Raw genomic sequence first — 112,098 nt, forward strand, 5'->3', positions numbered from 1 at the left:
TGATGGGGATCAGAAATGTCCTGTGCGAGAGAGGCAGGTTGACGTTTCCAAGGTAAGAGTAGTGCAGAAGTTGTCATATGCTGAGGCAGTGAAGAAAGTAGAGGAAGATGGGTCAAGGGGGAGGAGTGGTGAGAGTAGTAGATCTGTACCAGTACAGAGGGATAGGCCAACAAGTGATATATGTTTCAGTAAGATTGGATTTTTAGCATTTATAGCAATGGTTATTAATTGTACTGCAGGGATGGAACGTAAGTCAAAGAAAATTGAGGTTGTGGTGGCAGCTGCAGAAAGGTATTTGGGTGTGCGAGACTTGACATCAGAAGAGTTACAGGGTGTGTTAAGTGGTGATGTCCCATCCTTTCAGGTTGAGGGCATGAGGTAGGAATAAAGATATTTAAATAGTGGTGTAGGGTGGTGTTAATTTTATTTTATAATTTTTTTGAATTTGTGAGTGTAGTGTTAGATGGTAGGGTATTTTTTATTTTTTGTTATATATTTTTTTCAAGCAAAATATAAGGTAGTTGTCTAGTAGGTGGCGGTAATGCAACCTATTGGATGCCAACCGCCGTTAAACCTCATCGAAAAAGAAGAAGCTACTTAGCATACAGTTGCATGTCGTTTGTTACTTGGCATTTATGTTATTAAATGTGGTAACATTGAAAATAACCTACGGATAAAAGTCTCTTATATTTAGCTATAACCAAGGCCATTACAGTAAATTCATCAGATATTCTGCACTCTGGCACACAGACGAGACTGCTCTGAAATCGGAGTGAGTAAGATAGCCAGAGCGAATTTACGAATGCAAGAGATATGCTAACTGGATTGCTAAAGCAATTCACATTTCTTGCTAGCTAACCAAATGACGCCGGCATCGCTAGCTGTGTAGCCACCGAAAAAATTTATGAGTGGAAAAAGTCACTCACTCACCACTCCTCCAAATGACATGACATCCCCCTACATAATACGCTAGCCTATTACCCACGCTATGACGGACTTGTGATCATTGCCCTTGCCTTGCTAGTTTGATTATATTGACATTCCCAGCCTTAGTTACATTCTTCCGTTTTTGTCCAAATATTGAGTAATTGAAACTGAAACAGTGCATTCCGAATGGAGGCAGCAAACAATGTACCAGGCCAGGAGTGATTTACAACCTGATAGCAATATTTTTTGGACTACCAATAAATGTATAGGTGAATTATATTAATCATGCATTGAACTGCATCCATCTATTCTGCCAACAATGCCTGGAATTTTGAGTCAAATAGAACCTATTTTTAAAAACTCTTATAAAGTGGGTTTTGTAGCATAAACTGGGAATTTGATATTTCTGACTGATATTATGATTGTCTGTTTGTTTTATATCTGCAAAGTAGTTGAAATGCTGTCACTTCTACATGAAGGAAATGTGCCCCAGGAGGGGTAGTGACACACTGAGCCAGAGAACATCTATATTTTGTCTAGATAGGCCAAAACATGCAACATGTCACTGCATGTCACTACCTGTGCTCTTAAAGTCGTACTGCCTTAGTTAGCGACCAGAATCACACATACGCCTATGGAGTCGAAAGGTACGACCTTAAACGTTTTGGTGATTTATTTTCAGTTTGTTTCTAAACAGTCCAGAGACACAGGGCGCTTCATCTGCACAGGCGTTGCTAACGCATGCCAAATCTTACAACGCCTGGGTCGATATTTTACGTATCAGCTAACCACATCATATGCTATAGCAATCTGGTGCCTGACGGTACATTCGATGACATGGCACGCAACCATTGATGCATGCAACGTCTGAGCAGGGGAATGCAACCATAAAAACATATCCAGAACTGGTCCAAAACCCACATCACTCCCTGAATTGGGTTCTAAAGCATAACAATTATGCCAAAAGTAGTATGTATGAGTAAAAGTAGTATGTATGATTAAATAGTTAGTTTGACTATCCTATTTGGCTACTTGTACATTTGACCCCTTAAAAATAACATTACAGTTTGAAAATCAATGGGCCAGAAAGTCGGATTCTTAGGTAAAGTTCTCCTCTTTCAGTGGGGTCTCAGGCAGTTTTCTACTACAGTTTTCTATAGGCAGGGTATACTCTACATCATCTGAGAATGGTCCTTGGTGGCACTACAGACCACAACTGTAGCTGAAAAACATTTCCATATTTTCTGTATATTTGCATGTCTTAAAGAGTACTATACCATGGCCTTATTGAATACTTGTTTCTGATTGGCTTGAAGGGCATTCTAGAGCATGCATTATTTCCCTATATCACACAGTATAATTGCACAGTATAATTCAATGCCTATGAAGTTCATTCTTACATGTTCTATTTTTGAGCTGCTTTTGAAAGCAAAAGTCGAATTGAAAACATTCTTGTCATTGTTGAATTAGATTTTCATAATAGCAAGCTAGGATGATGGTTTGGTTACCAAGGCAACTATTTTAGCTATCTAGCTAGCTAGTAAACTTGCTAGCTACTTCAGTGGATGTTGTCACATTTCTACTGGCAAATGAATCAATTCTAGCAGAAAATATGTTAATTTATAGCCATGGTATAAAAGGGATAATTTACATTTTAGCAGACGCTCTTATCCAGAGCGATTTACAGGAGCAATTAGGGTTAAGTGCCTTGCTCAAGGGCACATTGACAGATTTTTCACCTAGTCGGCTCGGGGATTAGAACCTGCGACCTTTCGGTTACTGGCACAACGCTCTTAACCACTAAACTACCCTAACTCAGGGCTCTATGCTTTCTCTGGAAAATTGGCATTAAAACCCAATTTTATGTGACATCCGGCCTACATTTGTGTATCACTCCATCATTATTTGATCTAGCATGGATGACAGCCATGCTAGATCAACAAGCAAAAAAAAAAATCAAGCACTTTTTCCAGGTTGGGTGGTTGACAAAGTGTAATTGAAGAGAACTGCAACTATTTAAATATGGTTTTAATTTGGTGGGTGGAAACCACCAATGCCACCCTCTGAGAAATACAAAAAGACAAATATTTGCGAATATTATATTTTTGATACAGAGTAAAATAAATGGTTGGATTACATCATGACCAAGTATAATGGTCTGTTATAAAGGCATGACAGTGGGGAGAACAAGTATTTGATACACTGCCGATTTTGCAGGTTTTCCTACTTACAAAGCATGTAGAGGTCTGTAATTTTTATCATAGGTACACTTCAACTGTGAGAGACGGAATCTAAAACAAAAATCCAGAAAATCATATTGTGTGATTTTTAAGTAATTAATTTGCATAAGTATTTGATCACCTACCAACCAGTAAGAATTCCGGCTCTCACAGACCTGTTAGTTTTTCTTTAAGAAGCCCTCCTGTTCTCCACTCATTACCTGTATTAACTGCACCTGTTTGAACTCGTTACCTGTACAAAAGACACCTGTCCACACACTCAATCAAACAGACTCCAACCTCTCCACAATGGCCAAGACCAGAGAGCTGTGTAAGTACATCAGGGATAAAATTGTAGACCTGCACAAGGCTGGGATGGGCTACAGGACAATAGGCAAGCAGCTTGGTGAGAAGGCAACAACTGTTGGCGCAATTATTAGAAAATGGAAGAAGTTCAAGATGACGGTCAATCACCCTCGGTCTGGGGCTCCATGCAAGATCTCACCTCGTGGGGCATCAATGATCATGAGGAAGGTGAGGGATCAGCCCAGAACTACACGGCAGGACCTGGTCAATGACCTGAAGAGAGCTGGGACCACAGTCTCAAAGAAAACCATTAGTAACACACTACGCCGTCATGGATTAAAATCCTGCAGCGCACGCAAGGTCCCCCTGCTCAAGCCAGCGCATGTCCAGGCCCGTCTGAAGTTTGCCAATGACCATCTGGATGATCCAGAGGAGGAATGGGAGAAGGTCATGTGGTCTGATGAGACAAAAATAGAGCTTTTTGGTCTAAACTCCACTCACCGTGTTTGGAGGAAGAAGAAGGATGAGTACAACCCCAAGAACACCATCCCAACCGTGAAGCATGGAAGTGGAAACATCATTCTTTGGGGATGCTTTTCTGCAAAGGGGACAGGACGACTGCACCGTATTGAGGGGAGGATGGATGGGGCCATGTATCGCGAGATCTTGGCCAACAACCTCCTTCCCTCAGTAAGAGCATTGAAGATGGGTTGTGGCTGGGTCTTCCAGCATGACAACGACCCGAAACACACACGACCCGAAACACACAGCCAGGGCAACTAAGGAGTGGCTCCGAAAGAAGCATCTCAAGGTCCTGGAGTGGCCTAGCCAGTCTCCAGACCTGAACCCAATAGAAAATCTTTGGAGGGAGCTGAAAGTCCGTATTGCCCAGCGACAGCCCCAAAACCTGAAGGATCTGGAGAAGGTCTGTATAGAGGAGCGGGCCAAAATCCCTGCTGCAGTGTGTGCAAACCTGGTCAAGACCTACAGGAAACGTATGATCTCTGTAATTGCAAACAAAGGTTTCTGTACCAAATATTAAGTTCTGCTTTTCTGATGTATCAAATACTTATGTCATGCAATAAAATGCAAATGAATTACTTAAAAATCATACAATGTGATTTTATGGATTTTTGTTTTAGATTCTGTCTCTCACAGTTTAAGTGTACCTATGATAAAAATTACAGACCTCTACATGCTTTGTAAGTAGGAAAACCTGCAAAATTGGCAGTGTATCAAATACTTGTTCTCCCCACTGTAAATGACTTACACAACTAATTAATATAAACAATACAATAGTGACATGTACAATAGTGACATGCATCATATATGATATAGTGGAAAATATCCATCATACTAACGTTTGTAGGATATGACAATTGTTGGAAATAATTTCCCCAATTCAGCAGTTGGGGGAGCTTTCAGGTCAGGACTTTCAGGTCAGGTCATGACCAGCAGCAGCCTTAGGAGTTGTCATCTCATGCTGAAGCTACCGGTAGTGAGTCTATTTCATTCAACTCAACCATGGCATCATTTCTAGATGTGCACTTATGCCTACCAAAAAAAGGAAAAAGGAAAAACAATTAGACACCTGACCTCATCATATTAACATGAAAAAGTGTTACAGTAGCTAACAAAGACAGCAGCAATGGTTGCCAACTATCGTCTAGCCTACATTTTCAAAGAAAATTAGCTAGCAAGTTTGACAAGAATCTGTCAAATTTTTCAATTGTTTATCCCAGCCTGTACTTACGGACTGAAAACGAGAGCTTATTGTGCAGAGTGTGTTTCACAGTACCTTCCCTCCTCTATGTCCAGGATGTTTTCTGGAAGACGCACATTCAGGGTCTCGGGCAGCAGGAAGACCACACATCCGCTGCCAATGGCGGTGGCGGCGAAGATAAGTGGGGGCGTGAACACCCAATAGTCCTCCAGCAGCATGACCATGGGGACCAGGGAGCCCCCCATACGCCCCATGAAGGAGGTGTAACCTAAACCACACTGTCTGTACGAGGAGGGGAGTGCAAAGGGCGTGTTACCACAGTCTATCCTGGGGTCTCATTTAGAAAAGTTGCCTAGTTTCTTAGCTACATTTCACAGTCAACTCTTAAAATGTGAGGAAACAAATGTATCCATAGTGGACAAAGTAGACTGTCAACCAGAATTGGGAACCGCACAAGACTAAGAATGACAAAAGTTTGAGAATGACCAATCAGACAATTCTACCATCATCAAAGAAAGTAAGGTGATTTAGGAGTAGTGTGCATATACACGTAAGTTACTGCGCTAGTTTCACAGTTGCTCTTACCTGACAACGGTGGGATAGAGCTCAGCTGTGTAGAGAAAAGCTGTAGTGAAAGCAGCTTCTGAGAAACCCTTCCCCACCACAGCTATGCAAGTGCGAAGCAGGGCATTTTCTGGATGAAGAAAAAACAAGGATAGGATAAGAACAAGGGTGTCGTGATCCCCAAAAATCTGAGGGGCCACAAAGTATGTGAGGATGGCTGGGGTGTAAGTTGGGAGAATTTTGCATTTTTCACCTGAAACAGCTTTTTCCAGAAATCTAGAGCCACAATCATTATGCTTAATTCTATGTAAAAAAAAATATGTATATTTTCCTATATATCTAAGCATACCTCTTGAGCTGGCTGTATCCTCCTGACTGCTGGTTCTTTTTTAAAGAAACTAAATATGCTTCTCTGCATCTCTGCTAAAATCTGGGTAAAATATTGAAAGGAATGTGAGTCTTATTTAGTACATTTAGTTATTACTTGCTTTTCTAAAGTCTACCAACCTTACCAGCAGGCATGCCAGCTAAGATAGTTAGGCAAGCTAGCTACTCTAAAAGGCTCTGCATGGTCAATCCGACATCTGAAGTGGCCGTACAGCTGCGATGCAGCCTCTGCAGATGTCAGGACTTTCATACTTTTTGCGCTTAGCAGAGCAGAGCACAGCTATTGTGAAGGAAGTTGTCAAGGAAGTGAGTTTGTGTTTATACAGGACGTACGGCCCCCACCTACCGTCAACCAATCATGTCAATGCGGAGCTATACGGAGCCCTCCACATTGTTACAAACTTTGAGAGGCGCACAGCAATGCGGTACGGAGCTTGATTTGGCCTCTGCATGCCTCCAGAGGCTCTGCAATTGCAACACACCCTCCATACGAAGCCTCCGACCACATTTTCGAATCAAGCATAAATTGGCTTTGACTTGATCGATAGCCTGAAATAGGTTCTTGATAGCAAGTTATGAGGAATGTCCACATACTTTTGTACATAGTGTATCTGGGCTAGCTAAAGCCAACTTTACAAAATTGCTAGGTGGCTAGTAGTATTAAATTGTAGTAAATCTGACTAAATTACTCACCCAAGTATAATATATTATACTTCTAAATATTATTTACATATCAATGTTTAAAAAATAATCCAGGACAATATTCAGAAAGTATTTCAAAACCCACACAAGGTAGGCTATTTCATTGACAACGATTCTTACTTCTGTAACAATAAAAAAATGCAAACAACTAGAGACTTTTCAGAGACTTTCAAAATATAGATAACCTCTCTCAAAAACAATTTTTACAGACCAGGCCTGACACGAAATATTTAAATAGTAGCTTACTTTGACAACAATTCAGTGAATGCAACAAGTATTAGATAGAGAGATAAAGAGAGAAGATACAAAACAACAACTGTTCAGAGACCATTTTAAAAAGTACACATTTTCCCTATAAGATTTGTAGGACAAATTAACGTCCCTGTCACTTGAGTGTTTGGATTTAGACTACAACATGCCATGCAACTTCTTGAAGCACGGCCCCATCCTACAAAGTGGCACAAAATGTAAAAATAGTAGCCTACTTTGACAACAATTTAAGTAAATGCAACAAGTATTAGATAGAGAAAGTTTCAGGAATAAAATCAAAATGCACCCACACAAAGTAGGCTATTGGATTGACAATGATTCTTACTTCTGTAACAATGTAAAAATGCGAACAACTATTCAGAGACAATTTCAAAATGCAGATAACCTCTCTCAATAACATTTTGTACAGACTAGGCCTGACACAAAATGTAGAAATAGTAGCCTACTTTGATAAAAAGTACACAATTTCCCGATAACACTTGTAGGACAGATTATACAGTGAGGGAAAAAAGTATTTGATCCCCTGCTGATTTTGTACGTTTGTCCACTGACAAAGAAATGATCAGTCTATACTTTTAATGGTAGGTTTATTTGAACAGTGAGAGACAGAATAACAACAAAAACATCCAGAAAAACGCATGTCAAAAATGTTATCAATTGATTTGCATTTTAATGAGGGAAATAAGTATTTGACCCCCTCTCAATCAGAAAGATTTCTGGCTCCCAGGTGTCTTTTATACAGGTAACGAGCTGAGATTAGGAGAACACTCTTAAGGGAGTGCTCCTAATCTCAGTTTGTTACCTGTATAAAAGACACCTGTCCACAGAAGCAATCAAACAATCAGATTCCAAACTCTCCACCATCTTGTCAATGATCTCAAGGCAGCTGGGACCATAGTCACCAAGAAAACAATTGGTAACACACTATGCCGTGAAGGACTGAAATCCTGCAGCGCCCGCAAGGTCCCCCTGTTCAAGAAAGCACATATACAGGCCCGTCTGAAGTTTGCCAGTGAACATCTGAATGATTCAGAGGATAACTGGGTGAAAGTGTTGTGGTCAGATGAGACCAAAATGGAGCTCTTTGGCATCAACTCAACTCGCCGTGTTTGGAGGAGGAGGAATGCTGCCTATGACCCCAAGAACACCATCCCCACCGTCAAACATGGAGGTGGAAACATTAGGCTTTGGGGGACAGGACAACTTCACCGCATTAAAGGGACGATGGACGGGGCCATGTACCGTCAAATCTTGGGTGAGAACCTCCTTCCCTCAGCCAGGGCATTGAAAATGGGTTGTGGATGGGTATTCCAGCATGACAATGACCCAAAACACATGGCCAAGGCAACAAAGGAGTGGCTCAAGAAGAGGCACATTAAGGTTCTGGGGTGGCCTAGCCAGTCTCTAGACCTTAATCCCATAGAAAATCTGTGGAGGGAGCTGAAGGTTCGAGTTGCCAAACGTCAGCCTCGAAACCTTAATGACTTGGAGAAGATCTGCAAAGAGGAGTGGGACAAAATCCCTCCTGAGATGTGTGCAAACCTGGTGGCCAACTACAAGAAACGTCTGACCTCTGTGATTGCCAACAAGGGTTTTGCCACCAAGTACTAAGTTATGTTTTGCAGAGGGGTCAAATACTTATTTCCCTCATTAAAATGCAAATCAATTTATAACATTTTTGACATGCGTTTTTTTTGGATTTTTGTTTTGTTATTCTGTCTCTCACTGTTCAAATAAACCTACCATTAAAATTATAGACTGATAATTTCTTTGTCAGTGGGCAAACTTACAAAATCAGCAGGGGATCAAATACTTTTTCCCTCACTGTACATATTTCACACTGTCACATTAGAGTTTGCATTTAGCCTGCAACATGACATGGAGCTTCTGGAAGCACGACCCCTTCCTGCAAAGTGGCACAGAATAAGTAGAGCACCCAAAGGAGGTTTCTACACATCTCCAACTCTTTGCCCTGCGTCCACTCCGGATGCACACCACACACCCTCTCTTGCGCCCTTCAAACTTCACCAGAGAGTGACCTGCTTTCAAATTATGAGTAACAACTCGGTCCACACCCCTCTGTACCACACTGTTGGCTCCCCCCTTTCCTACCACTGTAGCCATCACAAAGTGAATGCACAATCTGCATTTTGAATGCCTTCAGGGACCAGCGCCTGTGGTTTATGGGAAGGGGCCTTTGCAGGGTCCCCCATACAATGTATGCATTTATGATGGAAATGTTGAGCATCCGCCAAAACACATACTTCCAACATTTTCTGCCTGTGTGTCCAACATTCTATTAGCTCCTCAGTTGGTCAAGATGGTCAACGCCGCCCATTTTCTTGTTGTAATCCATTAAAGCTCTGGAACAGATACAAGTTTGTTCTGCCTGAACTTGGACACTAGTTTGAGGATGTCCTTCCCTGAGCAGTTTGTGGACAGAAAATCTATTTTGTCCCTCCACCGACACGCCTTTACATTATCTGCAGACCATTTCACACTCTGTCCTCTCTGGAGCTTTCCCCTCCATAATGGCCTTGGGGAAGTTCTTACGTTTGGGCCTTACTATGCCACAACAATCAGTGCGGTGGATGCCCATGAGTGCTCCCTATGGGCATGACGCCTCTGGATAAGAGTCCCAGGATGAGAGAAAAAGCAACTGTGATATGCATATATCAAGTAGAAGAGCAACTGAGTTTTAAACCACTGCATTGATATTTTGTGAGTTGTTTTAATATGGCAGAAACACTTCAATACAGCATCTTAAACCCAAGATGAGTGTGCATAGGGTGTTTTTAATAACCTAAAATGTAGGACCATGTTGATTTGCCACAAAAGCCTCAAACTACTGCATCATACAGGAAGAGGAAGTGAGGTCATAGGTCTACCTGTGGGGATAGCGGTATTGAGAGCTATCAGCGCTCCTGTGATGATGAGAGACCACGCCTGTCCATTTCTTCGCCCAATGCGATCCAAGGCGAAGTAGGTCCCCACTTTGGCTGGGACTTCAATGGCGCCGTAGACAAAATGAGTGAGGTACATGTTCAGACCAAACCCTGTAATCTTAAAGCTGATCCCATAGTATGCGAACGCCACAGCAAACCTTTTGGAGGTAAATAGGTAAAACCATTACTTGCGGTTTTCAGTGAGTGCTCTACATATATTATAATCAGTAACTGTGGAAACTTAAAATATGAGTAAGTGAAAGAGAGTATGAAAGAGAAACATTTTATGGGGCAGAATGTTTTAATAAAAATTAGTTGAAAGAGAAATCATGGAGATTGCAGGCCTAAACTGGACACAAACACACATGCACACACACACACACCTATTTCTCTTCCACTCTCGCCCTAGCTTAGGGGCAGGCAGACTCTCTAAGTCTCCAATCAAAGTTATAGGTGGAATCATGGACCTTTCAGGCCTAAACTGGAGACAAACACACTCATGCACACACACACACATTTTCTTCCCACTCTCCCTAGATTCTCTAATTGTCTGTCTCTAATCGAAAAGGTCAAGGGTGAAACATATTATATTTTTTCCTCATACCAGAATATTCCTGAGCAAATTGTGATTTTCCTGAGCTTGGGTGTCTTGACCAGATCCAAGTAGGAATAGTCCTTCTTGGCAACCTCAGAAACAGTTACCTTCCTCAAAGTCTAAGATAAGAATGAATTAGAATATAAAGTTCAGAGATTAAGGTTCAGATTAATTTTATTAGTCAAGTTCCAGTAGAATAATGTTGGTCTATAATGTTGATGACATTTTATTCTATAATGGTCAATAGGTAATAAGCAGAGCTTTGCAAAACTTATTTTAAAATACATTTGGACAAAATGTAAAACCTCCAAGATAAATTGTATTTTGTACTAACGTTTTCATTCAACTGTTTCATGAATTTCAGGATTTATCAATTTGTTCTCAAACACATGTATTTTAAGACATAAAAAAATGATGGTGTTTCATTCACATTTCATTCAATGATGTATTTACTGTGCCTTCAGAAAGTATTCATAGCCCTTGACTTTTCCCATTTTGTTGTGCTACAGCCTGAATTCAAAATGGATAAAATTGATATCTTTTCTCACCCATCTACACACAATGCTCCATAATGTTTTTTTTATTTTTACATGTTTTTATTCTGTACAGGCTTCCTTCTTTTCACTACAATGTTGTTGATGCATCCTCAGTTTTCTCCTATCACAGCCATTAAACTCTGAAACTGTTTTAAAGTCACCATTGGCCTCATATTGAAATCCCTGAGTGGTTTCCTTCCTCTCTGGTCTTTGTGGTTGAATCTGTGTTTCACTGCTGTCATGACTCTCCCTGGGTGAGGATCAAAGGCCTCATATCAGCTTGGCAAATGGCCGACAACAACCAGACCTCTTACCCACAGGGGGGGCTGTGCCAGTGTTGACACCTTAATACTGCCATAAATTAGAGATAGGAGAATCTATCTCTGGCCCTCTAGTATGGTGAAAGGAATGTCCTTTGTTTCAGAGACAAAAACTTCAACATCTAACAATGAACATTGGGACAATTTATTTCAACATCCAAACGTTGGGAATGATGAGAAATGGAGTATGGAAAATTAATGTATATTTTGTGATGTCATAAAAAATTGTATAAAGGCGTTATAACGAATACATTGTGACTTGAAGAGCTTTTACACTGTGTATATCAGGTTTAAATCCTTTACGTTGGGTAGAAAATATCAAGGAGGAAGACAATGTTTTCGTGAAGATAGGAATGTGATTTTAGCTTTCTAACAAAATCATAGTGATAATAATACTTTTACCTCGTAACTAGCCACGCCCGAGGGAGCTCAGAGAGCGTGTCAGTATGACGGAAACGCCCCTCTTTACCAGAGTGCATAAAAGACTGAGATAAGAATGATCAGATCAGACTAGACGGACCTCAAGCTGCAGCTTTTGTCCATATTGGTCCCGATCCTGAAAATCAACACGAGGTGAAGACGACAAAGTTGCCTCCGCTAACAATCAATGTTACGGCTGAGTAGCTGTTCTAAGTACTGTATCTAAGAAGGTGAATTTAAGTTGGACCATCCTGTTACTCTCTTCAAACCATCGTCTACTACACTGCTCTCGTCACCCCACAGGGGATCATCGACACGGCTGATTAGCCATCCTCAGAAGACCACTTCCAGAACGAGTGAAAGTAAACAGACGACTAAGAAGAAGGACATTGTGACCTCTTGTGGACAATCTGAGCCTTACATCTGAGCTTTACATCTAAAAGGCCATCCGAAAAGAGAAGGCCCAATCGACCCTTCCCACGAAGGCCTGGGTCCAACAGAGACGATGAAGAAAAACACGTAAATACATGCATTACTTCTTACCAAATGGGCGGCAGTTCTGGGCAAAGTATTAGGATTACTATGAGCGTAGGTCCATGTGTATCCAAGTGTTTTAACTCGCCATCTTTTGTAACAAGTGTCATATTGTGTTAGTCCGCTAGGGACCCGTTTTCATTGTATTAAGTTTCTAATTCCTACCTATACCGTGTATGTGTTTGTATCTTGTGTTATCATTTTAATTAGTTAGTAAATAAATAATTAAATACATTTGTGTGGTACGGAATGATCAGTAAGACCTGGGTTCGTGCAGACTTAAAGAGCCTACGACTTTCAGAATGAGACTGATATGAGGTAAATGATTAATAAATGACTGTTAAATGATAAGCGTTATCGTGAGTTAATTCGGGAAATGGTAACTCGTTAAACAACTTTTCCCGTGGTGCCCCAAATTCCTAATGAGTTCATTGTTACATGAATAATTGAATCTAGTAACAATTAAACATAGTAGGTAATTATTCGATAAATAATAGTCATCACAATAATGAAAGGCACGCCACGACACTGCTAGACTGAGGGACCTTACAAATAATTGTATGTGTGGGGTACAGAGATGAGGTAATCATTCAAAAAATGTTTAACACTTATTGCAAACAGAGTGAGTCCATGCAACTTATTATGTGACTTGTTAAGATTTTTTTTACTCCTGAACTTGTTTAGGCCTTCCATAACAAAGGGATAGTTATTGACTCAAGAAATTTCAGCTTTTCATTTAACTAATTTGTAAGAATTTTGAAAAAATAATTCCACTTTGACATTATGGGATATTTTGTGTAGGCCAGTGACAAAACCAATCTAAATTTGATGAATTTTTTATTCAGGCTGTAACACAACAAAATGTGGAAAAAGTCAAGGGATGTGAATACTTTCTGAAGGTACTGTATTTACATTTATTTTTTGATAGCAACCAGGGCTGGGGTCAATTCCATTTCAATTCCAGTCAATTCAGGAAGTGTACTGAAATTACAATTACAAATCCAATTCCCTTCAATGCTTTTCAATTATACAAATGTGGAAATATATATATTTTTGTACATTCTGAATTGATTGGAATTTTAATTGAATTGACCCCAACCCTGATAGCAACACATTATTAAACTGAGAAGAAAGAGTCCCCAGTGTGCACCTGGGTTGGTTGACTCACCTCAGTATCTAGTTTGGCAGTGTAACCATACTTCCCATTCATTTTGGCACACTGCACCAAATACTTCTTTGCCTCCTTTACTTTGCCATTGGCCAGTAGCCATCTGGCAGACTCTGGTATCCACCTAAATGAAGAAGAAAAAATCTGGACATTATATTTGTCATTATCCACTGCTGTAACAGGATAATATCTTGGACTCAAAATCCGAGATTCAAACCATTAGCACATTGATTCATTAATAACCTTTAATAATAATACACTTTAATCCTTGATCAATCACTGTACTGTTATTCATTTTGTTTCATTCGTAACTCTACATTAGATGTACTGCATAACGCTAACAGGTGGGAACACACCATACGTGCATCTTCTTTTCCATTGGCAACTTTGGCTTGATTGGGCGTTATTCCAATGATGTCATAACATTATATGCATAATTATATACAGTATTAACTATACATAGGTACAGTATGTCATGGCTATGATGTTATTGACTATGGGGTATTCAGGTCTTGCTCCAAAACCACTTCTATAGTATCACAGCAAAAATCTGTAAGATACTGTCCTTTCTTTTTTTTAAATAGTCTGTTTATTGAGATTTTGTGAAATTTTAAGTATAGAGATGGACAGATTAATCAATTAATTTCCTTCCCACATTTGACATAGATATACTGTCCTTTACAGGGTTGGACTTCATTCCATTTCAATTCAGGAAGTACACTGAAATTCAAGTTTACTTCCTGAATTGACTGAATTGAAATGGCATTGTCCCCAACCTGGAGTTTTCCTAGCCCCATCTTACCACCAGGAGATGATAGCAACGATGCAGGGGGACGTCACAACCAGCATGAGATATCTCCAGTCTCGTATGAAGTATGCCAACAGGGCCAGGAGCATATTGCCCACACTCCAGCCCAGACTGATGATGGTCCCTGTGAAGGTGCGATGCTTAATGTCCGTCCACTCTATACCTGGAGGGAAAAACACATCAACACAACTGCAACTTAAACAGCATTTATGGGATAGGTCAAAAATAATTTTATTGTCAGGGCAGTCCTTGAGGACTGAATTTGGGCCCATTGCTTTAAAACTACTGTCTGGGATCTGGGAATCTGTTCAATGGTCATTTCAATTCTTGATGAAGCCTCAAACGGTCTTTCACTATCATAACCCAAAATATAACATTTTATACCTTTATTGTTCTCAAACAAGAATGTAAACAGACCATGTATAGCTTTGTTTAAAACTATCATGTGGATGTCATGGACTGTCAGTCCTTGCATCTGGAGTGCTGTCTATACATTTTAGAGGGGTTACATTTCCCAGTGGATGTTCAGTCCTTCCATCCATAGCTCGGTCTATGAATTTGAGTGTGGCTGCATTGTTGTTGTTTGAACTGCAGATTGCCCCTTTAATCAACACTTATCATGTTATAGGAAACCAGGAGGGGGTAAAAGATCATAATAGTACTCAGGGCAAGCGTGGTAATGGTCATTCCCGTCAGCGCGACTCCACAGAGGGTCCTGGTCACGGCAAACATGACGTAAGAGACAGAGAAGGCGGACATGGTTCCAAACACGGCACTGGCCACGAAGGACACTAGGATCATGGGCTTCCGACCAAATCTGCAGCAGGAGAGAAAGGTGAAAGATTCAGAGTTTTATGCAGCAGTCTTCACTGTCTGACCATGCCACAAAATACAGAAGTACAGCGCTTTCTCTCCAAAAAATGTATTTTAACCACTCGCCCTAACCCTGACCTTAATCCAAACGTTAACCTGACTAACTTGGTCATTGATTCTGACGATATAGCCAATTTAGTCATTTGTAGCATGGTCATCTAGTCAGTAAGGACATTTTCTTTCATTGTGACCATTACTCTGCAGATAATGTTTGACTGTCTACGTCTATCGAGACCGTGTTAAGAAAGCAATGCCAATTTTCTTGGTTCATGTTGAGAAAAGACAACACAGTTTTGAAACATGGTCAGGCCTATGTTTTGTAAATTACGTTTGTATGCAAGATGCTGTGGTCAGGTGGTAACGTGCATGGCATGTACTGTAAATGTTGAATTTGGGAACATTAATATTGTTAAATATTTGTCATAGTTATTTACCATAGAACCATTAGATTATAGTAGGATAAATAACATACTTATCTGAGAGATATCCAAATATAACTGCACCGATTGTGACTCCAATGAAAAAGAAAGTAGCAACGGCCTGGTTTAATTTCTTATTGTCACACACCAAATCCCACTATGAAAAAAACAAATTAACAGAATTAACCCCCAGTTCCACCAGTTTTCCACCAGTTTTCCCAAAAGCATCCCAAGGTGTCATAAAACAGCAAACAAGGTCTTTCACACTACAATGTCAAAAGAAAAAATCCAAGCCAGCACAGTCTGGTTTGGGTCAGCCAAGTAGTGTGAAAGGAGTAAAGACTTTGGCTGTCAGCGTCACGACCGCATAAAATTCCACATGACCATTGAGTCACGGTAATCTCCTTTTATACACTCTGGACATGCTTTGGTAGTACCCAACTAACTAACAACCATCAAGTCCTAATGGCCTGGTACTCGGGGTTCTATTGTCCCTCTAACCACTCTGACATCAATGCAAATGCAATCGAAAATCACATAAAATGCTTATCAGCAAAACAGTATCATGCTTTTACATTTACATTTACATTTACATTTTAAAACTCAACTCACTGTGATGATCAATTTAAAGAAAGACGTTCAACAGCAGGTTGAAACTGAGTGAAATTCATGGACATGGATGTTGTTTCAAAGCCTGGCACAACGAAATGGTCAGTGCTTTCTAAGGTGATGATTAATTCAAAACACCCATACGAATATTAAAGTTTATGCAATCGCATAGGCTTATGATCTCAAGCCCGAAAAAAAACCTGAATTAAAATTATGATTGTGTCGTTATACAATACATAGCCTACCGCATATTATGGATGGCAGAAAAACTGATTTACTAAAGACGTATTTTTGGTAATTCCCAGCTGCACATGATGATGGAGCACATGATGACTGGGATTTCTATCAGTGTGACAAAGTCATAGGTCACACGTTATTTGGATACAGTGGGGAAAACAAGTATTTGATACACTGCCGATTTTGCAGGTTTTCCTATTTACAAAGCATGTAGAGGTCTGTAATTTTTATCATAGGTACACTTCAACTGTGAGAGACGGAATCTAAAACAAATATCCAGAAAATCACATTGTATGATTTTTAAGTAATTAATTTGCATTTTATTGGGTCTCTCACAGTTGAAGTGTACCTATGATAAATGCACCGTATTGAGGGGAGGATGGATGGGGCCATGTATCGCAAGATCTTGGCCAACAACCTCCTTCCCTCAGTAAGAGCATTGAAGATGGGTTGTGGCTGGGTCTTCCAGCATGACAACGACCCGAAACACACAGCCAGGGCAACTAAGGAGTGGCTCCGAAAGAAGCATCTCAAGGTCCTGGAGTGGCCTAGCCAGTCTCCAGACCTGAACCCAATAGAAAATCTTTGGAGGGAGCTGAAAGTCCGTATTGCCCAGCGACAGCCCCAAAACCTGAAGGATCTGGAGAAGGTCTGTATAGAGGAGTGGGCCAAAATCCCTGCTGCAGTGTGTGCAAACCTGGTCAAGACCTACAGGAAACGTATGATCTCTGTAATTGCAAACAAAGGTTTCTGTACCAAATATTAAGTTCTGCTTTTCTGATGTATCAAATACTTATGTCATGCAATAAAATGCAAATGAATTACTTAAAAATCATACAATGTGATTTTATGGATTTTTGTTTTAGATTCTGTCTCTCACAGTTTAAGTGTACCTATGATAAAAATTACAGACCTCTACATGCTTTGTAAGTAGGAAAACCTGCAAAATCGGCAGTGTATCAAATACTTGTTCTCCCCACTGTAGTCAACAACAGATCTGTAGATGCTCAATCTATCACCCTATCAACTTATCAACTGCATCTCTGTTGATATGCAACAGCTTGCTCAGGTTAAGGCTTCGGTTAGGGCTACAATTTAGGATTAGGGAAAAGGGAAAGAGGGATACCTAGTCAGTTGTACAACTGAATGCGCTCAACTGAAATGTGTCTTCCGCATTTAACCCCTTAATCGACATCCAAGTCATCGGCGCCCGGGGAAGGTTAGCGGATAGTTAGTTTAATAATTGTTGAGAGTTAGTTGAACACCTACAACCTATATACAAACCATCTATTGCAATATCACAAACACCTCATTACCACAAATCACCACATCCTCATACAATTCATAGAAGATGGTATAGCCATAATAAATGAAAACCAATGGAATGGATAAGAAGATCAAATACTGTGTTACATATCCTATGGTTATGAATCTGATTGGCCATCTCTTGGTAAAATATGCATGTATAAAAAATTACTATGACAGTGCTATTTATAGCTACACAAGCCAACCACTATTCTATCAAATATTCAGTTGGAGTTACTGTAGTAATAGAAACACATGATATTGGTGAAGTTGTACAGTGTATGCCAGACAGTTTGAACTGTATTTTTTATTTATTTTATTTTATTTTCTCACAACCAGGGTAACAATTAACATGATCTGCATGTTCACGAAGCATACATTAGACATCTATAAGCATATCAACGTGACATTACATCTACATAAGGCATCGAACCCACCATTGGACCACCATTGTGGACAACAGTGTTAATAATGACCTTACCTGAGTGGCAGTGGTGGAGGTGAACTGGGAGCGGTCGTACACCCAGCCATCCTGGCACGGCACCGACACGGACACATTGGTGTAGTTGGTGTGGCCAAGGTCAAGGGTCACCACAGTGGCAAAGGCCCTGCAGGAGCTGAATGAGCCGTCGGCTTCGCGAGGGACCCTGAGGGCCAACGTCATGGGGTCGGCCAGGGTTTGGGGTCCATCTCCAGGGATCCCGAGGGCGCAGTGGTGTGGAGGCACACCCGAGATGAAGTTGTGTAGGAGAAAGTGGAGGGGGAGAATGACCCTGGGCAAGCAGAGCAAGTGGAGCACCAGGAACTGAAACTTGGAGAAGCCACCCACTTCGTCCAGGACCTCCTCAAACCTCATCCCGAGAGCGTTTGTAAGAGTATGAGTGAGCGTGTGTGTAAAGCCAGACAACACAGTCCTCCTCTTTCCTTCTTCCCTCTCTCTCTTTCTCTTTATTTCTGTATCTCCCTTTCTTTTCTCTGTCTTCTCTCCCCCAGGAATAGGATTATCTCAATGTGGAGTACCCAACAGAGGGAGGGTCTTATTCCGTGTGAGTGTGAAAATTGAGGCATGCCATAGGCCTGGTTTCTGATTCCCCCACTATCTGTGGCTAATCCCAATATAGTACAGTACTCCTCGTAGCATTTCATAAAGCTAGTTTCTGTCGTACGCCTGTGGAACTGTGAGAGACACAAAAACTCTGTGAAATCGTATTCACAGGGATCCTCTTCACCAGAAATTCTCATCTGACCAACAGCGAAAAAGCTGATCTAATACATTAGCTTTGGCGAGAGCTCCTTCCTGAAATCCATCGTAATAGTGCTGGTTGTATAAGATGTAAACTAATGACCAGATAGACGTAATAATGAAGATTATCCCTGTCTAACTCTTGAGCATATGCTGGCTTCCACCTATGATTTGAAAACGTGCATTTTATACTGAACAAAAACATAAACGCAACATGCAACAATTTCAACGATTTTACTGATTTACAGTTCATATAAGGAAATCAGTTAATTGAAATGAATTCATTAGGCACTAATCTATGAATTTCACATGACTGGGCAGGGGCGCAACCACTTGGGAGCCAGGCCCAGCCAATCAGAATGAGTTTTTCCCCACAAAAGGGCTTTATTACGGACAGAAATACTCCTCAGCTTCATCAGCTGTCTGGGTGGCTGGTCTCAGACGATCCCGCAGGTGAAGAAGCCGGATGTGGAGGTCCTGGGGTGGTGTGGTTACACGTGGTCAGCAGTTGTGAGGCCGGTTGGACGTACTGCCAAATTTTCTAAAACAACTTTTGTTCAGTATACATAGCTACGTTGTATTGAATCCACACCCACTGGGTGTGTCATGTGTGTAATGGTCATGTGGATTGTGAACTGTGAATATATTGTTTATTATATGATAATGTATGTGTGCACTTGTATTTTGTTTGATCTGACGAAGATCCTCTGGATCAAAACATTGTCTTTAAAGGTGGTATTTAGGTTCATATTCAGTGTGCAGGGCTTTCTGGTCTTATCATGTACTTTATTAGACCAGCAACAATGTTTTTTCAGATTTGCCTATAACCACAAGCTTTTCTACATACTGTGCAATGGCTTCCACCATTACTCACACTAAGACTGAAACTCATCTACACTGCTTTTTTTTTTTTTTACTTTAATGTTAAATCTTGTTACAATCTCACTATTCATTCTCCTTGATCGTTATCGTTCTTTATTGGCCCCAAGCTCAGTCAGGGCTGCCGGAAAATGTGTGACGAGGCGACATTTGCCACAGCACTTCACACCACTTTTCATTTAGTTTAATAAAATATATTGACGCAAGGCATTAACAAGAGGGGCAAAGTGCTGTTTTTTTTTGTTGCCGATTTGCCTCATGATTTGTCAACTCGGGCATGATTTCACATCGGAGTGCTGCTGCAGGCTCTTTGCATGTCTTGACCAATCAGATTCACCGAAATCGCAGGACGCGTGGGCTGGGCACAACGCACAAAGCCACTTTCCTCCGGTATTTATTTAGCAAGCGTGGGTGATAAATGTTTTTCAATAAACGTTAATCAAATACAACGACCGACTGTTTGCTCATTGCTGTTGCTCTAAGATGGAAACTCAGCGCAAATGCGCATGTGCCAAATTAATCTCAACAAGGAAACAGTCGGTGGTTGTATTTTATTAACGTTTATTTGAAAAGTATAGATGTCAGCTAACAAAGAAAGGGACGCAACTACAGAGAACAAATATAGGTACAGGGTAGGCATTTCATAATAAAAAATGTTTGAAGTCAACTCTGGTCAACTCTGAGTTCAACTCGGGATAACCGGTCATGCGAAAGTGGCGCTCACTTTTTAGTCAGGCAAGCTTCTAAGGCAACAAATCCTTCAGAACTAACCTGCTCTGGGGCAGGCTAACTGCGGCTAACTCCACCACAGGAGGTTGGTGGCACCTTGATTGGGGAGGATGGGCACTTGGTAATGACTGGAGTGGAACTGGTGGAAAGGTATCAACAACATCAAACACATGGTTTCCATGTGTTTCGTGCCATTCCATTTGCTCCGTTCCAGACATTATTATGAGCCGTCCTCCCCTCAGCAGCCTCCACTGAACACTTACCCTGAATGAAATAACTGAGCCGCGAGTTGAGGACCAATAGATACACACGGCGAGGCATGGCTTAACGTGACCACACCCCAGAGTAGGATACAGCCGTAGAGTACTCCCGTTACTGCCATGATAAATCGCCTACTTTACTAATAACCCGACAACGGTTGTATTTTTGTTATCATTCAATAAACATGTTGGATCTGCTTGGTTGGTCATCTTTAACATACTTCCATGTAGTCTTAATCAACAAACTACATCATACCTAAAAACACTTTCATTCTAAACGTAAAATGTTTAGCATGAACAGATAGACTGTCGCATGAAATGTATGTCACGATTATCAGCCAAAGAGACGAAAAGCTATTGCGTACCGTTTTGTTTGAAAAATAGTAGGAGAAACAACTACCAAATTAAGTTTAATCAACTACCCAAGGACCAGGTTAGACAAACCTCATGGTTTCAGGCTATTACACCGCAATGCTAATGGAATGCTGTGGGCTCCGGTTACTCAAAGCATTTGTGTGTTTGAAGCACTTCATCACCGGTAAGTCACTAGCACTTGTTTGTATCTAACTAGCTATGTGTATTGCATAAAGATTGCTAGTTAGGCTACTTTGGGCAATTTGGTATGGTTGTCTCCCCTGCTGGTCTCTGGCAAGTTGGAAGGACATACACATTAAGTACACCTGCTCTTTCCATGAAATAGACGGACCAGGTGAATCCAGGTGAAAGCTATGATCCCTTATTGATGTCACCTGTTAAATCCACTTCAATCAGTGTAGATGAAGGGGAAGAGACAGGCTAAATAATTATTTTTAAGCCTTGAGACAATTGAGACATGGATTGTGTATGTGTGCCATTCAGAGGGTGAATGGGCAAAACAAAAGATTTAAGTACCTTTGAACGGGGTATGGTAGTAGGTGCCAGGCTCAACGTAGGTGTCAAGAACTGCAACGCTGCTGAGTTTTCCCCGCTCAACAGTTCCCGTGTGTATCAAGAATGGTCCACCACCCAAAGGACATCCAGCCAACTTGACACAACTGTGGGAAGCATGGGAGTCAACATGAGCAAGCATCCATGTGGAACGCTTTCGACACCTTGTAGAGTCCATGCCCCGATGAGCTGTTCTGAGGGCAACTCAATATTAGGAAGGTGTTCCTAATGTTTGGTATACTCAGTGTATAGGCAAGCCAACAATAATCAACTTTTCTAAATACCTAGACTATTCAATGGGCAGGCAAAGACTGGAAGTAGTTACGCAACATATCTATGACTAGCGAATTAGATCGAGATGAACTTCTTTCACTAGCCAGTCAGCTAACCGGCGAAAAAGCTAGGGGTAAACAAACAGTGACTGAAGTATAATGACAGCTTTACTAATCTAGAATCTCCAGTTGAAACTAGCTAGCCAGCTAACTAGCTACTTGCTTTTAGCCACAGCTAAGGTGTTTTCATCCAGAACATTGGATTTTTTCCGCGGGATTAATTTTAATCACTGGACATTGATCACCGGATATTCGGCCAGTCTGCACAGCGCGTTATCGACCCAGAACATATCAGTTCTTCCGCGGAATCACTGATTCACTGGACCTTTAACTCCGGATTCATCGCCACCAGCTGGCTACAACAAAACGGACGCTGTGGTCTGGCTAATCAACCTGAGCTAGGCCCATCTCCCGGATATCTACCTCTCTATCAACTGGACGGGACCACATAGTATTGACGCGGAGCCCCGCCGATCCTACACGACTGGTCTACCGACGAAATCGTCTGATGTGGTTACGACGTTAACCACGAAGATTCCATCCATCTGCTAGCCCTGGCCCGCTAGCACACGCTAGCCGTGGCCTCTTACTAGTGCTTCACCACCGGACCTTATGATAACTCAGCTATACAGCTGATATCTGCTGGACTGTTCCTTTTTACGGTACTACATCCTGTTTATGTTTAGCCTCAGCCCAAACATGGTTAGTTTATTGTTGTTTCGGTTATTTCTAATTGTACTATATCACTGTAGACCCCCCAGCCTAGCTAAACATGCCTTAGTTAGCTCCTTTGTCCCTCCACCAATACACAAAGAAACCGACTCAATTGATGCCTCTAGAGATACTATCTCTTTCAGTGTTACCCAACGCTTAGGTTTACCTCCACTTTACTCATGTCCTTCCATATCCTTGTCTGTACATAATGCCCTGAATCTTTTCTACAATGCCCGGAGAACTGCCCCCTTTATTCTCTGTACCCAACGCACTAGAAGACCAGTTCTTAAAGCCTTTAGCCGTATCCTTATTCTAATCCTCCTCTGTTCCTCTGGTGATGTAGAGGCTAACCCAGGCCCTGCAGCCCTCAGTATCACTCCTACACCCCAGGAGCTATCATTTGTTGACTTCTGTAATCGCAAAAGTCTTGGTTTCTTGCACATAAATATCAGAAGTCTACTTCCTAAGTTTGAGTTATTCACTGCGTTAGCACACTCTGCCAACCCTGATGTTCTAGCAGTGTCTGAATCCTGGCTCAGGAAGGCCACCAAAAATTCTGAAATTTCCATCCCCAACTACAACATTTTCCGTCTAGATAGAACTGCCAAAGGGGGTGGAGTTGCAATCTACTGTAGAGATAGCCTGCAGAGCTCTATCATACTATCCAGGTCTGTGCCCAAACAGTTTGAGCTTCTACTTCTAAAAATCCACCTTTCCAGAAATAAGTCTCTCACTGTTGCCGCTTGCTACAGACCCCCCTCAGCCCCCAGCTGTGCCCTGGACACCATATGTGAACTGATTGCCCCCCATTTATCCTCTGAGTTTGTACTGCTTGGTGACCTAAATTGGGATATGCTTAATACCCCAGCCATCCTACAATCCAAGCTAGATGCCCTCAACCTCACGCAAATTATCAACGAACCTACCAGGTACAACCCTAAATCCTTAAACATAGGTACCCTCATAGATATCATCCTGACTAACATACCCTCTAAATACACCTCAGCTGTCTTCAACCAGGATCTCAGCGATCACTGCCTTATTGCCTGCGTCCGTAACGGGTCCGCGGTCAAACAACCACCCCTCATCACTGTCAAACGCTCCCTAAAACACTTTAGCGAGGAGGCCTTCCTAATTGACCTGGCCCAGGTATCCTGGATGGATATAGATCTCATTCCGTCAGTAGAGGATGCCTGGTTGTTCCTTAAAAGTAATTTCCTCTCAATCTTAAATAAACATGCCCCTTTCAAAAAATACAGAACTAAGAACCGATATAGCCCCTGGTTCTCCTCAGACTTGACTGCCCTTGACCAGCACAAAAACATCCTGTGGCGTACAGCATTAGCATCAAATAGCCCCCGCGATATGCAACTTTTCAGGGAAGTTAGGAACCAATATACACAAGCAGTCAGGAAAGCAAAGGCTAACTTTTTCAAACAGAAATTTGCATCCTGTAGCACTAACTCCAAAAAGTTTTGGGACACTGTAAAGTCCATGGAGAATAAGAGCACTTCCTCCCAGCTGCCCACTGCACTGAGGCTAGGAAACACTATCACCACCGATAAATCTACAATAATCGAGAATTTCAACAAGCATTTTGCTACAGCTGGCCATGCTTTCCATCTGGCTACCACTAACCCGGCCACCAACTCTGCACCCTCTGCTGCAACTTGCCCATGCCCACCCCGCTTCTCCTTCACACAAATTCAGACAGCTGATGTTTTGAAAGCGCTGCAAAATCTGGACCCCTACAAATCAGCTGGGCTAGACAATCTGGACCCTTTCTTCCTAAAACTAGCCGCCGAAATTGTCGCAACCGCTATTACTAGTCTGTTCAACCTCTCTTTCATAACGTCTGAGATCCCCAGAGATTGGAAAGCTGCCGCGGTCATCCCCCTCTTCAAAGGGGGTGACACTCTAGATCCAAACTGCTACAGACCTATATCCATCCTGCCCTGCCTTTCGAAAGTTTTCGAAAGCCAAGTTAATAAACAGATCATCGACCATTTCGAATACCACCGTACCTTCTCCGCTATGCAATCTGGTTTCCGAGCTGGTCACGGGTGCACTTCAGCCACGCTCAAGGTCCTAAACGATATTATAACCGCGATTGATAATAGACAGTACTGTGCAGCCGTCTTCATCGACCTGGCCAAGGCTTTCGACTCTGTCAACCACCGCATTCTTATTGGCAGACTAAATAGCCTTGGTTTCTCAAATGACTGCCTCGCCTGGTTCACCAACTACTTCTCAGATAGAGTTCAGTGTGTCAAATCGGAGGGCCTGTTGTCTGGACCTATGGCAGTCTCTATGGGGGTGCCACAGGGTTCAATTCTTGGGCCGACACTTTTCTCCGTGTATATCAATGATGTCGCTCTTGCTGCTGGTGACTCTCAGATCCACCTCTACGCAGACGACACCATTTTGTATACATCTGGCCCTTCATTGGACACTGTGTTAACAAACCTCCAAACGAGCTTCAATGCCATACAACAATCCTTCAGTAGCCTTCAACTGCTCTTAAACACTAGTAAAACTAAATGCATGCTTTTCAATCGAACGCTGCTAGCACCCGCCCACCCGACTAGAATCACCACTCTCGACGGATCTGACCTAGAGTATGTGGACAACTACAAATACCTAGGTGTCTGGTTAGACTGTAAACTCAACTTCCAGACTCACATAAAGAATCTCCAATCCAAAGTTAAATCTAGGATCGGCTTCCTATTTCGCAACAAAGCCTCCTTCACTCATGCTGCCAAACATGCCCTCGTAAAACTGACTATCCTACCGATCCTTGACTTCGGCGATGTCATTTATAAAATAGCCTCCAACACTCTACTCAGCAAATTGGATGTAGTCTATCACAGTGCCATCCGTTTTGTCTCCAAAGCCCCATACACTACCCACCACTGTGACCTGTACGCTCTTGTTGGCTGGTCCTCACTACATGTTCGTCGTCAAACCCACTGGCTCCAGGCCATCTATAAATCACTGCTAGGCAAATCCCCGCCTTATCTTAGCTCATTGGTCACCATAGCAGCACCCACCCGTAGTCTGCGCTCCAGCAGGTATATCTCACTGGTCATTCCCAAAGCCAACACCTCCTTTGGCCGCCATTCCTTCCAGTTCTCTGCTGCCAATGACTGGAACGAATTGCAAAAATCTCTGAAGCTGGAGACTCTTATCTCCCTCAATAACTTTAAGCATCAGTTGTCAGAGCACCTTACCGATCACTGCACCTGTACACAGCCCATCTGAAATTAGCCCACCCAACTACCTCATCCCTATATTGTTATTTAATTTGCTCTTTTGCACCCCATTATCTCTATTTGCACATAATCTCTTGCACATCTAGCATTCCAGTGTTAATACTATTGTAATTATTCTGCACTACAGCCTATTTATTGCCTTACCTCCATAACTTGCTACATTTGCACACACTGTATATATATTTTTCTGTTGTATCTCTGACTTTATGTTTATTTTTTTTTTTTTTTTTTTTTTTTTTTATTTTTTTTTTTTTTTTTTTTTTTACCCCATATGTAACTCTGTGTTGTTTTTTGTTGCACTACTTTGCTTTGTCTTGGCCAGGTCACAGTTGTAAATGAGAACCTGTTCTCAACTGGTTTACCTGGTTAAATAAAGGTGAAATAAAAAAATAAAAAAAAAAAAATAGCTTTACTGTCGGTGTTAGCAGGTCGGGTAACAAATGAGTGGCAGAATAAGTATAATGCAAATAATTTGTTGCTGTGACAGCCAAATATGTTTATAACGACGTGAGCCTGCTGAAAACATTTATTGAAACTACAAAAAAGTGTCAGTAGTTTGCTTAGGATGACGCCAAAGTTAGGCTAATTACATGGGAGTAGCGGGAGTACCCTACGGCTGTACCCTACTCGGGAGCTTGGTTACGTTAAGCCACGCCAAGCCTCGCCGTGTGTATCTATAAAATCAGATTCCCTCCCTCTTGCAAAGATTGCAGCATCATCCCCTTCGTTTAAGGAAGACGACTGATTAAATATTTTAATAATCAAATGTTATTTTTGTGTTACATTTTTTAAATGTTAAAATATATCACATTATACATTTAGTAATGACAGAATGCATTTTAAACTTCACGCAATGTAACACCAAGACGGCATTAACGATAAGTAATAAAATAAAGACGGCACTTCTAAAAGCGTATTTCACACCATAGCCTGCTGAATTTGCAAGAAAACTTTTCTTTCATTTTGATTTCGTCACAAATGAAAATGTGGCACTGACTCGCCCATGGATTGATGTTTCAGCATTGTCTCAATGAAGAGTTTGGTGTTCGACTAGTCATGTGCTACATGCACACGCAGTTACAAGCCTGCTAGAGTTAGCGGCACGCGGACGAGCATTATCCACCATCGTATGAAGCCTGAGCTGGAATGTGAAGCTAACTGAATGTGAAGCTTTAGAAAACCCTGAGTAGATCTAGCTTGCTTCGTTTGATACCCTCTGGTCAACAAGATACAACAAATGTCAACTCTCCAGTATCGTTGGCTTTTTAGCTAACCCAACATTATTTCCCTAGTTCATTCATTCTCGCAAGTCCTGTATTCTGGTATTTAGATTTTCATTGATGTAAATAATCACATGACCTATCTCTGCTCTCACTTGGTATGTTTACATGCACTCAGATTAATATAATAGTTTGATTAATACGTTTACATGCATTGCAAGAAGAATGATTTCCCTAATAATCCTGTCTAAAATCAGGCTACTTGATGGGACTTTGATAAATGCAGAAAAATCGGCAATCAAAATAACCAAAGTGACCATGTTATTTTTGGGAAGCTTGTTTGATTCTGATTTCAGACATATACATTTTGTATGTGAAAACTATTTCTAAGATGCATAACTTTTAGTTTTTCCGAACTCACTTCACTCACGCAAAAGAGCACTGCTGGTGCTAGCACATGTGCAGATCAAATACACTGCTGGAATGCCCATTAAGGTGTTTACATGTCCTAATAATTTTGAAATATTGCAAAAAAATTCAAGTGTTTTAATCGGCATATGCTTACTTAGATTATGACCTTACACTGATTAAGATAGGCAGAGTAAGGTGTTTACATGTCTAATGTCATACACGGCCTACTGCCATAATCAGCTTCATATATAATGATTCGTGTGCATGTAAACATACTCAATGTTCTACCACGTCTTACATCATATTCATTTTGGATTTTAATATTTTTATTGAACATTTTACAAGACGTCAATGTAACCTCAGGGAGTTAGGGAGGGAGAGACCATGTGCCAACTCACATGCTTGCATGGAAAAAGTGGGGGCGGGGAGAAAGGGAAAGGGAGGCCTCCCTTCTACTGGATATCTCTCAGGTCTCATAGGTTCAGCTTTCAGTGCATATATAACAGAATTGAAAGGGCAACTCCAAGAGACCATTAGTCTCAGCACAGTACTACACTGCAATGCACCGCAATGAAACATACTCTTATGTGCATAACTTGTATTCTTTTTGTTATCTATTGCTTCCTGTTGGGATGGATCAAAGATACATTTAATAGCATTAATAGTATTCAAATGTGGGTTATGTACTTGCTCAGGAATATTCTGATATGGAAAATAATATTGATTGGAGACAGACAGTTAGAGAAGCTGCCTGCCCCTAAACTAGGGAGAGACTGGACTTACTGCTGTGAGGTGAAATGTGTGTGTGTGTCCATGAAATATTTGACTATTTGATTGTGTATGGTATTCAACAGCATGTCGTTTTTGTACACGTCTGTACTGTAACTTTACCTCTTGAAAATGAAATTACCTAAATATGTGAAAACACTTAAAAAATGTGTCTCTGAGTCAATTCACCCTGATAAGGAACCTTCCAGACCCATTCAGTTGCCCAGGACTGTTCAGTCCTGGAGGGCCAAAAAACTTCTGCTTTTTGTTTCTACCAGGTACTTTATTGCACTCATCTGGTGTCACCTGGTGTTCACCTGGTGAATCAGTCCCTGATTAGAAGGAGAGGATAAAAACAAGAAGTAGACCTTTCTAGGGGCGATGGTTATATCTGGCAAACAGTGTAGAAATGAAACAGGAAATAGTCATTCCACATTACCATGATTTTACTTTAGTTCAGTGACCTGCAACTGTAGGTTTCATTTACCCAATACAAACACAAAACATGGGTTTCAATGATCCACCTATCATTTCATTGTCAGAACAGGTATCTATCGCTCAAAGTTAACCCTATTTTTCTCATGCGTAAAAAAACAGGCACATGTGCCAACATTGTTCAACAGAAGAGGAAAGACAAAATATACAGGTTGTTTTCATAAGATAAAAAATAAAGATGTATTTTTCAAGAAATTATCATATTATATACACTAAATATAATCAAATACCCCAAAAAATAGAATGATATAAAGCATGCCCATTGTCACACGCTAACAAGAAGGCCAGCAATATTACTTCTGCATCCACTTAATATTGGCAGTAATCTACCCCATAATCCAACCTTCCTCTTTTAACAAATATGACCAGAGTTGGGAATGATTTTGGCCTTTGCATTCTATCAAAATTGGTTATCGCGTCAGACCATTGGAAGATTGAGACTTTCGTACATGTCCTTAACATTATTCAACTTATCAAAAGTGTTTGTGATATCTATACCATGCAATGTAAAGCGAGCAGCATATTGTCGATGATAACTTAGTATATCGGTGTGAGACGTTTGTTCAAATTAATTTCTTGCATATAGGATGCAAAATCCACAAACCTAAAGAAATGTTCAACCTCAGAAACAAAAGGAAAATGTATACAATGCACCAGTGAACAGCGTACACATAGCACCACGATAGCATTGCTCCTCGTGACATTGACTAAAAGTTATTTGACTGGAAGCTCATGAAGATCGTTCAGTATGGTTCCTCTTGTAAAAGTTGTTGTCATGGTCTAGTTAGTAGAGGTTCATGATTTGGATCAAAGGAGGTCATTGAAAGATAAAAAAGATGGGAAACCGCGTCAGTCTTAATTTGGGGTCGGGCTGGAGCTTTTTGAGGCATTGAGTCTCTCTGAGGACAACAGAGAAGTGTACGCATTTCTTCCCAGTGAATCTGTTTACTATCTCGCGGCAGCCATCTTGTCCCCTGTGCTTTGTTTCGTTTTGGCAGGGCCCGTGGATTTGGCTCGGATTCTGGCAGGCATGGCGGTGGATGCCTGGGTAAAGGGGTCCTGTGAGTTGGCCCGTTTCATGGTGGTAGTAGTAGTATTAGCCCTGGGCCGGAGCGGAGGGGCAGTTGTGGGCCGGACGGAGAGGGACTGTCTAGTTGGACGGACACGCTGGGGGGAGGGGCTGTCTGTCCTGCAGTGGGAGGTGCTTAGGCTGCGTCGGGTCATGAAAACACAGCGCAGGGGCATGCGGGGGCTGAAGCAGGGCTGGGTGGGGACAGGACAGGGCCTCGGACAGGAGATGGAAGAGGAGGAGCCGGTCTGCAGAGGTTGAGACCGCCTCTGGGTCGGGAGAGTGCTCAGTCCTATTTTCTGAACTTGGAGCCTGAAATGAGAATAGATGGAATAAGAGTTAATCCTTCCCCCCTTTGATGAGTCATCATTTTCAAGTGTTTTCACAAAAATCATAACAAAACTTTAAAGTAACATGACACCTTTCAACCAATCAAATTAAGTTTAGGTCATAAACGACAGAAATCAGACCGTCTTTGACAGAAATGGCAATGGCTAAACTCTCGATATTTGGCAATGCAAAGAAGTATTTTCATGAATTATATTAAAACAATCAAGGGTCTTTTCAATTACTGTGATAACCAATGAGCCATACAATGTTATAATATTATGTTTGCAAACATGATGTTGTGAAGACTACCTACCCATTACCAAAGGTGGATGCATCTCTACAAATGCCCGATCCTAGCAGCGTGAGAGGGGAGGGCATGGCGGCCTCCAGCCGCCCCGAGGGCCTCTTGATGGGGGTGACGGGCCTGGGGATCCTGCTGCGCCACTCCGTCTGGCCTTGGTCCCCTCCAGCCCCTGCCCTGGCCTTCAGACATGAGCTCCTCCTGGCCAGGGACTCGTCCGAGGCGTGGGTGTCTTCCTCCGAGCCGGTGGTGGAGAGCGTCTCGGAGGCCCTCCCGTCACCGGAGGACAGAGAGGAGGATGTCCCCAAGGGCAGCCTCATCCAGCGGCCCTGCTGCTTCTGCACCACCATACGTGCCAGGTCCAGTTGCCGGGCTCTCTTCCGTAGTCGTGCCCGGGAAGAGAGCGAGGCTGAACGCTCCGAGCCTGTTTCCTCTTCAGACAGTAAAACCGGGATGCGGCTTTTGATCCTCGGCCTGAGGGCGGTATGCGGTAGTTCAGCGTTGGACTCCGCAACATGTTCGGTAGACAATGGCCCCTGGTTGGGATCTGCAGAGAGAGTTTTGTGTTCCAGAATGGGCGACATGGCTTCCGGGACAGGCTCCAAGGACTTGACGAAGACCAGCGGTGGGCGGTCGTCCGGTTTGGTGCGCATGACGCCATTCTCCAGGGTCACGTCTGGGATAGAATGGGATTGGGGCTCTCTGGAAGGACACTGGGATTCCTCACCCTGTTCGACATGTCCGGTCTGGTCACGGGCGTCTCCTTCCCATGGTGAGGCCTCCTGGGTAACGTCCGAGAGGTCGCAGCGGTTGCTGCTCTCCTTTGCGGTCTGACCTCTGGAAGACATTATATTAAAGTGGGAAGTCTCTGCGATGTGGACAAAGGTGCGCTCGACTTTGGTGAAGGGGGGAGACGCGGGGGCGATAGGAGTGGATGGCCTCAAGTCCGACCTCAGTGTGAAGGAGAGCTCTGGCTGGCTGCCCGCACCCACCAGAGGTATATCGTTCCTAGGGGTAGAGGCAGACGGCGTCCCGAAGTCAACCTCCAGCAGGGCGTGTTCCCCCCCAGTGGATGGAGACTTCCGGGTATCCCCCGGCGAGAACAGAACCAGGGTCTTGGAGCCGTCCTCCAAGTCAGGGTCGGCATCTGCGGCCGAGGCGGGTTCCCGGGGGCCCCTGGGACCGTCCTCGGCCATGAGGGTATCAGGGGCCCCATCCTGGCTCCGCTCTGTGCTTTTTTGGCTGGCCTCGCTGTTCGACTCGCTCTTGGTTACGTCATCGTCCCGCGGGCCCTGGGGCTCCTGGACCTCGTTCTCTGCCGGCAGAGCCGCTGCGAAGGTTCGCCGCTGAGGAAGGGTGCCGGTCAGCATGACGGTGAGGAAGTCAGCCCTCTTGACCTGGAGCTGGGGAAGGATGTGGAAATGCTCCTTCTCGTCCATCTGGCCCTTGGTCCTGAAGTCTGGACAGGGCTGAGATAGGCCATTGTGCTCAGTTGGAGACATGATCACCTACAAAAGATGCAATTAAATAATGACTTTTGCACTTGGAACAAGAGGCATGCTGGAAATATGGTCAAGGCAAGAAATATAAAACCATAGGCATTTTGGAAGATACAGTGCATTCGGAAAGTATTCAGACCCCTTGACTTTTTCCACATTTTGTTACGTTACAGCTTTATTCTAAAAAGGATTCAATTATTTTTTCCCCTCATCAATCTACACACAATACCCCATAATGACAAAGCGCAAACAGGTTTTAGCAAATTTATAAAAAATAAAAAACAGAAATACCTTACATAAGTATTCAGACCCTTTGCTATGAGACTCTGGTGCATCTTGTTTCCATTGATCATCCTTGAGATGTTTCCACCTGTGGTAAATTCAATTGATTGTAGTTCACCCGTGGTAAATTCAATAGTTTGGACATGCTTTGGAAAGGCACACACCTGTCTATATAAGGTCCCACAGTTGACAGTGCATGTCAGAGCAAAAACCAAGCAATGAGGTCGAAGAAATTGTCCGTAGAGCTCCGAGACAGGATTGTGTCGAGGCATAGATCTGGGGAAGGATACCAAAAAATATATGCAGCATTGAAGGTCCCCAAGAACACAGTGGCCTCCATCATTCTTAAATGGAAGAAGCTTGGAACCACTAAGACTCTTACTAGAGCTGGACACCCGGCCAAACTGTGCAATCAGGGGAGAAGGGCCTTGGTCAGGGAGGTGACCAAGAACCTGATGGTCACTTTGACAGAGCTCCAGAGTTCCTCTGTGGAGATGGGAGAACCTTCCAGAAGGACAACCATCTCTGCAGCATGGAAGTGGCCAGACAGAAGCCACTCCTCAGTAAAAGGCACATGACAGCCCGCTTGGAGTTTTCCAAAAGGCACCTAAAGGACTGATACCATGAGAAACAAGATTCTCTGGTCTGATGAAACCAAGATTGAACTCTTTGGCCTGAATGCCAAGCGTCACGTCTGGAGGAAACCTGGCACCATCCCTATGGTGAAGCATGGTGGTGGCAGCCTCATACTGTGGGGATGTTTTTCAGCGGCAGGGACTGGGAGACTAGTCAGGATAGAGGGAAAGATGAACGGAGCAAAGTACAGAGAGATCCTTGATGAAAACCTGCTCAAGAGCGCTCAGGACCTCAGACTGGGGCAAAGGTTCACCTTCCAACAGGACAACAACCCTAAGCACACAGCCAAGACAACGCAGGAGTGGCTTCGGGACAAGTCTCTGAATGTCCTTGAGTGGCCAAGCCAGAGCCCGGACTTGAACCCGATCTAACATCTCTGGAGAGACCTGTCAGAGCTTGAGAGGATCTGCAGAGAAGAATGGGAGAAACTCCCCAAATGCAGGTGTACCAAGCTCGTAGCGTCATACCCAAGAAGACTCGAGGCTGTAATTGATGCCAAAGGTACTTCAACAAAGAACTGAGTAAATGGTCTGAATACTTATGTAAATGTGATTGCAAAAATGTCTAAAAACCTGATTTTGCTTTGTCATTATGGGGTATTGTGTAGTGATTGGTGAGGGAAAAAAACTATTTAATCCATTTTAGAATAAGTAAAATAACGTAAAAAAAATGTGGAAAAAGTCAAGGGGTCTGAATACTTTCCGAAAGCACTGTATGGCTCGATTCACATTATGTAAATGGGGACAAAACTGGGAAAACACCCAAGATTTTGTAATGTGAACATACCTAAGATAACTTCATAAAGAACAAAACGAGGGACAAAATTGTTTCCCCAAACGATTTAATGTTGTTTTGGTTATACACAGGCTTTTAAAGATTGTCTAGATTACATACATTGATAGAAAAGGCACAAAAATGCATTGAAGGGCTTTCCCTTTTAGAGACGCAGTCCAATATCTTGTGATTTTCAAGTGTTTCCCTTCATAAAGATTTGACATACAATACTGTAGTATATACAGTGGGGAAAAAAAGTATTTAGTCAGCCACCAATTGTGCAAGTTCTCCCACTTAAAAAGATGAGAGAGGCCTGTAATTTTCATCATAGGTACACATCAACTATGACAGACAAATTGAGGAAAAAAAATCCAGAAAATCACATTGTAGGATTTTTTATGAATTTATTTGCAAATTATGGTGGAAAATAAGTATTTGGTCACCTACAAACAAGCAAGATTTCTGGCTCTCACAGACCTGTAACTTCTTCTTTAAGAGGATCCTCTGTCCTCCACTCGTTACCTGTATTAATGGCACTTGTTTGAACTTGTTATCAGTATAAAAGACACCTGTCCACAACCTCAAACAGTCACACTCCAAACTCCACTATGGCCAAGACCAAAGAGCTGTCAAAGGACACCAGAAACAAAATTGTAGACCTGCACCAGGCTGGGAAGACTGAATCTGCAATAGGTAAGCAGCTTGGTTTGAAGAAATCAACTGTGGGAGCAATTATTAGGAAATGGAAGACATACAAGACCACTGATAATCTCCCTCGATCTGGGGCTCCACGCAAGATCTCACCCCGTGGGGTCAAATTGATCACAAGAACGGTGAGCAAAAATCCCAGAACCACACGGGGGGACCTAGTGAATGACCTGCAGAGAGCTGGGAACAAAGTAACAAAGCCTACCATCAGTAACACACTACGCCGCCAGGGACTCAAATCCTGCAGTGCAAGACGTGTCCCCCTGCTTAAGCCAGTACATATCCAGGCCCGTCTGAAGTTTGCTAGAGTGCATTTGGATGATCCAGAAGAGGATTGGGAGAATGTCATATGGTCAGATGAAACCAAAATATAACTTTTTGGTAAAAACTCAACTCGTCGTGTTTGGAGGACAAAGAATGCTGAGAGAACACCATACCTACTGTGAAGCATGGGGGTGGAAACATCATGCTTTGGGGCTGTTTTTCTGCAAAGGGACCAGGACGACTGATCCGTGTAAAGGAAAGAATGAATGGGGCCATGTATCGTGAGATTTTGAGTGAAAACCTCCTTCCATCAGCAAGGGCATTGAAGATGAAACGTGGCTGGGTCTTTCAGCATGACAATGATCCCAAACACACCGCCCGGGCAACGAAGGAGTGGCTTCGTAAGAAGCATTTCAAGGTCCTGGAGTGGCCTAGCCAGTCTCCAGATCTCAACCCCATAGAAAATCTTTGGAAGGAGTTGAAAGTCCGTGTTGCCCAGCGACAGCCCCAAAACATCACTGCTCTAGAGGAGATCTGCATGGAGGAATGGGCCAAAATACCAGCAACAGTGTGTGAAAACCTTGTGAAGACTTACAGAAAACGTTTGACCTGTGTCATTGCCAACAAAGGGTATATAACAAAGTATTGACAAAACTTTTGTTATTGACCAAATACTTATTTTCCACCATAATTTGCAAATAAATTCATTAAAAATCCTATAATGTGATTTTCTGGATTTTTTTTTCTCATTTTGTCTTTCATAGTTGACGTGTACCTATGATGAAAATTACAGGCCTCTCTCATCTTTTTAAGTGGGAGAACTTGCACAATTGGTGGCTGACTAAATACTTTTTTGCCCCACTGTACACACTAAAACCAACTATCTTGCATGCTACTACAGATTAACTGAAAATCAGTAGGCAAACTGGTAAAAATTATGTATTTTCAACCAGTTTTAATATAAAAAATATATAATTTCAACCAGTTTTGCCCACTGGGAATGGAATATTTATTGAATTGTATGTATATATGTACATACGTTTTGTTGATTTACAAAAAGTTTAAAATACATGCTTTTTACCTGTAAATATTACAAGCAGACTGTACAATTGTATTGTGATACAAAAAATGCTTACACATGTATATACAGTATATCGTACATCTAAAAGACACTCACGGATCACGCTTGATAAATACTGCAGTTATGCTCACTACTCTTTTTTTATTTCACAATTCTATCATACAGTACCTTCTACTATCTCTTGAGCCCTCTGTTTTTTATTGCAAGTATGTTCAAGTGCTGACAAACACAGACAATGAATAGGTCAGTGTTTCCAAATATGAAGATGAACGTTCATTAATTTCCAACATTTTGACAGAAATCTATCTATCTATTTCTTTAGGCTGTGCATGTGAATGTACTGAAATGGAGATAACGATTGTTTTTTGAGGGACACCAAATTAAAAAACATACAGACATAAATAAACTTAATAGATTATCCAAAATGGTCATTGCAGCTTCATTGAACAAATTCATATCTCTACAAATACATCAATCATATAATGCAATATACCCTATTTTCTTTTTTAATTAACGGATATCCACTTTTCAAATCTGGTCAGATGAACAGTTTGCAGTCAAAAAAATTATGTACTGTAAAACTTCAATAGCCCGGGCGTTTATTTTCCTACATTAGAGCCCTGCACGGGCATACATTTTTTATGGCCATTTTAAGCCCAAACCCTACCCAGGCCCGTTTGCTTCTGCCAAATTTCAGGCCTTACCCGAACTCGAAATCGGAAATAACTTCCTCCGTTAGTATCCATTAGCTGCTCGTCTTTCTGTCCCTTGCTACCTACGCTGCTGCATGCACTCAGTGCATGCACTCTGTGCACGCGGCTCTGTGCATGCGCTTTGAACATTATTCTTTTCAGGAAAATAATCTCGCCTGTAGACTCGAACAATGTTCTTGTCTTATATTTGACGAGGTTGAAGCACTTCTGACACCATGATGTGTACTGTGCAGCAGAGCACAAGCAAATGGCTCAGCTTCAAAATGTTAATGATCAATTTAGTGATACCCGAGCCCTACCCTTACCCTAGTTATTGATGAAAAAACAGGCCCTACCCGGCACTAACCCAACGTATAACGTCAGGGCCCTCGGGCTTGGGTCGGGTAGCAGAGCATCTAGCTTACATCACTGAACACAACAGGCGCATTTTATTCAATTTATTCATTTCCTGCACTAATGTCTTATCATTTACACACTGTCATATTTATTTTGTCTTAGAATGCCTCTATTTAAAAATAAAAATAAACTTTTCCTTGACAGAATAATTATTATCCTTTGACTGTGCATTTTCGGCAGTTCTTACTTTCGCCACAAGAGGTTGATCTGCCAATCTCTGGGGGTCTGTACTCCCGATGTTGTTGACTGTTTTTGTGCTTGCCAGTTAGCTAGCAGTTCTCATCTGTTAGCAGCCAACGGCTAGCAGTTTCTTACTGGCGATAAAAATGGATGATTGCCATAATTTGTTGGAGTCATTACTGAATTATTTAATGTAACAAATCAAACATTAAACCTCGTAAACAATTCATGGTAATTCATGGTAACCTTAAACAATTCATTTAGACCCGGCGTTCATTTGAAACAGGCGTTTACTTGCTGAAATGTGTGCCGTTGCCCGGCTATTAAAAGGGACAGGCGGCTATTTGAGACTGCGTTTAAGTTTTACGGTATATCTTAATTTTCAGTAAATTGTCCTTAAGGAGATGCATAAAATATTAAAGTCATTCAACACTTAAGACTTATAGACTGAAAACACTCTTTCAAATTCTAGGCTATCGTTGACATATATAACTCTGTAATTCAAGGTCATAATTCTATACAAGACCACGTCATGCTTTTATCTTAACTCAACTTGAAAGCCTAAGGGTTAGGGGGCTTTCTGAGCATACAGTGTACTTTACAGGTGCAGTGGCTTTGTGTAGTGTTATATGTGATATGTTACATGTTACACATGCATCACATCTATGGCATTTTCAATCACTCTTAGTCCATGGCTAAAAGGGATTTCTGCCGCAGTAAACAGTTGACAATATTTCACAACAGATGCTTTGCTCATGTCCTGTGGATTTTGCAGCAGATCTCTCAACCTATACTGCTATCCATTTACAATAGGTTGGACACAAAGCCTTGCGAAAACAAGTAATTTTTCAGACTATAGGACAGGATATGCAGAACATATGGAAGATATGTTCATGTATCAGTGACGTGAACTGAATATGTTTAACTTGCAATCTGTTAAATTAAAATAAGGTGTTAATCACATAATTGTTTGTCAACTGAAAATGCAAGTACCTCTTCGCTGCAACTTGAAATACATATTTGATCCGTGAGTATACTCCGAGTCAATATTCACATAATAATAAGGAATTCCACGCCCACAAATTGGGGAAAACAAACATTCTTTCCCATTGACCCCCATTGTAAAAGAGCCAACTTCGTAGTTGATTTTTAGTTATACAGAAATAACAAAACATGCGGAAAAGCTGCTGTGTTGTTCAATGTACATCTCAACCTACAGTTCGCAATGCTCCCACGTAGGGAAATAGAGCCGTTGGTCTTGGCTAGCTTAATGTTGCGGCCAGTAGCTAGCTAGCACCGTCATGAAAAGGGGCATGAGGGAAGCCCTACAATATTACGTTTTTCTAAGTACTGAAAACACAGGCAATGTTGAAAAGTCTTTAGACATATTTTACTTTTCTTAAATGTAATTTTGTAATTGACTAAAACAAGCAGACAACAAGAAAATTGCGTTTGAAAAAGGTCACATTTTTGCTGTGAGCCAATGGGGTAACCTAGGTAACCACCGGTTGTTTTCCCCACAGGCGAGCGGGGCCAGGAAGTTCTATCTAATACCAACTGGGACTATCCCTTTACCAGTGGTAATATACAGAAGTCACCGAAAGATTACTGGGTTGTTCCACCAATTGGGTGCCCTTTGAGTAGTACAACTTGGTCAAACAAAACTTTGGATTTCACTTAATTTATAACAGGGTTGACGTGTTATGCGCGACACCCTCAGTTTTCCACCACAAAACACCAGAAAATTGCCAAAAAGAGTAGAACCAGCTCACCTGCTTTCACACTATGATTGGACTTTTAGATGTTCAATAGAATTAATAGTTTCACCATATCAAAATGAGAGTTCGGTTAACAGGGTTGACTTTAAAATGAGGGACAGACATAAATTAATCACTAATCACATGAAATATATAATAATCTTTCAGAAATGATTTTGTCAAAGCAACGACGAAACTATAGCTTTACAATGATGGTGAAGACTTGGGATTATTTTGGGTTAATATTTTTTTTGGGTTAAGTCGGAAAAACGTGAGGAGGGACCTGTCAAAATGCTGGCACTTTAGCAAGTCTTTATTCATATTATAAAAATATTTATTGAATTGTCCTTGGTCTATATTAAAGGGTACTTCATTTAACATAACAGGCTTTTAGAATTCAATATTGGTGCACAATATCTTCTTAAAATATCAAAGGGACGCAAAAGACTCATTTCATAGAACGACCCTACTATACATTTATAGCCAGAAGTTTGATCTTTTGTTATATCATGCAAATTGTGTTAGAAGTATGAAAACAGTCTTGTACAATACAATTTCAAAATTGCCTGTGTTATTTTCAGAGTTCAGTGACAACGTTCAACATCCTGTTTTGATTGAGAGTATTATGGCGAGATTTGTTTTACCGAGAACAACGGACAAAAAAGTACAAAAAACATAATATTTTTTTAATAGCAGTGCCAATAATGTCAAGGAACGGTTTGCATGTGTTAGCAGCTAATCCACTCTCAGGACATTCACTGAGTAGTGCTCGTTACATGGTGCTATACACAAAACGACTAGCATGATTTGCAGAAAATCGGCGAACCAAGCAGCGAGAAATGAACTGACGGAACAGTTATCTTTTCTAATCAGCGACCGAGGCGACATTCAGAGAGGGATGCTTGCTTGCTTCTTAGTGCTGTTAAGTAAATGCAAACATCTTAAATGCAAAGCTTGGCAAAAGTAAAAGTGGTGCATATTTTTGTAAGCGTAGCCCTTTGGCGCATTGACAAAAGCAATCATAAAAGAAACATAAGATCCTACTCATTGAGAAGACCAAATAAGAAGGCTGTATGTGGTTATGCCATTTCAGAAATACAGTAGTATCGTTCCTCTTCACAATGGTTTCAGCAAAACAGGGAACACAAAGCCAAGAGATACATGGTTATTACAAGAAGACATCAGTAAAATAACAGCATAAAACGTTCATTAAATGTTGAAAAGACATCCAAAAAACCTTGGCGTGTAACAACATCAGCTTACAGTGCAGTGTGAAGCCTGTGATGTCACAGGTCAAGTATTCCTAAACTGAGGTGCAATTCTATACAATTCATTTCTATACTGTACATTATTTCACTTGGCTACATCTACAATGCATGCCCTTTACATTACAACTGCTACCCACTTATGTGTCCAATACCTCATTGGTTGGAGATGGAGAGAAAGTGGCGTAAAATGAGTGTGGAAATAACCAATCCTCTCCTCCTTTCCTCTTAACCTTGTTTCTCCAAAATGGCGTAACATTTTTTTCCCCAAGCACCCTTAGCATATCCTATTTATTGCGTTTCTCATATTTTGCATCAATATTTTCTACCTGGGCCCAACAGTGACCATGTTCTCCTGTTAAGTCCTTTATAAAGTGCAACAGTGAGGTACAGTACTCAAGGGACAACAATGGAGAAAGAAGCGCCAATACTGTATATGTTGATGACTTATCTACACAAATATACTGCCACATACAACAGTCGATCCTGATATACAGTATGTAGCTCACTTCACTGCAAAAATACACACCAAAACCCACAGAATTCCAATGGCATTTTTGGCTAACTTTGGCTACTTGGATGAATGGTTATGCCATTCGAATGAATGGTTATGCTATTCTGCTGGAAGATAGATAACGCAAAGCCCCCCAGTGCAATCCAAACCCTGGCATTATCTATCTATAACAATGAGGGAGTTGAAGAGCTGAGCCAATGCAATGGCAGAGATGTCATTCTATGGAGCTTAAACTAGAAGTGCCTTAAATACTTTGGAACCAGAATATTTTGCTTCATGATAGCTTCAGCTGTTTTACAAAACAAGTGGCAGGGTGATTGCCATTTTAAAAAGAGATGAATCTTACATGCACTGTAAGTGCCTGAAATACTTTGGAACCAGATTTCAATTCATAAAACATAGCTGTTTGCATAATACCTGTCTGACACCACAGCTCCTCTAGTTTAGCAGAAGTCCACCCTAACCACTGGTCCAGGGTCTACCCTCCTTATGGTTAATTCAGGATTGGGTGATCTTATCCTAGATCTGTGGTTAGAGGCAACTTCTATCTCAAGCAGGAAAATACACAGTCTCTCTGGGTAGAACTTGATACGTGCAAGTTTTCCTCCGTCAACATTCACACATAGCAGCTTTGCTACCGATTCCAGACAGTGATGTGATTTCACATTACGATCAAACGAACTTCAGACAACTGTGAAATAACTATTAGGGTGAGCTGAAGCTGGAAACTGAAGCTGGAAGCAACGTCAGCACAATAACTGTTCGTTGGGAGCTTAATGAAATGGGGTTCCATGGCTGAGCAGCCGCACACAAGCCTAAGATCACCATGCACAATGCCAAGCGACAGCTGGAGCGGTGTAATGCTCGCCGCCATTGGACTCTGGAAACGCGTTTTCTTGAGTGATGAATCACACTTCACCATCTGGCAGTCCGACGGACAAATATGGGTTTGGCGGATGCCAGGAGAACGCTACCTGCCCGTATGTATAGTGCCAACTGTAAAATTTGGTGGAGGAGGAATAATGGCCTGGGTCGGTTTTTCATGGTTTGGACTAAGCCCCTTAGTTCCAGTGAAGGGAAATCTTAACGCTACAGCATACAATTATATTCTAGACGATTCTGTGCTTCCAACTTTGTGGCAACAGTTTGCGGAAGGCCCTTTCCTGTTTCAACATGACAATGCCCCTGTGCACAAAGCGAGGTCCATACAGAAATGTTTTGTTGAAATCGGTGTGGAAGAACTTGACTGGCCTGCACAGAGCCCTGACCTCAACCCCATCAAACACCTTTGGGATGAATTGGAACACTGACTGCCAGCCAGGCCTAATCGCCCAACATCAGTGCCCGACCTCACTAATGCTCTTGTGGCTGGATGGAAGCAATGTTCCAACATCTAGTTGAAAGCCTTCCCAGAAGAGTGGAGGCTGTTATAGCAGCAAAGGGGGGACCAACTCCATATTAATGCACATGATTTTGGAATGAGATGTTCGACGAGCAGGTGTCCACATACTATTGTTCATGTAGTGTAGCACATGTCATTAAATGCTATGTCACGTAACTGAATTAAGTACAGTTATTTGAGAGTAGGTTTCACCATTTCCTGCATCATACCATTTGAATCATGTTACTGTGGCAACAGTAAGTTGTCATAAACTGTCACGACATGTTATAACAACATGATTTGGACACTGGTACAGTAAGTGTTATTACATTTGCAATACCTCAAGCCAAAGAGAACCATATAGAATTATACTAAAGCTATCTGTATGGGACAATTGATACTGCCTATAATTTCTATAGTTCAAGACTCCATTGTGGTCACAGTAGCCATAACGGAAATACAGTACAGATGTACAGTGGGGGAAAAAAGTATTTAGTCAGCCACCAATTGTGCAAGTTCTCCCACTTAAAAAGATGAGAGAGGCCTGTAATTTTCATCATAGGTACACGTCAACTATGACAGACAAAATGAGAATTTTTTTTCCAGAAAATCACATTGTAGGATTTTTTATGAATTTATTTGCAAATTATGGTGGAAAATTAGTATTTGGTCAATAACAAAAGTTTCTCAATACTTTGTTATATACCCTTTGTTGGCAATGACACAGGTCAAACGTTTTCTGTAAGTCTTCACAAGGTTTTCACACACTGTTGCTGGTATTTTGGCCCATTCCTCCATGCAGATCTCCTCTAGAGCAGTGATGTTTTGGGGCTGTCGCTGGGCAACACGGACTTTCAACTCCCTCCAAAGATTTTCTATGGGGTTGAGATCTGGAGACTGGCTAGGCCACTCCAGGACCTTGAAATGCTTCTTACGAAGCCACTCCTTCGTTGCCCGGGCGGTGTGTTCGGGATCATTGTCATGCTGAAAGACCCAGCCACGTTTCATCTTCAATGCCCTTGCTGATGGAAGGAGGTTTTCACTCAAAATCTCACGATACATGGCCCCATTTATTCTTTCCTTTACACGGATCAGTCGTCCTGGTCCCTTTGCAGAAAAACAGCCCCAAAGCATGATGTTTCCACCCCCATGCTTCACAGTAGGTATGGTGTTCTTTGGATGCAACTCAGCATTCTTTGTCCTCCAAACACGACGAGTTGAGTTTTGACCAAAAAGTTCTATTTTGGTTTCATCTGACCATATGACATTCTCCCAATCCTCTTCTGGATCATCCAAATGCACTCTAGCAAACTTCAGACGGGCCTGGACATGTACTGGCTTAAGCAGGGGGACACGTCTTGCACTGCAGGATTTGAGTCCCTGGCGGCGTAGTGTGTTACTGATGGTAGGCTTTGTTACTTTGGTCCCAGCTCTCTGCAGGTCATTCACTAGGTCCCCCCGTGTGGTTCTGGGATTTTTGCTCACCGTTCTTGTGATCATTTTGACCCCACGGGGTGAGATCTTGCGTGGAGCCCCAGATCGAGGGAGATTATCAGTGGTCTTGTATGTCTTCCATTTCCTAATAATTGCTCCCACAGTTGATTTCTTCAAACCAAGCTGCTTACCTATTGCAGATTCAGTCTTCCCAGCCTGGTGCAGGTCTACAATTTTGTTTCTGGTGTCCTTTGACAGCTCTTTGGTCTTGGCCATAGTGGAGTTTGGAGTATGACTGTTTGAGGTTGTGGACAGGTGTCTTTTATACTGATAAAAAGTTCAAACAGGTGCCATTAATACAGGTAACGAGTGGAGGACAGAGGAGCCTCTTAAAGAAGAAGTTACAGGTCTGTGAGAGCCAGAAATCTTGCTTGTTTGTAGGTGACCAAATACTTATTTTCCACCATAATTTGCAAATAAATTCATTAAAAATCCTACAATGTGATTTTCTGGATTTTTTTCCCTCAATTTGTCTGTCATAGTTGACGTGTACCTATGATGAAAATTACAGGCCTCTCTCATCTTTTTAAGTGGGAGAACTTGCACAATTGGTGGCTGACTAAATACTTTTTGTTCCCCACTGTATGATCTTAATTTTAGCCAGTTTGCTACAGCATGAAAATAATCCTGCAGCAACAGGACATGTGAATTATTATGTGTATTATAATTAATGGACATTTTTGTAGGGGTTGATACATTTTTTGTTAGAGCGTTCAAGTCTGATATTTCAAAGCCTTATTAAAAACTCAAATACATTACAAGTTTAAATTCTCAGCAACAAAAGAGTCATCAAATTAAGATCGTACATCTGTACAGTACATTGAAGTCAACCACGATAACACTTGTCATAAAACATGACACTGAATATTAGAGAACAGGAACCCCACACCTAAAATCCTCACCCTTCAGAGGCCTGCCTAATCCATTGCTCCAGTATTTCAACGCATGGAAAGGACGGAGATGCAAGCAAACCGACACACAAATATCACCTCTAGAAAGTACACCAAAAGCAAGATAAGACATATAGAAAAGCGCTCTGTGCGATAAACATACAGATGCTGAAAGATTTCTGTTTACACTCCACAAGAACTAGCCTGGTCCCAGATCTGTTTATGCTGTCTTGCCAACTCCTATGGTCATTGTTATGGTTATGGACGTGACAATGACCATAAGTGTTGGCAAGACGGCACAAACAGATCTGGGACCAAGCTATACAAGATCAGCGTGAAGACTGCAGAGCACTGATAGTAGCACCCCAGCATCACATGCCTGCTCTGGGGAATAATTGAATTCTAATGCTCTGTCACAAGACCCTCGTAACAGTGTCAGGAGCATGATAAGGATAACTTATGACTCTACATTGTTATGACATCATTGATAAAGTAGCTGGCCTAGCATGTACCTAAGTCACAGTTTCTGTTACGACTGCTTAAAGTCAGCTATCATTAGAGGCCGTAACTGCTTATGACATCTGTATGTCATTATCATGACAGTGATATGAGGAAATATTATTTAAGGAAAGTGTGGTAACACTTAACTTAACGCTTGCAGGTATAAAGATGTATTACTTGTTATATGCATGTATGAGCCTTTATAATGACTTACATTGGGTTATAACCTCATCATAATGCATTATACCCGCATTATTGGTACATCCATTTTAATATATTCCCATTGATTCTTAAAGAATATACCTTAGAAATGCCTCATGAACTTAGCTCAACTGTCGTAACCCATCAGAAGCCAAAATATAAGCTTGGTTTACTCCATTGTTTGTAAACAATGTAATTGTTAAACGGCATCAAAAAAAGTTGTATATCATGGATCTTCATTCCTTGCATCCATAGCTCTGTCTATGAATTCAAGAATAGTTCTCCATCCCCATCCCTCAGCTGTTTACCAAAACAGTGGTGGGGTCTCCAATTTGTTATTGTTTGAACTACAGATTGCCCCTTTAAGTAAAGTGTTACCGAAAGCGTTACTGAATTCCTTTACGTACGCATCGACGACATGACCTGCATTCGACGACAATCCCTCAAGCCTTCAGCATGAATGGAAAAAGAAGAACGCAATGTAGTTGACTTTTGTGACTCCTCCTCCTCACGGCACCATTAAATGATGAAGAAACCTCAAGTTTACACTTCCACCAGTTTTTACTCAAATTGTGTACATTTTTGTGGCACGTGCAACTCTGACTTTGCAAGGAGCAGGCTTTAAAGAGTTTACTGCGTGAAAAATGTTTTGCCGTCAGCACCTTTCTTCTCTTCCTATTCACTTTTTAAAAGTGAGTTACATTAAAGTGAGTTGTTTGAACTATGTGTTTTAGTTCAGCATGTTTGCGTGTGTCTGAAAGAGAGAACGTGTGTATGTGTGTGCAAGCGTGCATGTGTTTGTGTTCTAACCAACCCGCCAAAATATGGCTCTTTGGGTTACAAACTGCGTGTGTGTACATGAGTATGTCCCTGTGTATGTACATAATGGGTGTGTACGAGTATACGCTAATGCATTTTAGCATGCAGAGTGCCCCTCCCTCAGCTCGCGTTCTTATTCATGAGCTTGGCCAGCAATTGCTGGATTTGCGTGCGTGACACGTTCAGGACCGAGTGCCTGCTCCGCGGGCTGCCCGGGCACTGCAGGGGAGCGTGGCGCCTGTGCGTGGAAGCGTTCATGTGGGCGGGGCTGCTCTCGGCCGAGCGGCTCCGCTGGATGAAGGACCCTCCGGGGTGCGGGTACTGCTCCGTCTCCAGCGTGGATGATGAGAAGACGTAGGAGGCCAGCCTCCGCAGCTGATTGGGCCTCGGGTGGTGCCTGTCATCCTCCAGCTGCAGAAGAGACCAATCAGAAAACAGAAGGAGGGGCATTAGGATGGAAGGGGGGAGGGACAACCAGGTCATGCTAACAGACTATAGACTAGTATTGGACCACGTCCCAATACTACTGAAACGGCTTCATTTCCTTCTCTTCTTACCCTTCCTCACCAGTGATCTAAAAGGATTATATAGTTGAGAGTTATAGGCTTGGGCTCTCAACTATCCAGTACCTTTCAGGTCAGTTGATAAGAGGGAAAAGAAGGAGACAAGGAAAGGGATCCATATAGAGTATTGGAACATATCTTGTCATACATCTCTCCTTCCCTGTGTGCATGCTATAAGGGTTCTCTGATGTAGTCCAGAGAGAAACAGGGAGAGGAAGACTCTCTATGGTTGTCGCTAGGGTTGCCATTACAGCAGAGGCGTTACAGTATGTTAAAATGATAGAAGACAGTATTCTACAAAACACTTAAGTGGGTTGCCAGATTGGAAGCAAATGACAGTAGGTTTCCGTCTATCTCATAATCGAGGCACAGTGCACACATTCCCCAACAATACCGTTAAAAAACATACAAGTACTGCACATGTTCTTCTAATATGTAAATACATTGAACCTGGGAAAATGCCTGGACACGATCAAAGTTCATTACACCATTGGAAAATGCTAAATGAATAACACAAAATATAGATGGTGTCATCAAGCACACGAAACACAAACACACGACGAAGAAAAACGGGATAAATATGGCTCAACAAAAAAAGGAGTTCGGAACAGAAACTAATTAAGAAAAAAACAACAGAAGTAAGGACTATCCTAAACTGTGCTTACCCCAAAACACCACTTTATTTCTTCGCTTGTTGTTCCCATGGCACCCCTCGCTTTTCTCCTCAGGTGAGTGCAACTTGACATACTGTACTTTTAAGTGATAGGTTGAGCAAATGCATCAGTTATGTCAAGGAAGAGGTCGCAAGGCAAATAAAACGAGGGTCCTTGATCATGTTTGCGATAGCGAGGCCTGCCGTACTAGGCACTTGCGGTGAAATCACAAATAAGGCTGGAAAACGTGATTGGTGAGGTAAGAAAATCTTTTACAGTAATCCATGACAAGGAAATACAATTGGCACAGGGAATGGGTGAACTGGCCTTGTGGTTTTGAAGGCCCCTTGTGTATGCAGGTTTTTATTTGTACCAAACTCCTGTGCAAAACATATTCTTTAAAATATTTCATGGAAATACTGTAACAGTCAGAAAAAGACACATACAAAACCTGTTGAAGGTTAAATAGACATAGAATGTAAACTTGATCAGATGGTACGCAGACCTGCATAATACAAGAGTGCTTCAGGACTGGTTTCTAATTGATGCAGTGCTAAAGGACCCTAGTGGTACATGGATGGTGGGTAATGTGTATTAATGAAACAATCTGTAAGATTTCTTGTTCAAAGGTTTTTAGGCAGGGCAACAAGGTCAACAATATTAAATTGTAATCTAAGCCAGTGGGAAAAACTGGTTGACGTTAAGTTGTGTTCTGATTATAAATGTTTTTAGACATCTTTTTAATGTCTTTAAATAGTTGAAATCATCTGACCAGATAACAACCAAATGATGGTGCCTTTCCCAGGGCCGGATTACCGAACGGGCATGCAGGGCACATGCCCTGGGCCCCCCCCCCCAAAAAAAACATATGAACACGTCGGTTGGGGCCCCCCAGATAGCATTTTATGAACACGTCAGTTGGGGGCCCCCTGGATGTCAGCCCCCCCCCCCCCCCCCCCCAGATAGTATATAAACACATCCTAAACCATGGCAAAATGTGTAGAATTGCAGAAAATTACCTTTAAAACTGGAAAATGTTCTCTCAGCCTCATGGCAAAATGTATAGAATATAATTACATTTGTTATAAAACTGCAAATGTTTCTGTCTGCCCCATGGCAAAATGTGTAGAATTGCAGGAAATTAGCTTTAAATCAGGTTTGATATGATCTGAGCTAGTTGATGTCTTTTTATTCCAATTGAAGAGATTGCAGTGGGTATAATTGGTTGAAAAGACATCAGACTTAAGTCTTTTGAGACATTATGGTCAGGTTTTTATTACATTTTTACATCTGGTTGTAATCTGATGTTGGTTCAACAAAACCTAAATAGGCTGCATTTTTCCCAGGGTTGTTGATGTCACCATGACAAAGATGCGCTTTAACCAGAAAACCAAATTTGTAATGTTCAACTTAATAAAAAAGAGCCTTACTCTAAAATGTATTAAATCGTTTTTTTCCACGTCATCGATCTACACACAATACCCCATAATGACAAAGCAAAAACAGTTTTTTAGACATTTTTGCTAATTTATTAAAAAAAAAAAACTGAGCAGTGCTAAAGGCGTCACTACAGATCCGTGTTCGATCCCGGGCTGTGTCGCAGCCGGCCTCGACCGGGAGACCCAAGAGGCGGCGCATAATTGGCCCAGCGTCGTCCAGGTTATGAGAGCATTTGGCCAGCTGGGATGTCCTTGTCCCATCGCGCCCTAGCGACGCCTTGTGGCAGCCGGGAGCATTCACGCTGACTTCGGTCGCCGGCCACCCTAGTCATAGACTGTTCTCTCTGCTACCGCACGGCAAGCGGTACCGGAGTGCCAAGTCTAGGTCCAAAAGACTTCTCAACAGCTTCTACCCCCAAGCCATAAGACTCCTGAACAGCTAATCATGGCTACCCGGACTATTTGCACTGCCCCCCCACCCCATCCTTTTTACGCTGCTGCTACTCTGTTAAGTATTTATGCATAGTCACTTTAACTCTACCCACATGTACATATTACCTCAACTACCTCAACTAGCCGGTGCCCCCGCACATTGACTCTGCAACGGTACCCCCCTGTATATATAGCCTCCCTACTGTCACTTTATTTTACTTCTGCTCTTTTTTTCTCAACACTTTTTTTGTTGTTGTTTTATTCTTACTTTTTTTGTTTAAAATAAATGCACTGTTGGTTAAGGGCTGTAAGTAAGCATTTCACTGTAATGTCTGCACCTGTTGTATTCGGCGCATGTGACCAATAAAATTTGATTTGATTTGATTTAATTTTGAGCTGTACGGTGTTGATGCGGCTGGCTTCCGGGTTAAGTGAGCATTATGTCAAGAAGCAGTGCGGCTTGGTGGGGTCGCGTTTCGGAGGTTCCGTACGGGAGTTGCAGCGATGGGACAAGACAGTAACTACCAACTGGATATCACGAAATTAGGGAGAAAGGGGGGTAAAAAGTAACAAAAAAAATACAGGTGCGTGGCACAACTGTATTTGGGGAGTTTCTCCCATTCTTCTCTGCAGATCCTCTGAAGCTCTGTCGGGTTGGATGGGGAGCGTCGCTGCACAGATATTTTCAGGTCTCTCCAGAGATGTTAGATCGGGTTCAAGTCCGGGCTCTGGCTGGACCACTCAAGGACATTCAGAGACTTGTCCCGAAGCCACTCCTGCGTTGTCTTGGCTGTGTGCTAAGGGTCATTATCATGTTTGAAGGTGAACCTTCTCCCCAGTCTGACGTCCTGAGTGCTCTGGAGCAGGTTTTCATCAAGGATCTCTCTGTACTTTGCTCCGTTCATCTTTCCCTTGATCCTGACTAGTTTCCCAGTCCCTGCCGCTGAAAAACATCCCCACAGCATGATGCTGCCACCACCATGCTTCACTGTAGGGATGGTGCCAGTTTTCCTCCAGACGTGACGCTTGGCATTCAGGTCAAAGTGTTCAATCTTGGTTACATCAGACCAGAGAGTCTTTAGGTGCCTTTTGGCAAGCTCCAAGTGGGCTGTCATGTGCCTTTTACTGAGGAGTGGCTTCCGTCTAGCCACTCTACCATAAAGGCTTGAATGGTGGTGCTGCAGAGATGGTTGTCCTTCTGGAAGGTTCTCCCATCTCCACAGAGGAACTCTAGAGCTCTGTGAGAGTGACTATCGGGTTCTTGGTCACCTCCCTGACCAAGGCCAGGCGGCCAGCTCTAGGAAGAGTCTTGGTGGTTCCAAACTTCTTCCATTTAAGAATGATGGAGGCCACTGTGTTCTTGGGGACCTTCAATGCTGCAGACATTTTTTGGTACCCTTCCCCAGATCTGTGCCTCGACACAATCCTGTCTTGGAGCTCTAAGGACAATTCCTTCAACCTAATGGCTTGGTTTTTGCTCTATAAAAGGCTTTTAAAATCCAATATTGGTGCACAATATATTTTGTGGAACGACCCAACTACACTATTGTTTCAATAAAGGACCTTTCAATTAATCAATTGCATAATCTGAACTAACTGGATTTGAAACCACATCTCAGTGACTAATGACTGACATTCTTGTTAGTCAGGTCCTTTTTTTCTGTTGTGCTTTATCATTGAGCACCATTGTTTCATTCATATGAGCTGGATCACATTTTCTGTTCAAACCTTTCAAATGATCTGGGAGTTATTTCTCACCCTAAACTCATAGAGAAATACACTACATTACCAAAAGTATGTGGACATCTCATTCCAAAATCATGGGCATTAATATGAAGTTGGTCCCCCCTTTGCTGCTATAACAGCCTCCACTCTTCTGGGAAGGCTTTCCACTAGATGTTGGAACATTGCTGCAGGGACTTGCCTCCATTCAGCCACAAGAGCATTAGTGAGGTCAGGCACTGATGTTGGGCGATTAGGCCTGGCTGGCAGTTTGGCATTCCAATTCATCCCAAAGGTGTTCGATGGGGTTGAGGTCAGGGCTCTGTGCAGGCCAGTCAAGTTCTTCCACACCGATCTCGACAAACCATTTCTGTATGGACCTCGCTTTGTGCACGGGGGCATTGTCATGCTGAAACAGGAAAAGCCCTTCCACAAACTGTTGCCACAGAGTTGAAAGCACAGAAATGTCTAGAAAGTAATTGTATGCTGTAGCGTTAAGATTTCCCTTCACTGGAACTAAGGGGCCTGCCAGATGGTGAAGCGTGATCCGTCACTCCAGAGAACGTGTTTCCAGAGTCCAATGGCGGCGAGCTTTACACCACTCCAGCCCATACTTGGCATTGCGCATGGTGATCTTAGGCTTGTGTGCGGCTGCTCTGAACGAACAGTTCTTGTGGTGACGTTGCTTCCAGGGGCAATTTGGAACTCAGTAGTGATTGTTGCAACCGAGGACAGTTGATTTTTACGTGCTACGCACTTCAGCACTCGGCGGTCCCGTTCTGTGAGCTTGTGTGGCCTACCACTTCGTGGCTGAGCTGTTGTTGCTCCTAAACGTTTCCACTTCACAATAACAGCACTTACACTTGACCGGGGCAGCTCTAGCAGGGCAGAAATTTGACGAACTGACTTGTTGGAAAGGTGGCATCTTATGACGGTGCCACATTGAAAGTCACTGAGCTCTTCAGTAAGGCCATTCTACTGCCAATGTTTGTCTATGGTGATTGCATGGCTATGTGCTCGATTTTATCCACCTGTCACCAATGGGTGTGGCTGAAATAGCCAAATCCACTAATTTGAAGGGGTGTCCACATGCATTTGTATATATAGTGTACATACTCTGCTCTGTGTTAGGATGTTTTGAGCACAGGGATGAGTTGTGGCACCCTCTAGTGTTGGGCGCAGGGGAATAAAAAAAACTGTTACTGTCCTTACAGTATGTGTGTGGGCCTCCCACTAGACATATACAGTAGCACTTAGTAAGCAATTGATGACACGTTCATAATCATTGCATAAACATTCACACGTTATCTTTTATTTTCAGCATGCACAGTTTGTTATGTAATCAGGGTTCTCCAACTCTAGGGAGCTACTGGATGTGTAGGCGTTTTCCCCAACTTAGCACTAACATACCTGTTTCCAATAATCAACTCATCATGATCTTCATTCAACCAGGGGTGTCAAACTCAAAACATAGTCCTCTATCCATCATTTTGGTACTTTTCGATGCTCCCTGACTGTCTAGCTTTCAATTAGATGATTATTAGTGAGCTGGACACAGTCAAGAACATTTATAAATGTAGTTCCATTACCACCCGCGGGCCGGATTGGACCTCCTTGCAGGCCGGATCTGGCCTGTGGGCCGTATGTTTGACACCTGTGCTATATGCCAACAAGTGATTGTTTTCAAAAGCTCAAAGCATTTATGAATCTCTTTGGAATGCTCATGGATGTGTATTTGGTTCATACTTAAATGCCTGTTTCTTGACACTATATTTGTCTAGAAAACTGTATTTCTGAGTTTAAAGTGTAACATGTGACAAAAAATAAATAAATATATCACTGTTGGGCAAAATATGTGTATGATTGCACGTTTTCATACTGAGAATGACAGAACATTCTCACCTAAAAGACCCCTAAAGAACTGAAACCCTTATGGAAGCTACGGGCTGAAACGCACTGGTTTTAACAATAAATAAACATTTTATCAACTTCAATTTCTCTCCAAGAATTGCTGAATTTCCTCTATATTTCACCTAAAAAAACTTGATCAGTCCCCATATTTTATTTTGTGTATGAGGTAACGGCCAGCTTAATCACATTTGGTGGCAGCGGTGGGATATGTGTCATCATGTATGCGTATATTTTGTTTCATCAGTCAGTGTGTAATAACGAGGGCATCAAATGCAGTGCAACCCTGACAAATGTAAACCCGAATACAGGGACGTACTGGGAACAGGAATCTGCCAGGTGTATGGACCAGCCCATCGGGCATTTGCCAGAACTGCACTATGAGAAAATGCTCTTGTGGACTAATTGAGAAATCTATTGAGAAAATATTGTAGAAATACATTGGGGGGGGGAGAAACTGTCAAATTGACCCTACTCATGCCACCATCTCACCCCAAAAGCATAAACTGTTCAATAATTATAATATGTAATGCTACATCTGATCTGATGGTGGTATACGCAGTTAGCCAAGCCACGTCTCCCATTCATACCTTAGCATTACAAATACAATGGTTAAAACCAAAAGTCATGGAAAGGAACAATTTGGGCCTACTGACACAGAAAAAGGCACTTTTTCTCTCTTTACACTGGCATTAGGCTATGTCACACCAATGACAGTGTGAATGACACTAAAATGGCTGCGTTAATAATGGTTGCTCCCCGCCAAGGTATTCACTTCCCACTGGCTTGCAAAATTCTAGGGTTGCAAAATTCCAAGGTTTCCCAGAAAGATTCCTGGAATTAGAAAGAAATAAGCAGGAAATCTGGGAATCTTCCAACTGAGATTTCTGGAGAAACTGGTAATTTTGGGAGAGTTATCAGAATTTTGCAACCCTAGGCTTAACCCTACCCCCAGGTTTAGCACTGCATGTTAATGGACATCCCGACCAGAGGGGGCACCGAACTGCTCATCTTTACATAATCTGGATAGATCAACAACAACACCCACCGCTTAGGTGGGTCTCATCCATATCATCTAAAGATCAGTTGCACTGTGCAGCAGGCGACCCAGCTCTGAGCCGACTCCCATGAACATGCAAGGAGAGAAGCCTCCTTCCACCGATAGGTCGGCCCGGTCTCTTACCGGTCTTTGGGGTCCAATGGGACGGCCCGACGGGAGTGAGTGACAGGGCGACATGGCGGGGCTTCCCCCACTTCGTCTGGAGGCTTCCTCCTCGGTGAGCGTGAGCATGCCCCGGCTGCTGTTGGTCGTGTGGGTCGTCTTGGGCCGCACCACCATCTCCGCCCCTAGAACAAAGGATTGGTTAGGAATCTAGTACCCTTTTCACACTATCATGCCAACCCGAACCAAACTGTGATGGCTTGAATATTACATTTTCATAACCAGGTCAGCTCAGTACAAATGGTTTGGTTCTGCTCAATAGTGTGAAAAGCTTTTGCCGGTTTAAGTCAAACGTCAAACAATATTTTAATGTCAGAGGAGAGATGAGCAGCATCGTCAACACAACTTGTACAGAATAGAACAGAACTGAATACAACAGAACTGAATAGAACTTAACAAAGTCGAACTGAATAGAATAGAACAGAATTGAACTGACTGAAATTGCACATCATTGAATGTACATAAAACCTCCAGGCACACCTCCTCCCCGAAGCCTCCTCCTCTCCTCTCCCTCCTCCAGGGGCCTCAGCTCCTCAGGCTCCTCATCGGTGGTGCCCGACGTGGTGGGCTGGAAGTCCCTCAGCTCCGTCTCCTTGTCGATGATCACCCACTCCTTGCTATCAAAGTCTTCCTCCTCTGCCAGCGGCACCGATCTGATAAAGGCGTTACTGTGGGCTTCCTGGTCCACGGACGCCACCGAGCCCTCGCCGTGCCGCCCGCGCTGCAGGCCGGCGTCCACAGACAGCATCATGGCCGGTTGGGACGAGTACAGGTGGCGCGAGGGCGAGCCCAGGATGTCCATGCGGGACCTGATACTGTGGCACACAGATATGTACACATACACACACACACACAGGTACAAGCACGAGAACGTACAAGTGCACATAGACACACAAGCATGCACGAACAAATGAACGCACACACACACAAACAAAAGAACACACACATTGAGCATTGAAGCATGTTATAAAGTGGAGGGCTACAATATATAGGCTTATAGCAGTTTCACAGACCCTAACCAAAGGGACTTTCCTGGAACGCCCAAGAGACTTGAATGTAGCTAAGTACAATACTAAATGTATTTTAGTACAAATGTACTTTCTGGTTAACTACTATACTTAAATACTACTATACTAAAAGCTAGTACAGGTCTGTAATTAATACTATAGCTGGTTTGTAGTGGTCACCTTTGGCAGTAGCCGTCGATGCCCCTCGCATCAGCGGCCGACATACGGTCTGACTCGGGGCTGTTGATGCGGCGGTACCGGAGGGAGCGCACCTGGCCACTGGGGGACTCGGGGGCCCCTCCTGCCCGGCACGGAGACATGGGACAGGCCCCTCTGCTGGGTTCATCCCCCTCCTGGGCCCCCTGCAGACACAGAGGGGAGAGGAGGGGAAGAGACGGGAAAGGAGAGACAGTAATTCATTCTAAAGTGTGTCTATTACCACCAGTTCAAAGGGTAGGCCTTCTGTCTAGTGTACACATCGTCTGTCTGGATGTCTATCTCTGTCTGTGTATCTGTCTGTCCGTCTATCATCCTCTACCCAGCCAACCAGCCTATATTTTTCATACTAAACATACTGTATCAACAAACAGTATAAGCTACGCTAGAACAACATCTACATCAAGGCCATTCATCCATCTACGGGCCATTGTGGTGAGACCAGGCCATACAGTAAAATGTTGTGTTCTCCTTCCCCTCATTCCTCCCCCTCCCCCCTACCCACCTTGCCCAGGCTGATCCTGAGTTTGTTGCGGTTGAAGTCGGTGTCCTCCCATCCCTCGCCCCTGGCGGGTGTCTGGCCACCGCCACCTCCTCCGCCCTCGCCCCCCTGGCGGCTCCCACCAGGGGGCAGGGCCGGAGGGGCGTTCTCCTGGTCGCTGAGGTGCTCGTCCTGTAGCACGTTCTCCGTGTTCTCCCTCTGGAGGTCTCCGGGCACCGGGGTGTTGAGGGCTCTGGGGGAGAAAATGGGTGGGAGTGGGGGGATGGGTTCAGGTTAAATCAGTTGATTAAGAGCAGCGGTGGCCCAATGATGTACATAATGTATGTAATAATGTATATAAATGTATATAACACATGTATATAACACCTATATGTGAATATATGTCCACTGGGCGTGCAGGTTTTTGTTCCAGCCCTACTCCTATTTTTTTTTTCTTTGCATTTCCTGAATTATGCATGCACTTACTTAATGCACTTTTTACAGGCAACCCTCAATGTTCAGTAAACATCTATTTACATATTTATTTATTCAGTGAGACATTAATTGTAAACTGGTATATCAAATGCCTTTTACAGCCTAGTTTAGAATTCAATATCATCCATTTCAAAGGGTTTGGATGAGCAGTGTAGCAGTGTAGCAGTAGTCTCGAGGTGTGACAGCAATACTGATGGACACAAAATCTGTTATCGCTCTCTGTTCATTTGCCCTATTCCTTACATAGTGCACTACTTTTGACCAGAGGCCTATGGGCACTAATGATGTCTCCAGAGATAAGGATGTTGTGTTCGCAGGGAAGTCATGCAGCTGTGTGTAGTGTGTGTGTGTGTGTCTGAAAGTGTGTGTGTGTCTAGGCGGGCTGAACAGTAAAGAGCTTCAAACAAGACAGTCATCAGAGAGAGAGAGAGAGAGAGCGAGCGAGAGATAACTTCAAAAGGATACATTTGGGTGAGTGAGTCAAACAATAGCTCCCACGAAAGATGTATAAAAGACTGAGATTAAAAATAGAGCACTGTGACTGCACCCTATTTTATAACGTTGTGGAACATTCAGGATCTAATATATTGTACCAATCCCTTGTGTATTGATACTGTAAATGTCAAGGGTCAAAGACAGCCAACTGGTGAAAAAGACTCTAGGATTAAAGGAAGACGCAGAAATATGACATCTTCATACACAATGGGGAAATGTTCTGCTTACAAAAATCAACAACTACAAAATGTGAATCTGCCAAGACTGCCTCTATTGGCAGATTCACATGGGCACGCCTCAAGGGAGGGCAATTCAGCTGGCACATTTACATTGATGTGAACACTGAAATGTTGATTAATGGGCACTGTCCCTGTTAACACTAGAACTGCTAAAGCAGTAATTTTGACTGCTGATTAATATACTTTTTTTATTACGCTGCCATTTTTAAAGCCATGCCCCCCTCCGTCCTTCACTTGTCCTAAATAAGTCTATATAACACACTGCCGTTGTTAGAATGTTAATATCACAAACAGAACTGGAGTTATAACCCGTTTTACGAGGGCATCATATTTTTTGAATGGTTTTCCCTGTTGCCCCTCCTTCTCCCGACAGTGGAAGGTGGCGTGCCCAGTTGATAATCACCCCGATAACTGTCTCGAAATTGAACCTAAACTATACCAAAACTAATTTCACACTTATACCATCAGATTAAATAAATTAGGTAAATTATGATAGGGAGAAAGGGGGAGAATGGGTGAGTTGATGAGTGAAGGGAAGTGAACTATGCATAATTATGTAATTACCAATTGTGAATGAAGAACAGGGCGGGCCATTCTATTGTAATGGTATATTCTAATTATAATCTGAAAATGGTATGTACCCTATATCAGTCCACCAAATCCAAGCAGTCTCATCAGTCTACTCTGGCCTACTTGGAGTACACAGTGAGAGCGTGCGTAATTTACAATGGCAAGAAGACTAAGACGAATGGATGCACATGCTGCGTAAGCACTGCTACTAGATCTGAATGAAAATGACTCAGATGGTGGGGTAGCCAGAAATTCGCTGGTGGGTGGGCCTGCTGAAATTTGGATGGGCAGGGGTGGGTGCTGAGGAGTATTTTTTTTTATAATACTCCTTTTTGTTTTTGCTCAATCTGATTAGGTGGGCTTGGCAGGGCCTGGCACCCCAGTGGGTGGGCCTGTGTCCACCCAGGCCCACCCATGTTTACGCCCCATGGAATTGCTTCAGAGAAATCATGCGTTACATCCGTTTTGATGATAAAGAAACTAGAATGCGATGCCTGGAAACAAATTCGCCATGGTATCTGACATATTGGTAATTGACAATTTCTTACTGCTGTCATATCGACACTTATGTTCATTACAATGCCATTATTACTTTTGTGCAGATTTTCACTATTTATCAAGTACACTTGGTGTTTATAATTGTCACGCCCTGACGTATAGAACTCTCGTTAGTTGAGTCAGGGTGTGGAAGTTCTATGTTATTATTTATATATTTACATTCTAGGTATTGTATTTCTATGTTTGGCCGGGTGTGATTCCCAATCAGAGACAGCTGTCGCTCGTTGTCTCTGATTGGGGATCATACTTAGGTAGCCCAGTTGCCTACTATGTTTGTGGGATCTTGTTCCTGTGTTAGGCTTGTATTGTGTATAGCCTTGGACTTCACGTTACGTTGGTTTGTTTTTATGTTTATTGAGTTTAATAAACATGTTCGCATACCACGCTGCACCTTGGTCTGACCCGTCTCTCAACGATCGTGACAGAAGATCCCACCAAAAACGGACCAAGCAGCGTGCCCAGGAGCAGCAGACACCCTGGACACAGGTGGGGAAGAGTTTTTGGACATGGGAGGAGATTTTGGCAGGAAAAGGACCCTGGGCGAAGGAGGAGGCCCAGGCAGGAGAGGAACACAGAAGGCATCGGCCGAGGAGGAAGCCCGCGAGACAGCCCCCCACATTTTTTTTTTGGGGGGGGGGGCTAAAAGGGTGGCGGGAATCGATAGAGAAGAGCCCCGACCACTGCACTCGTGGGGGCTCAGGGAGGAGTCCTCACTGGAGGAGGACTGGGCGCGGAGAGTAAAGGACTGGTACAGTCGTAGACCTCCAGCGCCGGTTCCCAGTCCAGTACGCCTCGTGCCTGCTCCTCGCACCAAGCCAGTGGTGCGTGTTCCCAGTCCGGTACGGCCCGTGCCTGCTCCCTGCACCAAACCAGTTGTGTGTGTATCCAGTCCGGTACGCCCCGTACCTGCTCCCCGCACCAAGCCAGTGGTGCGTGTTCCCAGTTCGGCCCAGGCCCGTTCCTGCTCCACGCACCAAGCCAGTGGTGCGTGTTCCCAGTCCAGTACGGCCCGTTCCTGCTCCTCGCACCAAACCAGTGGTGCTTGTCGCCAGCCCGGTACGCCCCGTACCTGCTCCCCGCACCAAGCCAGTGGTGCGTGTTCCCAGTCCAGTACGGCCCGTCCCTGCTCCTCGCACCAAACCAGTGGTGCGTGTCGCCAGCCCGGTACGCCCCGTACCTGCTCCCCGCACCAAACCAGTGGTGCGCGTTCCCAGTCCAGTACGGCCCGTCCCTGCTCCTCGCACCAAACCAGTGGTGCGCGTTCCCAGTCCAGTACGGCCCGTCCCTGCTCCTCGCACCAAACCAGTGGTGCATGTCGCCAGCCCGGTACGCCCCGTACCTGCTCCCCGCACCAAGCCAGTGGTGCGTGTTCCCAGTCCGGCCCGGCCCGTGCCTGCTCCTTGCACCAGACCAGTGGTGCGTGTTCCCAGTCCGGCCCGGCCCGTGCCTGCTCCTCGCACCAAGCCAGTGGTGCGTGTTCCCAGTCCGGCACGGCCCGTGCCCGTTCCACCGGTGCAGCACCGGTCAGCTGCTCCACTCCGGAGCCAGAGCAGTCCGCTCCACCGGTGCCCAATCCAGCCCCGGTCAGCGGATCCATTCCGGAACCAGAGTAGTCCGCTCCACCGGTTTCTAGTCCAGCTCCGGTCAGCGGTTCCACTCCGGAGCCAGAACAGTCCGCTCCACCGGGGTCAAGTTCAGCTCCGGTCAGCGGCTCCAGTCCAGACCCAGACGTCAGCCCCTCTCCAGGTTCGGGGTCTCCCGCACCAGGGTCCAGACAGGGCTTGGTGCATCGTGGGAGGAAGGAGAGGGGAAGCATCGCGCCGAGGTCCAGACCAGACCAGGGGCACAATGGGGAGGCTGAGAGGAAGAGGTCGTCATGCCCGGAGCCGGATCCGCCTCCGAGGCAGAATGCCCACCCGGACCCTACCCTGTTATGTCAGGTTTGTGCGGTCGGAGTCTGCACCTTTTGGGGGGGGGGGGGTACTGTCACGCCCTGACGTATAGAACTCTTGTTAGTTGAGTCAGGGTGTGGAAGTTCTATGTTATTATTTCTATGTTTACATTCTAGGTATTGTATTTCTATGTTTGGCCGGGTGTGATTCCCAATCAGAGACAACTGTCGCTCGTTGTCTCTGATTGGGGATCATACTTAGGTAGCCCAGTTGCCTACTATGTTTGTGGGATCTTGTTCCTGTGTTAGGCTTGTATTGTGTATAGCCTTGGACTTCACATTACGTTGGTTTGTTTTTATGTTTATTGAGTTTAATAAACATGTTCGCATACCACGCTGCACCTTGGTCTGACCCGTCTCTCAACGATCGTGACAATAATGATGTTTAGGCTACTGATGTTTTCATCATTTGACCGTGTCTTGCTGACCAAAACTTATGAAAAAGCTATTGTGTTATTAGATTTATTTATTTATTTTGATAAACACAACCAAATTATAATTTTTGCGATATCATACAGTGGGGAAAAAAAGTATTTAGTCAGCCACCAATTGTGCAAGTTCTCCCACTTAAAAAGATGAGAGAGGCCTGTAATTTTCATCATAGGTACACGTCAACTATGACAGACAAAATGAGAAAAAAAAATCCAGAAAATCACATTGTAGGATTTTTTATGAATTTATTTGCAAATTATGGTGGAAAATAAGTATTTGGTCACCTACAAACAAGCAAGATTTCTGGCTCTCACAGACCTGTAACTTCTTCTTTAAGAGGCTCCTCTGTCCTCCACTCATAACCTGTATTAATGGCACCTGTTTGAACTTGTTATCAGTATAAAATACACCTGTCCACAACCTCAAACAGTCAGACTCCAAACTCCACTATGGCCAAGACCAAAGAGCTGTCAAAGGACACCAGAAACAAAATTGTAGACCTGCACCAGGCTGGGAAGACTGAATCTGCAATAGGTAAGCAGCTTGGTTTGAAGAAATCAACTGTGGGAGCAATTATTAGGAAATGGAAGACATACAAGACCACTGATAATCTCCCTCGATCTGGGGCTCCACGCAAGATCTCACCCCGTGGGGTCAAAATGATCACAAGAACGGTGAGCAAAAATCCCAGAACCACACGGGGGACCTAGTGAATGACCTGCAGAGAGCTGGGACCAAAGTAACAAAGCCTACCATCAGTAACACACTACGCCGCCAGGGACTCAAATCCTGCAGTGCCAGACGTGTCCCCCTGCTTAAGCCAGTACATGTCCAGGCCCGTCTGAAGTTTGCTAGAGTGCATTTGGATGATCCAGAAGAGGATTGGGAGAATGTCATATGGTCAGATGAAACCAAAATAGAACTTTTTGGTCAAAACTCAACTCGTCGTGTTTGGAGGACAAAGAATGCTGAGTTGCATCCAAAGAACACCATACCTACTGTGAAGCATGGGGGTGGAAACATCATGCTTTGGGGCTGTTTTTCTGCAAAGGGACCAGGACGACTTATCCGTGTAAAGGAAAGAATGAATGGGGCCATGTATCGTGAGAGTTTGAGTGAAAACTTCCATCAGCAAGGGCATTGAAGATGAAACGTGGCTGGGTCTTTCAGCATGACAATGATTCCAAACACACCGCCCGGGCAACGAAAGAGTAGCTTCGTAAGAAGCATTTCAAGGTCCTGGAGTGGCCTAGCCAGTCTCCAGATCTCAACCCCATAGAAAATCTTTGGAGGGAGTTGAAAGTCTGTGTTGCCCAGCGACAGCCCCAAAACATCACTGCTCTAGAGGAGATCTGCATGGAGGAATGGGCCAAAATACCAGCAACAGTGTGTGAAAACCTTGTGAAGACTTACAGAAAACGTTTGACCTGTGTCATTGCCAACAAAGGGTATATAACAAAGTATTGAGAAACTTTTGTTATTGACCAAATACTTTTTTTCCACCATAATTTGCATATAAATTCATAAAAAATCCTACAATGTGATTTTCTTTTTAAGTGGGAGAACTTGCACAATTGGTGGCTGACAAAATACTTTTTTCCCCCACTGTATATGAAATGTATTAATTTCACTGTTAGAGTGTTGCAGTCAGAATGACTGCTCATTAGCTTGAAGGGGGTTCCCTCGAGGCCCAGCGGTTCTAGTGTTAAATAAATTGCAAGCATAAAGTCGCCCTGCAGTGTATGATCATGTAATATTGTGGACTCTCCTTTTAATGCTAATGGTAAATATATCAGGCTCCTTACCCCACCATGGCGACGGTGGGCCGTGTGTTGTGCTGTGGTTTGGTGGAGGCGCTGGTTGACTGTGTGGAGTCTGTCCCTCCTTTCTCCCAATCAAACGGCTCATTTTCTGTAATGATGCGCTCCTTCATGCTGTTCTCAAACACCGACATCAGCAGCTGGGAAATAAAGGAAATCAGACTTAGGTTTCATCCCAAATGGCACCCTAATCCTTAAATACACCCTATTCCCTTGACCAGACCAGCAGATAGAAAACAACTCCAAATTAGACTCTGGTTGCGTCCAACTGGCACCCTATTTCCTCTCTGGTCAAAGAAGTGCAGTATATAAGAAATAAGGTGTCATTTTAGATGCAATTTTGTTATTCCCGTGTAGCTCAGTTGGTAGAGCATGGCGTTTGCAACGCCAGGGTTGTGGGTTCGATTCCCACGGGGGGCCAGTATGAAAACAAATGTATGCACTCAGTAACTGTAAGTCGCTCTGGATAAGAGCGTCTGCTAAATGACTAAAATGTTATTGGAAATAGCATAGGGAGAACTAGGAAGCATTGATGAAGTCAACATATCAGTTTCTATGAGCATACAAAAAAATCCCCGCAATAGTGAGATGGTGGCCAGTCAAAAAATAGACGTTTGTGGGATTATTTCAAAACACTTTCAAAGTACTTTCCTTATTCTCTATACTGTGAAAGTACCTGATAATCCGGCTTGGTGTAGTAGTCAAGGCCCAATACATGGTCGAGGAAGATATGGAACTCTGAAGGCATGTGTTTCAGCAGCATCCTATGGTCATATCGCTCTTTTATCTGCCCAACTTGCTCCTGCGCAAAACAGAATAAAACATTGTATATTTGTTTTACTTTATTTCATTGTAATTCAGTGGCTGAAACCAAACCAGTCCCTTCCTCTTCCATTTGCCCATTGCCCATATGCACAAGTGTCCGAAAGCTGATGGAGTGAAAATGATCAAGGGTGTAGGGGCAAATTAGACCATCCTATATGCCACTTCGACGGAGCCAACACACACTGTGATATTCTGAGTTTGCACAATTTCATACAAAGAATCGAGAGGCGTACCAAATGATATGCCACATGCATTTATTTCTATCTGATTCCGAGGCGCTACTCATATTAAAAATGAAATACCTACTAAATTAAATGTTTAATTGTTACTAACATTGTCAAGAGTTGAAAGAAAAGAAGATCTAAAAAGGCTAGTTTTTTGTTCAGCTTGCGTATTATTTGATTATTTGACTTTAACGATTTGCTAGAAATACAGTTGGTCTGTCGTGGACGAGCGAAGTGACTCTACCTTGTCCTTGATTTTCCGCCATGGTAGCTGTCCAACTGCAAATTCCACCAACATGTAAAATAAAGACCAAAGGTCATCATGGCGGCCCATTTCCTGGGGAGAGAAAAAATAAAAATTTAGATTATGAATGATATCGTCCTCCATGCTATTTCGTTTCAATTAGTACAGTATACCCTTAATAGTGCCAAACCTACGGTTGCCCCCATAGAGGTCCTATTAAATTACTAGATGGGGTATGTATTGTAATTCCTTATTCTATGATTGCCCGCCACCATTTGACAGTACAACAACACAATAAACAAGTTATACGTTTATTTCAAAGAGCAGATTTGGCAGAATACATTTTCCAGCATATCATTTTGACAACATGAACATTGTTGTTTACTTTGTTTTTATGTGCGTTGACTGAGGCATATCGGACAGTTCCTCGAAACCCTGCGACAGTTCTCGGCTGAAAGGAAACAAAAGGGAACAGTATTAGTGACGGACTAATATCAAGATGCACATACTTCAACATCTTGGAAAAATAACAATTCTAACACATCTTCCTTCAATGGTTTATCGCTACTGTTCACTCTCCGATCTAAGAAACACTAAAACACTTTTTTGTATTTTACTTAAATGGGAAGTAAATAATAAGTAAAACAAATGGAACAAAATATTTCACTGGTAACGATTTACATTTACACTACACTAGCATTCATTCCACAGCCATTAGCGCCAAACAAACATGACACAACAGCTACATAGAGGATACATGCAATAAAAGTCATTTTAAGACCCAAAAGCACATCATCGAACATGCTAAATTTGATCTTGCAAATTCGATCTGACATTCGCCATAAGATGCCGAAGTCAAATATAGGTAATATTAATGCTTTTGTTGCCACCATTTAGTGCCGTAGAGGAGTTATGGATGCTTGTTGTAAACACAGTGAATCTAAATTGTAAAAAAAAATATATATATATATAATAAATAATAAAGTACACAGAAACATAAGTGAGGGGTCACACCAGGCTTCCGTACACTAATCCTACTAAAAGCTCATGAATGCATGTCTGAGTGTGTTCGGCTCAATAAGAGACTTGGGTAAAACCATAATGGTATTATGCTGTAATTGAGCTAAATTCCATTTTAATCCAGTCAATATAAATAATAATTCAATAACTCATTTTTTCCTTAGAACTTTTTCCTGAATGTCGATTCATTTCCTGAACTGACAATCTGAAAACATCAAAATAGAATTGCGCCCCTCTAGCTTAGTTTAGTAACTCAATCTCTTGTGTGTTTGGCTTGGGGTGGTAGCATCAGTGGCGCAGTACATGCCGTTCGTTCTCACATTACCCTCGTTGTTTGCTGGCGCTATGACCTTAGCTCCGGGGGGAGCAAATTGAACGCTCACGGTCGAGTCCCACGGTCGTTTCTTGAACACTGAGTACTGAGCCCTCTGAGGTAGACACTGGGGCTGCATCCCGAGTGGCACTATTTGGGAGGGATTCCCCGTTATTGTCAACAATAACACCACCTGTGCTCTCAGCTGGTTATTACAGAGAGGAGGCCGAATGCCGATTCACTCTGTCCTAAACAAGCAATTAACTAAATGCTTCTTCGGCGACAAGGAGAAGCTGCTTCAGACTCAATTAGAGTGTGCAGCTCACTGTGTGTAAGTACCTTGTGATTCATGTCATTGCTTATACAGTATGTCAGTTGACATACTGTATGTACAGTTGAAGTCGGAAATTTACATACACCTTAGCCAAATACATTTAAACTCAGTTTTTCACAATTCCTGACATTTAATCCTAGTAAAAATTCCCTGTCTTAAATCAGTTAGGATCACCACTTTATTTTAAGAATGTGAAATGTCAGAATAATAGTAGAGAGAATGATTTATTTCAGCTTTTATTTATTTCATCACATTCCCAGTGGGTCAGAAGTTTACATACAATCAATTAGTATTTGGTAGCATTGCCTTTAAATTGTTTATCTTGGGTCAAATATTTTGGGTAGCCTTCCACAAGCTTCCCACAATTCGTTGGGTGAATTCTGGCCCATTCTTCCTGACAGAGCTGGTGTAACTGAGTCAGGTTTGTAGGCCTCCTTGCTCGCACACGCTTTTTCAGTTCTGCCCACACATTTTCTATCGGGCTTTGTGATGGCAACTCCAATACCTTGACTTTGTTGTCCTTAAGCCCTTTTGCCACAACTTTGGAAGTATGCTTGGGGTCATTGTCCATTTTGAAGATCCATTTGCGACCAAGCTTTAACTTCCTGACTGATGTCTTGAGATGTTGCTTCAACATATCCACATAATTTTCCTTCCTCATGATGCCATCTATTTTGTGAAGTGCACCAGTCTCTCCTGCAGCAAAGCACCCCCACAGCATGATGCTGCCACCTCCGTGCTTCACGGTTGGGATGGTGTTCTTCAGCTTGCAAGGCCCCCCTTTTTTCTCCAAACATAATGATGGTCATTATGGCCAAACAGTTCTATTTTTGTTTCATCAGACCAGAGGACATTTCTCCAAAAAGTACGATCTTTGTCCCCATGTGCAGCTGCAAACTGTAGTCTGGCTTTTTTATGGAGGTTTTGTAGCAATGGCTTCTTCCTTGCTGAGCGGCCTTTCAGGTTATGTCGATATAGGACTCGTTTTACTGTGGATATAGATACTTTTGTACCTGTTTCCTCCAGCATCTTCACAAGGTCCTTTGCTGTTGTTCTGGGATTGATTTGCACTTTTCGCACCAAAGTGCATTCATCTCTAGGAGACAGAACACGTCTCCTTCCTGAGCGGTATGACGGCTGCGTGGTCCCATGGTGTTTATACTTGCGTACTATTGTTTGTACAGATGAACGTGGTACCTTCAGGCATTTGGAAATTGCTCCCAAGGATGAACAAGACTTGTGGAGGTCGACAATTTTTTTTCTGAGGTCTTGGCTGATTTATTTTGATTTTCCATGATGACGAGCAAAGAGGCACTGAGTTTGAAGGTAGGCCTTGAAATACATCCACAGGTACATCTCCAATTGACACAAATGATGTCAATTAGCCTATCAGAAGCTTCTAAAGCCATGACATAATTTTCTGGAATTGTCCAAGCTGTTTAAAGGCACAGTCAATGTAGTGTATGTAAACTTCTGACCCACTGGAATTGTGATACAGTAAATTATAAGTGAAATAATCTGTCTGTAAATAATTGTTGGAAAAATTGTACAAAGTAGATGTCCTAACCGACTTGCCAAAACTATAGTCTGTTAACAAGACATTTGTGGAGTGGTTGAAAAATGAGTTTTAATGACTCCAACCTAAGTGTATGTAAACTTCCGACTTCAACTGTATGCAGACATGTGGCTGTTAGAGACGGTCAGAAACGTGAGAAACTTCCACATTGCTCTAATTTACGCTTAGATATTCTGTTGCTTTCAAGTTTCTGTTGCTTTTCAACTGCGTATGCATCAGAATAGGGCCCTGATTGAGGTTCAGGGCCCTACTCTGACACATAGCTAAAACCTAAAAGAAACAGAATATCTAAGTGTAAGTTAGAGAGAGAGCGAGCAATAATGTACAAATGTCTCACATCCGAATATGGCTCTAATAATATTGCTATGTAGATACACTATTGGTCAAAAGTTTTAGAATACCTACTCATTCAAGGGTTTATACAAAAGATAGCCCTATTTGGTAAAAGACCAAGTCCATATTATGGCAAGAACAGCTCAAATAAGCAAAGAGAAATGACAATCCATCATTAATTTAAGACATGAAGGTCAGTCAATACGGAACATTTCAAGAAAGTTTCTTCAAGTGCAGTCGCAAAAGCTATGATGAAACTGGTTCTCATGAGGACCGCTACAGGAATGGAAGACCCAGAGTTACCTCTGCTGCAGAGGATAAGTTCATTAGAGCTACCAGCCTTAGAAATTGCAGCCCAAATAAATGCTTCACAGAGTTCAAGTAACAGATACATCTCAACATCAACTGTTCAGAGGAGACTGTGAATCAGGCCTTCATGGTCGAATTGCTGGAAAGAAACCACTACTAAAGGACACCAATAAGAAGAAGAGACTTCCTTGGGCCAAGAAACACAAGCAATGGACATTAGACCGGTGGAAATGTGTCCTTTGGTCTGCAGTCCAAATGTGAGATTTTTGGTTCCAACCGCAGTGTATTTGTGAGACGTGGTGTGGGTGAACGGATGATCTCCGCATGTGTATTTCCCACCGTAAAGCATGGAGGAGGAGGTGTTATGGTGTGGGGTTGCTTTGCTGGTAACACTGTCTGTGATTGATTTAGAATTCACGCCACACTTAACCAGCATGGCTACCACAGCATTCTGCAGTAATACGCCATCCCATCTGGTTTGGGCTTAGTGGGACTATAATTTGTTTTTCAACAGGACAATGACCCAACACACCTCCAGGCTGTGTAAGGGCTATTTTACCAAGAAGGAGAGTGATGGAGTGCTGCATCAGATGACCTGGCCTCCACAATCCCCCGACCTCAACCAAATTGAGATGGTTTGGGATGAGTTGAACCGCACAGTGAAGGAAAAGCAGCCAAAAAGTGCTCAGCATATGTGGGAACTCCTTCAAGACTGTTGGAAAAGCATTCCAGGTTGTTATTACAGTTTTGATGTCGTCACTATTATTCTACAATGTAGAAAATAGTAAAAATAAAGAAGAACCCTTGAATGAGTACGTGTTCTAAAACTTTTGACCGGTAGTGTAGATCTATTTATAGCTGTTGCTATATAAAATAGCTGCAAGCAGCAATAACGGGGTCCTAGCAATAGAAACAGTACCACTTGGTTAACCATTGATATGAGTATAACAGAAAGGTCAGAAGTGGGTGTCCTTAGTGTGACCCCTCTGCTATGAGGAGAACAGAAAGCTTGGTGACCACACTCACGTCACTCTGTCACCATGCACGTGACAGCCATGGCGGAGTAAGGATCTGATGGAGAAACGGGTTGGAGCATGCACTTCAAAATCAAATGTCCAAAGGAACTGTAAAAAAACAAAACAAAGGCAAGCACTGAAACAAAAGGAATGAATAAATGTAAGGATATGTAACAGAAATAGGCACATATCACATAAAAAAACAGTTAAGGTCCAAATTACACATGGTAATGGCAATAACCTTTTCTATAGGCTTTTATGTAATAGAAACAGAACTATATATACTTAATGAGTTGATAATAAATAATGTCCTTGCTCACCATCAATGGCCACAATTCTGTCTGATTTAAATAAAACAAATTATGCAAATGTGTATCAAATTCCTGTAACAATCACATTCTGGCTTACAACATCACACATTCAGAAAACGTTTCAGTTTGATTTGTGGGAACTGCTGGTGAGTGGGGACCTTACTTTTTTTCAACTGGCTGTTTTCAAGTTTCAAAACACTGCATCCCATTTTATCACCTACTGTAGGTATGCAAGTGGATTGAGTGTTATCCTATCCAAGAGGCATGAAACAGCCTTAATAATACCTATATAATGGTGTTATATAGTTTGTAATAACAGATTATTACAAGTTACAACACCCAAAACATGATAGACATAATACGTATAGGGCTGGTTTCCCAGACACAGATTAGGGCTAGTCTTGAACTAACAAGCACTTTGAATAGTGAATGCGTTTTAGTCTAGAAATAGGCTTAATCTGTTTACACATAGAACTCCCTGAAATGTGGCCTAATCCTGCAGCATTATATACTCAAGATAGTAAACCAGCTTCAATCGAATAAAAATGTGTTAAAGCCATACATTTTGTCATCTGATATGTAAAGTAATTTGTCATTTGAAGGATGCCTCAAGATAAAGCTAACTCTGAAAGCATTTTTTTCCAGCAGCATCTGATATATTAATATGTCAATATATGAATATGAAAACGCCCCAAGAGTTTACAAAACCCATCAACATTTAACACACCCCTAAACCTGCTACTCAGATACTGCATAAAGGACAGAGACATGTTATAGAAAATACATTTGCATGCCAAAATCTCTACATAAATAATATATAATGAGACATTTATTTTCCACTTTTCAGCAGCAGTCATGGAAAACGAGGTTTCTGATAAATGCCTGATGCGTGCCACGACAGGAAAAATAGCTCTGCCATTTAATACCCACAATGATTTATTCAGTTATCAGGGAGGGAAAGTGAGGGAGGATCCCTCTTCATTGCAGAGAGAACACTACAGTATGTAGCAGCTGGTAGGTCCTTCATTGCACAAGCACTGGATGCTAAAGGCTGCGTGCTAACAAATATGCTTTGTGGCTAATGGCTGGGGGCTAACGGCTATGTGCAATCAAATGTGCTTTGTGGCTACTGGCTGGGGGCTAACGGCTGTGTGCTAACAAATATGCTTGATGGCTAATGGCTAAGGGGCTGACATAGTGGCAAGGTGAAGGTCATTTGGACTGGAGAGGCCCCTGACACTTGCTTCCCTGGAAACCTGGCTGTCTAGGGGTAGGAGAGAGGCATACACTGCTAATGGCCAGGGACTGGGGGAAGAGGGAGATAAAGAGAGGGAGGGGAGATGGAATGAGAGAGGGAGAGATAGAGGGAGGAAAGCAGGGGTAAAGAACGAGAGACAGACATGGAAGCGGGGGAAATAAATAAAGCGAGATGGAGAGACAAACAGGGAGGGAGAGAGGTAGACAGAAAGAGGGAGAGGCAAACAGGAGGGAGAGAGGTAGACAGAAAGAGGGAGAGGCAAACAGGAGGGAGAGAGGTAGACAGAAAGAGGGAGAGGCAAACAGGAGGGAGAGAGGTAGACAGAAAGAGGGAGAGGCAAACAGGAGGGGGAGAGGTAGACAGAAAGAGGGAGAGGCAAACAGGAGGGAGAGAGGTAGACAGAAAGAGGGAGAGGCAAACAGGAGGGAGAGAGGTAGACAGAAAGAGGGAGAGGCAAACAGGAGGGAGAGAGGTAGACAGAAAGAGGGAGAGGCAAACAGGAGGGAGAGAGATAGACAGAAAGAGGGAGAGGCAAACAGGAGGGAGAGAGGTAGACAGAAAGAGGGAGAGGCAAACAGGGGGGGAGAGGTAGACAGAAAGAGGGAGAGGCAAACGGGAGGGAGAGAGATAGACAGAAAGAGGGAGAGGCAAACGGGAGAGAAAAATGGAGGGATAACAACACAGAGAGAGAGAGAGCGAGGGAGAGAGCAAGAGAGGGAGCCAGAGCCTCGCATTCATCACGAATCAATGAGCTGAAGCTGACTCAGCTGTGCTGGCTAGAAGCAGAAAAAAATCAGAGAGCTGGGGGTAGAGGGGGGGAGCGAGAGGCGATGCCTGGGGGCATCGCACACTGACGCATGCAAGCAACTTAAATATTCATCTCACGCTGCTGCACTCACAGAGCTCAGAGCTCAGAGAGAGGGGGGGGGGGGGGGGGGGGGGGGGGATGCATGAGGACACAGAGTGGTAGAGCCAGAGATATGAAAGGAGAGGAGGGAGGGAGGGAGGGAGGGAGGGAGGGAGGGAGGGAGGGACGGTGTAGAGGGGTAGAGAGAAATAGAGGAGAGCGAGCAGATAGTGACTGAGTCAAAGAGATGAGAGGAGAGAAAGAAAGAGATGGAGGAGATGAGATTAGGAAAGTAGAGGGAAGGGAGAGCGGTGCCTAAGAGATGGGAGGCAAAAGGAGGCAAAAGGAGGGGAGAGAAATGGAACGAGTGGATGGAAAGGGAGAGGAGCCGAAAGAAAAGTGGATGAGAGAAATGAAGAAGAGGAAAGAGGGGAAAGGAGAGAAGATAGAAGTTACTTGAGAGAGTCTAGTTAAAAGGAGGGGAGAGGAGAAGAGGAAAGAGGGGAGGGGAGGGGAGGAAAAGGGAGAGAGATAAAGGGGGCGAAGAGTCCAGGGGAGAGGAGGACCAATGCATAAGCAATTGATGAGGGAGAAGAAAGGAGAGGAGGTGAAAGTTCTAGAAGAGATTAAGGGAGATATATGGAGAGAGGGAGAAGTTGGGAGAGGAGAGGAAATGAAAGGATGGAAGTGGAGGAGAAAAGAAGAAAAGGGAAGATCAAAGGGGGGAAGAAGATGCAGTCAATAAGAGGGGATGGGAAAGGAGAAATGGGAGGGGGTAGAGGAGGAATGGGAGGGGGGAGTAATGGGGGAGGGTTACTGTAAGAGTGGACGACTCATACTTGGAGTGCGCTAAAATAAGACAAGACACCACAGACTGAGAGAAAGCACTTTGGATACCTCTCTCTGGGATGAAGGTGTGTGTGTGTGTGTGTGTGGTGTGTGTGTGCGTGGTGTGTGTGCGTGGTATGTGTGTGTGGTGTGTGTGTGTGTGTGTGCATTTGCTTGTGAGAATGTGTTTGTGAGAGAGAGTGAGAGAGAGAGAAAGAGGTAGATAGAGAGCAACACTGAGAAAAAGAGAGAGAGAGAGAAAAAAATAGATTTGAGTGGTAAGTGAGTGAGGGAAAAGGGAGAGAGAGTGAGGTAGACAGAGAAGGAGAGAGAGAGAAAGGGGGAGGTTAGTCTTTCTTCGGCTTAGTTCCGGTCACATATCCCCTAAAACTTTGATTAGCATGTAAACTAACTACAAAGGCCAGGGATTACTGTGTATGATGTGAATGACAATGGGATGAACGTTTCAATGAACTTCAATGTATCAGTAATAACTCAATATGAAAATGATTTAGAGGCTTTCACTTCACACCCAAATGATTAAATAAGACTTTGATATTCTAAATAATAAGTGTTTTCTGGGTAATTTAAAAGGCAGATAAAAATAACCATAGCCTGCAGGAAATCGCATACTAAAAAATAAAAGTGTCTGCTAAGTGGCATATCTTACAGTATATATTATACTGTATATTAGCCAAACCATTGACTGGGCACAAATATAACCAATATGATCCATCCATTTTTAAGATGTCACTTTGAAGATGTCACTGTACTATCATTAGCTAACGCAACGTAACCGATGTCATAAGCAGTCACTGGCTAATGCATTTTAACTGTCATCTGTTTGATCTTACCAACAGGCTTCCCAGACCCAGATTAAGCCTATTCCTGGACATCAAAGCACTTTCAATGGCGATTGTCCATTGAGCATACATTTTAGTCCGGTAATAGGTTTAATCTGGGCCCGGGAAACCAGTCCTAAGTGCCAGGCATATTGGACAGCTACCCATGTAAACAATGAACAGCAAAACAAGGATTCAGATATTGGACTCCATCTTATCCAGTGTACAATGAATGAGCTCACTTTTGAATAAATTGAACTGCAATGCACCAAACCCAGTGTCTGAATGAAAACAAAACAGTACCAACGATGATAATATAGTCCAGTGATCCTCAAACTTCTGTATTGTAACCCACAACCTAGTCATGGGTCGTGTTCATTATGGAAAACGTTTTAAAATGTTTTGTAACACAAACTGAAAATGTGTGTTTGTTACTGGACAAATCCAGGTAATCCTTCCTTGTTTCAGTCTGTTTTCTTCTGTTTGCTGCCTGATGAGCATGACCCAGTCCTGAGCTAGGAGCTAAGAGGATCTTAAAGCTCAGACACACTGGTAGGATTATCAAACTTTTGCCTGCCGACAGCATAGGCAGTCAATCAATTTTGTGTTCACGCAGCAAAGACCTTGGAAGTCGTCAGCCACTCAACCATGTTAAAATATTACAAATCATTAGGGGGAAGTAGCATTGTTTGGCAATGCATATTCGTGCAAAATTGCTTATGGTCTAGAGTCCAATATATCTGCGCTAATCTTGCTATTAAAAAAAAAAAACTACCTAGCAAGATGACGAATAAACAATTGAATTCACTCTCCATAATCCCATACTACCAGTGCCAGCCCATAACCAAATGTTTAGCTAGCTAGCTAATGTTAGCATATTCGGTAGCTAGCGCAATATAGCTAGATAGCTAAGGACACTGCCCTAACTCGGTAGCTAACACAGGCAGCTGTTTAATGGAAACTAGCTAATACATTGTGATTTTAATTATATATGTCAGTACTAGCTACAGTGGTTAGCTAGCTTGGAGGAAGTATTTAGTGTTGTGTGCATTGCGTCTGTGCACTTAGCTAACTACCATCCCATAGCCTATGAAGTGTGAATGGCTCTTCTGTGGATGTACGGAGAAAATGCACTACTTTTTTCTCATGCTCTTTGATTGGCTCAAAATCAAGTTGTTGCCACTGACGAGCGTTGCGATTCTACAAGTAGAATCGGTAGGTTCGTCGCAACCGGGTCAGCACGCAGCAGGTACCGCTTTTGTTCTAGCAAGAGAAGGAATGGCCTCCCACTGTGATAAGTACCTATCGGCAGTCTATCGGCAGTGAGATTCTTGGTGTGTTACATGCTTTAGGGTGGGTCATGTGACGTCATTGATCCTGACCCACCATTTGGGGAACACTGGGCGCGTTCCAGGTCTTCTTCATTTCTGTCACGCTGCACATCGCAGAACACGGTTATATCGTATTACCATTTCATAAAGAGTCTCAGAGTAGGATGTTAGGTAGAATCACGTTTGCCTTTTAGATCATAATAAATGGACAGGGGGACCTGATTCTAGATCAGCACTCCTACTCTGAGATGGTTTATAAATACAGGCCCAGATGTTGGAATCCCAGACCTACTAATCTGTGCAGCCTCACCATTGCAATAAAGATGACCTGGAACTTACCCACGAGCTGGACATTATTCTAATAACATCACAATAACATTGAACTGGGTGGCAGGTAGCCTAATGGTTAGAGCGTTGGGCCAGTAACTTAAAGGTTGCTGGTTTAAATCCCCAAGCTGACAAGGCTGTCACGGATGCCGCCGAGGCTGCTCCTCCTCCTTGCTCGGGCAGGCTTCGGCGTTCGTCGTCCCCGGAGTACTAGCTACTACCGTTTGATGTTTTCGATGTTTGTTTTGTCATGTCTAGTTAGTGCACCTGTTTCGTATTCTGTATTGATTATGTCACCTATAAGTTCCCCTATGTTATGTTTGTATTTTGTGTGTTATTGTCCGCTTGTCATGGATGTATAGGTTCGGTACCTTGGCACTTCGTGTTGGTTTTACGCACTTGCGTATTTGTTTCGCCTCTAGTGTATTTTGAGGCCGTTTATTTGGTGTGTACCTTTCGAGGTTATAGTAAAGTCGTTTTGACTTATTCCTCTGTGTCCTGCGTTTGACTCCACCACCGCATCCACATCAGCATTCGTGACAAAGGCTCTGTCGATGTGCCCTTTAGCAAGGCACTTAACCCTAATTGCTCCTATAAGTCGCTCAGGATAAGAATGTCTGCTAAATGACTAAAATGTAAACTAACATTTCGTTTGACAAACCAAAGCAAAGGAACAAAAGAGGATACTTACAGGGCGGACTTCTCCAGTGGTATTGGTGTACTGCCGCGCGAGGCCGAAGTCTAACATGTAACACTTCCTTAAGGTCGAAGGCAGCCTTCCCATGGCGAAGTTTGACTGCAGAGAAAATACATGATTATTCAGTGCATTACAGATATGGTCGTGTGGCTCAGTTGGTAAGAGCTACTGTAGCAACACCAAGGAACCATCACTGTGCCATTAGAGCTAGTCAAAAGGGGTTCTTAAGGGGGCATTGTTTGATTAAACATTGGTTATAGGACCATGTAAGATGCCACAGATTGCTGTTGTGCCCTTAAGCAAAGCACTTAACCCCTAACCTGCTCCAGAGTCGCTGTTCTGCTGCTCACCCAATGCTGCGTGTCTGGGATTGGGAAGGAAACGAACCGATGGCAAAAAGACACATTTCCGTTTTGATATACAGATGCAGACTTTTTTGCATGCGTCATGGCACAGCACAACATGCCACAGCATTATGGAAGGTTATCAGTGCCAATTCTAAAATGCAATGGTTAAATGGTAAATTGGTAAATTGGAATGCGAAAATGAAATACATTTGCATTTAAGCATTGTATTTTAGAATTAGCACTGATAAACCTTCATAAAGCTTTAGCATGCTGTTCCTTGACACGTGCAACAAAAAAAGTCTGCATCTGTATGTTATGTTATGTATGATACGTACCGGTTTGATATCTCGATGCAGGAAGCCAACAGAGTGGATGGCCTCTATAGACTCCAGGATCTGTTTCCCCAGGCGGAGCGTGGTGCTCATGGTGAAGGTCCCCCGAGGCTGGCTCCTCCTCAGGTCCGCCAAATTGCGTCCCTGCTCCACCCCCCAAAACAAAACAACGCTCTGGGGTGAAGTTCTCTCTAGGTCCAGATCTAGGCTCAGCTTCCCTCCCCCAATCCTAACCTTAACCTTTGTGGGGAAAATACAAATCTGACCCAAAATCAGCATTTAGGGGCAACTTCACCCTATTTCATACCGGTACGGGACACCCAAGCACCTAGCTGTAATCATAGAATTACATATAAAATCCCCATTAATTTCATATATGATGTCTGTGGGCCAAGTAGCCTAGACCTAGTATAAATTCGCCATATCACTTTCAACATGCAATACCTTTTAACATAGGCGGCGCGTGGGTTTTAAGTTTGGGGAAGCTAATTTTCACCATAAACATGCACCTTTATAATAAAGCATTCCATGCATCCTCGCATTTGCAGACTTATGTAAGATAGCCTACTATTCCTAATGTGATGATTAGATTGGATAATCATAATTTAGGCTAATAATATAACTCAATCACTGTTCGCAGAAAAGACTGTTCAATGCAGCGCGAAGAGTAGACAGACCTAGACTACAAACACAAGATTGTATTTTTAAATATTGCGATATGCCTGGCTGGGTCTCTCTGCTTTTCACTGTCAGTCGCAACTCAATAATCATCTATTTGCCGTGCGAGCTGCCCATATTGCGGGCCTATCCAACTATAGACTATGCAATTGAAAACAATCCACAGCTTAAAAAAAAAAAGAAGCTAATGATCCTCTGTGGCCAAATCATGCTTTCTGGTTTGTAGACTATTTTGAATGATTTAATTTATTTCTGTATAGACAGGAGTAAACTAATTAGGCTATATCATTTTGGCAATTTAATTACATTTACTTTAGGGAAAGCTTCCCCTAGCCTTATGGACGCACCGCCTATCCCTTTTAATGCGGCATAAACACAACCAGTTATGATGTTTTCATCTGATTGTCAAACAATCACTTAAAAAAGGCGCTCCTGTAGGCTACGTTCATCCACTCACTAAATAATTCCAGGATCCAAACACCAACAGTGCACTGTGCACCCGCAATTTGTTGAATGGAAAGAGACATCAGTTACAAAACACCTACTGTACATGTATTGTAATGACATTCTGCAATTGTCATTAGGCCTACACCTGAACTGATTCGTCCACTGTTGTCCGCGCGCGCCTCTGTCTCGACCGCTCATCTCCTCCTTGGCAAAATGTAAGTCGAACCACAATACAATTTGGAGCGTATGCCACCCGGTTGCAAGTCAATTCGCTAACTTTTCATGCGGCTGACATGCAGTAATGTTAAATAATGGTGTAATAGTTTATCGTTTTTGGGCATTTTGTGTTAATTGTGATAGGCTCAGGTTTTACCGGCACGGCGTACCCCCACTAGCCTAGTTATTTTGCAGGGACTCAGTACTGGACCGTACCAGCTTACTTTCCCGCCTTATTAGGGCATGTAATGTTTTAAACCATTTTGCAACGGAAAACTAAAATTAACGTTTCGTATTGGACCAGTTAGTCCAGGTAGTCAGCCCCTGTTTCAGTATGTTTTCTTCCGTTTCATGCCTTATGAGTACGACCCTGAGTTCCAATTTAACTTAATTAATTTAAGAAGTATCAAATGTAATTTAATTGGAACTTGGGCATTGGCTTGGCTAAGTCATCACAGCATATCAACATATGAAGTAAATTATGTACAGCACAGAGTTGTTTTGTATTCAAAGCTGATTTCAGCCTTGTCAATAAGTCATACAATATCAAAAGTTTGGTCATGATGGATTTTTACACCCAAGTACCATGACATAACAGCTTTATAGGCTGTGTCTCAATTGACAATAGATTGGATTAAGACAGCCATAGACTCCATAAGATCCTTTCATATTATAGAAGGAGTGAAATGACATGTACTGGTTGCTAGCATAGCTGACAATGCTATGCTGGATCATGTGACATATGACATTTGCATTATTATCCTTCATCAGTATGTGCTTTGTCAGCCTCTAACCAACCGCTGCTTATTAATAATTTATTCAGTTAATATGGCCTATTTGCAAAGACTTCACATTTCACAATGCCTTATGCAGGCTTGATCAATTGCACTTCTTTAGAAAAACATGTTTTTGTTGAAGTGTGGTCAGATTCTCACAGAATGCTTTTGGGGGATGGTGGTCAATCTTTATAAAAAGCAAAGGTCAGCTTCTTACCTGAAGTTGCATGACCACGTAGTTGAATTTGTCATTTCTCCCACAGCCAATAAACTTGCACACATGGTTTTTACCTAAACAAAAAGAAAGGCATATTTTAAGAATCGTAGTTCAAAGATGCAGATGCCAAAATATTCCATATCACTTCAACTTGATGATTGGATTGGTTTTCATTGGTTACACCAGGGAGATGAGAGTGTTGGCAGGGTCTAGGTAAGATCCAATTCAAATTCCCATATCACCAAAATCAATGCAAATTCAGCAGAACCACTCATGTTGACACTCAATGGCTGAAGAACGGATAAAGCAATCTTTTCTTTCCAGGTTTTCTTCTGAAAACATCTGTCTCAGGACTGTTCTTTTCAGAGTTTCTTTCTTTCTCTAGGACCTGGCCTTGTGTTAAATATTCTATACAAGAAAACTTTAGATAAAATATTACCAGACAAATAAAACTGGACAAATTAATGAGCTGGCCAGTCCATGTTTCCTGGTCTTCCTTTTCTTCACAGTTAATCCCAATTAAGGATGATCAGCATAAATCATTGTTATTCATCATGCACCATTCATCTTTTGATGGAGCACCCTGTTAATGTGACTCAGTTAGTACCGAAAATTTGGAAAAATTCTGATCTCATTGTTTTGGTTGTTTGATATTCCTTGAAAGGTAGAGTCCATAATATGACATTATCATACACCAAAGGGTGTTGTTCTGCTTACAGTCCTGCTTACAACAACAACAGTATTGGCACCTCCTGATATGGGCATGCTGGGAAGAGACAACAGTAGCAGTCTTGGCAGATTTGAATTTGTTGTTTGTTCCGCCCCGCTACGTTTGATGATGCAGAGTCTTCCTTTAATATGTACATAGCAATACCAACATACACAAACGTTAGCTTCTTCAAAGACATAGTACATGTTGTTAAGCGATCATGTGTCACACGTGTCGCTTTGGGTGACAGTCACACACGGTGACTGACATGTGACAGCTTTCGAGGTTACTTTTTTCCTCATATTGTGATGATGACTCATAGCTAAAGTGAGTCACTTGTTACCCTGGCACATTGACATGCATACTCCAGGAGGAGAGAGTTGCTCTCCTTCTATGTGCCACGTGATCGCCATCACGTTTAACACATTACTGCTGCCCCACCCAACATGCAAAAACATGCTGTGAGTCACAACAGTTCATCTACATAAAAACATATAGAGGGCCTGTTATCGCAGAATGAAAGGCACAGTCTAAGCCAAAATATTTGCTCTAGTTTGTTAACTGTTTTGGAAATGCTGTTGGGACCATGCAATCAAGCATCAATAAAGTGCTGATAGGATGCATGTTTGGCTTTAAGGGCACAATAGTAAAATATTTGATTGTTGGGACCTCTCTACTTCCTACCGATGTACGTATAACCATTTATAAAGGCCTTTTTATCATGAGTGGAGTATTTTTCACTCCAGCTATGTCATAATGGCCTTGTAGACATTTTACCTACACTGAATTTCAAGGAGATCAAAGGCCCCTTAATCAATAACAACATGAGCAATGGATGTGGAGTAGTTTAGTAGGTTACCTATTGATTCATTAGGTCTAAGCTATTCTTAGCCAGTCTTCCGTGAAGCTACTATGGGTGTAGTAAGCGAGTGAGACATCTGTTTCCACATTTGCTTGAACCTCGAGCAAAAGATTCAAGGGCCATAATTCAAGCTGCACACCAAAATGCAAAAAGCGAAACAGATATGCTTAAATAGTGCATCGGTGACCCACTAAATAAGGCCAGGCGGAAGAGAAGGCTCCATTAAATAAGCTTAGTGCAAGGCAGGCTGAGCCATTGAAGCTCACCCTAGCCACTTGGACTAAAGCTCTATTCAAAGTCCACAGCCACCTAGTCCCAATAGTCTGGCGGCCCATTATTACATATAGACTGCATGGCTCTGCAGCTTTTAACTCTGTAGGATGCTTAAGGGTGGTCATGACAATGTGAAAGGAAATTCTGCTTCCTTTTGCGTCACTCTCTGACAGGATGTCTCAAAGGACACCCAAAGCAGTAACACTTTACCTGGTTCTACTGTCCCGAAACCTATGTTGTGCTGTCATGAGAAGAGGTGGTTACGCTTTTCACTAGACTGTCATGAGCATGACATAGCAGATTTTATAACCAATCATAAGTGCAGTCTTAAGCATTATTGATGTAACACATATTTATCTTACACAGGAAAGACAAATGTTCTTACTTGACTATGTACTGTAGCTGACTGAAACTTTATATATTTGTCTGTCATGACTACATCACAAAGTATATTGACACATGGTGTCAGCGGTGGAATCTGGGTTCAAGTCAAGTGACATCAACAAAGAATGCCATTTACTGTAAGAATGACAAGTAAAGGAAGAGTGGCTGAGCAGCACAGACACCTTCATACTCATTGAATAAGCAGAACGGTAAACACAAAATGGCCGCCGCAGTGGCACTGCCAGGCTCATTGACAAAACTTGCAGAAAGGCCCAAAATGGCCACTGCAGTGGGCCCTTACCCTGCAGTTTCTTCAGGACTGCCACCTCCATCTTCAGGACCTGTTTGGGCTGCTGGGCCGACTCCACCTTCAATGCCACGTTCTCCCGCGTCAACAGGTCCAGCGCTTCATAGATCTCCCCGAAACCTCCCCCTCCGATTTTCTTTAGCTAGAAAGGTGTCGAGGATAAAAAGCGTATCAAACAACAATCTTCTAGTGCTGTTAGAATGCTGGCTTGTACTGTCCTAATCAAAAATAAGCTCAACTTAACAAACCCTTTCGCATGAGGAACACTAGTTTTGATGGAAGAGTACAGAGAGGTTAGCCTGGTCCCAGATCTGTTTGTGCTGTCTTGCTAACTGCTATGGTCATTGTCATTGTTTGGCATGACAACGACCAAAATGAGTTGGCAAGACAGCACAAACTGATCTGGGACCAAGCGATAGAGAGGTGTGTCTTATTGATCAAACAGTAATTGAGTGAATTCATTTTTGCTGAGTGACTAGATAGTTGCCCTCCTTCGTCCCACCCCTCTTTCTCCAGCCTCACTTCCTCAACTCCTCTATTGCCTTTTTTCTTTCTTTCACCAAGTACTTAAGTGCTTTGAACAACCCTATTATAGTTTATGGCTTGATCATGACAGCCAAGTGCCGAAGACAAATATTGACCAGCCATGTGCAAACACCCTCTACTTTTTTCCTCAGCTCTTTGGCAGAGGGATCTGTCGATCCGTGATTGGTTCTGACAGGGTCGTCCAAGTGATCACCGTCAGAAGCACAGTAATTGTGGCTGTTACGCAATCACTTCCTTACTTCAGTGGGCCGAATGAGTGGAGCTGCGTATAAGATACCACCATTAAAGGCAAATTTCACCCCCCAAAAAACATTTTGTCCAATGATTTAACACCCCAAAAGCAGTATTGAGTCAATTCTACATTCTGTTCTGTAGATCCAAGAGTAGAGTAGTACTCCTGAGTGGTGCAGTGGTCTAAGGCACTGCATCGCAGTGCTAACTGTGCCACTAGAGATCCTGGTTCGAATCCAGGCTCTGTCGCAGCTGGCCGTGACCGGGAGACTCATGGGCGGCGCACAATTGGCCCAGCGTCGTCCAGGGTAGGGGAGGGAATGGCCGGCAGGGATGTAGCTCAGTTGATAGAGCATGGCGTTTGCAACGCCAGGGTTGTGGGTTCGTTTCCCACTGGGGGCCAGTATAAAAAAAAAAATGTATTCACTAACTGTAAGTCGCTCTGGATAAGAGCGTCTGCTAAATGACTAAAATGTAAAATGTAGAGTTAAGGACAAAATCTTGTGGTCCCAAATGACTAGGAATAAATTAATTAGTTATAATCTTTCCCATTCAGGCTGGATGGAGGCCTGCAGAATTCTGTAATCTGCTTGATTTAAAGGTATGAAAACACCTGACAAACTGATTTTATATTTATTTGCTCAACTTCAAGGTATGAAAACACAGATCTTCGAGTACAATATCCCTTTAATTCTGGTGAGACACGGAGAACATTGGTGATGGGGAGTCAAATCTGTGTGTGTGAAGGTAACCTTGTACTTAGCCCCTTAGGGATATACTGATATAGAGAGACTATACACCAAGACAAAACCACCACTAGATCTACTATGTAGAGTACTCACCACTTTCCATCGGTCCTTGACCAAGCAGTTAGGCGGCAGTATGTCTGCCGTCTCCCCAGTCCCATTCATGTTGGCGTGGTCCTGGAGGGCTGGCACTAGGCACTGCATCTGCCAGCCCGACAGAATGCGAGCAGCACCCAACTTAAACGAGCCATTTTTCTGGAAAAGGATATTCAATAGGACATAAGTCAGTCTTATTCCCTTTCTTTTAACCCAATACCCAAGACCAGGCATCACACAGCGCACTCAAAGCAAAAGGCATAAGTCAGGCTTGTCTTATAAAGCCATTCGTTTTGTTAGCTCGGGCCAAAGTGGAGGAGAAAACAAAATGGTATTTGCCGTTGTCCGTGCAAATACCATGGTCATACAGAAAGCTTGCTGGTATTGACGGTTGTAGTTTGACATCTAGATTGTCTTGAAAGAACAAGGGGGACAGACAGTACATACTCTGCATTTCTTGCCTCAAGTGAACAATGGAAAATAAGGCCTTAGGTATACTGTTTGTTGGAGGTACATCAACTACAGCAACTACATCTGTCCATGGATGTTAAATGTCCATATCTGAATAACATCAAGCCCAATAAGGAGATGCACTTTCCTTAGGGTGTGGCCAAGTCAAATTTCAAATTACTTTGGGCACTTGAAGCACAGTCCATCACACTCTGCTTGAGCGCAAAGTTAAGAGTTTTGTAAAAAAGCTTGATTATGTAACAATGTATTCCAACAGTGTACCTACAATATATGTAATTCGTATGTGATACATGGTTTTAGTGACACCTACTATAAAGCGGGATCATAACCATTCTCATAGTCTTGAACACTGCTGTACAACAACAAATTGACAATAGATCTATGTAATGAATAGTAATGGAAATATTATTTGGCCTCAAATCTTCTGGTTGTAAACTAATTTTTTGGGGTTAAGAAGACGTCATATAACTAGATTACAACCAACTGATCTCTGTTACAATCAGGTAAAGACGTCCTCTTCATGACGAGATCAAGGCATCACCAGATAACCAGATTTCGTTGCTAAAAAGACTTCAGCAAAACTTCATTATATAACCACTATACAAGCTGACCATGACATCATTGCAACCAGTTTTGCCCGATGAGAAAGACATTTCTTAAATGTGACTTTATAAAACAATATCTGACATATCAAATATGTTTTTACATTGCAATCTGGTCAATCGCTGTTAGCCCTCTAAACTATTACAGACAGTATATGTATTGGGTTCGAACCGATATCTATCAACTTTTATTTTCTAGATGCTTATGATTATTCTTGGTAAACAATATCTGGATTAGAGTGATGCATGTAAGTAGGTTAGTACCAAAACCATGCTATTCTGCATGCAGGGCCATGGACCATTAGTTATGCATGCACAGCTCAGCTCCATTGGTGGGGGGGGGGGGGGGTTTACTTAGTCATGCCTAGGCTGATGCCAGTAGAGAGACTGTGTACATTATGTAGCAGATTAGTCAGCTACAACACATACAATAGGTTTAGACAGAGGGTGTGAGCCTATGAGGGTGGTATTGCCAGTGCTTATGGCTTTGAAGCAAGGTTTGTCAATACACCTGGGTCGGTTCCCAACATTTGCATTGCTACGCCGGGAAGCGTGTGAATGGATGCTGTGTCATTGAACGTCAACGTGCCAATAACTGGAAAATTATGTTGTCGTGGTTGTTATTTCAAGCACTCTCTTAGCACAGCAAGATTACAGGCCGGTAACACTGCAAATGTAGCAAGACCTGGGTCATGTTCAGTAGGCAAATGTTGTGGAACCTTGCAGATAGAAATGTCATGAATAAAGCTTACGTGACTCCTTATTCTACATGCAAGAGGTGCATGTTCGTTCTACGTAACATTTTCTATCTGAATGTCCCATAAACATTGTACCATGCTGAATGCGGCCCTAGTGCTCTCATCAGACTTGCTCTAAAACCCACAAGAGCAGGCAATATTGTAAGTAGTTCAAGTGAATGTAGGACCAGGTAGAAGTACTGAATTGAACCAGTAAGCATTCAGAGTTCTAGAACGGGGCAGAAAGGTGTTCAGGGAGCATTTCCTCACTTAGCATCCTCTACACAACCTCCATATTAACTCCCACACACTACAGCCATGGAATTGGAATTAATATTTTACTTTAACCTTAAATCATTAAAGGGATCGTTCACCCAATTTACAAAACATATTGGTTTCCTTGTCCATAGACTGCTTAAAGGGTAAGGAAATTAATGTGTCATTTTGTAATTTGGGTGAACTATCCCTTTAAGCTTATTTTATACTTTCATAAGTATGACTGAATAATAATTAATCAATCGAGAAAATTGCTGATTAGCAGTTATAGTGACTGCTCATCATGATGCCACCCTATAAGTTCGTTAAAAGTAGGCTTCATGTTGTATGGTTTAAGATAATATATAATCTATTATAATATTATGGCCATCTTGCCAGGTGTTATGACAGATTCTGCTCATGTAGGGAAACACTGCAAGCCTGTTCCCCCCTTTGGGTGTATAATAATAATCTTGGAAAAGGAAAATCATAGTAGCATCACCATAGTCTCATTTTCACAGGGCTGTGATAGGTCCGGGTACAGTTGCCATAGCGAAAAGCTAAACATAGGGGCAGTGCATCAGTGAGGATAGTGAGAGACTTGATAGACTCCTTTCAATAATAACACACAACTAAATGTGTATTTGCTGTCCTATACTATCAATAGTGTGAGGGGATCTACTTTGCGAAAAACCAAGGGTTTGCATTCAAGTTTCCCAGAACGATGAAGCGAAATCATGAAATTTCCTTGAAATCCGCGAAGGAAGCCGCGACAGCCATTTTGTGTTCAAACTGGTGGGTAAAAGTGCAGCCGCATTTCCAAGGGAACTTTGAAGAACACATTAACCTCACCATATTTACAACCTCTTCAAAAACCTTACGTCTGAGAAAAAAATCCTGAACTTGGCCAATTTAGTCGATGCCAAAACCCTCCTTTGTTAGCCTACAAGCCTAAAAAAATAAAAAATACAAAGAGGTTTGTTACAACTGCCTCCACAACGAAAGCAATGATGATTAGATATTTAGATAAATAATTATATATAAAAACAAATATTTATGAGAATGCCAGTTTAATTTGAATGAGTAGACAATGAAATTATGACAAATAATACTATAATGGACAACAATACACACAAACAATACAATGCAATAATTTAGCATAACATCCATATAAGACGATGATTAGAACTATGAGATATACTGTATATAGCAATGGACAGTTGAAAATTAAAAGAAAAAAACATTTAAAAAAATATTACAATCTATTAATGACATCTATTTTAACAATCTATTAATTACTTTACAGGTCCCAGATCTATATTTGGCAGTATAAATGTTGTAAATAGGGCCTGATCCAAGCCACTGTTGAACCTGTATCATTAAATGTAACATTGGCAAGTAAAAAGTTGGAACAATTACACAATTAGACAAATATTTAGCCATACTCTTAAACACAAACTGTAATAGTATTATGTTTCTATTGAGTTTAATTAATACTGCTTGATGGGCTATAAGCCAATGAACACTACACTGAGTGTGCGCTATAACTCCGTAGACCTATCTGCTACAAAGGCAACTGACTGTTCAACATTCGCAAATTACAGGCAGAGAGAGAGTTTGAGTTAGTAAATTTTTTTAAACTAATGGGCCTAACTGACGCTTTAAATATGGTTACATACATGGCTATAGCCCTATCACACAATAATTAAACACAATTTTTTATTCAATTTCTGGACAACATTTCTGTCCATTTAGGGCACCCCTTATGGCTCAAGAACAGCCCCAGAGGCAGAAGTCATACAGTTACTTTTTCCACATTTTGTTACGTTACAGCCTTATTCTAAAATGGATTAAATTGTTTGTTTTCTTCATCAATCTACACACAATACCCCATAATGACAAAGCAAAAACAGGTTTAGACATTTTTGCTCATTTATAAAAAAAGATATAACTTAAATATCACATTTACATAAGTATTCAGACCCTTTACACATGACTTTGTTGAAGCACTTTTGGCAGCGATTACAGCTTCGAGTCTTCATGGGTATGACACTACAAGCTTGGCACACCTGTATTTGGGAAGTTTCTCCCATTCTTCTCTGCAGATCCTCTCAAGCGCTGTCAGGTTGGATGGGGAGCATCACTGCACAGCTATTTTCAGGTCTCTTCAGAGATGCTCGATCGGGTTCAAGTCAGGGCTCTGGCTGGGCCACTCAAGGACATTCAGAGACTTGTCCTGAAGCCACTCCTGCGTTGTCTTGGCTGTGTGCTTAGGGTTGTTGTCTTGTTGGAAGGTGAACCTTCGCCCCCAGTCTGAGGTCCTGAGCAGGTTTTCATCAAGGATCTCTCTGTACTTTGATCCGTTCATCTTTCCCTCGATCCTGACTAGTCTCCCAGTACCTGCCGCTGAAAAACATCCCCACAGCATGATGCTGCCACCACCGTGCTTCACCGTAGGGATAGTGCCAGGTTTCCTCCAGACGTGACGCTTGGCATTCATACACAAAACAATAATAATGTATGCACGCATGACTGTAAGTCGCTTTGGATAAAAGTGTCTGCTAAATGGCATATTATATTATTATTCAGGCCAAAAAGTTTAATCTTGGTTTTATCAGACCAGAGAACCTTGTTATTCATGGTCTGAGAGTCCTTTAGGTGCCTTTATACAAACTCCTAGCGGGATGTCAATCGCCTTTTACTGAGGAGAGGCTTCCGTCTGGCCACTCTACCATAAAGGCCTGATTGGTGGAGTGCTGCAGAGATGGTTGTCCTTCTGGAAGGTTCTCCCATCTCCACAGAGGAACTCTGGAGCTCTGTCAGAGTGACCATCGGGTTCTTGGTCACCTCCCTGACCAAGGCCTTCTCCCCCAATTGCTCAGTTTGGCTGGGAGGCCAGCTCTAAGAAGAGTCTTGGTGGTTCCAAACTTCTTCCATTTAAGAATGATGGAGGACACTGTGTTCTTCGGGACATTCAATGCTGCAGAAATGTTTTGGTACCCTTCCCCAAACCTGTGCCTCGACACAATCCTGTCTACGGACAATTTCTTTGACCTCATGGCTTGGTTTTTGCTCTGACACACTGTCAACTGTGGGACCTTATATAGACAGGTGTGTGCCTTTCCAAATCATGTCCAATCAACTGAATTTACCACAGGTGCACTCCAATCAAGTTGTAGAAACAAAGGATCTGAATACTTATGTAAATAAGGTATTTCTGTTTCTATTTGCAAACATTTCTAAAAACCTGTTTTCGCTTAGTCATTATGGGGTATTGTGTGTAGATTGATGAGGACATTTCTTTTATTTTATCCATTTTAGAATAAGGTTGTAAGGTAACAAAATTTTGAAAAGGTCAAGGGGTCTGGATACTTTCCGAATGCACTGTATATAGCCTCTTTAATAAAGCACCCAGCAAGTCCCATTCATGCCCGATAGGCCTTGGCCTACTGATATCTACATTAGGTGAAAGTTATTAGCCAAACTGAGATGTCATGTCATGAAGAATATTACCTGGCGCAGAGACGGCACGTTAGTCTTTTTTCCGTCTTTTTGGAATCTTCATTTGGGATTTTAAGGTGGTAGAAGACTTCCTCTGACAAACAGTAGCCCTACTGCTACAGCTATGCACTCAATAATAGCATCATTTTCCCATGTATGACCAAATCCATTGCGAGAACTTTTGAAAGGTCCATATCTACTCCGATATCCGACGCTAAAATGAAACGTACTCCTATGCATTTAGCTGGCAATTATCCCAAGCGAAACCTCCAATAAATTAAATCAAACATATGATTTTTAAAAATTGTGTATTGGCCTAACACTAAAAAAAGATGTGCATTTTTCTACATTAGATTGTCAAGTTGTTTAAACTAGAATAATATCCCATTTATTCGACAAACGTGTCAGGCAAGCAGATTCCTATGATTACAAACTGCAGTGTACAGGTGTAGGCTTTGCATGAATGCACAATTAAAATACATTGTCGACGACTAAAATCCAGGTAGGCAGTGGGTCCAATTCCGATAAACTAGTCCGATATAATGCTTTGTCTTAATAATTTATGTCTCGGTTTAAAATACGGTTTATTGCTCTGCAACGCCACGGCTCTCGGTCCATCCCACTCCACTGTTTTTGTCCGCACTGCAGAGTGGACTCATGCTTGACAAGAGACCCACCTATTACTACCGTCTTTATGGCGACAGGTGGCGCACGACACCCCATAAAGATTCTCACAAAGCTTGTCCCACCTTACAAATATTCTACCCCAATAACAGTCCGTTTCTTCTCCTCGCACGTAAATGGACAGAGAGTTTGCAATTGGACGTCAGCCTTTCTAATCATACAATAATAGTGCATATTTTAATGGAATTGTTTGATATAGGTAGACCTACCATTAAGAAACATAATACCTTATGCAATTTAGCATAAATGAGAGCAAAAACACGGGACTACAATTCCCAACGTGAACCAATCACTGGAAAAGGCCAGCGCTGAACCTTATCATACTAAAATACGCACAATAACAGATATGTGGTCCTCTGTAGTTCAATTGGTAGAGCATGGCGCTTGTAACGCCAGGGTAGTGGGTTCGATCGCCGGGACCACCCATATGTAAAAATGTATGCACACATGACTGTAAGTCGCTTTGGATAAAAGCGTCTGCTAAATGGCATATCATTTATCATATCATAAGTCTATAATAGTCGATTGGCACTAATGGATTGGGATCAAACTGTATTGCTATATTTTAACTACATTCCACGGCCATTAGTACATTCTACTGCAACTCAAATCCAAATTCCAAATTTCTATTCATTAAGACAGTATAATTCCTTACATCAGCCACCTGGGCCTTCCGTGCACAAACATACAGCGATATTTGCATAACCCTTCAAAACTGGGGGATGGGAATAGCAATAAGATAGTAAAGCTTTTCTTCTTACCTAATTCTCTTTAGCCGTGATGACATGAAAGCATTGAGGACTTTGAAGAGGCGCATTGCTTCGCCTCTACGGTCAAAACCATTTCAGGAGGTTCGCCCCACGTACCACCATTTCTACGGCAGCATCCTCCTCCCTGCCTATATTCGCGTGCTCAGCATCAGCATCATTTAGCAACCACAACGCTGTTCCTCTGTGCTTTCCTCAGAGCGTTGTGTATAGCCTACACGGCACATACCGCCGCCTACTGGCGGAGAAGAACATTTGAGATATGGACGCACAATTAGGCCTATAATTATGTTTTGAAAAAATAAACATGGTGACTTAAAAGTTAGTGAGGATGACGGATGAAAATGATTTTGAGCAAAACGTTTTAGGTGGATTGTTTTTATTTGTATTTATTTTATAAATAGCCCTATCTATATAATTTTGGGAGTTCTTAAAGTAATTTCGAGGAGGACCTTTCTCCCACAGACATTTCAGTATAGGCTTGACTGAGTATACAGCAGTCTAAAATAGTATTACAGTAGTTTTAACAAGTGACAGGGCTGTCCAAGGTACCTCTCAACCCGCCTGCACATAGGCTGTGCTGTGCAGAGCCTTTTGTAGGCTGAACACTCTTGCTTTCAGTGCTTGTGAGTGCAGTTTATGTCAGACAATTGGAAAAGGAAAGCTGTTCTGGGCTTCATGTACTCACTATTGGGAGACTTAATGTTAATGTGCAAGAATGGAGGTGTGTGTACCTCACAATTCAATAGGCTTTATTTGTCACACCCTGATCTGTTTCACCTGTCTTTATGATTGTCTCCACCCCCCTCCAGGTGTCGCCCATCTTCCCCATTATCCCCAGTGTATTTATACCTGTGTTCTCTGTTTGTCTGTTGCCAGTTTGTTTTGTTCCATCAAGCAGACCAGTGGTTTTCCCCTTGCGCCTGGCTTTCTCAAGTTCCTGTTTTGACCATTCTGCCTGCCCTGTCCCTGCCTGCTGTTCTGTACCTTGTCACACCACCCTGGATTATTGACCTCTGCCTGCCCTGACCCTGAGACTGCCTGCCATTCTGTACCTTTTGGACTCTGATCTGGATTACTGACCTCTGCCTGCCCTTGACCTGTCGTTTGCCTGCCCCCTGTTTTCTTTAATGAACTTTTGTTACTGCAACACTGTCTGCATCTGGCTCTTCTCCTGAAACGTGAAATTATTAGTATGGAAAGATCAAGCACTTACATTGTCAAAGCAAACATACAGGAAAATATCAAGATGATCCAATAATAATAATAATAATAAAATAAATACCTGTCTTCAACAAAGGCCCTCTTCATCTCAATGATTAATGGGGTGTCATCATGAAATGCTATAAGGTGTTTTCAGCTTTGCTTGAAGGGGGCTATCATTGAGATGGTTTGGATCTCGTTTTCACACATGATGGTAGTTGCAGCTTTGAGAGGTGCCATCACCTTCATGATTTCTTCTGCATTGCTTAAGACCTTCTCAGTAAGACTGCTCACGTCATCCCCTTTTCTGAGCTCTCTTGACATGAGTGTGGCAAAAACAACAGGTTGTCGTTCCAGGAAACATTCAAGCATATCGTAGGAGATGTTCCAGCAGGTGGTCACATTTTAGATTATCTTGTGGGATGGCAAGGCAAGTAGTTTCTGCTTCTCCCGATGGATTTTAGTTGCTGTTGTGTTGCGATGGAAAAAAACACCTTCCTCACTCTTGCCAGTAATCTCTGTATATTATTCACGTTACTCAGGGCTTTCTGGGAGGTCCGATTTAGGGTCATCTAGATTTAGGATAATCTGGGCCTCAACTACAGCAACAATCAAGTTAGCGGCATTGTCCTTGACCAGGGGCCTAATTTATAACAGTTGTGTAAATTTCACACTTAATTTCTGCTTGTGCCATTTCTGAAAAGTCTGCGCACATACAAAAATACAGAGATTTATAAACTTGGCACATGCCATACATACGCATGTTTCCAGTTATAAATCAGACCTATCGTAAAACTGTGCGCGCGTGAACGAACATTAAAACTCTGCCTGGTAATGCCCTCCATTCACCTTTTATGGTGACAATAATTCCCTTTATTTGCTGAATTATTTGGAACTATTTGGAATTAGGTCACAGCAGTTTCTGAAAGAAAGAGCAATGGCAATTTTGGGCAGAATGTTTTGATATTTTGCAGTGACTAAACATGCATGCTGCCTATAGCAAGTGCCTGCCCGCGCATTCTGCAAAATTGATTGTATATTCGAAAACAATTTAAAAGTAGGCTAAATGCTACAGCCCACACTTCTATGCAAAAGACAAATTGTTGTTCAATATTTAATTTAGCAATAGATTATTGGGTTTCTATATCCTGACTTGGTATAGGCTCTGAGATTAAATAGGCAAAGATGTCACGCTCCTATCGCACAGCAATACTGTAACCTACCCACATTGTCAAATATTTTACACAAGCTACCGGTCTATTTACTGTGTTAGCAGAATGTTTTAATATTTTGCAGTAATTTATGCTGTATCTGGGAAAGGACTGTGACAGTTTCTGAAAGAGAAAACAATGGCAAATTGTTGTGGACTTGTCAGCAGAACATTTGAATTCAACAGTGTTTTGCATCAACTTTTCTCCCAACCTAAATATGATGGACTTTTCATGAATTCTGAAACATTTTCTTGGGCAGGCTACATCGTTTTTTTTTTTACAGTACTTACAGTAGCATACATAGGTCTACTTCAATGTAAAACATCAACTGTTCACCTGTTAAATTCAACTGTATATTATAAACTGCACTGCCTGTAGGATTGCAACTTGAAATACATATAGCCTATCTATTTACTGGGCTACTAGGTCCAATTAAATGAGAGATGCACATACACTGAACAAAAATATAAATGCAACATGGAACAATTTCAAAGATTTTACTGAGCCACAGTTCCTATAAGGAAATCAGTCAATTGATATTCATTCATTAGGCCCTAATCTATGGATGTCACATGACTGGGAATACAGCTATGCATCTGTTGGTCACAGATACATAAAAAAAAGGTAGGGGCGTGGATCAGAAAACCAGTCATTATCTGATGTGACCACCATTTGCCTCATGCAGCGCGACACATCTCCTTCGCATAGAGTTGATCAGGCTGTTGATTGTGGCCCGTGGAACGTTGTCCCACTCCTCTTCAATGGCTGTGTGAAGTTGCTGGATATTGGCGGGAACTGGAACATGCTGCCATACATGTCGATCCAGAGCATCCCAAACATGCTCAGTCGGTGAAATGTCTGGTGAGTATGCAGGCCATGGAAGAACTGGGACATTTTCAGCTTCCAGGACTTGTGTACAAGTCCTTGCGACATGGGGCCTTGCATTACCATGCAGAACATGAGGTGATTGCGGCGGATGAATGGCATGACAATGGGCTTCAGGATCTCGCCACAGTATCTCTGTGCATTCAAATTGCCATCGATAAAATGCAATTGTGTTTGTTGTCCGTAGCTTATGCCTGACCATACCATAACCCCACTGCCACCATGGGGCACTCTGTTCACAACGTTGATATCAGAAAAACGCTCGCCTACACTGGACGTACTGCCAAATTATCTAAACAACGTTAGAGGCAGCTTATGGTAGAGAAATTAACATTACATTCTCTGGCAATTCTACAATGGTTATGAAAATAAAATAAACAGGAATTTAAAAAAATATATGTCTGTATTTAGATTCTAAAAATGAAACACATAGATTTTCACTCTTCTCACTAAAGGCAAATGGCTGCATTCTTGTATGTTTTCCTTATTTAACTTTTTTATGAATAAGCTTTTAATCATATCCCCCGTTTGCAAAAATAAAATTAGGCTACTTGCCAGCCTGCAAAACAATAATATATATTTAAACCACTAGCAGAGATGTGTGTATGCATGAACATTTTGAGGTATATTTTGTACGTACGCACAATTTATACATGAGGTCCCAGGGCAGGTTCTTTGTTGGTGATGTCCAACTCCACGCATGACTCCTTCAGTAAACCACCAATATTTTTGCCTTTGTATGACTCGTTGTAGACTCTGGTTTGATATGTAATTGGCAGTAATAGTGACGAAGGAGTCGGTGACACATGAAGTCCACGAATCCCTTGTAATTGCAATGAGCTCTACATTTGCAAGGCCTACTTTTACCTCATTCCTCACTTTTGTGTACATGTCAGGTGTGCATTTCTCAGTAAAATACTGTGAGCTAGGTATCTTATCTCCACGGTGGGGTCACATTAGTTTGTAGGCCAAACGGTTTGGACGCTACAAACAGAAGTTGGCATATCAACGGTACCGACTTCAAACGAGTCCCCTGACACTTGTGGGGGTCGTAGAGCAAAACGGAGAACAAAACTCATTGTGAGAGTCTCCCCTTTCCATGGAGGGGTCATAATAGTTTGTAGGTCAAACTGTTCGGACGCTACAGACGTTTTCGTGAGAATAATTTTTTTTGGGATGACCGCTCTAGGTCTGCCACCTTTCACCGCAGATGCGGAAGTGCTAAATCGGCTGATGCAAAAAAACCAGACATCTCTAGTTTAAATTGACAGATTTTGATGGGGATTTTTTTTATTATCTTACTTATTTGATGCACCGGAGTGTCAATCACCTCTAGGGGGTTAAACAATATTCCTGAATGTCAGTAATTTGTCGACACAATATATAGCTTATAGCTAGCTAACTTAGACAACAGTAGATAGCTAGCTAACTCATCTGAGTTGGCGCGAGCATACCAGGCTAACGTATCATTGTTCATGGTTCTAAATAGCTAGCTATACATTTACATTTTAATCATTTAGCAGACACCAAGCGTGAGAGTTTGCTGTACATCAGAGTAACAATATTGGCTAGTAGATAGCAAACTACCGTTAGAAAATGTAAACTAATTTGTCACTTATATCAGAGATGTTTGTCGTTTAAACCAAAACGTATCACTGGCAAAAACTGAACCATGGCTAGCTAAAATTAGCTAAACATGGTGGTGTACAGCAAACTTTCATGCCCAGTGTAGCTAGCTAGCTAACTTTAGCTAGCAAGATGTTAGCTTTTGAATAACATATTAACATGACAATGTTGGGGTAGGGATACAATTTATTCGACTTATTAGCAAGAAAGTAATCTTGGTGATTGTTGCTTCATATGTATAGCAGTGATTCATGAATGCTTGTCCGTTTATCTTTTCATTCTAAGTCAGCAATGCCATGCTCATATTAGATTCTTGCTGGCAGTGAGAGATTTTTGTGTTGCCAAACAGTGTCTCTTACTGCCAATAAAAAATAATAGCATATGTGATTGGTACTTTGAGTACCTATTTATTAGTTTATCTCATTTAGTTAATAAATAATGAATACAATACATTAAAAAATGAATGTATCTACAGAAGGAACGCTAAGAATGTATATTGGAATTCATTAAATTGTTACTGCATATGTTTTTATGGTGGATTTGACATATTTGTCAGGTTTTTTGAGGACTTATTAAGTTAATTAGTATTACTTACTCAGCAGTCAGACTTAATATTGTATAACTTATTTTTGACTTATTATCTTAAATCTATCACTTATATCTTATTTTTCTTTGGAACGCTATTTCCAGGTTTTAGTTAGAAACACTATTCAAACTCTAAAAAGTGCAGACCAGTATGGAATAGTGTGCTTGCATACAACTTGTTTTTCTTTTTGTCCTTCTCCATCCACTTCTATGGGATTTCTTCATCATTTTAAAGCTCCCATTGTTAAAAATGCCCATGACTTCCAACATTCTATTCATTGTAAACTATTTAACTTTTAACACAAATTACCTACTTACCTACAAATTACCTACCACTTAAAGGGGGTGCTATCTTTGTCTACTTCTTTGCTATTCAAATCTGAAATCAGAACAGAAATAACTTCTACCAGTCAAGAGGTACAGCTGTTTTAGTAATCAACCACTTTTCTTCTCCAACTGCCATTATCTTACCACTTTCCCAAGAACTTGGAAAAAAACATAAAGCATATGAAATCTTAGTCTATTTCTCTTCTATTCAAATCTGAAATCAGAACAGAAATATATTCTACCAATCAAACCATACGTAAGTGATAAATAATGACGCTCCAAGATAATGTACAGAGCGGAGGCATTTATCCCAGTTATACCATGGTTGCCAAAGATAATACTAAAGCACACATTTACCAATAACAATTACGTTTCATTTATAGTTTAATTTTAATAAGGAAATTCATACTTTTTCATCCTCCTACCAAACCTGGTCATTAGTTCCATCGGTTAAGTTGCTAGAGACACGACCTAGTCCTTCATTCTTTTTGTTCTATATCTATGGAGGCACACCAGTCATTTGTTATTTTTGTTTGATTGCTATGCAGGCTTGCTTACGTTCTTCCCTCGTCATAGTAGCTTATCCCTTGATTGCACATGCGGGACTATTTGACGGTTTGTAGGCTAAGGCTTAGCTATATATTTAATGGCATTGAAATCAATTTAATCAATATAATAAAAGCAGTGTGCTGGTTTATCTTTTCTTTGAAGTTATTGCATTGTTTCCAATGCACTTCCAAAATAAATGTAATTAATATAAAACATATTTACAAAAATGTAATAAACACCAAGACACAAGTTAAATAATTTAATTAACTGTTTAATTACTCCTCAGACTTGACTGCCCTTGACCAGCACAAAAACATCCTGTGGCGTACTGCATTAGCATCAAATAGCCCCCGCGATATGCAACTTTTCAGGGAAGTCAGGAACCAATATACACAAGCAGTTAGGAAAGGCTAACTTTTTCAAACAGAAATTTGCATCCTGTAGCACTAACTCCAAAAAGTTTTGGGACACTGTAAAGTCCGTGGAGAATAAGAGCACCTCCTCCCAGCTTCCCACTGCACTGAGGCTAGGAAACACTATCACCACCAATAAATCTACAATAATCGAGAATTTCAACAAACATTTTGCTACGGCTGGCGATGCTTTCCACCTGGATACCACTACCCCGGCCACCAGCTCTGCACCCTCCGCTGCAACTTGCCCATGCCCCCCCCCGCTTCTCCTTCACACAAATTCAGACAGCTGATGTTCTGAAAGAGCTGCAAAATCTGGACCCCTACAAAACATCTGGGCTAGACAATCTGGACCCTTTCTTTCTAAAACTAGCTGCCGAAATTGTCGCAAACCCTATTACTAGCCTGTTCAACCTCTCTTTCGTAACGTCTGAGATCCCCAGAGATTGGAAAGCTGCCGCGGTCATCCCCCTCTTCAAAGGGGGTGACACTCTAGATCCAAACTGTTACAGACCTATATCCATCCTGCCCTGCCTTTCGAACGTTTTTGAAAGCCAAGTTAATAAACAGATCACCGACCATTTTGAATCCCACCATACCTTCTCCGCTATGCAATCCGGTTTCCGAGCTGGTCATGGGTGCACCTCAGCCACGCTCAAGGTCCTAAACGATATTATAACCGCGATCGATAATAGAGAGTACTGTGCAGCCGTCTTCATCGACCTGGCCAAGGCTTTCGACTCTGTCAACCACCGCATTCTTATTGGCAGACTAAATAGCCTTGGTTTCTCAAATGACTGCCTCACCTGGTTCACCAACTACTTCTCAGATAGAGTTAAATGTGTCAAATCGGAGGGCCTGTTGTCTGGACCTATGGCAGTCTCTATGGGGGTGCCACAGGGTTCAATTCTTGGGCCGACTCTTTTCTCTATGTATATCAATGATGTCGCTCTTGCTGCTGGTGACTCTCAGATCCACCTCTACGCAGACGACACCATTTTCTATACATCTGGCCCTTCATTGGACACTGTGTTAACAAACCTCCAAACGAGCTTCAATGCCATATAACACTCCTTCAGTAGCCTCCAACTGCTCTTAAACACTAGTAAAACTAAATGCATGCTCTTCAATCGAACGCTGCTGGCACCCCGCCCACCCGACTAGAATCACTACTCTCGACGGGTCTGACCTAGAGTATGTGGACAACTACAAATACCTAGGTGTCTGGTTAGACTGTAAACTCTCCTTCCAGACTCACATTAAGCATCTACAATCCAAAGTTAAATCTAGAATCGGCTTCCTATTTCGCAACAAAGCCTCCTTCACTTATGCTGCCAAACATGCCCTCGTAAAACTGACTATCCTACCGATCCTTGACTTCGGCGATGTCATTTACAAAATAGCCTCCAACACTCTACTCAGCAAATTGGATGTAGTCTATCACAGTGCCATCCGTTTTGTCACCAAAGCCCCATATACTACCCACCACTGTGACCTGTACGCTCTTGTTGGCTGGTCCTCACTACATATTTGTCGCCAAACCCACAGGCTCCAGGCCATCTATAAATCACTGCTAGGCAAATCCCCACCTTATCTTAGCTCATTGGTCACCATAGCAACACCCACCCATAGTATACGCTCCAGCAGGTATATCTCACTGGTCATCCCCAAACCCAACACCTCCTTTGGCCGCCATTCCTTCCAGTTCTCTGCTGCCAATGACTGGAACGAATTGCAAAAATCTCTGAAGCTGGAGACTCTTATCTCCCTCACTAACTTTAAGCATCAGTTGTCAGAGCACCTTACCGATCACTGCACCTGTACACAGCCCATCTGAAATTAGCCCACCCAACTACCTCATCCCCATATTGTTATTTATTTTGCTCATTTGCACCCCAGTATCTCTATTTGCACATCATCTCTTGCACATCTATCATTCCAGTGTTAATACTAATTGTAATTATTTTGCACTATAGTCTATTTATTGCCTTACCTCCATAACTTGCTACATTTGCACACACTGTATATATATTTTCTGTTGTATTTTCGACTTTATGTTTTGTTTTACCCCATATGTAACTCTGTGTTGTTGTTTTTATCGCACTGCTTTGCTTTATCTTGGCCACGTCACAGTTGTAAATGAGAACTTGTTCTCAACTGGCTTACCAGGTTAAATAAAGGTGAAATAAAAAAATAAAATAAAAAAGAGGTAAGGGGTTAACCAGCTTGCTAGGTTCTCCGGAGTGAGCTGTCTTTCCAGCTACTTGTTTAAATAAAATTGGACACTGCTATTAATGGTGAAGTGGCAGCGTAGCAAGTCGCCGGGTAAGTCAAATGACTCACTCTCTTGTGACGATGGGCCTGACACAATTTCCATCCTTTTGAATTGTTGGGTGTTGTTGCTACTGCTTTTGGTGGGGTTTTGTGGGCTTTCTACCTCGGAGGAGGAGAGGAGGCTAGTGACTCCACTGCTTTCTTTCTGACACTGAAGGTCCCCAGTAACTCCTCAGACTACTCTTGCACCTGTGCCTGGTGACACACATTATCTGCTTGGACTCCTACCCCGTTGTTGTGTGGAAAGAAGCATAGACGTCACGGAGGATGCTTAATTCTTCTGGCCCATTGCTGTCGCAGTCTTCATTTTTCTTGTTTTCCTTTAGCAATCCAATGTTTTAACAGCCCATTCTGTCGTTTTTAATGTACATTTTTTGTGACATGCCACTTCTATCATGGCTAGCTTGAATTCCATAATTTTCCTGTGTCTGTCAGCTGTGCGTTTTCTTTTCAGATTGATAACGGGACTTTTATCTTTCCACTAGTCTGGGATACGATAGCTACCAGGCTTGCCAAAAAGGTCAAAAGTAAAATGGGGAAATACTCTTGTCTCAGTCTTGTAGGCTTGTAGGCGAATCATAGTAATAAAGCAGCAACTTTGTATCACTGCCAGTGGTAGGTAAATAGAATGTTGGGTCTTGTTACTAGGTCACATTATATTTGCATTCATAAATCGTTTTCATTAATAATTGTGTAGTGATTTAGAATGGTAAAAAGGCATTTACTGCTGTAACTACTTTAGTGGTGTATTTTCCAACTGTCCTGTATATCTCTAGAGTGCCCTTGTAGACAATCAGAAAGGAGTACTTAACAATCCCGTGATATACTGCTGTTTTAGTAGCTGCGTCATCTAGATTTTTTTTTTAAACAACTACATTTTGTACCACTCTCCTAACTACTTAGACACAAACTAGAGCATATGAAATCTTCCTCTATTTCTCTACTATTTAAATCAGAAATCAGAACGGAAATAACTTCTACCAATCTAGTGGTACAACTGTTTTAGTAACCGCATCAACTACTTTGGTAACCCTTCATTTTACACGTAGTGTGAATTTAGTCTTAAACGTATTTAATAGGAACCAAGGAAGGTAGTACTACATAAATTTGTAAATACAAAATTTAATTATATAGGTAAGTACAAGTAAGTAAGAAGGTAGGTACAACTATGTACCAGCTAATAACTATACCTTGTCACGCCACTACTTCAATGTAATATAAAATAAACACCAAGGAACATACAAAGTCACAAAATGTTATTATATAGTAAAACATTTTAGTCCCAAAGGTAAGTACAAATAAGAACCAGCTTATTACTATATAAATACGTAGTCACACCAGTCTCTTTCAAAGTAATACCTAAGAATCACCAATGAACATACCTGGTCATTTATAATTTATTACCATGTACAGTGGGGGAAAAAAGTATTTAGTCAGCCAACAATTGTGCAAGTTCTCCCACTTAAAAAGATGAGAGAGGCCTGTAATTTTCATCATAGGTACACGTCAACTATGACAGACAAATTGAGAAAAAAATTTCCAGAAAATCACATTGTAGGATTTTTAATGAATTTATTTGCAAATTATGGTGGAAAATAAGTATTTGGTCACCTACAAACAAGCAAGATTTCTGGCTCTCACAGACCTGTAACTTCTTCTTTAAGAGGCTCCCCTGTCCTCCACTCGTTACCTGTATTAATGGCACCTGTTTGAACTTGTTATCAGTATAAAAGACACCTGTCCACAACCTCAAACAGTCACACTCCAAACTCCACTATGGCCAAGACCAAAGAGCTGTCAAAGGAACCAGAAACAAAATTGTAGACCTGTATGTGTAGATCTATGTTGGCCGGTGTGGTTCCCAATCAGAGGCAGCTGTCGCTTGTTGTCTCTGATTGGGGATCATACTTAGGCAGCCTATTGGCACTCGTTAGTGGTGGGATCTTGTTCTGTGAGTAGGCTTGTTTTGTGTGTAAGCTTAGGACTTCACGTTTCGTTTGTTTATTGTTTTGTCGTGTGTTTATCAGTTAAATAAACATGTGCGCATTTCACGCTGCGCCTTGGTCTGACCCGTCCTTAAATAAGTGGTGTCTGTTTCCACATAGATACAGTGTAGTTACTTGTGAGGTACCACTGCATTGGACAAAGAGAACAAAGTGATCCAGTTTGTCAAAGTGGAGACATTTTTTGCAATAAAGACAAGCACACGATTCAGAGTGAAGTTTATTTAACGAAAATCAACAGAATAAACCGAAGTAGAAACACATTTGTACTCACAATCATAAAGAGCTAGCAAAACAACAAAGGTTTTTGATTCCTGGTTAGTCTCATGTAAAACAGTTTATGGGATTGAGTGAAGTAGCAGCAAATGTGTTGACCTATTATGATTGATTGTGAGCAACTGAAGAACATGGAGAACCTCACAAGTTTGACGAAATCACCTTACACTCTCTGGGGTTCTACATAGAACCTCTTGGTTCTTTGGATAAGATTCAAAAAAGGTTCTTAATCTAAAAAAACAGTGAAGGCAAAGTACCTTAAGGGTTCTATTCCAATCCCAGAGTGTTATGCAGTCCTTCCAGGATTTTTCGATTCTGCGATCGCAACATATGTTGCAAAATCAACACTTTCTCACATATTTTGCGAGAGCACTATTAAGACAGTCAAATCATCACAAAATGACTGCATACAACTGTCCGATCACTGCACAACAAAAAGAGGGCTAGTAATTTTAACCAATCAGCGCGCTTTTACTGCATAAAATAATTCAATCAAGCAATCAAGAAATAGTGTAGATTCAAGTAGCTTGTAATCTGAAAATAGTTCCCGACTTTTCAGCTATCCATATGATTAGTCTCTTTTGAGGAACAACACATTTTCTTGGATCTAGGTACCGAGGTTACCTTAGTTTACAACTCAGAGGAGAACCCTAGTCTCCATAGTGACAGTGGCCTACAGGTCAAGTCTCAGGTCTCAGGTGAGAACAACCTGACCAACAACTCCATCTCTTGGCTCCAAAGTCAAAGATGCTCACTGTGCTGGAAGTCCTCTGGGATTCCATTCTGTGTGTGGACCCCCAAAACCCCTCTGCAATCAAGATGATCCTGAGGAATGTTGGTTGTCCAGGCTCATCTCAGAAGGCTGTTTTGAGTCCTGCGGTGACCCAGCAGGCCTTGCGGTGACCAGGCCTGACGCAGGGTGCTGTGCAGCATGTGGAGGCCAGTGCCAATGCCAGTCAGGTGTCCGAGTACCTTTCCTGCCCCCTGACAGAGGAGCGGTTGAATGATAGCCTTCCTGTAAACCAGGAAGTGAGCCAACTCAAGAGGCCTAAAATGTCGTACCCAGTGCTAAACCAGCTGTTACAGAATGCTGTGCAGCATGTGAAGGGCAGTGCTAAATCCATTCAGGTGTCCATGTACATTTGCTGGAAGGGGTTGAGGGATAGTCTCGATCAGGAACTGAGACAGTCCAAGAGGCCTAAACTGGTTCTCAAGGACCCCAGCACACGCCTACAGAAGCAGCAGCGACAGAGAAAGAGGCCCGTCAGCACGTAACATAAGGCGTCTGGCAGCAGGGAGCGCAAGAGAGCAGCCAACCATAGTGAAGGAGGTGACAACTCACTCAAATGCCTGAAAGAGGAAGGAACATAGTCACTGATATTCACTCATTTTCATATGCACACGTCAGGCATCGATTCTATTTCAATTCAGTCAATTCAGGAAGTAAACAGAATTTCCAATTCTAATTGCATTTTTTCTCTCCAAGGTAGGCATTGAGGAAAATAATGTAATTGTAATAGGAATATCAGTTTACTTCCTGAATTGACTGAATTGAAAATGAATTGATGCCAACCCTGGCACCAATACGCACAGACAAGAATACTTTGCAGTCACTAAATCATGATGATCAAAATTGGAAGTACAACCTTCAATTTCAACACCAAACAATTTCATACACATCAAATTAAAATATTATTCCTGATCATAAAAAAAATTAATAAATTAGCACATTGTGCACAGGATTCATTCATCGGTATCATCACAATCCAATTACATGTATTCAATACAAAAGTTGTTTTGCTCATAGTTTTATAGACTTGCCATTGGCGCACAGAAATACAATCCACAGTAGAAATAAGGAAAGGTGAATACAATGGAGGAATACAGTGCATTCGGAAAGTATTCAGACCATTTCCCTTTTTCAACATTTTGATACGTTGCGGCCTTACTCTAAAATTGATTAAATAATGTTTTACCCTCATCAATCTACACATAATACCCCATAATGACAAAGCAAAAAACAGTTTTTAGACATTTTTGCAAATTTATTAAAAATAAACAAATAAAAACCTTATTTACATAAGTATTCAGAACCTTTGCTATGAAACTCGAAATTGAGCTCAGGTGCATCCTGTTTCCATTGAATGAATTGTCCGTAGAGCTCCGAGACAGGATTGTGTCGAGGCACAGATCTGGGGAAGGGTACCAAAAGATTTCTGCAGCATTGAAGGTCCCCAAGAACACAGTGGCCTCCATCATTCTTGAATGGAATACGTTTGGAACCACCAAGACTCTTCCTAGAGCTGGCCGCCTGGCCAAACTGAGCAATCGGGGGATAAGGGCCTTGGTCAGGAAGGTGACCAAGAACCCGATGGTCACTCTGACAGAGCGCCAGAGTTCCTCTGTGGAGATGGGAGAACCTTCCAGAAAGACAACCATCTCTGCAGCACTCCACCAATCAGGCCTTAATGGTAGAGTGACCAGACGGAAGCCACTCCTCAGCCCACTTTGAGTTTGCCAGAAGGCACCTAAAGGACTCTCAGACCATGAGAAACAAGATTCTCTGGTCTGATGAAACCAAGAGTGAACTCTTTGGCCTGATTGCCAAGCGTCAAGTCTGTAGGAAACCTGGCACCATCCCTACAGTGAAGCATGGTGGTGGCAGCATCATGCTGTGGGGATGTTTTTCAGTGGCAGGGACTGGGAGACTAGTCAGGATCGAGGGAAAGATGAAAGGAGCAAAGTACAGAGAGATCCTTGATGAAAACCTGCTCCAGAGCGCTCAGGACCTCAGACTGGGTCGAAGGTTCACCTTCCAACAGGACAACGACCCTAAGCACACAGCCAAGACAACGCAGGAGTGGCTTCGGGACAAGTCTCTGAATTTCCTTGAGTGGCCCAGCCAGAACACGGACTTGAACCAGATCGAACATCTCTGGAGAAACCTGAAAATAGCTGTGCAGCGATGCTCCCCATCCAACCTGACAGAGCTTGAGAGGATCTGCAGAGAAGAATTGGAGAAACTCCCCAAATACAGGTGTGCCAAGCTTGTAGCGTCATACCCAAGAAGACTCGAGGCAGTAATCGCTGCCAAAGGTGCTTTAACAAATTACTGAGTAAAGGGTCTGAAAACTTATAAATGTGATATTTCAGTTTTTTTTTTTTTTTGATAAATTTGCAGATTCATAAAAACCTGTTTTGCTTTGGCATTATGGGGTATTGTGTGTAGATTGATGAGAGAAAAAAACAATTTAATCCATTTTAGAATAAGGCTGTAACATAATAAAATGTGGAAAAAGTCAAGGGGTCTGAATACTTTCCGAATCCACATACTAGGCCTAAATCCACACCAAAGCAAAGCTCTATAATGGAAGGTCACAATGTTGGAGATGATGACGAAGGAGTAACCCAAAGTTACGTAGAAGTAACCCAACTTCATTCTCTGCATCATACCAATTAGACAGTCCCTATTGCCTAGATCTTTCCATATATTGTACATGGTATGACACTGATGGGATGATTTAGAATTGTGTGCAGTAGTACTTACTGATTGCCGGAAACAGTGAACACAAGTACACACATTTCTCTTCTGATGAAAGCAATGTGTTAAAATTCTGTGAACAAAACTTTTTACTCACTGATGACATTTGTATTTAATGTTTTGTAAAAGGTGGTCTAAGATGTGCAAGTCAGATACTAAGGCATGAAAATGATCAGAAGTTCTGTAAATGCATTTGAGCATTTGATCATTGCTGTTCTGCTATAGGTACGTTTGAACACAGATCAAAAAATTGCTTGTACGCGATTGAGAAAAACGGTATAATACAACACATCACAATATTCAAGTTTTAATGTCACGTGCACAAGTACAGTGAAATGCCTTTCTTGCAAGCTCCAAACCCAACAATGCAGTAATCATTATATAAAAATCCCATTTAGCAGACACTTTTATCCAATGCCATTTACAGTCATGCGTGCATACATTTTACGTATGAGTGGTCCCGGGAATCTAACCCACTACCCTGGCGTTACAAGCATCATGCTCTACCAACTGAGCTACAAAGGACCAATATCAATATCAATGTAGCACTACAAATAACATAAGGTAGAACAAAAACACACGAGAAATAAAAATAAGAAATAAGAAGAAAACGAGAACGTAAGAAGCTATATACAGGGTCAGATCCAATACCATATTTACAATGTGTGGGGATACTGGAGTGATAGAGGTAGGTACAGTGGCTTGCGAAAGTATTCACCCCCCTTGGCATTTTTCCTATTTTGTTGCCTTACAACTTGGAATTAAAATTGATTTTTGGGGGGTTTGTATCATTTGATTTACACAACATGCCTACCACTTTGAAGATGCAAAATCGTTTTTTGTGTGAAACAAACAAGACATAAGACAAAAAAACAGAGAACTTGTGCATGCATAACTATTCACCCCCTCAAAGAAAAACTGCTCCAGCTCCTTCAAGTTGGATGGGTTCCGCTGGTGTACAGCAATCTTTAAGTCATACCCCAGATTCTCAATTGGATTGAGGTCTGGGCTTTGACTAGGCCATTCCAAGACATTTAAATGTTTCCCCTTAAACCACTCGAGTGTTGCTTTAGCAGTATGCTTAGGGTCATTGTCCTGCTGGAAGGTGAACCTCCGTCCCAGTCTCAAATCTCTGGAAGACTGAAACAAGAATTTCCCTGTATTTAGCGCCATCCATCATTCCTTCAATTCTGACCTGTTTCCCAGTCTCTGCCGATGAAAAACATTTAAATTTTTTTTATTTATTTTTATTGTGTTTTCCTTGATGGCCAAAAAGCTTAATTCTAGTCTCATCTGACCAGAGTACCTTGACCAGAGTCTCCCACATGTCTTTTGGCGAACACCAACCGTGTTTGCTTATTTATTTCTTTAAGCAATGGCTTTTTTCTGGCCACTCTTCCGTAAAGCCCATCTCTGTGGAGTGTACGGCTTAAAGTGGTCCTGTGGACAGATACTCCAATCTCTGCTGTGGAGCTTTGCAGCTTCTTCAGGGTTATCTTTGGTCTCTTTGTTGCCTCTCTGATTAATGCCCTCCTTGCCTGGTCTGTGAGTTTTGGTGGGCGGACCTCTCTTGGCAGGTTTGTTGTGGTGCCATATTCTTTCAATTTTTTAATAATGGATTTAATGGTGCTCCGTGGAACGTTCAAAGTTTGGGATATTTTTTTATAACCCAACACTGATCTGTACTTCTCCACAACTTTGTCCCTGACCTGTTTGGAGAGCTCCTTGGTCTTCATGGTGCCGCTTGCTTGGTGGTGCCCTTTGCTTAGTGGTGTTGCAGACTCTGGGGCCTTTCAGAACAGGTGTATATATACTGAGATCATGTGACAGATCATGTGACACTTAGATTGCACACAGGTGGACTTTATTTAACTAATTATGTGACTTCTGAAGGTAATTGGTTGCACCAGATCTTATTTAGGGGCTTCATAGCAAAGGGGGTGAATACATATTTCCGTGATTAATCTTTTAGAATTTTTTGAAACAAGTTATTTTTTTCATTTCACTTCACCAATTTGGACTATTTTGTGTATGTCCATTACATGAAATCCAAATAAAAATCCATTTAAATTACAGGTTGTAATGCAACAAAATAGGAAAAACGCCAAGGGGGATGAATACTTTTGCAAGGCACTGTATGTATAGCGGTAAGGTGACTAGTGCTGAAAGAACTTGTTGTATATTGCTGCATTTAGCAAAGTCACCTTGAGAGGGCAAGGTTCACTGAGTGGGGCCCAACTGTATGCATCACTGCCTGAGTGTTGTGGCTGTCTTAGGCACGTGGTTGCGCTGATGAAATGGTTCAACTTTTGACAGCGTCTGCATGTCTGGCCCTTAGCTGGTCAATCTGGAGCCCTTGTAGCATGACGGGTAGATCCACAATTTCCACAGCGCCTCTACTGTTGCCCTTGATGGGGCCATGCTAGCTGTATTGAGCCCTTTGAATCTGTGTAACACATGTCATAGCTAGTATGTAGCTGCTGCAGTGACTGCTCCCTAATGCTAGAACTTGTTGTGGGGTAAGCTTGTGCTTCAGCTATTTTAGCAGCACATTCAGTGGCTGACTCAATTTGTAGAGCAAGTGCGAGTGAATTAGCAAGGGTTAAATTAGCATCTTCAAGTAACAATATGTCTTGTACCTGGGAGTTGGAAGTTTTCCAGCTGATCTCTTATTAGTTTGTCTTGTATTGCTCCAAATTAACATGACTGAGCTTTCAAATCAGCTACAAACTGGCTCGCTGATTCACTAGCTCGCTGACGGCGTTGTTTGAACAGAAGCCGTCTCAGTAAAACATTTTGAGAGTTAAACAAATTTCAGTTGAGAGCTGCTATTGTTTGTTCATATGAGGCCGCAGGTCCCAAAGTGCTGAAAATGCGGCACCCCTCCTCTCCGAGGCAGTGTAGGAAGATAGAACGTTTTCTGCCGCCGGCAACACTATCCAGTCCTATGGCTTGAAGGTACTTTCAAACAAGCCTTTCCATTGCTCCGAGGGAATTACAGGATCGCCTGGGTGAGGCAGAAATGCGTCCGGAGGAGGCAGAGAGATGGTGGGGATGACGAGTGCAGGATCAGCCATCTTCGGCGCCAATGTTGTGTTGGAAGAATGAAACGTTGTTCTTTATAAACGGCTCGGGTTTCTAAGCTATCACTCTAACATGGTCACGTTCCTGAGCTAGTATAACAACAACGTTTAGCCAAAGTAGGGTGGTTCTTCAAGATCACAATATGGTGAGTCAAACGACACACACAATAAACTCACAGGAACGTAATAGATATATGATAAACAGAGCAGAAGCAGTGTAAATGATGATTGTATGTGAGTGTGTGGAAATGACACTGGAAATTGTGGATCTACCCATCATGCTACAAGGGCTCCAGATTGCCCAGCTAAGGGCCAGACATGCAGATGCTGTCAAAAGTGTGTAGATTCTGCATAAATACGTGTGCATTTTGTGTGTGTATTGGAGTGTCAGTGTGAGTGAGTGTGTAGGGTATTGTGAGAGTGCATAGAGAAAAAATACAAGGGTCAACTCAGATAGTCGTGTAGCCATTATGTTAGCTATTTAGCAGTCTTATGGCTTGGAGATAGAAGCTGTTCAGGAGCCTGTTGGTGTCAGACTTGATGCAACGGTACCACTTGTCGTGAGGAAGCAGAGAGAACTATGGCTTGGGTGGCTAGAGTCTTTAATGAATTTCCGTCCCTTCCTTTCACACCACCTGATATAGAGGTCCTGGATGGCAGGGAGCTCTTCCCCAGTGATGTACTAGGCAGAGGGAGGTGTTCAGTCCCAGGGTCCTAAGTTTGGAGGGGACAATGGTGTTGAACACTGAGCTGTAGTCAATTAACAGCATTCTCACATAGGTATTCCTCTTATCTAGGTGGGTGAGGGCAGTGTGGAGTGGGTCTAGGGCGTCTGGGATGATGTGAGTGCTACAGGGTGGTAGTCATTGTGGCATGAAGCCTTAGAGTTCTTGGGAACAGGAATGATGTTAGTCATCTTTAAGACATGTGGGGATTACAGACTGGGACAAGGAGAAGTTGAAAATTACAGTGAATATGCCTGCAAGCTGATCTGCACAAGCTCTAAGAAAGCGCCCTGGAATACCATCCAGCACCGCGGCCTTGTGAGTGTTGACCTGATTAAAGACCTTACTCACATCGGCCTCGGTGAGCGAGATCACTCAGTCCTCTGGGTCGGTGGGAGCCCTCACGCATGGTACGCCTGTTGTTATTGTCGAAGCGGGCATTAAATGCATTGAGTTCGTCTGGAAGAGAGGCATCGTTGGGAAGATCACGGCTGGGTCTTCCTTTGTAATCCGTAATGGACTGTAGCCCCTGCCACATGCAGCGGGCGTCGGATCCTGTGTAGTATGATTCCACTTTATTCCTATATTGTCCTTTTGCTCGTTTGATGACTCTGCAGAGGTCGTAGCGGGACTTCTTGTACTTATTCCTGTTCCTGTCAGCCATAGCCTCAGGGTTGTCTGCGAAAGCCCTGTGTGTGGTAGCCTTGTTCTTTAGCTTAGCACCAACCTCAGTGTTAATTGATTGGGGAAGCAGTGAACCTTCACTGTGGGGACAACGTCACCGATGCATTTCCTTATGAAGCCGGTGACGGAGGTGGTTAGCTTGTCGATGTTATCGGCGGAGTCTTGGAACATATTCCAATCAACGCTAGTAAAGCAGTCCTGTAACATAATCTCTGATTCTGATCAACGGAGCGAGTCACGGGTACTTCTTGTAAACAGGAAGCAGGAGTACGGAGTCATGATCTGATTTTCCGAATGGCGGACGAGGGAGGGCCTTACTTGTGGGAAGAGTAACAGTGGTCTAGGACTTTATCGCCCCTAGTGGTGAAGGAGACATTTTGATGGAAGTTGGGCATCACGTGTCTTAATGATGCGGAAGTAAAATCGCTGGAGACAAGAAAGGCAGTCTCCGGATGTAAGTTTTCCTGCTTGTTTATAGCCTAGTACAGTTTGTTAAGTGTCAGCGTGTTATATGTTTTTGTCCTGAGGTGGAATGTATACAACAGTCACGATAACAGCTGAAAACTCCCTCAGGATACCTCAGCGATAAAGTCCTAGACCATTGTTACTCTTCCCACAAGTAAGGCTCTCCCTCGTCCGCCATTTGGAAAATCAGATCATGACTCCGTACTCCTGCTTCCTGTTTACAAGAAGTACCCGTGACTCGCTCCATTGATAAAGGCATTTGACCATCAAGTATTCCAAGACGGGTGAACAATGGGTCGAGACTACCACTGCGCTTGAGTCAGCAAACCATTTGTTGTAGATAAGAAGGGAAACCCCTCCCTCTCTCAATTTCCTGACTCTACTCTCCTGTCCGCTCGGTGAATGGAGAATCCATTGAGTTGGATAGCCATGGGGGTATCTTGTCCGAAAGCAATTTAAAAAAAAATCCCTGTGAGACAAAGGAAGTCTTCCTGCCAAAACTCCAACATCCAAAACTACTTAAAAGAATGTGGGAAATGGTTGGTGGGGACTTAAAGAACAATCATGTCAAATTCGTTACTATGTTGTGATGTCATTAAAGACGGTGGAACAACATAACTGTATCTCTGGGGGTGTACACTTCCCAGTTATGGGGTTTGCATCTAATGGTTGTATAAAACGAATGATTAAGTATAATAATACTTTTGTGAAGATAACAATGTGATTTTAGCATTCTAGATGAGATGATTGTTTTCCATATTGATTTGTTCTCAGTCAGTGGCCACGCCCAGATGAGCACAAACATGATGGAACGCCACTTTTACCCCGAGTGCATAAAAAGCCTTGTGATGAAATTCACCTCAGACCAGCAGACGTGAAGCGTGAGCTAAACGTTGCAAATGGTTGAATTTCTACCAGACCAGAAAGACCAGAAAACGTGAGACGTTAGTCCACATGTTTGAAATGGAGAAACTCTGAAACTCTCAACCTCTACACGAGGTGAAGAAGAAGACAATGAACTAGACCTTATCATTTCAGTCTGCAGCTGGCATGTATAGTTGTCTAGAGAATTTCACTCAAGACACGAGATAGAGGACGATCCCTCTCAGACAACCGCTGGTACATCTGAAGTATCCATACTAACCACTAATACGACCAGACACATTAACAAGGACATTGTGATCTCTGGTGGGCAAACCAGAGTCCTACATCATCAACTCAACTCTCGAGGACAGCTACACGTAAATACATGTTGCATTTCTAATCCGAATGAGCGTTATTAGGGTGCATAAGTATTATGATTACTTTGAGCATAGTCTCCAAAGTAACTATGATAGTTTGAATCTCTGTCTCTCCCTTCCATTCTGACCCCTCCACTACCCAAGCATTCATGCTAATGTTAGTCAAGTCCACTAGGGACCTCTTTTCATTGTATTATGAAATCTTATTATGAAGTGATTGGCCAATAGAATGGAGGGAAGAGGTGGTTTTCCTTTCGCCTTAATCTCGCCAGGACTCCCCGTCTCCTGCCTCTGTAACGCCGATGTTTCCTCTTGCATACGCTGGAAATTGAGTCGCAATTACAGAAAGAGCCCAGGGCAGATGAGTCGAATTTGAAGCCGGAATTGGGTTAAGTAACTGCCGATCTAATGTTCAAAAGTTCTTGTTGGTTATAAGAAATTATAGCGGATACATTTCATGAAAATAAAGTAAAAAATAAACTTCATAAATATCACAAAATAGCAAAGTTGGGTCAGAGCTCGCAAAATTTATGAAAAATTAAATACTAATATAGCTTGATTAGATAATTATTCAACCCCCTGAGTCAATACATGTTAGAAGTTTACAGCAGATTACAGCTGTGAGTCTTTCTGGGTAAATCTCTTAAGAGCTCCACACCTGTATTGTACAACATTTTCCCATTCTTTTTCGAAATTCTTCAAGCTCTATCAAATAGTTTGTTGATCATTTCTAGACAACCATTTTCAGGTCTTGCCATAGATTTTCAATCAGATTTAAGTCAAAACTGTAACTTGGCCACTCAGGAACATTCACTGTCTTCTTGGTAAGCAACTCCAGTGTATATCTGGCCTTGTGTTTTAGGTTATTGTCCTGCTGAAAGGTGAATTAATCTCCCGGTGTCTGAACCATGTTTTCCTCTAGGATTTTGCCTGTGCTTAGCTCCATTCAGTTTCTCTTTCATCCTAAAAACTCCCTAGTCCTTAACGATTACAAGCATACCCATAACATGATGCAGTCGCCACTATGCTTGAAAATATGGAGTGGTACTCAGTAATGTGTTGTATTGGATTTGCCCCAAACATAACACTTTGTATGCAATTCAAAAAGTGAATTGCTTTGCCACAATGTTTTGCAATATTACTTTAGTGCCTTGTTGCACACAGGATGCATGTTTTGGAATATTTTCATTCTGTACAGGCTTCCTTCTTTTCAACAACTACAATGTTGTTGATCCATCCTCCGTTTTCTCCTATCCCAGCCATTAAACTCTGTAACTGTTGGCCTCATGGTGTAATTCCTAAGCGGTTTCCTTCCTCTCCAGCAACTGAATTAGGAAGGACGCCTGTATCTTTGTAGTAACTGGGTGTATTGAGACACCATCCAAAGTGTAATTAATAACTTCACCATGCTCAAAGGGATATTAAATGTCTGCTTTTTTTTATATTTACCAATCTACCAATAGGTGCCCTTTGTGAGGCATTGGAAACCTCCCTGGTCTTTGTGGTTGAAATTCACTGCTCGACTGAGGGACCTTACAGATAATTTTATGTGTGGGGTACAGTGACAAGGTAGTCATTAAAAAAATCATGTTAAACACTATTATTACACACAGAGTAAATCCATGCAATTTATGTGACTTGTCAAGCACATTTTTACTCCTGAACTTATGTAGGCAATAACAAAGGGGTTGAATACTTGACTGAAGACATTTCAGCTTTTAATTTTTAATGAATTTGTAAAAATACCCCATAA

At 42.3% G+C, this 112,098-nt stretch overlaps 2 protein-coding genes across 2 annotated transcripts; both read right to left on the bottom strand.

The window, feature by feature from the left end:
* Positions 1-2,945: 2,945 nt before the first annotated feature.
* slc22a7a (solute carrier family 22 member 7a) lies at positions 2,946-18,723 on the bottom strand (the record flags this gene model as incomplete). The annotated part of the gene is made up of 10 exons (XM_084163507.1): positions 2,946-5,006; positions 5,251-5,457; positions 5,761-5,869; positions 9,987-10,201; positions 10,648-10,757; positions 13,617-13,740; positions 14,419-14,587; positions 15,087-15,241; positions 15,770-15,873; positions 18,349-18,723. The coding sequence occupies 10 exons, from the start codon at positions 18,721-18,723 to the stop codon at positions 4,931-4,933; spliced, it is 1,644 nt and encodes a 547-aa protein (XP_084019633.1). The 3' UTR covers positions 2,946-4,930.
* Positions 18,724-30,065: 11,342 nt separating this feature from the next.
* Positions 30,066-82,285, bottom strand: ttbk1a (tau tubulin kinase 1a; the record flags this gene model as incomplete). The annotated part of the gene is made up of 15 exons (XM_084164338.1): positions 30,066-30,498; positions 30,830-32,325; positions 54,073-54,236; positions 54,592-54,926; positions 55,299-55,480; positions 55,840-56,068; positions 62,361-62,515; positions 63,052-63,177; positions 63,669-63,761; positions 64,054-64,119; positions 75,005-75,109; positions 75,693-75,836; positions 78,024-78,097; positions 80,553-80,700; positions 82,178-82,285. The coding sequence occupies 15 exons, from the start codon at positions 82,283-82,285 to the stop codon at positions 30,066-30,068; spliced, it is 3,858 nt and encodes a 1,285-aa protein (XP_084020464.1).
* Positions 82,286-112,098: the final 29,813 nt, after the last annotated feature.

This window comes from Coregonus lavaretus, assembly GCF_964263955.1.
Source record: "Coregonus lavaretus genome assembly, chromosome: 6".
In the NCBI taxonomy this organism is placed as follows: domain Eukaryota; kingdom Metazoa; phylum Chordata; class Actinopteri; order Salmoniformes; family Salmonidae; genus Coregonus; species Coregonus lavaretus.